Source organism: Watersipora subatra, chromosome 4 (genome assembly GCF_963576615.1).
Source record: "Watersipora subatra chromosome 4, tzWatSuba1.1, whole genome shotgun sequence".
NCBI lineage: Eukaryota > Metazoa > Bryozoa > Gymnolaemata > Cheilostomatida > Watersiporidae > Watersipora > Watersipora subatra.
Window position 1 is genome coordinate 61,243,571 of NC_088711.1, and position 121,896 is coordinate 61,365,466.

At 38.2% G+C, this 121,896-nt stretch overlaps 2 protein-coding genes across 7 annotated transcripts; both read right to left on the reverse strand.

Moving 5' to 3' along the window:
• Positions 1-24,711: 24,711 nt before the first annotated feature.
• Positions 24,712-25,515, reverse strand: LOC137394433 (uncharacterized PPE family protein PPE21-like). Its single transcript, XM_068081154.1, has one exon. It carries the CDS (start codon positions 25,513-25,515, stop codon positions 24,712-24,714), a length of 804 nt encoding a protein of 267 aa, XP_067937255.1.
• A 25,431-nt stretch (positions 25,516-50,946) lies between these two features.
• On the reverse strand, positions 50,947-121,287 carry LOC137395289 (unconventional myosin-XVIIIa-like). 6 transcript variants are annotated; one of them, XM_068082172.1, is made up of 36 exons: positions 121,247-121,287; positions 116,187-117,060; positions 113,979-114,152; positions 112,046-112,222; positions 109,829-110,039; positions 102,053-102,195; positions 100,104-100,247; positions 97,447-97,591; positions 96,640-96,766; positions 96,205-96,306; positions 93,323-93,503; positions 92,470-92,556; positions 92,229-92,394; positions 89,756-89,773; positions 88,823-88,985; positions 88,569-88,743; positions 86,233-86,398; positions 84,901-85,067; positions 84,661-84,789; positions 81,498-81,641; positions 80,787-80,876; positions 76,394-76,513; positions 75,133-75,241; positions 74,910-75,040; positions 74,209-74,363; positions 71,057-71,180; positions 63,393-63,590; positions 59,739-59,973; positions 58,795-58,922; positions 57,078-57,308; positions 55,260-55,481; positions 54,622-54,807; positions 53,093-53,214; positions 52,233-52,278; positions 52,009-52,032; positions 50,947-51,481 (listed from the first exon to the last, which is right to left on the reverse strand). In XM_068082172.1, the coding sequence occupies exons 2-35, from the start codon at positions 117,021-117,023 to the stop codon at positions 52,027-52,029; spliced, it is 5,559 nt and encodes a 1,852-aa protein (XP_067938273.1). In that variant the 5' UTR covers positions 117,024-117,060; positions 121,247-121,287; the 3' UTR covers positions 50,947-51,481; positions 52,009-52,026. The 6 variants fall into 6 exon arrangements, with proteins under 6 accessions (XP_067938273.1, XP_067938271.1, XP_067938270.1 ...); XM_068082170.1 differs by lacking the exon at positions 52,233-52,278 and having other exon boundaries at positions 97,447-97,588; XM_068082169.1 differs by lacking the exon at positions 52,233-52,278.
• Positions 121,288-121,896: the final 609 nt, after the last annotated feature.

The window sequence follows — 121,896 nt, forward strand, 5'->3', positions numbered from 1 at the left end:
TGCAGGCAGCCATCGTCAGAGATCCCCTCCTGTTCTCCTGACAGAACTGCTCCCAGGAGTCCTAGTTGACCAAATACACCACCGGCTCCACTCTTCCCTGTTGGTGAGTAGCGTGGTGTATTAGCATTTGGTCTCTCGACACGTGCTGCCAGTCACAGGGGCACCCAAACACGGCAGAGTGTTGTAGGACATGAAAGCGGATCCGCTGGGTGCTGGTTGTAAACTGGCAGATCCAACAACTTCCGTCCTTCACCTGTTCCTCTGCTCGTGAGACCGTCCGGGAAGACAGGTATTTGATAGTCCTTACTATCGTCTTTTTCCGTGGCCTGGTTTCCTCTGGGTCCCGCTCTCTTACGGGCGTGCTTTCTCTAACAGTAACAGCTGGCGGAGAAGAGGACAACTCCGGTGAGGGGAGGCTGACTCGTCTCCTCTTAGTGCCCACAGCAGCCACCCGGCACTTCTCTTCCACCTTTTCTGGCATGGCCTTGTTGAGCAGATCCTTCCCTCTCTCCTCGGTTAGGGTTGCATCTAACAACGCCTTTGCTCCTTCAGTAATTTCTAATACGGCAGAATCTGGTTGTCGTGTCATATCCAGCTCCGTGTCGTCCCCCTTTTAGGCCACCTCGTTTGCCGGTGTTGGCCTCTCCATTCCTTTTCCAGCTTCTTTCAAGCTAATTGTGACCAAGTCAGTAAGTTCTGCAGTGATGTGTTGCCTTCGCTATCCATCTTTTCCAGTGCTCTGATGTCATCCAGAGTAAATAAGTACTTTAAAAGAAAATCCTTGGTTGCGTTCGTGAGAACCGTTTTACAACTTTCCTGCATGACCTCCAGACCGTTTTTCGGCAATTCCATAGAATAACATACACCATCTCCGTACCGTTTCGACTTTCTAGTTGTTCGGGCTGGCCTCGGATTGTGCCGGACCAAAGTTGATTGGATTGCAGGGTTGATGAGATCTGGTGTTGTGGTCTCTTCAGTCTCCACCGGGTTTGCTTCACGTTCTCCTGGAACTTTTTCCCGTGTGGCCGGAATTATTTCCTCGGAACTCAGAGGGCGTCTTTGGCTTTCTCCTTCCTCCGGTCCGGCCGGATTTTCTCCCGGAGTGGGCAGGAAATAACTCGGTTAGTGGTGGCTGGCTTTCCAGCTGGTCCGGCAACCTCAGCTCCCGCCCCAACATCAACATGTTGGCTGTCTCTCCAGTTGCGGAGGGGTGGGAGTGCCCTCATCAGCTGGGGAAGCAGCAGGTCCCACTCGTCCTGTCCACGGGCCAGGAGTAGTGCCCTCAAGGAGTCTCCGAGTCCCCGATGGTTCCGTTCAATGATTCCGTTGGATGATAAGGAGTCGTATGAGTTTTCTCCACATTCCAGAGTTGGCACAGTTCGGCCATCAGTTGGCTCTCAAACTGCGCCCTCTGGTCCACGTGAATCTGCTTTTGTAACCCCAGGTACCAGAAGAACCGCTCATCCAGTGCGTTTGCGACCACCGGGGCCGTGGCGTCAGGTAGGGCCAGTGCGTCCTGCCATTGGGTGAAGTGGTCGGTGAGGACCAGCACCCACTTGTTCCCCCTAGGCATGACCAGAAATGGCCCCACCAGGTCCACTGCCACTTTCTGCCAGGGTCGTCCGGCGTAGAGCCTTCTTTTCCCTCTGGCCGCCTTTGTCCCTTCATGCTTTGCAGAAGGGCACACCTCACAACTCCTGATGAGCAGTCTGACTGTGGCCGTCAGTCCGGGCCAGTACCAAGTCAGCTGGAGGCGGCTTATCGTTCTTCCCACCCCAGAGTGAGCCAGGGCGTGCGTTTGCCACACCGTGTTCTCCTACAAACCAATCTCAAGTGATAGAAAAATCTCTATACTTTTTCATGAAAACGTTTTAAACTTTACATTAGAAGCATTTAATTTGAAACAAGCCATTTGTGCTTTTGATTTATATTATAGTTTGTATATGTACATGTATCTACTAATAAATAAGTAAATATATGGACTTGTGACAGTGCTCTGATAACTTGAACGCTCTGATAATTCGAACACTTTTGCTCTGTCCCTTGAAGTTCGAGTTATCCATGTTTGACTGTACCTAACTCTAAGAAACACGATACTTTTTCGTTATTTATTCGTTAAGGCAAATTTCTTCTCTCACAATATCAACAATAATTTCTCTCGAGCTTAAATTTTGACGATTTGTGTTCTGATTATATACGTTATTTAGAGGCATACGTTGCTCCCCACGGCAAATTCAGCCTTATCCGGTAAAAACTGATTCGCAAACGGATAAAACATAAAATTTTAATTAAACGCTGGAAGTTTACTAAAATACTAAAACTTCCTTAAAATATGTGTTTAGTGAGCTAACTTCATTTAAGTTAGATTCAGCATATATGTTACACGTCTGTCTTGAAGGTAAGAACTCTCCACGTAGTATATTGTAATGTTATCTTATCTTGTAGACCATAACCACAAAATGCACCAAAGTCAATGTAGGTACCTATGGTTACTAAGGTTAACATAATGTTTTGTTACTATTTTTAATGATTATAATTTAGAAAATTTTTACCAGGAGGTGATTGCATTAGATAACTACTATGGGTTTCTATAACACTCTACAGTAACACTTCAACTTACGAGTGCTCCAATGTACGAGAAACTTGAGATACGAGCCAGCTTTTAAGCAAGTTTTAGCACTAACATACGAGCCATGTTTGAGATACGAGCACGTGAGTCAGTTGCCAAGTATGGGAGGTGTTTTATGAGAACGGCATCACTCTGTATTTTTCAACTGCTCAGGTTATACTTTTGTACCGTGTTTTTTTGTGTGCGCGATTTTCAGTGCAGAATTATGTGAATTAAAAGTACGGTGCGTAGACCGAAAGTTTGCCAGTAAAATAAAAGATAATGGAAAGAAAAAGCAATTGATAACAATTGATATTAAACGGAAAATTATTGTAAAATATGCGAAATGTGTATGCGTGATTGAGCTAGCTCAGCAATATGACCAAAATACATCCACAATTATCAAACAGAAGGATTATGCTCAGTACATTTAGTTTGCAAAAGGACTAACCATAGTTTCTAAACGCCGCAGCGATCTTCACGACCTCTGATGGAGAGACTGCTCAGGCATTGGATAAAAGATTGGTCGGTGACAGCGTAACTGAAACGATGTTTCAATAAAGGCGAAAGGCCGGTGCTATCTATCAAAACTATAAAAATACTTTCGGACAAGTTGGCTAGTGGTCGTGCATTAACCCTTTGTGACGACACCAGTGTTCATCCTAATCGCAACATATTGAAAGGGCAACAAAGACAAACGTCCTTAGATAGGTTTATCTTAAAATGGCCGGCTAGTCGGGAAAGCGAAACAAAGGAAAAATTAGCTAACCAGCAAGAAACACCAGAAACTTCAAACTATGAACGCCGAAGAAATTTTAATTACGTTAAATTAAAAATGAAAGTTTGCTTCTAAGTTTGTTTTTCAAAAATTTGATAAAATCCAAATTTATCAAATTCAACTGTTGTAATGAAGGATAACACTTATATCTCTCTTCCTGGTAAATGCTAGCGTTAGCTGCTACTGTATGTATTTAATTTTACATTTTAATTAATCATATTTCCTTGCATCATGTTTTGTTTGTTGCTTTTTGAAAGCATGTGGTAAGTTAGGACAATAACTAACATGTTCTTTCTGTTACAATATCTTGTTTTGAGTGTTTTATTTGCATTTTTTAGAGTATGGAAACCAATCAATATATATTTAATCGTTCTATATATAAATAAATTGCACCAACATGCGAGTAAATTGACATACAAGCTCAGTCTCGGAATGCATTAAGCTCGTAAGTCGAAGTATGACTGTATATATGTCTATAGCCTACGACAATTTTGCATGGCAAAATTGGAATGCCAACTTTTGCATGGCAATTTTTGCATGCTAATTTTTGCATGCCAACACGGGAACGAACTAAAATCATATAATTGTGTACCAAATAATTTTTCATTTTAATAGTAGCAAAACAGACTATATTTAGCCATTACTTGCTAATGTTTTCACATTTAAACACCTTTACATTTTTATCTTTGCTCCTAATTTATTTAAACGAAGCACTTCTTTTAAGTTATGAAGTTTGAAAGTTTCAGTTGTTTGATAAAACTTGAAAACTTTTATAGTTGTTTTTTATCTCCTAATTCATTTCAACTAAACAAAACACTTTTCTCATGATATGCAGTGTGAAAGTTAGAATGGCAAATGTTGTTATATGTTGAAAACAAATAAATTTTCTGCCCAGAATTTTTTTATTAACACCGGGTAATACAGCTAGTCTATATATATATATAAATCTAGGTGTTGGTTTGTTTGTCTGTCGTATATACAGTTTAGCGACTTGTTAAAATACGCGTGCTTGCAGCACTTGAACCTATAGACGCAAACTAAAACTACTAGAAGAAAACTACATGCCCAGACTTCCCCAAAAATATTGCTTGCAGTGTGATGCGATGTGAGATATTGTAAAGGTTTTGTGCGACCTTCACTTTCCTCCACTAGTACAAGACTCGGTGCATGAGTTTATACATGTATTTTCTGCTTAGTTCATAAGTTGTACAAGAATGCTCAGGTAACAGCCAATGATCAGGCCCAGAACAGCTCTGCTCTTTTACACAAATATTCGAGCTTATATAGCTAGTAAGCTCTGCCTTTGTTCTACTTGGCTGGACCCGGCACAGCTCGGCCCGGTTCGGTCTTGGCACGGCACTGGCTTGGCTTGGCCTTGGCTGGGCTTGGCTAAATGTAAGAGGACGCCATCTGCTACACACTCCCCTCCATTGGCGACTAAGGTCTCCAATTTATGTTCTGAGGGAGCACCAGTGGGGCCAAGGCCTCATGTTGGCGGGCTCCATAGCGGAGGCGCTCCACCTCCTCCAGCAGTAGCTGGCGCTCCCGGCCCTTCCAGTGTCCTTGCCGTAAGACCGTCTGCATCATCTCGGCAGCCCTTGTCCACTCCTGGGCGTCTTGTGCCAATAACCAAGCCCGGCTGGGCTGTGTCTGCAGGAGCGTCTGGCTAGCTGGAGTCTGTCCCACTATCTCGGCCAGCGTGCGTGACCCGGCAGAATCGAAGGCCGTCCGGCTCCTCTTGGTCGAGGTTGGGCGGGCCCGGGCTGGGGAGTACAGCTGAGTCCTGGCCTGCTGGACTCCTCTTTGCGGGCTACGGCGCCTCCTTCCTCTAGTAGTGGGAGTGCAGGCAGCCATCGTCAGAGATCCCCTCCTGTTCTCCTGACAGAACTGCTCCCAGGAGTCCTAGTTGACCAAATACACCACCGGCTCCACTCTTCCCTGTTGGTGAGTAGCGTGGTGTATTAGCATTTGGTCTCTCGACACGTGCTGCCAGTCACAGGGGCACCCAAACACGGCAGAGTGTTGTAGGACATGAAAGCGGATCCGCTGGGTGCTGGTTGTAAACTGGCAGATCCAACAACTTCCGTCCTTCACCTGTTCCTCTGCTCGTGAGACCGTCCGGGAAGACAGGTATTTGATAGTCCTTACTATCGTCTTTTTCCGTGGCCTGGTTTCCTCTGGGTCCCGCTCTCTTACGGGCGTGCTTTCTCTAACAGTAACAGCTGGCGGAGAAGAGGACAACTCCGGTGAGGGGAGGCTGACTCGTCTCCTCTTAGTGCCCACAGCAGCCACCCGGCACTTCTCTTCCACCTTTTCTGGCATGGCCTTGTTGAGCAGATCCTTCCCTCTCTCCTCGGTTAGGGTTGCATCTAACAACGCCTTTGCTCCTTCAGTAATTTCTAATACGGCAGAATCTGGTTGTCGTGTCATATCCAGCTCCGTGTCGTCCCCCTTTTAGGCCACCTCGTTTGCCGGTGTTGGCCTCTCCATTCCTTTTCCAGCTTCTTTCAAGCTAATTGTGACCAAGTCAGTAAGTTCTGCAGTGATGTGTTGCCTTCGCTATCCATCTTTTCCAGTGCTCTGATGTCATCCAGAGTAAATAAGTACTTTAAAAGAAAATCCTTGGTTGCGTTCGTGAGAACCGTTTTACAACTTTCCTGCATGACCTCCAGACCGTTTTTCGGCAATTCCATAGAATAACATACACCATCTCCGTACCGTTTCGACTTTCTAGTTGTTCGGGCTGGCCTCGGATTGTGCCGGACCAAAGTTGATTGGATTGCAGGGTTGATGAGATCTGGTGTTGTGGTCTCTTCAGTCTCCACCGGGTTTGCTTCACGTTCTCCTGGAACTTTTTCCCGTGTGGCCGGAATTATTTCCTCGGAACTCAGAGGGCGTCTTTGGCTTTCTCCTTCCTCCGGTCCGGCCGGATTTTCTCCCGGAGTGGGCAGGAAATAACTCGGTTAGTGGTGGCTGGCTTTCCAGCTGGTCCGGCAACCTCAGCTCCCGCCCCAACATCAACATGTTGGCTGTCTCTCCAGTTGCGGAGGGGTGGGAGTGCCCTCATCAGCTGGGGAAGCAGCAGGTCCCACTCGTCCTGTCCACGGGCCAGGAGTAGTGCCCTCAAGGAGTCTCCGAGTCCCCGATGGTTCCGTTCAATGATTCCGTTGGATGATAAGGAGTCGTATGAGTTTTCTCCACATTCCAGAGTTGGCACAGTTCGGCCATCAGTTGGCTCTCAAACTGCGCCCTCTGGTCCACGTGAATCTGCTTTTGTAACCCCAGGTACCAGAAGAACCGCTCATCCAGTGCGTTTGCGACCACCGGGGCCGTGGCGTCAGGTAGGGCCAGTGCGTCCTGCCATTGGGTGAAGTGGTCGGTGAGGACCAGCACCCACTTGTTCCCCCTAGGCATGACCAGAAATGGCCCCACCAGGTCCACTGCCACTTTCTGCCAGGGTCGTCCGGCGTAGAGCCTTCTTTTCCCTCTGGCCGCCTTTGTCCCTTCATGCTTTGCAGAAGGGCACACCTCACAACTCCTGATGAGCAGTCTGACTGTGGCCGTCAGTCCGGGCCAGTACCAAGTCAGCTGGAGGCGGCTTATCGTTCTTCCCACCCCAGAGTGAGCCAGGGCGTGCGTTTGCCACACCGTGTTCTCCTGCATGGCCGGGGGCAGATGGCGCACCATATGGTGTGGCCCTGTGGGGCTATGCGCGCTTCCAGCACGCTGTCCTGTTGTATGCGCGGAGAGCCTCGCATGTGATGCAGGATATCCAGCTCTCTGCTCCTGACTTCCAGGTGTTCCGCTGGCACCTCTTTTCCTGTGGCGATGACACGATACATGATGGTCACTGGTACTTGTCCGGTGGCCTGTGTCCTTGCCAGCTAACCCTTTGGTCCTGTTATCCATGGTGTGGCTGGTAGTCCCTCGGAGACACCTCCGGCACCCAGGTTCAATCCCGCCACTGTTGGGGAGGGATGCGAGTCCCATGCGAATTGCCGGCCGGCCCTCTGGGGTATGCGACGTTGCCCAGGGTCGATCCAGCCCTGTAGAGAGCGAGAGTCCCATCCGGACAACTGGTCGGTACCCATGCCGCTAACGGCTCTTGTTCTTTTGCCAACTCTTTTCGTGAGGGGCCCCTGTCCCTCTGCTCAATGCTAGCACATTGCCGGCAGTCCTCGCAGGTTTGCCTGCTCAACCCATCTGCATTTCCGTGGCGAGCCTCTGACCGATGCTCCAGGACGTAGCGGAACTCAGCCAGGATCTCTAGCCACCGGGCTACTTGGTTCGAGGGTTCCCTCCTCCTGCATAGCCACCGGAGTGACGCGTGGTCTTTCCGTAGAAGGAACTCCGGGCAATACAAATACGGCCAAAAGTGCCTAACTGCCTTTACTACCGCAAGTAGCTCCCGTCGAGTGACGCAGTAATTGCGTTCCGAGGGGGTGAGGGTCTTGCTGTATTAGGCAATGACTCTCGCAGCCCTCCTGTACTTGGGACAGTACGGCCCCCACTCCACATCCGCTGGCGTCTGTATCCAGGATGTACTGCCTCTGGGGATTCAGGTAGCTCAAGATCGGGGTGGGGCTGATACTATCCTTCAGCGCGTTGAAGGCGATCTGTTCCCCTTCTGTCCATTTCCAGGGCTCTCCTTTCGCAGTCAGTCGGTGCAAGGGATGCTCTATAGTGGCAAACTCTGGGATATATTGTCGGTAGTAGCCGAACGTCCCGAGGAATCTTTGGAGTCTTTTTACTCTGCGTGGGCTTGGCCATTCCATGACTGCCTTCACCTTGTCCGGGGTCTGTAGAGACTCCGTCCTGGCTTACTATGTGGCCCAGCTAGCGGACCTGGGGTTACAATAGTTTGCACTTGGATGGCTTTAACTTCAGTCCGCCCTTGTGGAGTCTCTGGAAGACCTCCTCCAGCCGATGCAGATGCGTATCGAATTCCGGGGCAATGACTATAATATCATCCAGATATAGTAGCAGCGTTCTTTAGTGGAGGTCGTGTAGAACCCGTTCCATGAGTCTTTGGAAGGTGGCGGGGGGCGGATGTCAGTCCGAAAGGCGACACCTTCCATTTCCATAATCCGGACCGTGTCGAGAAGGCCGACTTCTCCTGTGCCTCTGCATTCAGGGGTGCCTGCCAGTACTCGCTCACCAGGTCGAGCGTGCTGAAACAGCGGCTGTTGGACAGGGCGTCCAAGATGTTGTCGATCCTGGGTACAGGGTAAACGTCCTGATCGGCGACAGCGTTTAAACGCCGGTTGTCAATGCAGAAGCGCCACTTCCCATCCTTCTTCCGGACCAACACCACAGGGGAGCTCCTCTGGCTGGCTCGATAAGCCCCCGCTTGAGCAGATCCTGGACCTGCCTTTCACCCTCGGCCTCCTTCTCCGGTTCAAGTCTGTGGGGGGGGGTTGCCGGATTGGCCGGGTGCCCTCAAGTAGAATGGAATGTTTCACCCCAGTGGTCCTTCCTACGTCGTTGTCACCCGTACTGAACACGGTGGCATATCGACTCAGCAAGAAAGCCAACCTCGCCGTTCAACCCGTCCCCTCACAGTCTGGCCGGCCCGCCTGGAACAATTCCTCAAGGTGAGCCGGCACTCCATTGATCGAAGTCGGACCGGCGTCACACAGTAAGGAATCATCCTCTTTGATCCGCGGGGTTTCCACTCCCGTGGAAGTGCCGATAGTGGATCCAGACCGGAAAGTCAATGGCCGCTCCGTAGCATTCATGCAGCGGGTGATGACTTGCCCTCTGGGTCCCGGCTGATTCAATCTACTTGCTATCGGAAGTGCGTCGGGAAATCCTTCGATCAGTTCCATGGGGCAGTAATTTCGCATAGTGATGCGACAATGTATTGCCATTTCTGTTCGGGCAGGAACCACTACCCCATTATCACCTGTTCTTTGCTCTGTAGCAGCTGCCCATGTCAATCGGTGCAAACTAGCTGTCTGCCATCCACTCAGACCACCGGTTGCTCAAATTTGAGAGAATGGCATCCTCGCTCAGACGGCTAACCACAAAGACTTCCTCTATCTTTACATCTATCAGGCGGATGGCCAGACAGATTATCCCGTAGGAAGGGAGCCGTGTTCCGTCAGCCAATAGTCCATGGCTGTCACTCTCCTCGAGTTGGTCCCGTATGGCTCCTGGCAATCGGTCAAAGACCTGCTTATTGATCAGGTTTATGGTGCATCCTGTGTCTAAAAGGGATGGGCCGCCCCTCTACTCTTCCTGGGAGGAACTAGCTGGTGGAGTGAGGTCGGCTGAGGGCTTGGGCCCTGGTGGTGTCTTCCAAGACATCTTCCGGGAGGCCTGGGAGCCTTCCTTTCTGCTGTGGGACGGGGTCGAGCCGTCCCACGTCCGGGGTATACCCGCGGCTCCTGTGATTGCCATTCCCAAGGCGGAGAAGGGGTTGACCCTGCCGCCTTCAAGGCAGGCTTCCGACCATCTGGTTTAGTGGGGGTGGCTCTCGCTGTTTGGGGTGGAGGGCATTTGGGGGTCACCATCCTTGGCTTTGGGCGATGTCCCTACCGTTCGCACGGAGGGGCGTAGGCGGTATCCGGAACAGTGGGAACGTCCAGATTGGCCTCACTCAAAGAATGGTAGTAGTTTCGTGTCTCCATAGGCCTTTCCTGTGCACGAATTTTCCTCGGCCTAGTCCTTGCTGGTTGAGACTAACCGTCGGCTGTCACTGAATTCCGTGTAGTCCTATTGTGTTTCCGGGGTTGTTTGACCTTGTCACAGCCAATAGCTACTGCTGTCGCCGTTCTTCGTTTCCCGAAGCCGGTTTGGTGTAGCTTGGGCAACTTTTCCGTACGTGCCCTGGTTGCCCACAACTCCAGCAAAGGGTAGCTGGCTGGCTCCTCTCAGTTGGAGTGCGAACTTGCTCCTGGAGCCATTCCACCTTGTCCGTGAGAGTTTGGACCAGCCGGGCTAGTCGTCCTATAACATCGGTTTCGGCCGACATTCACCTGGTCGGAGGTTCCTCCCTCCAGGGTTCATACCTAAGATCCGGTGGATTTACGCTCGCCTGCTTGGATCTGAAGGTAGTCGTTCCCGGCTCGTACAGCGTCAGTTAGCGTGGGCGTATGTACGGCCAACAGATGTCGCTGCAGGGCAGAATCCCTTAGTGAGCTGCAGAAGGTCTCCATAGCCATACCATTCCGGCGTCGATTCGGCAGGTCCCCGCACGCAATACGTACCAACCTCTCGACCTCCATAGCATGCTGCTGAAGTGTCGTCCTTTCCTCTCGCCTAAGGGCGTTTAGCTAGTTTAGCGCCTGCCTGGTGGATAGCCTGAATCTTGCCCGGAAGGCATTGAAATTGGCCTCCTGGTCCTCGGCCCGTCCTCAGCCTGTTCGCCCAGTGCTTCCCGGAGATGCAATAGGGTTGCTCCTTTCGTCCACTGTTTGGCGTCGGCTACCTCCATGAAGCGAGCAATGAAGTACTCCACATCTTTCTTTCCAGTGTACTGGGGAGTCCTAAAACGTGGTGCCAGTTTCGTAGCCTTTGGCATCAGTAGTACCCATTTTAGTGCCTTTACTATTTGCTCGGGCCCCGGATCAGCACTTCTTGCTATCCTATTGGCCATGTCTGGCATTCAGTGGGTTTCTGCTCTCTTCCCGGAGCAGTGCATCTACTGTGTCCGTGGCTGTTAGCTTCTTTCCAGGTTTCTTCCTGTATGAAGTTCTTCTGGTAGGAACTCGCTGCCTCCTCAGGCAAGTCCTGTCGGAGCCTTTAGTAGGTTTCTGCTCCCGGAGCAGTGCATCTACTGGGTCCGATACCGCAGGGCTTTCCGCAGCTCTCTCTGGGTTTCTTTCCATAGGAAGTTCTTTCAGTAGGAGCACGCTACCTCCTTAGGTAAGTCCTGTCAAAGCCTTTAGTAGGTTTCTGCTCTCGGAGCAGTGCATCTACTGGGTCCGATACCGCAGGGATTTCCACAGCTCTCTCTGGGTTTCTTTCTGTTGTCAAGAGGTTCTTCCAGTAGGAAGAGGCTGCCTCCTCAGGTAAGTCCTGTCGGAGCCTTTAGTAGGTTTCTGCTCCTAGAGCAGTGCATCTACTGGGTCCAATACCGCAGGGCTTTCCACAGCTCTCTGGGTTTCTTCCTGTTGTCAGGAAGTTCTTTCAGTAGGAGCAGTGTTACCGTTTTTCAGGCAGCCAGTTTATACAGAGTCCAGTGATCCTCGCAGTGTCCAGTGATCCTGATGCGAGTCCTGTGGTAGAGTTCTCGGGATCGTCAGCGATCCCACTGCTGCCACCAGTGTAATGGTTTTGTGCGACCTTCACTTTCCTCCAATAGTGCAAGACTCGGTGCATGAGTTTATACATAAGTTTTCTGCTTAGTTCATAAGTTGTACAAGAATGCTCAAGTAACAGGCAAGGAACAGGCCCAGAACAGCTCTGCTCTTCTACACAAATATTCGAGCTTATATGGCTAGTAAGCTCCGCCTTCGTTCTACTTGGTTGTACCCGGCACGACTCGGCCCGGCTCGGTCTTGACTCAGCACGGCTCTGGCTTGGCTTGGGCTTGGCTTGGCTGGGCTGGGCTAAGCTTGGCTAAATGGAAGGGGGCACCATCCATCACAGTATCGTGATGTGTATCGCTTGTAAGCACAATTATTCCCAGCTTCTTAAGTTACTACTACAACTACTTCAATCACTTAAGTTACTAGCTTAAGTTACTCCAACTCATGGGGTAAAAAACTTAGCTAATGGCAACTGCATAACCTGCCACTGTTTATAAGCTGTTTTAGATCTGGAACAATTGTGTAGAATAAAAAGTAAGAAATGTTTTCAACAATCTGTTTTAGCTATGCCTCGAGCTTTTAAATAGGCTATTTGAATTATGCATTGACTGGACACACACAAAAATAAACAAACGCCTTCATTTACAAGTTAGAATGTTAAATGTTTTATATGGTGAATAAAAATAAATTTTCTTTCCCAAAACCTTTTTTATTACTTGTTCAATGCCAGGCATTCATCTAGTAATATAATAGTACTAGTATTACTAAGCATGTAGTTACTATTAATTTGCAAGCTTTTTGCTTCATTTACACATTGACAGTAGTTGTTTTTGCAGGTCTTGCAGTGAGAAAGCTCCTAAACCTGGCCACTGCCTGTCAACGGCTGCCGGTGCCAGCATACACTCACTACAATCTTCATGAGTACAAGCTCCACCAGAGCAGCAAAGCCAGACTCGCCAAGTAAGGAGTTATCATGCCTACCTATGAATACACATGAGAAGTACTGTTACCTTATACACAGAGTTCAGAGTGACTGTCAGCATTATCTCGCGTGTCAGCTAGGTGACATACATGTTTTCCAGCATTTTTTAACTTGTGTAGCAAGCTTCAATTTAGGCCAATTATAGCTAGCTATCTATTGCCCAATGTAGCTAGTTATTTATTGCTCAATATAGCTAGCAATCTACTAGGCTAGGAAGGGATCATAAACTAAAGATTTCAAGTTGCTGTAATTATCGGTTGGTCCTATCTACATGTAGGGTGATCTTTTTTAATTCTATCGATGACGTCTTTTCTGCATCGGCTGTAGCGATAATGCAAACAGTGTGTTGAGGTAAGTAGCAGCAATACATGTTTTAGCATTATGTATGTACAAACTGTCTTCCGTATTTATTAATTTGTGATGCCCTGTTAATTAACCCTTTCCAATCTAATTATGAACGCATCAACTGTCCTGCTATGACTAATTAACTTTTCATGCAATTGCGATATCAAAACAAGTGCGCATTAAAACTGTGATTGCTTAGTCTAAGATGGTCAGATTTTGTTCTAGTCTTTTGCATTAGAAAGCTGTCATATTTTCCCACCAGACTGTATTGCTTGTTGAGCTATAATTCTTTTTCAACATTGTACAAAATTACAGATAGTGCAGGAGGCTTCGTACAGCGCTTCAAGTATGGCAACTTTGCAAGAATGATATGCTTTTTAAAGTGTTACATCACAATGAAACTTTATCAGATACTGCTTAGGTATGTTATGAGTAAGCTCACAAAAAATCACAGCAAAATATATACTAGATCAAAAGATACAGCAAAATAAGTACAGAAACTTCAATTGGACAATTAGCAGAGATATCACATCTTACCAGACATTATTGACAGCACAATGTTTTAAAGGATTTAAATTGAAATTTTTAGTTATTCACTTATTCTCTTTACAACAAAATACATTTACACAAAAAAACATTTATTGCAAATCGCGTTCAGTATGCCAGCGCCGGAAACATGGCACTGGGCAGAGGGGTATATTGCCGCACTCGGCACAACAATATTTAGTTTCTACTCGTTTCCGATCAGTGCTACCGGCTGTTCTGTGCCTTGAAGCATTACACACACGACATCGACGGGCAACTGGATTTCCTCTACTGCTTGTTGCTGGGTTGAAAGATGGAAAATGGTGATTCGTGTTTAGACTAGCAAGATCAGTGCCGATTGACCGTGGTCTTCCACGCTGGCCGCCAGTGCATGTAGGGTCTGGTCCAGCTTCATTCAGGAGGAGATCGACCAGTTTGAGCCGAAAATCAAGCGCAGAAATTGTTGTACCAGTGTTCTGCTTGTAAACTACATGTGTGTTGTGTGTGGCAATGTCCAATAAGTGAAAAAAAAGCTTTTTGTACCACTTCAAACTACGGCGATCCATGTTATAATATTTGATGCACTGATCTGCCAAATCTACACCACCCATGTACTTATTGTAGTCGATAATTGGCCCGGGTTTAACTATCTCCCTGTCATTCCATGTTCTTTTTTCTAGGGTTTTAAGAATAAAATCAGAATGTTTGTTAGAGCCAAATACAATAAAGTTTTTATCTCGCCGGCAGCTGGTCAACACTGGTGGACAGATGAAGTATTGTGACTGGCCTTTAGCGAGTGGTTGATTTGATGTAAAATTTTTAATATCTTTTGGCACATGCTTTCTGTTGGAACGGAGGGTTCCATACGCATATTTTCCTCGTTCATATAATTCCTTCAGCAACTGAGGGCTTGTGTACCAGTTGTCCATGACAAGTTCATGGCCGTTGTTGAGAAACCCGTCCATCATATCCAAGACGATTCTGTGTGCTACGCCTTGTGAAATGTCAGCATTCTCTCTATCCCGACCTTGGTATAGTGAATATCGACAGACATAGCCGGTGTCACTTTCCGCTAAAACATAGCCTTTCATACCAAACCTTGCTCTTTTCTTTGGTGTATACTGCTTAAAAATCAGGCGACCTTTGAACAGCAGCAATGTCTCATCAATCGCTATGTGCTTTTTAGGTCTATAAACGCTCTCAAATCTACGATTTAGTAGGTGAATTATTGGAGAGATGCGGTGGATACGACTGGTGGGCGCCAAATCATTATCCACAAAGTGCAGGCCATTCAAGATTTTCATGAATTTGTCTCATGACATCACGCTGTTAAAAAGTGGGGTGGCCAGTTTGGGATCAGTGCTGAAATATGACTGAAGTGTAGGTTTTTTGATTATGTCAGTCAGCATGATGAGAGCAAAGAATCTCTGAAGATCGTTCATGTTGATTGGCTGCCAGTTCTGGTGTTTGGAGTTTCCAAATCGGTTTGTCTCTACTAGGATCAAATTCATAATTTCGTCAGTCAAAAACAGCTTGAAATAATCTAGAAGTGATGCATCTTGAGGCATACGAACTTTCAGACCAGGAGTGCCACTAAATGGGATTTCGCGGTTCTGCTGGGGAGTATTTTTCTGCCATTGCCATCCACCTAAATCAAAATCGAAAATACTAACACAACTGCTGTGTAATAATGCATTACTAGTCAAACATTATACACAACATACATGAAAAGCATTATACTGCCCAGATCTGACAAAACACGGCAACTCAAATTCTCATATTTTTCACTATGATGAACTTTTTACTTTTTTCTACACAGTAGCAGTGGCATTTTGAAATAATTGGATTATAGAGAAGATAGGGTAAAAAACACACATGTGGAATTACAATTTGAACATAAAATGTAATTATCTTTTCATTAATTATTCCGTAAAATATTGGAAAGGAAATATTTTACAGAAATTTGAGTTACTATGCTTTGTCAGATCTGGGCAGTATAGGTAAGCAATCATAACACCTGCATGTACCTTGTTGAGTTTGGGGAGCTCCAGTGCCACCGTGAGTTCTATCTGCACCTATTTGACCACGTCCTCTCCTTCCACGTTGTCCACCACCGAGAGCCCCACTTCCACGACCCCTACCACGACTTCCTCCACGCGTGCCATCACCATCACCTGCATTATGATTTGAAACTAATATAAGAAACTATCACGAAGGTACTACCATAAGTCATACAATTGAAACAAACATTTCATGTAAAAACATACCATGTTCTGATCTTGTACTAGATTCATCCTCATTAGTCATATATGCCATGTCCACGTCATTACTGCTAGAATGATCTACTTGAGGTGTTGAGGCTCTTGGTCCATGCTCAACTCCTACATCCTCACCTAAATGCAATGTAAGGATCATGGTATTTAGTGTTTCATGCATGCAACTGATTCCACTAAAACTACTTCAACTCCTAGTTCCTAATCACTGGATCAATTTAATAGCAGAATATTCACATACACAAAATAAATCATCAAACTAACTGTAACTGGCTATAAATCTCCCAATCTCTTTCACTCGATTGACAGCTGCGGCGTTGCTATGGAAACGATAAAATAAATATATTTTGATCAGCTAAATTATTTTTCATTTCTAATAATTACTAGAACTTGTACTCACCTTGTTCTTCTAAATGTTCTTCAAAAGTGTCATCATATTCCCCATCATCTGAATAATCTTCTTCCCCAGAGCTAATAGCAATGTTAGAAGCATTTAAAAAACGGCTTTCCATGACTAACGATCGCGAGCAAAATGGCTGAAAAACGCTCGTAGCGTATTGCTTTTTAAAATATGAATAAAAATGGCACGGCGCCCGTCAGACAGTTAGAACCAAAGGTAATCTATTCCGAAAATGTCTGAACATCGATTACAACAATGATTTTTCCTATGGCTTTACTGGACAGTCAGTATACTATGTCTAAACCGAGCCCACTTAGAACTGCGGTTATACCGGGATCAGGGTGAAGAGAACGTAACTCCTGCGCGGAATATCCGGTCTCAGATTTAAAAGGGTTAATAGTAATTTATTAATTTGATAATAATTCAATTAATAATAATTTGTTAATTTGCGGTGTTGCGGTTCTATTTAGCATAAGGTGGTTGACCCTATAGGGCTGACTTTTTTCCACGAGTAATACCTTCTCGACAAAATCGATCTTTGAAGTTGTATCGATATAATTTTGTCGATGTAATTTTTGTAGGTGTTTGTTAGTGCAAAGTCGATTTATGGCTATAATTATATTGGTTTTCTAATCTTTTGACTCGTAGTCAGTTTAATCCGTCACGGACAGTGGCAAAAAGAGAGATAATCCTAACGCTGGCATGTTGGGATTAGAAGAAAATTTCATGGTTTCAAAACTTCCTTATATTGGGTGATTAGAATCTTTACGGCTATTCTTATAGTCAGGGTAATATTTGTATAACTGCGTTATTTAACCCTTTCACTGCTATATTCGCATTTATGCGAAATCTATGGTTGACTGCCGTATGCGCATCGTTGCGAATTTCCCAGCAAGTGCGTAGTAACTTAATGTTATTATTCATTGACAACATAACCAACAATCTTTAGTACTTTTGTGGTATTGACAGTGTTGTCCGAATATTTTTCTGTAAAATTAGCCTAAATTTGTGAAGCAATTTTAAATCTTTGCTTGGGAATTTCCAACTCAAAAACGAACATTTTGTTTTTCTTACATTCGAACTATTCAGTGTTATTATGGCTTTCGCAAGTACCTCCCGAGTTAGAAAATGAAGGATTAGTTATATTGGTTACATAATAGCCATTCAAATTTAGAATTACTGTAATTAAATGTTCAGATAATAAAACTGACAGCACTGACTCTGATTGCGCGAAAGTAATAGTTTTGTAAGAATAGCGAACATTGTAGAGGATCGTTATAGCTTCGTAACGATTGTAGTTTCACATAGTTTTAGTAACGCGCATGATATTGATACATTGGAATTTTTGCGTAGCGCTGTTTGTTAACATGTTGGCAACATAAAATATGTTACAAAAATGCTTTAAATAGGGTTTGAAATTGAAAACATTTTATACATATCACGCAACAAAATCAGCAAGTTTTAATAAAATGGCTGGCAGTAGGCCGAAAGCTAAATTTGTACATGGATAGAAATGAAAGGATTAATATGTTCAAACATTTGCACTTGTACTCTACTGAATGGTCCTCAGTAGATGCTCTTTTTGTTTGCGTTTAATTTAGTTAATTTTGGCACTAGTAGTGGTCTACATTTGTTTCGATGTCTCGTCGCTATAGTACACCTTTTAAAGAAGAGAAGCGAAGAAGTGAGACACCATTGTTTTCTCCTTGAGTATTAGTGTTTATGGCAGCCTGTATAGCCACATGATTGTTATAGGAACTCAAGCAAGGCTGTCACCAGCAAAGCCTCCATGCTAGGAAAATTCAAACAGAAATCTTCAACTATAATCAAGAAGCCAAAGGAAACAAAGATGAGCAAAGATAAACTGGTACTATATTGGTTTTCTCTCATAATATGAGTAACATTGTCTTACGGAGAAGTGGTCTAAGAAATATATGATATTGTAAAAGACGCTGCCCGGTCTTTCACGGCACACTAGCTAATTCCCCCTTTTCAGGTTCAGAAATAATCACGCATGAGAGTAGAGTGCTTTAATGTATATTTGCATATAACAGGCCCAGTCGCAGCCAAGGGCTACTCTGCCATCTCAGAAAATGTGCCAATATTTTATATGGTTAGCCTACGACAACTAGTATTACATAAGTATGGTCAAACTTGTGATGACAGCTTTACATAAGTTGTGATAAGGCTTTATTTAATATATAATTAAAATGGTATGATTGCATAAATTGTGCCATGACGATATTTAATACACGAGGAAGACAAAAATAAATTACTAAATATAGATATACATACAGCTACTGCTACCGAAGATTACTAAAATAAAGTATAAGTTTTTCTTAGAATGTAGCTGACAATGTCTATCTCACTACGGCCACAACGCACTCCCCCATTGGAGGTGCCGTAGGCCGTGGTAAAGGCGAAGGCTGTAGTATTTTGGCTAGGCTGGTGTATCGTTTGCTCCAACGGTCTATGTAGTCTAGTTCCTGAGTCAATAGTCGTTCATCGTCAGGGCTAAGTGTCTCGGCATGATCGTGTATATCCTTAGTTGCATCTTGGTCTTTTCTCAAATGGACCTTGTCTTCTAGCAACTGTCTGTTGCCTCATCTGTGTCTTTTGCTCATAGTCTGGCTTGCTGGGTGACATCGTAACATTGTAGAAAGTCTGGCAGTTCGGAGCAGGCTAACTGGAAAACCTCCTTCGGTCGTCTTGGCCCTATTGTTGACTGGTTTTAGTGCATTTGGCCTTCTCTTGGCTTGGTCCTGAGCAGCTAGTAAGGAAATACAGGCCTCATAGCCAAGGGTTTTCAGCCATCTCTCTTTGAAAACGAGCCCACACTGGTTTGCTTACCAAATAGATTTCTAGCTCGTGCTGGTCGAAGTGTGCATTCTTAAAATGCCCCATGAATCAATCCCGGTGAATTGGTATGTGCACGGGCAGACATACAATAGCCTACAGTAGTTTGTGGTGAACCCACAGGCACTGCACCGACCCTTCTGTTGCATCGTCTGTTTTACCTGTTCCATTGTTTTGGCTGACAGGTACTCGACTGTTCTGACTATGATGGTCCGTCTCCTCTTGCTATTTTCCTGAGAAGCCGGGGCGCTGGCTTTTTCTGCATCCTGATGTGGCCCACTTTGGCCGTTTCTTCTGCCGCCATTTTTAAGGCAGGCATAAGAGTCGCAGCTTTTAAAGCAGGCTCTATACCACCCGCCGATACCGCCACTTTTAAGGCAGGCTCGGGGCTGGCAGTGTGAGAGTTTTCCGACAAGTCAGTACCCACGTCATATAGCTGTAGAGGCTTCTTTTTCTCTTTACCCTTATAACCTATCACTGTCCTAGGCTTTGCAGCGGTCTCTATCATCCAGTCTCTTGGAATGTCCAGTTCTTTTATAGTTTCTTGTATAGTCGATGACATTTTGTATAGCGGTATTGGCTGTGAAGTTGTAGGCAAGCTGTATGACCTACTCTTCTTCAGGGGTTGCTTTCATACACCTTTTGTGATTCTCTTTGTGCTAGGTTCTAATATGGTCGGTTGCAGGCTTCGTCGTGTCATTTGTGTGCATGAAGGTATGGCATGCCCGGTCTCTGTGTCGATCTGATTTTGCTGTTTGTCATGCCGGCTGAGAGCTTGGGTTATACTCAATATTTCTCAGCAGAGGAATTTAGTTAAGCTCCTCAGCCTCTCCTTGAGTGTCGTTCTCCTCCTCCGCTTCTGAAGTTGTTTCCTCTTTTTCAGAAGTGTTTGCCTCATCCGGTAGAGTGGTTATCATGAATGGCTGCGCTCTTGCAGGCATAAGGGGCTCCTTGGCTCGTAGGGATGTACCCCTTCCTTCTAATGTTTGGTTTTTCCTTGGTTTCTCTTTATCTGCTTGGCCCCTGGCAAACCTGGCTACTTGGAGAAGTTCATGTACCTCTTCTAACTTCCTCAGTTTTTTTAGCACATGCCGAAAGTTTAGTCTAGGCTCGGTGAGGTAACAACCCCGTCGATGTGGCAGCTGTAGCTCTCTTCCCAGTGTTGTTTTGCGGGTTGTTTCCTCAGTTGCTGCGCGTGAGGTTTCACGGCGAGCCCTCATCAGATGTGGCTACAGCTCTTTCTAGTCCTTTTTACCCCAGGTGTCCCATTTCACCAGGGCTCGCCACTTTTAAGGCAAGGCCACTGCTGTGAACCATCCTTTTTAGGGTAAGTTCCTTTTTCAAGTCAGTCCGGGATTGTATATGGTTTTTATTCTTCCGAGTTGGTTTGGGCATGGTCAGGTCCATCCATATGGGCTCAGCCTTGATCCTGTCAGTTCTTATTCAGGCTTTCTGCGCTCCTTCCTGCTCAGAGGGCGCCGGTGAACTATTTTGGGTGACCTGGTGCAGGGCAGCCACCACTCCTCGTCCTTCAGCTTACAGCCGTGTCGGCTTGCTCGGCTCTTGGGCTTTCCCTTCAACTTCCAGGGGGACCTCAGCTGGCCCGGAGTCAACCGTTTACACTGTTTCTAAAACAGGACCGGGTCTCAGAGGGCCGATCGTCTCGCGCGCGCGATCAAGGCAACCTCAGCCCAGTTTCCTTGAGGATGTGAAATCTGGCTCGGCATACTCCTGGCTGCCATTTGCTCAATGTCAGGGGATCTCAGGGAGACTTTGACCGGCTTTTAGTCGACCGTGTTCGCCACTTTTAAAACAGAACCAGGTCTCAGAGAGCCGACTGTTTCCTGTGTGGTCTTGGCAGTCCCAGCCCAATTTCTTGGTGGAGAAATCTGGTTTGGCATACCTTGGTGCATCATCTGTTCAATGGAGGGATCTCAGTGTGACCCTGGCCAACCTTGAGTCAACTATTTCCGCCAATTTGAAGGCAGGACCTGATCTCAGAGGGCCGACCGTTTCGTGTGCAGTCCTGGCGATCCGGGGCAGAGTTTGGCTTCCTTTGATGTTCTTACCTTGGTTTCCTCTCATCTTTTTCTGAGTGGTTTTTTTTGCTAGGGAGGGTACTTCTAGCTCTTTTTTCACCCAGTTCATATTCAGGGCCTAAGTGTGGCCAGTAGCAGGTTTTACTGCCATGACCTTTGGTCGTTTCCTGGCACGGGTCTCTTAAAGTTGGGGCACTGCTTTTGTACATGTCCCTTTTGTCAACACTCTCAACAGGCCGGGAAGGGTTTCTATGTGTCATGCTTGGAAAAGGGAGTCAGTTCAGCTTTCAACTTCTTGACCTGCTCTGTCAGCTGCTTCATGCCTGGCATCTGCTGTCCTAGCTCTGGGTGTAGACTGGCTTGGCCTCCACCACCTCTTACTCTGGCTCCTGCAGCACTCTAAGTGTTCGGGCTGCGGGATCTTGTCTGGCTTTATTATCAAAAACTTTCTTCCGGCTCTTATGGCATTGGCTAGTGTCGGTGTCAGCATGGCCAGTAAGTGTTGCTGGAAAGCTACGTTGTTCAAGGAGGAGTTTGCTCAAGTTTAATAACATGATCATTCTTTTGTGAATCTGCATAATAGAAACTTTGAATTTACTTTCAATGAATTTACTTTACACATTTGAAGCTAAGTTTTAATCCTGTTTATATCTTGTTTAATCCGAAATATCCTGTTTAGGTGGTGTTTTCACAGTACGGTTATGGGTTTATTTATACTTAGTGATTTTATATAGGAAATAGTGCCTTGAGATGCGAGTATATTGACATACGATCTCAGTACCTGAATGCATTATGTTCGCAATTTGCAATGCTCTCTTCTGCATTTTTCTGTATATTTTATTTTGCCAATGACGTACGGAATATGGCTCTTTCTTCATTATTGAAGATGGAGACTGGGATAATTTTAAATTGGTGCTGCTGGCATGATAATCATAGTTGAATAAGATTGTTATGTTCATGTTGTGAGTTGTTTGTAATGCTAGTGTTTCAAGGCCAATTGTTATTGTAAAAAGTTACTAAAAGCATCAAATTTCATTTTTTTTTAATTTTTCTGGGTGTAGTAGAGAAGTAATTATAATGTTTACAAGTGAGCATATCACTATCCCATCAAATTTCAATAGCCAGTGTTACGCTGTATGGCAGGCATTAATAACTGTAAAACTGGTGTCTGGAGATTAAGATGTTTGTCAATTATATTTAAACTGCAACAAATGTTGTTTCACTTTACTTTGAGAACATCTTGGAATTCATATTTAATCTTTATGCAGAGAACAACAACAATAAAAACCGAATGCTTCTTCTGGACACATTGCCATCGCAACCTTAATGACCAATAAAATATTTATTTTAATTTTGTTTTTGGTAATGTTTATAATATTGTACAATTTATGATCAAATAAAATGTGAAGAACTTTATAGAACTTTTTGTAAACTAATACGTTTAAGTAGATTTTCAGTCAAATTTAGAAAGCTTCCAAAATCCGATGATTCGTATGATAAGAAATGTTACCCTTGTGTGAAACCGTAGGCCACCCCAGTCATACAAGTTAATGCCAGTTCATCCAGTCATTCCGTGGCAACTGCGAGAGATGATAAACAAAGTCCTTACTTAAAAGTGAAGGAGAAGAAGAGCATGATTTTGGATATCCCGGGAAAGAATGAGCCACATTTGCCAGCGGCTGAAGAAAACCTGGTTTCTGTGCCGTCAAAAAACACGGCAATGATGTTTGCTAGAGGTACAGAATTGAAGCATTTTTCATGGAAATGATTTAGTAAATGAGGCCTTTTCAAGGTAGGATATTTGTGATTGAGTTCTTCTAAGGGTGGGATCTGTGGGATTGAGACAATAATTATGTGACATGGACAGAGACCTTCTCAAGATATGCAATGCATGATCTATCTACTAAACTGTGTGAACTTCTGTACAAAAACATATTACGAGGCAAACATGAAAAGAAAGATTTAGAGGAGCAGAAAAGTATGAGGAATGATGAACACGATGCGTAATTGCTACGGTGACAACATAAAATTCATATGTAAAATACTAAAATTAATAATGCTCTGAAACACCTGCAGGCACCTGCAGTATAGAACCATTTAGAGCTTCTCCGCAGATTCCTGCACTTTAGTGCGGCCATTTAGCTGATTTACCGTGGTTAATGTTGCATTACTGGATGAAATGAGATAACCGCTAACCATCGTGTTAACACACTGTTCAGCTGCCACAGTAATATGCATGTGTTAGCATTCTTTCTTGTTAAAAAGAAACAAAATCAAACTAGTTTGGCATGATTTAACCTTTTAACCTGCCACAGGAAATGCTTTCTGCAGAAGGCATATGTAATTGTATCATTATTTGTGTGATGTTACTCATGAGCTGGACTCACTGAGTTGTATTCCTTCTATTTTAATTTTTAATAAAAATCGTTATATATTTTCAGTTCAATTCTATCGTATGTTGCCTGTGTAACATTGATGACATATGAATGATCGTGGAATACCGTTAAACTCTGTTTACATTGTTACATAAAGTTTTTTTTTTTTTTTGTTCGGAAATGCGGAAGTTAGGATGATACAACGTTCTAATGTAGATTTGAAAAACGAATTTTGGGAAAGGAACGATATTCCATTGGAGAGAGGAGGTCTTCAGGAGATGTTATTGAATTTGACAGAACAGCTGCTATGTGTTACTAGGCGTACGAAATATACATTTGCTGGAAAACACAAGGAGTCTGCTTTCTCGAAGGGCCTCAAACGATGGAGGTATTTATTTGTTAAGTTTAAGGTAAAAAGGCTTCTATCGAGGTGTATTTTGTATTTGTTTATGGATAAAACCCATGGATGCCCTGATAAAGATTAGCTATTAAATAATCAGTCAGCAGCTATCAAATATACTGCATAGAGATGATTCTAATTCGTGTTCCGGAAAGGTTAACATAAACGTTAGATTCACCGCTAAACGTTTGAGCGGCACTTGTTTATCAGTTGAACATTGCTTGAAAGTTTGTTTGGCAGTAACTTCCATAAGAGTATGTAAAATTTGATTGTAACAAGTTTTCATTTCACAAACCTTAACAAGTTGCATAAGAATTGCAGGACTGCACGATTTCAGCTGCTTTTCACCAACCCAACTCAACATATATGAATATGACTCATTGTGATAGGCTGGCTGAAGGTGACTGATCGGCTAACACTAAATTTTGATGTTTTGATAAAGCGCCATTTGCATAAAGGCTATCACAAGTCTTATATAGATACCATTCAGATGGCAGTCCAAAAGAGTTCGGCTTTTTGTTTTGGTTCTGCTTAACTTGTTAGTTGAAATATACTGCCACTATATTTATGCCGCTCATGCTGCAGCGAGTCCGACCGCCTAATCTGATCTACTACATCTACTTTGCCAAATAACAAAAGTTTAATAAATTGTTCAATAACTCACGCACAAAATCACTGTTATTATAATATGTTTTATATTGTTTGCCAAATTAAAAGTCTGTTTTATAGAAATTTTAGCGTGTTTAACAAGGATCTCGTGCAAAAAACCCAACATGACTTGTCCATTGGCCCACCAGCTCCATACAACCACTATGATGTCATCAACATCGCCACCAAGAATGTTGGTAGGTAATCATGCTCTTGCTCGTAATGGGTCATGTCTTTCCCAAACCAACCATAATGTGTCGTGTCTCTCCCAAACCATCCATAATGTGTCGTGTCTCTCCCAAACCATCCATAATGGGTCGTGTTTCACCCAAACCATCCATAATGGGTCGTGACTTACCCAAACCAACCATAATGTGTCGCGTCTCTCTCGAACCAATCATAATGTGTCGTGTTTCACCCAAACCAACCATAATGTGTGGTGTCTCTCCCAAACCAACCATAATGTATTGTGTCTCTCCCAAACCAACCATAATGTGTGGTGTCTCTCCCAAACCAACCATAATGTGTGGTGTCTCTCCCAAACCAACCATAATGTATTGTGTCTCTCCCAAACCAACCATAATGTGTTGTGCCTCTCCCGAACCATTCATAATGTGTCGTCTCTCTCCCAAACCATCCATAATGTGTCGTGTCTCTCCCAAACCAACCATAATGTGTTGTGTCTCTCCCAAACCATCCATAATGGATCGTGTCTCACCCAAACCAACCATAATGTGTCGTGTCTCTCCCAAACCAACCATAATGTGTTGTGTCTCTCCCAAACCATCCATAATGGATCGTGTCTCACCCAAACCAACCATAATGTATCGTGTCTCTCCCAAACCAACCATAATGTGTTGTGTCTCTCCCAAACCATCCATAATGGATCGTGTCTCACCCAAACCAACCATAATGTGTCGTGTCTCTCCCAAACCAACCATAATGTGTTGTGTCTCTCCCAAACCATCCATAATGGATCGTGTCTCACCCAAACCAACCAAAATGTGTCGTGTCTCTCCCAAACCATCCATAATGTGTCGTGTCTCTCCCAAACCCACTATAATGTGTTGTTTTGTGGCCAAAGTTTTACATCTCCAAATATTTTGCTTTGATAATTCTCGTGAATTCTAACACTTAATAAATTGCAGGCCTTCTTTCAAGACATCTTGTCGAAAGTTTTTTCGTATATAAAACAAGTAAGAATGTTGGAGGCCATGGCTAGTCAAATCAAAAAATATATAATAAATTTATTCTTCATAGTGGAATTTGCTGCTTACAGCATATGCTTTTGCTAAATTGCCAGGAAAACTTATACTGTAGATGGAATTGGAATTAGTAACTGGACATCATTGAGAATAATTTGTTGAATGACACTGTAAGAATTCATCTTCCTGATCAGGAATAACTATTGCAGGCCATAATAATATAATATACTAATTTAATAATATATAATTACTTATATATAATATATTTATATAAGTAATACAATTACTTTAATATACTAAAACAATTGCTAGTCAGAGTGGGTGTAGGCACTAGTCTATTACAAGTGTTCCACAGCAATCTACAATTATGTTACATGGGCTACTCAACTAGATATTTGCCCTTTAGAGAAAGTAATGAAAAAATTGAATTAAGAGAAATTAATTAAACCATCTGCTACTACTGGACATTCTCACTCACACAACAATGTTGCTAGTCAATTGGCTTGCATAACAGTAACTGTAAAACTACTGAAGGATATTATTTCATGAGGAGATTACTCTGAGTTAAAATAGTTATCCGTCCCGTCAACTTTACCCAATGTGTAGCCCTTGCTGGTGTCCCTTGTACTTGCAGCGAAATCTCTATATATTGGCTCACTTTAAAATGGATTTTAATTTTTTTATGTTTGTTTGCATCTGAAGCTGGTTTTGGACTCGGTCTTTTTACTCATTAACATCTTTATGTCTAAACTTTAAACCTCGTTTAGCTGACTCGCCAGCTCTAGATATTCACATGGAACAAAAAAGCAAACATTTTGTGCAGCTGAACTTTAATTAGGGAACTAGCTTGGCATCAAATGAATCGCTGTATTTCTGTGGTTCAAAGCTGCTATAGAATCGTTTTATTTGTTGTTTTAGTGTAAATCTGTCGGATCAAAATTAAATAGACAAACAAGCCGCGCAGTAGAAAAAACTTAGTATTAGCAGATGACCTTTTGCACTCTTTCAGTTGTTAGTATCTCTTCTGTTCTCTCTGTTACAGACACTCCTTCGAATCCTCAAAACCGTAAACCAGGTAAGCATCCAATTTCTTTTTGCGACTGTCTTCTTTTGTCATTGCTAGCAGCAGCATGATTGCGGTTTGATATGCTGTCTAGATGAGCTAGGATCATCCTCAAGGGTTCCCTTCACCGCGAGTCAGTTCTATGCAAGGTGTAATTCAATTATAAAAGAGAGAGAAGAGACCAGGAAGCAAGCGGAGAGAATACAATTCCTTGAAAGTGTTTACTCACCGAGGCCATCTTTGGTTGCACCTAGACTTTCTCACAAAGATTGGAAGTTCAAGCGGGTTGGTTATTTACTGTTATTGGTTACAGAAGGTAATGTTTCACATGCGTTGTAATCAAAGTTCGCGTTAATTGGGGAGATATGCCGTCCACACTACATTGTACTACAGTCATACCTATATGCCCTCCACACTACATTGTACTACAGTCATACCTATATGCCCTCCACACTACATTGTACTACAGTCATACCTATATGCCCTCCTCACTACATTGTACTACAGTCATACCTATAGGCCCTCCTCACTACATTGTACTACAGTCATACCTATATGCCCTCCACACTACATTGTACTACAGTCAAACCTATATGCCTTCCACACTACCTTATACTACAGTCATACCTATATGCCCTCCACACTACATTGTACTACAGTCATACCTATAGGCCTTCCACACTACATTGTACTACAGTCATACCTATATGCCCTCCACACTACATTGTACTACAGTCATACCTATAGGCCTTCCACACTACATTGTACTACAGTCATACCTATAGGCCCTCCACACTACATTGTACTACAGTCATACCTATATGCCCTCCACACTACATTGTACTACAGTCATACCTATATGCCCTCCACACTACATTGTACTACAGTCATACCTATATGCCCTCCACACTACATTGTACTACAGTCATACCTATATGCCCTTCACTCTACATTGTACTACAGTCATACCTATATGCCCTCCACACTACATTGTACTACAGTCATACCTATATGCCCTCCACACTACATTGTACTACAGTCATACCTATATGCCCTCCACACTACATTGTACTACAGTCATACCTATATGCCCTCCACACTACATTGTACTACAGTCATACCTATAGGCCTTCCACACTACATTGTACTACAGTCATACCTATAGGCCCTCCACACTACATTGTACTACAGTCATACCTATATGCCCTCCACACTACATTGTACTACAGTCATACCTATATGCCCTCCACACTACATTGTTCTACAGTCATACCTATATGCCCTCCACACTACCTTATACTACAGTCATACCTATAGGCCTTCCACACTACATTGTACTACAGTCATACCTATAGGCCTTCCACACTACATTGTACTACAGTCATACCTATATGCCCTCCACACTACATTGTACTACAGTCATACCTATATGCCCTCCTCACTACATTGTACTACAGTCATTCCTATATGCCCTCCACACTACATTGTACCACAGTCAGACCTATATGCCCTCCACACTACATTGTACTACAGTCATACCTATATGCCTTCCACACTACATTGTACTACAGTCATACCTATATGCCCTCCACACTACCTTATACTACAGTCATACCTATAGGCCTTCCACACTACATTGTACTACAGTCATGCCTATATGCCCTCCACACTACATTGTACTACAGTCATACCTATAGGCCTTCCACACTACATTGTACTACAGTCATACCTATATGCCCTCCACACTACATTGTACTACAGTCATACCTATATGCCCTCCACACTACATTGTTCTACAGTCATACCTATATGCCCTCCTCACTACATTGTACTACAGTCATACCTATATGCCCTCCACACTAAATTGTACTACAGTCATACCTATAGGCCTTCCACACTACATTGTACTACAGTCATACCTATATGCCCTCCACACTACATTGTACTACAGTCATACCTATATGCCCTCCACACTACATTGTTCTACAGTCATACCTATATGCCCTCCACACTACCTTATACTACAGTCATACCTATAGGCCTTCCACACTACATTGTACTACAGTCATACCTATATGCCCTCCTCACTACATTGTACTACAGTCATACCTATAGGCCTTCCACACTACATTGTACTACAGTCATACCTATATGCCCTCTACACTACCTTATACTACAGTCATACCTATAGGCCTTCCACACTACATTGTACTACAGTCATACCTATATGCCCTCCACACTACATTGTACTACAGTCATACCTATATGCCCTCCACACTACATTGTACTACAGTCATACCTATATGCCCTCCACACTACATTGTTCTACAGTCATACCAATAAGCCCTCCACACTACCTTATACTACAGTCATACCTATATGCCCTCCACACTACATTGTACTACAGTCATACCTATATGCCCTCCACACTACATTGTTCTACAGTCATACCAATAAGCCCTCCACACTACCTTTTACTACAGTCATACCTATATGCCCTCCACACTACATTGTTCTACAGTCATACCAATAAGCCCTCCACACTACCTTATACTACAGTCATACCTATATGCCCTCCTCACTACATTGTACTACAGTCATACCTATATGCCCTCCACACTACATTGTACTACAGTCATACCTATATGCCTTCCACACTACATTGTACTACAGTCATACCTATAGGCCCTCCACACTACATTGTACTACAGTCATACCTATATGCCCTCCACACCACATTGTACTACAGTCATACCTATATGCCCTCCACACTACATTGTACTACAGTCATACCTATATGCCCTCCACACTACATTGTACTACAGTCATACCTATATGCCCTCCACACTACATTGTACTACAGTCATACCTATATGCCCTCCACACTACATTGTACTACAGTCATACCTATAGGCCTTCCACACTACATTGTACTACAGTCATACCTATAGGCCTTCCACATTTCATTGTACTACAGTCATACCTATATGCCCTCCACACTACATTGTACTACAGTCATACCTATATGCCCTCCACACTGCATTGTTCCACAGTCATACCTATATGCCCTCTTCACTACATTGTACTACAGTCATACCTATATGCCCTCCACACTACATTGTACTACAGTCATACCTATATGCCCTCCTCACTACATTGTACTACAGTCATACCTATAGGCCTTCCTCACTACATTGTACTACAGTCATACCTATATGCCCTCCACACTACATTGTACTACAGTCATACCTATATGCCCTCCACACCACATTGTACTACAGTCATACCTATATGCCCTCCTCACTACATTGTACTACAGTCATACCTATATGCCCTCCACACTACATTGTACTACAGTCATACCTATATGCCCTCCACACTACATTTTACTACAGTCATACCTATATGCCCTCCACACTACATTTTACTACAGTCATACCTATATGCCCTCCACACCACATTGTACTACAGTCATACCTATATGCCCTCCTCACTACATTGTACTACAGTCATACCTATATGCCCTCCACACTACATTGTACTACAGTCATACCTATATGCCCTCCACACTACATTGTACTACAGTCATACCTATATGCCCTCCACACCACATTGTACTACAGTCATACCTATATGCCCTCCACACTACATTGTACTACAGTCATACCTATATGCCCTCCTCACTACGTTGTACTACAGTCGTACCTATATGCCCTCCTCACTACATTGTACTACAGTCATACTTAGGCTTTTGAATGTTTCTGAAGTCAAGATTTTCATATAGTAGTACAGCACAGTATATTCCCAACTTTTTACATTAATATATTTTTTGAGACAATCACTGTATTTTACATAATACCTATTCTCTTTTTACTTGTACATTATGTTTCGGATGTAAAATAGTGAAAAATACTTTAGAAAGTTATTTTCTACACTTGGAATGGCTTAAAATTCTTCCTATCAACTGTAGTGGGAAAATATTTTAGGATTGTCAGCAAATGACTTTTTCAATTGCCTTCTGGAACAAATTATGGTCGAAAGCTACGGTTTGACCATATTTATGTATGTCTGACTTTAATCTAAATATCTCGTAAGGCCTGCCTCTTTATTTGCCTTCTAACGCTTTACTTTTAAAGCACCAGGCAACATCTGACATTGTGCATTGGCGGTGTTCTAGCAGTAAATCAAGTCCGGTTCGATTTGGGCAACACATTGTTTGATTTATAACTAATTTTATTATACAAAGGTTTTTATTTTGTTGTCAAAGCTACTAAAGAACTTGCGTGGATATTTGCCACATCTACAAGGATGACCTTCATACCAAGTGAGCTTCATTGTGCAGCTTTATCCAGCAATCATCTGAGTTTCAACTATGACCTCTAACCTATAGATGCATAACCTAACTTTCAGAGATCAACTTTTCTATAATTAAAGATCATATTGGTCACGCTCACCTGAATCATGTTGTTAAGCAGACTCAGTTACACAAGATCACCAAATTTCAGGTCATTTGAACCCATAGTTTTGTAACCACCTAAAATATACATGTATATTCGCCACGCTTTGAAAAGCAACCTATAAAAGTAATTGCTTGTTAGTGTTTACAGAATAATAGTTCAAGGTCATTGGCACTGAGGGAACGATGCATTCATTTCGCCTAACAACTGAGCAAAGAGCTTCATTCAGCTCATGGGTTTCTGAGGCAATGATATGTCTATCTCAGCTCACTACAATACAGTAACTTAGCAGTGGACTTCAATACGTAGCATAGAGGCATAGACCATAAAGGCATAGCGCATAGACCATAGAGGCATAGAGGCAGGATCTTACATCTAAACATTGCAAGGTTGTTTTGTGTAGTCAATGTGTCAGATACAGCTAGCCACCAGTAATGTACCTTGAAAGTTGACTTGCAACAAAATTCACATTACAGTTATTTGGTATCAATAGATTCACCATGTCTTACTCTGCTGTGTTGTAGGTGCAAAAAATGTGAAAATGTGATTACAAGCTCTTAAAAGCTCAAAAACGAACAGTTAATCGCAGCCACACGAGACCGCCATAGTTAGGATGTAACTGTAATGTGAATTTTGTTGCAAGTCAACCTTAAAGGTTCATATGACCAGCTCTTTTTACAGAGTTTCTGTTGCAGTATGGAGCGAGTCCGAAGATGAAACTACTATCTCTAGATCCTGCGTCATCGAGGATCATCAGCGATACAGGTCTGTACTTTTATCAAACTGCTTCCACCGAGCGACTCTACATTCATTATTTACTTTTATTAGAATAAAAGTAGTCATCCACCCAATCAATATATCGCTTTATCAGTAAAGTTACAACTATACAGACAATGCTGGAATTTTACTAGCACATCTGTGTATGAAAGTTCCTTTCAAGTGTCTCTGTGAGCCTAGATGGATTTGTATTCCCTTTGAAGCTTGGCTTATCTGGCAGGTTTATAAACTACTTTGACAAACATTACATCGACTGTTTGTAGAGCTGTCCTCCAGGTCCAGGCTTAAAAAAGGTAGATTTATAATATGTTAGCCCTCATCTGATTGGCTGTTTTTTTATTACTACCTTTTTTATAATATGTGTGCTTATCTGATTATATGATTCAATCTCGTGTGACTGGCTGGTTTCTAAGTATTATTTTTTCTGTTGAATGACTACACTAATTAACTTTGTGTTTTATAGGTTACAGAAAAGGCGGAAGGTATGTACATACTTAATTGTTAAAAACAAATGATAAATACAGTTTTATTTCCATAGGGAGCTTGTTTTATTTTTTGTTAGTGTTGTTTTTCAAAGCTTAGGTTAATCTACGCTAAAACCAGCCTATATAGTCAAACATCAATATATCAATATAAAACCAGTCTATATAGTCAAACATCAATATATCAATATAAAACCAGCCTATATAGTCAAACATCAATATATCAATATAAAACCAGCCTATATAGTCAAACATCAATATATCAATATAAAACCAGCCTATATAGTCAAACATCAATATATCAATATAAAACCAGCCTATATAGTCAAACATCAATATATCAATATAAAACCAGCCTATATAGTCAAACATCAATATATCAATATAAAACCAGCCTATATAGTCAAACATCAATATATCAATATAAAACCAGCCTATATAGTCAAACATCAATATATCAATATAAAACCAGCCTATATAGTCAAACATCAATATATCAATATAAAACCAGCCTATATAGTCAAACATCAATATATCAATATAAAACCAGCCTATAGTCAAACATCAATATATCAATATAAAACCAGCCTATAGTCAAACATCAATATATCAATATAAAACCAGCCTATATAGTCAAACATCAATATATCAATATAAAACCAGTCTATATAGTCAAACATCAATATATCAATATAAAACCAGCCTATATAGTCAAACATCAATATATCAATATAAAACCAGCCTATATAGTCAAACATCAATATATCAATATAAAACCAGTCTATATAGTCAAACATCAATATATCAATATAAAACCAGCCTACATAGTCAAACATCAATATATCAATATAAAACCAGCCTATATAGTCAAACATCAATATATCAATATAAAACCAGCCTATATAGTCAAACATCAATATATCAATATAAAACCAGCCTATATAGTCAAACATCAATATATCAATATAAAACCAGCCTATATAGTCAAACATCAATATATCAATATAAAACCAGCCTATATAGTCAAACATCAATATATCAATATAAAACCAGCCTATATAGTCAAACATCAATATATCAATATAAAACCAGCCTATATAGTCAAACATCAATATATCAATATAAAACCAGCCTATATAGTCAAACATCAATATATCAATATAAAACCAGCCTATATAGTCAAACATCAATATATCAATATAAAACCAGCCTATATAGTCAAACATCAATATATCAATATAAAACCAGCCTATATAGTCAAACATCAATATATCAATATAAAACCAGCCTATATAGTCAAACATCAATATATCAATATAAAACCAGCCTATATAGTCAAACATCAATATATCAATATAAAACCAGCCTATATAGTCAAACATCAATATATCAAATTGAAGATGAACTCTTGCACAATTTTAGTAGATTTTATTAGAAAGTATCAACTCTTTTTATCATTTTCAATTGTCGTTGATGTTTGAAGTGATCTGACATACAAAATATTGCAAAATTAAAATTGACAATACTTGGTCGCAGCCAAACGCCCAGAAAAAATGTGCTAAAATTACATCACTAGTTGCTATCATGGCTATAGCTGATATCGACTGTTGCATTCAAATTGCAGCTTTACGCATTTATATTCCATCAGTCTCTTTGCAACTATAGACATCATAATCGCACTTTCTCTTGATCTGAGCGTTTTACCCACGATTAAGTTTTGTCAATTTTATCCTTGAAACATCCTGGCAGCCAGATCACCTCAAACATAAAAAACAATTGGAAATGATAAAAAATGCTGATACTTTCTGATAAAATCTACTAGAATTTTGTGTAAGTTGATCGTTAATTGTTCTGGAAAATGCTTCATTCATTATACATTATAGCTATCATATGCTGGAGCAAATATAGCTATTATAGCTATCATATGGAACAAATATAGCTATTATAGCTATCATATGCTGGAGCAAATATAGCTATTATAGCTATCATATGGAGCAAATATAGCTATTATAGCTATCATATGGAGCAAATATAGCTATTATAGCTATCATATGCTGGAGCAAATATAGCTATTATAGCTATCATATGCTGGAGCAAATATAGCTATTATAGCTATCATATGCTGGAGCAAATATTTCTAGCGCTGGACTCTGATGTGGTTTAGTTCTTCATTCATTATAGCTATCGTATGCTGGAGCAAATATTTCTAGCGCTGGACTCTGATGTGGTTTAGTTCTTCATTCATTATAGCTATCGTATGCTGGAGCAAATATTTCTAGCGCTGGACTCTGATGTGTTTAGTTCTTCATTCATTATAGCTATCATATGCTGGAGCAAATATTTCTAGCGCTGGACTCTGATGTGGTTTAGTTTTTCATTCATTATAGCTATCATATGCTGGAGCAAATATTTCTAGCGCTGGACTCTGATGTGGTTTGGTTCTTCATTCATTATAGCTATCGTATGCTGGAGCAAATATTTCTAGCGCTGGACTCTGATGTGGTTTAGTTCTTCATTCATTATAGCTATCGTATGCTGGAGCAAATATTTCTAGCGCTGGACTCTGATGTGGTTTAGTTCTTCATTCATTATAGCTATCATATGCTGGAGCAAATATTTCTAGCGCTGGACTCTAATGTTGTTTAGTTCTTTTAAAAAGCATAAAAACCCTATGATTACTCCTTAATAAATGGTGCAGGTAAATACATATAGCATTTAATGCAATTTTGAGGAACTATAGACAAGATTAAATTTAAAAAACTAAATTTGATATCAAACAATTGACTGATAGAGTAACAATCAGAAAAGATTTATATTTTTATTTCACCACACTTAGAGACACACTTGGAGAGACAAAAGGTACAGGCCTGGTAACGCAGAGGTTCTGAACTAGAGGTAGTAATGAAGATTTACTGTGTAGCTTACGCTATACCATAGACTCGATACAGTTTATCTTAACTTATATATATTATATCCTGTAGTTATTACATCTTATCACTAACTTTTACAAGCTTTTAAACTTTCACTTATAAACTGTGACATTGTTAAAAACTTAACATTGTACGTCGGGCTCTACTAACATTGGGTGTAGTGTCGAATATTAGCTGGCATTTTATGTTGTACATATATTAGGAAACCTATTGGAAACAAACTAACTACACATATTGGGAAACCTAGATTGCCTGTTGAAATTGGTCTATTAGTTTTCTAGCCAAATTATGTCACCATGGCATATTTTTGGGGAAGCCTTTTGTATTCATTTACCGAAAGCAGTGTAGAGAGTTGGCAGAATTCAAAATATAAAACTAATATGGCCACTAGTCAACATTTATTATTAATATTGCAACTTGTTTCATTATCAAAATGTTGTTAACCGTAAACCATTCAAAAATTTGGAATGCTTTATAGTTGCCTGGACTTAAAAGTTGAGGCTATCATTTAGCAGAATTATTTTTTACTGAGCTCTATTGTCAGAGACTTTAGTAGTTGAGAGGTTTTACCAGCTGGGTCTTTTTTCAAAGGTCTTATTTTTAATACAATATGAAGTATATTATTACTTGTACACGCGTCTGTCTGACCCCTTATAGAAGCCTGAAAGGGAGTAGATCTTCGAGTCGATCAGAGCTTCTCTCTCCTTCATCAGATGGAAGTCTCTCTACTCACACATTCAGAGAGAACAATAGTGGCATAATAGGCACAAAGGTTTGATATGCGTGCTAGTTATATATACTAGAGGGTAAATAGCTACGTCATTGCTGTAGCCAATATTCTAAAATATAGACAGAAACTATCGATATTTTCCTATCATTTGTGATTGTTTATGATGTTTGATCTGACTGGCATGCAGGGTATTTCAAGATGGAAATCAACAAAACTTGGTTGCGGTTAAACCGCTTCGGAGAAAAATTTGTGCTAAAATGAAGTCATTAGTTTCGCTGCCGCCTGTTTCTGTTGTTATTCATATCTGCTGCTGTGTTGATGTCGCAGCATCACTCTTTCTCTATTTTACTGGTCTCTTTAACTATAGACATAATTGCGCTTTCTTGAATCTGAGCGTTGTAATCCTGATCAAATTTTGTCGATTTTAATCATGGAACATCCTGGCAGTCAGTTCACTTCAAACATCAAAAACAATCGAAAATTATAAAAAAATAATTATACTTTTTGACAAAATCCACTAAAAGTTTGTGTAAGTTTAGCCTATATATATAAAAACACAATATTTTAATATATACAATATTTACATATTATAATATATTACACAATATTTACATATTGTGATGTTCTAGAGTAGATAACTCCAACAATTTAATATGCCACCAATGGCCACGAGTAGTTGTTACATTAACACACATCTATGTTAAACATTGCTAGTTGTGCGTATTCCCTTTAAATCTGATTTATATTGACAAATATAGATGCGGACAATTACTGCTGCTCAGTTGGAAGAAGCAAAGCATAAGCTTAACCAATCAAATCTATTCTCCAAGAACAGAAATATGCCTTCTCAATCAATATTGACCAACAGAGAAGTAGCAAGTGGTGTAAGTGGTTCCTCCTTCCGTCTCTGGCTTTACTATGTCTATTTAAACTGTCCATTTTGTAGCCGAGTTGCATTTATATAATCAAACCTTGACCTACAAACCATCTGGTCCTATATTAAGACCTCCTATATACATCCGCTTCTCTATACATGTATATCCGTATGTTGATACCATCGTATGTTATAGTAAAGGTTGTTGTAGGATTATGTTGTACCTTATTTAATTGGCTAAACATCCCGCAAAACTCATATTAAATACTTAAGATAGTTGCATATACAGTAGCATTAAGCGTTATATAAAACTGCATGAAGCACTAAGTCATATACAAATTTAATAATGTCATAGTTAATAAAATGAGTAAATAAAATAATAAATAAAATATTTTTTATTATTGATAAATAATTTGATTAGTTCAACATCCCACAAAACTCATAATTAATACTTAAGATAGTTGCATATACAGTAGCTTTAAGCGTTATATAAAACTGCATGAAGCACTAAGTCATATACAAATTTAATAATGCCATAGTTAATAAAATGAGTAAATAAAATAATAAATAAAATATTTTTTATTATTGATTAATAATTTTTTTAAATTATATTTTCAATTTTTGCAGTCAGTTCCATTGAATAGATAATGAAAGAGATTTACATGTGGATGTTTTACGTAAAGTAATATCGAGTCAGTATTCATAATTATTTATTTACTATTCTGTTAGTTTAGGTACTGCAAAGCTGAGTTATGGGTTGTTGTCAGAAGTTTGTAATTGTGTTCTATTAGACGCATAACATGTTTATGACTTGGAAAAGCAGCACAAGGTTAATTATATAGAAAACACATGATGTGGAAATCAAGTGTTAGCGAGTTGTACTTATTTGTAATATTGGGGTCATTAACTTTTGCAGCAAACAGGAAAATTAATCTCACCGGTTTTCTCTTCTGGACTGGTGAATACTCGAAAAGGTATGTATCTTTTGATTTTTCTTCATGTTGAATAGCAAACACTCTTGCTCATATTATAAAAGTTTCTTTTACCTTTGTCAATAGAGTTTGTTTCTGACTTCTTGTGAAAAATTATTAGCCATTCGCAGGTACGACCAATTTTCTCTCATCTGCAATGGGTTACTATTATTTTAGGAAAAGTATCAAGCAAGACTTTAGCTTTTGCATTGACCCTTGGCCTTTCAAAGGCGAATAAAGCTTCCAATCGTCTTGAAAAGTCTAAAAAGCCGATTATCGGAAACTCTTCAGCCGCACAAAGACGACTGTCTCCTACATCCGCACGCTATCCTGCTTCTTCAAAACCTCATCATCTGTCTCATCCCCATCCTAACAGCTTTTCCCATCCGCCTCCAAAATCTCACCAATCTTCTTATCTGAAAGCAAAAGAGCGCGACTCAATAAGTCACATCTCTCGTCCAAGGTCAAACACAGATCCCACCTCACACCGCTCTAGCTTTGTTGGTAGGGACAGATCATGGCAGTCTCTGGACACATTGAGGTTTCGTCTCTTACTTCTTATATTCAGTACTTATGTTTTGGCAGCACATCCTCCTTGTCAGCAGTTGATGATTAATACAAGCTGTGAAAACCAGCAAACTTTCTACACTGGCATCATAGAAATAACCTGCAGCCAGTTGTATTCTGATTCATTTTAGTGCCACTTCATTTGAAACACCGCATCAACATTCATTGCGATCCTCCAATGCTACCAACACCACTCTTGTCAAACTTCGTGGCCAGCGGGTCATTTTCCAAGACGTTTACTTGTCGCCCAAATCTATGGAGAGACTTCTTCATGATCGATCTCATTCCATATCTGTTGACCCAGTGCCCCATCTTCCTAGCACTCTGGTGCGTACCAGCACATACGTCTATGAATATGCTTGTCTTGTTTCTCTACTGTTTAAATAGACATAGATTCTTTGTGTCGATCATCAATCGAAACTTGTGCTAGCTAGGGAATTAGGTTGAATAGAAATAGAGGAACATCTGTTTCTTCGAGATATTACTTACCAAGGGTAGGGCATCGATAACTTTATACCATAGAAGTCAGTGATATATCTAGGACTGTGACATGTAGGCTGTTTATGGTATGATGAACCCAGACAAAGTCCCCTCATCAACATCTCAGCCATCTAGTCAATACAAAATAGAGGAAAAACAAGCTATCACAAGGGCTGCCAGCAAGAAGGTGATAGAGTTCCAAGCGTATAGAAGAGATGCTGGAGGCACTTCTTATACACAGAAAGTAACCGTTAGAAAGTCTACAAATAAGTGAGAACTTTAAAAATATTCAAATATTTCCAGCAGTGCTGCAAGTTAAACAACCATACATAATGAATAATTGCCATAATTTTACCATGATTGAGTTAAAAAAAGAATTGCAATCTATTAATTTCCATTAGTTAATTGCACGTTAGACACAATCTCTACCGACTTCTCTTTCAACAAAAAATACCTTCCACAAAACTTGAGGCTCTAAATGATTGGCTCATAGGATCAGCATGAGGGCAGAGGAGCGGCCAGTCAGGCCTGATGTAACGGAGAACTCAGGATGGAAACGCATTCGTCACCTCACCCTTGGCTTTAAAAACCACGACAAGAAGCTTGCACCAACTTCTTCGGTTACTAGAGGTCAGTAGCTGTTACTAGAGGTCAGTAGCTGTTACTAGAGGTCAGTAGCTGTTATTGAATTGGAAGGAGAAATCCGTTAGAATAGCGGCCATAAGAAAGCTTCCTATTTCCTCTACAGTCAGGTGTCGAGTTTAACAGGATTGAGCTTTATAGCTGTTACCGGACTTACCATTTTAATATTTGGTTATATTAACCTACCGAGTGAACCTACCGAGTGTTGTATAGACTCTATAGTGATTATGGTTGGTAGAGGTAAAACCAGCCTATTATCCATCTAAAATCCGCTGCTATCTTCACACAAATCTATACATCTCTTCTTAAATCATCTCAACCGTAGCAAGTTAGAGCGGATAAAACTTTTTAAAGTGTTGTAGTAATTTCTTCAATCTGTAAAAGTTGTGCTGGATACTATTAACCTTAATTTTTTCTAGATCTAAACCTTTGCTGGAATTAGCCTTAGAACAATTATGGACAAGCTATTGCGGAGTTGTCGGTTGTTTCATGGCTTCTATTATAGACAGTATTTCAGTTAACAATTCATACCTTACTTTATAATAGATGGTGAAGAGAACATTCTGTCTGTCTGTCATAGCCACCTTTCTGTAGCCCTAGTGTAAAGCAGAAAATTATCTCGTGAGCAAGTGCAGCTCTAACTCAAGGTTATGGGAGGAGCATTTAAACTTTATCTATTTGAAATATAGCAAAACGAACTTTAACAATATTGCTTGCAGCTTTTTAAGCGAGTCACTGTTCCTCATAAACACTATTTTGGAGTCCATTTAGATAATCATAGTTTTGTGTTTAACATGTGTAACTATTTTATCAAAATATTTCATTTGAACAGGTATTTGAAGTTTTATACATAGACATGTGTATTCTTGGTTGTATAGGGAGTGCAAGGTCTTTATACATAGACATGTGTATTCTTGGTTGTATAGGGAGTGCAAGGTCTTTATACATAGACATGTGTATTCTTGGTTGTATAGGGAGTGCAAGGTCTTTATACATAGACATGTGTATTCTTGGTTGTATAGGGAGTGCAAGGTCTTTATACATAGACATGTGTATTCTTGGTTGTATAGGGAGTGCATGGTCTTTATACATAGACATGTGTATTCTTGGTTGTATAGGGAGTGCAAGGTCTTTATACATAGACATGTGTATTCTTGGTTGTATAGGGAGTGCAAGGTCTTTATACATAGACATGTGTATTCTTGGTTGTATAGGGAGTGCAAGGTCTTTATACATAGACATGTGTATTCTTGGTTGTATAGGGAGTGCATGGTCTTTATACATAGACATGTGTATTCTTGGTTGTATAGGGAGTGCAAGGTCTAGAGAAAGATTAAGAGGCGCACGATCTAAAGAATTAATGAGAAGCACCCAGTTCTTGAGGCCAGCGACCTTTACCATACACAGCAGTAACTTGGTTCTTCCTGCAATAAAGTCTGGTCTCTCTCGATCCCAAGGAGCGCTCCTTCCTGGTAGGTGCTGGTGTATAGACCTGGTGTGCATTATATAAAAGCAATGAATTTGCATCGACATGCAAGGAGTTATCTGCTCAGACATTTTAAAGAGGGAACTGCTTAGGTGGTTCTCTTAGTTGATGGCGATTACCCATTGACCAATGAGATGTCTGTGCTGAGTCAATCTCACACTCACTAGTAGCCATTTTGAAATCCATTGTTCTCAAACCCTCACCTGATGAGATCAGACCTATGCCTGTTCGAAACAAATCTGTTGTGATTAACCAACGGCTAAGTATTCTTCATATTATATTATACATGTATATATACCATAAAACCTTTATTTGAACGCCATGGCGTTCTATTTTGCATCCCTTCTTTTATGGTGGTGTTTAATTAGAGACGACGTTCTATAAAAAGGTGCGTTCAATTTTTCAACTAGCTGATCAGGGTGTTGAGAAGTTAAACTTCATTTAACGAATAACGAATGATAACATAACATCCACATGAAGTTATAATATAAGCTAATTTAACGAACAACGAATGATAAAATAGCAACCAACATAAAGTTATCAGAAAAGAAATATGATACAACACATATAATACAAAATAACATGGTGATTGCTGGAATGTAATAAGATGCTTAATGTTGAAAATCAAATGATATATCACCATTGCAGCAATTCTCGCTATTCTCTAGAACTTCCTTATCATTGTCGAATACTTACATGTCATTTAACCATTAGCCAACAAGGTTAAATGGCATTCAAGCATACCCAATAATTGTCTACTGCGCTTGCTGGAGACATTCCGGTCCAGTCTTAATCGGGCCACCTGACTTGAAACGATGAATCTTGCTATCCTCAGAGCCGTCTAGAGCGTTGGTCAGCCCACATCCCTTGAACGACTTGACGATTAGCATCTTCGGATTTGTGCCTGCTCGACGTGTCTGCCAAAGTTCATAGGTACGGTCTCGTAGTGCTCTGAGGAGGTTTAACACACAAATTATGCGGTAGGAGCTTTTAAATTGAATGCCAAAGCCTCAATGTAGTAGGCTCAATCTCCAGGCACCATGATCCAGGTGTGTTTATTCACATGTTTGCACGGGTATTACCAAATCAGCTTATAAACAGTGATAAGGTAGTGTAGTTACCTGCCACTTGCCATTGGTCTGGCTCATTGCCAATTGCTAATTTGAGTAAGCTAGTTAGTGAACTTAGTAGTAAACTTACTAACAAGAAATGTGAGAGCAAGCCTTAATGACTTATGTAACGCTGCACAGTATTCGTATTTTCATCTGCATAACGCCATATATCGCCCAATGAATCCATTGATCTTGTGTAGCTTATTCGGTAAGATATTTGCCTAGCGAACGGGAGGTTCGGAAACCAAATCCAACGCGAAATGGATAGTTAGTTTCTAAATTTTAATATCTATAGTTGGACACACAGACACACAAACTTTGAGATTTATATATATAGATATGATTATATACAGATATGAATGTATATAGATATTCACTTTTACAGAAAAATTCTACATTTGGTGCCATAAATAAATACTAAGGTGTTACCATGTGGTGCCATATAAACAAACAGTAATTTATAGAAGGAAGACTTGAAATTACTAAATTTAGATATAAATAGATCTTATCTTATTTGAAAACAGACAAAAAGAATTAGCAATACAATTGTTGGGTGCATCTTTTGTTAAGTACAGAATAAAATCATCATCGCCGGTCGTGGATATCTGGTACTTGGGAGTTGAAACGTTAATGATAGGTCAAGGAGTTAAATTGAGATAATTGGTAATCTGTCCAAGGTACGCAACATATGACACTGACCTGGTTGTCATTGCATCACTTATGTAACCTAGGGTGTCTCTGGTAGACTTAGCAGATAACTAGGAATGAAACAGGACACCTTTAGTTTAGACCTTGGGTTAAAAATAGGAAACCAAGGATAACTTTTATTGATAGAATCTTTGTGTCATTATGGAGAAACAAATTCTCAATCAATGTCGCATAGTGTTACGACAGAGCACTGTGATCAGGAGTGTAGCGATTGGCCTCCTGGTCACCACGGTCACAGGACTGAGCCTTCCAGACACAGGAGAAGGCCCGGTCACCGTTGAGGACAACTGAGAAGACCGTAATAGAGACCCGAACGCAGAACAAAGAAAAAGGGGTGAAGCCAAAAATAAAGAAAAGATATAAGAGGAGCACAAAACGATCGTCAAGGCAGAGTTGTATGCACACACTCCCTGCATGTTTGCATATGGCTTATTGTCAATTTTACCTGTATACTGATGTATACTTTTTTATTTAAATATATATATCGTTGGAAATCAACTCTGTGTTATTGCTTGACTGTCTTGTGAAGAGTAAAGGGAACTGGCAGTTTCCTTTACAATAGTAGAAACAGTTTGTATACATACCAACTGTTTCTATGCAATGCGATTGTTTATTTACACATGTGTAAATAAACAATCGCATTGCTTTTAAACAGCCAACTCTTGAAATTCCTGATAACATACGCGTACGTTTTCTAAAAATTGCAATGTTGAGGGAGATTTAGAGGAGGAGGGTTAGAGAGATTGAGAGATAGTATGGCAGAGAGAAGATATATAGGGTAAGACGGAGTGAGGGAGGAAATCGCAGATCTCTCTCATTGTCCAATACTTGCAAATATCAAAATATAATTTTGCTATTGTATGAGTCACTGCTTCGACTTCTTCTACCCATTGAATTACGGAGATGCAATCGATCCATTGCGAGATTTAACATAGATAAGAGTCGTCATCTAGGTTAAAATACGTATATCACTAATGGTTCTTACAAGTAAGTTTAGGAATACCGATACGTACTAGCTTGCTCAAATTAGTCATTGGAAATGTGCCAGGTTAATGGCAAGTAGCAGGCAACTGCATTATCTGCTACTGTTTTATAAGCTGCTTTTTAATACCCATGCAACGCCGGCCATTCGTTACCAATCATTCATTACCTAAACTCTACAATTGGAGAGTTTAATGTTCAGTCATACCACCACTTTGAAATAAGGTAAGCTAATAAAATAGGGATCATATAAGCTTGTTGCATATTTAATTTCATCATTCTTAAGAAGTAAAATAATTTGTCAATGATAGCTGTTTGTAAGAATCAAGTAGTTGGAATTCTAGAAATAAGCAATTGAACTTTGGTTCAGTTTTTTTCTAATTTCCAGTCTAGCTCATCACAGCTCACGGGCTAACAGAACTTATGCGAATCTGCCTAGTGTACTCACATGAACTGGTGTTAAAAATTTCCTATGCTGGTTTAATAGCACATATAGTCTTGTATAAGATATGGCACACAAAAGCGCACAATGTGAATTTTCACTAATCACATTAATGAAAATATTTTGATAACCAACTACTGCATCTGCGACATCATCTGATCATCCATAGTGTCAAATTGTCTCTGATGCGTTATTGTTTCCTCATAAACATTTGTAATATTCGTATCTTCACATTTATATATCATGAAAATAGTTAGTCATGACCATAGACCTATTAACTATATTACTATGCATAGTTAATTGTCCCACGACCAAACACGAGCAAAGCGATTGTTTGGGAGATTTATGATAAATGCATATGTGCACACAATTCACGAAAATTGTTCATCAACATCGTCGCAAACCCTTGTACCGAAATCTCATCAAAAAATTGAACCTTTTTTCAATGGAGTCGTTTAAGTATAATAACGATACAAAACAGATATACACCTATTTAAATATGTTACCAAGGTTTTGAAATTTGTAGACAATATTCTAAACCTTACCCATCTGATAATACATTACTAAACAGATTTATTTGGCCTAAAATCGCTAATCAAACCTGACGCGCTTTTTTAGTCAAAATTAAGACCGGCCAACGAAACGCCGATAAAGCCGTGCGATTGAGAGTAGAACCATTAAGTCATTCGTATTTCACAAGAAAAACGTGCACATTTCACCAGTCTATGGCATTGTCCAATTGCCGAAGGTTTCTAATATTTTTCAGTCTTTAATATCTTGCAAAAATATTTAATTATAAGAATAATTATTTAATTTTATAAACTTATTATAAGATTTAATTATAAGAATAATTATTCGAATTTATTTATCTGAAGGTTTCTGTTATTATAACCGTTTGAAGTGTAGACCGATTTACAGGTATGAAATTGTGGTACACAGTTTACAGCCTGTGTTTTTTTGGCAAATTACCGAAGGTTTCATTAAATTATTTAAAACGTTAGCCGAAATTCTTTACAACTTATGTATAAGCTAAGGCCAAACTACAATGCCCCTTTATGACAAGAACATTTTTTTATTTTGCTCCAGTTTGCAGAAAACTTCCAGACGCTTGAACGCTGATACTCGCCTTCTGTTACAGATCACTATCAAGACCATTCAACACAACCAACTTTCAAACTGTGTATATTACACAGCAGCTTGCCATTTTACTTCAGAGAATTTCACTTAATATTGCATTTCAGAGATAATAATAAACATATTTCCTTATTGCTGTTGTTAAATTACCTACAGTACAGTAGGTCCACAACTTTAACTAATATTTATTTTATTAACATATAATAGATATAAACATCTCTTAATAAATCTTTTCCTTTCATTATTGCTGTTTGTTGTACGTAATAACACCCAGTACATTATAGCTACCATTGCAGCTACCATTGCAGTTATCCTATTGCACTGCAGTGCCATTTGACTGCTAATATTGCATTTCTCAACCATCAGTACCCTTTCTTTTTTCCAATATCACTTTGGTCGTGGGCTGTATGACAGGGGAATTTCTAGTTATTATACTACTATGTATTATAGTTAATAGGTCTATGGTCATGACAATGACTACATAGACCACCTCTCGAGTAGACACTCAGTTTTTGTACCAATAAAGGAGCAAGTGAACACTGTGTTTAAAATAGACATGATAATTTATTCCAGGTTCAAGGTCACAAATAGGAAATGTTGGGCTAAAACCAGACTCATCATATCGCATGCAAAAGGTACCTCACTCTATAGAGTTAAGATTCATTCACCAAGCTTTGTTTCAAGTAGCTATGCTGATTTTAGTATGAAAATTATAACAAGACATGTGTGCTGGGTGGAAGGGCCCGTGTGAGCGAGAGGAACTGGGCAACTTCTTTTCTAATCTAACTAAGCAGTTTCCGAGTCAAAGAATGCATGATTACCTAATGCTTTATTTGTTCAAGTCTTGTAGAATTTTGCTCTGCGTAGATTAACCCTTTCAGGTCCAATTAAACAACTCTATTGCGTACATCCAGGCCCAAATAATCGATTGACCGCTTACCAGTGTGTTTGCTCACCAGTGTGGTTGTTTCTGTGTACTGGGTTTATTTCTGTGTGCTCTGTTTAGTTCTATGTAATTCATACTGTACTGGCTGCAGTACCTACTACAGCTCTATACTGATTGCAATAATCTGGTTGCCCGTGTGAGTTAAGCACTTTTCTTCTGGCCAACAATTCTAGCATAATTCTAGCTGAAATGTTTCGCGTGAAGCCATGAAAGATTGGTGTGTGTAATGAGTAGGTGCACAAATTATTCCATAATATAGCCAGTTTAGCATGCAGAACTAGATGTCCAAAGTTCAAATCCAGTGCACTTTGGTTTTTTAATCCCTTAAAACTTTGTCCCTATAGCTGGACACACAGACAGACCGACAAAAGACCGACCACGAGACTCAACAAGAGAATAACCTTGAGATTTATATACATGTATATCGATTACTCTAATCTAGTTTGTCCAAGCGCTATAAAATTCTCCTTTTACCTTCGCTAGAAATTAAAATAACTCTTCAATTTTTATTTTTTAACCACCTCCTATTATATGGGCTGCAATTAAAATGGGTAGTAGACATCATTTGAACGCATCATCACAAACAGGGCAGACAGAGGGAAGCTAATCTACAATGTGTTTTGACAAAGGGGATATGAGGATGTTAAGTTACATGCGAAGTTGCTCGGGCTCTCATGTAACATGTACTTGCAAGTATTTGAGTGAGTATTCAACTAGCGGGTGTTTGTATAAGGCAAAAGGTGGCATTATCAGCGTTGACTATCATCATTCACCACATGCTACTAGCGTTGCCAGTCCTGTAGTAGCTAATACTATTACAGAAGATGAAAAACTATTCATCCGCTGACAGACTTGGTAAATCAAGGGAGAAAATCAAACAACCATCAGAGAAGTCGATCAGCAATGTTGCAAGTATGTAAAAATGAATGTGGTTTCTTACTGCCGCAAGTAGTGGAAAAATTAATACAATTTTTTTATTGTGGATTTACAAGTCAGTGGTTATCAAAAGTTGGTATGCACATGTTTCTAACAGTTTCAACAAGTTTTTGTTTGTACTGATGACACCAATTTGGCTAAATGCAATCTAGAAAAGCCATGCCTCAGCTCAAGTTTACCGTATATCTTCGCATACAAGACTATCTCGCATGTAAGCCAACCCTAGAATAATAGCCCTAAAACCAGGTAATTTGTATGAACTCGCATATAAGTCAACCCTATAAATTGTACCATGATGTACGAATCTATCAGAGCAAAAGGTTGCAGAAATGGGGTGTTTTTTGTAGGGTTAGTACAAAATGTTTCCGATTGGTGAGTAGTTGTATAATTAGCGTATCGTGTCTCCGTTTAATCGAAAGGAAGTGATCATGTTTTCTTTGAATCAATGGAAAACATGTTTGTGTCTCCCGATGATCTTAGTTTCGCTTAAAGAATAGAGAAAGCATAATATTTTTATGCTTTATTATTTATCTTGAGGTGTTGACTGATGTTCTAAAAAAAGAATCAAGGAGATTGACCAACCAGAAGCTGAGATATAGCCAGCCAAACACAGGTCTACCAAAAAACATAAGTGTTTTGGTAGTCATCAATATATGACGTATGAAATCGACTTGTGTGCCATTGGTCAATTAAGCCAACTAACGCGCTCTCCTATAACAATCACGGCGTTTTAATTGGAAGTATAGAACAATCAAATCGGGCCTAACAATCATTGCTCTGAGAATTCCGAACCAGTCCCTCTGACGTGTAGATTAGTTTTAGAATAAAATAATTACACGCATCTATTATTTCGCAACATTCTGCTATCACTTTCTACAAATTATATTAGTTACATCATTTATTCTATACACAGTTATATTATTATTTTGTATAATATGCATTATGATTATAATATTAATCATAAAAATAATCATAGATAAGATAATAGATCAATAGAAAAATCAAATCAAAAGTTATCGTTTTCTTTTTTTACAGCAAGAGCAGCACGGTCAAGTTATTCTTTTTAAGATTATGGCTGCAGTGAACTTACAGTCTGTTAATAGTGACGATAATCATGAAAATCAACTAAATGCTGCAGTAGATACACAATAGAAAAATGATGAATGAACAAAAATTCTCATTTCTTATTCTAAACGACTTGCAATCGCGGATGTCGCATATAGACTATACACGCGCCGTTCGTTGAACAGAGGATCTTCGGAGCATATCCGTGGAGATCGAGTTAAAATTTGAAGCACAATAGTCAAAATATGCTCTTCTGTTTTGACAAATCACGGCGAGGGGTTGTGGGCAAATGCCTTTACCACACAATGTTTGCTTGATTTTCCTGAGAAACCAGAGCTAGTCTCTAAATCATTTACTATCGCGAGAAGCTTTTCACATCTCGTAGCCAAAACAATCATTATACGTAACGGCGGTAAGAGTGGACAACTCCGGCACATGAACATTAAGTCGATTTTATACGTCACAGTTTTCGGGATTTTCGAAGGGTTTTTCTCTGATTCTTTATTAGGTAGACCTGTGTTTGGCTGGCTATATCTCATCTTCTAGTGGGTCAATCTCCTTGATTCTTTTTTTAGAACATCAGTCAACACCTCAAGATAACTAATAAAGCATAATAATATTATGCTTTAAAGCATAATATTATTATGCTTTAAAGCATAATATTATTATGCTTTAAAGCATAATAATATTATGCTATCTCTATTCTTTAAAGCACATTCTTATAGCTATTTGTTCGTCGTGATAAGAAGCATTACAGCTACATGTACATAGATTTCACAAATTGAAGATCAATGCGCTTCCAATGATTATCAATAGTTGTAGTGGGCAATGGTAGTGACCAGTGAGTATTTATTTTTAACAGTTATAATAATGGTGGTTACTTTTGTGACTCCAGAACATGCCCAACTTGTCAACCAGTCGTATAAAGGGAACAAAAAAGTGTCCGAACAGATTTTACAATACTGTGGAGGACGGGACAAATACTAGCCATATTTTTAAACAACACTATTCTTTGTGCTTGTGACAACGTTATTCCTAGATAGCTTTGTGTATTTTCTTTACCTAGTTATATAATACTTTTGTGTGCACCCTTTCAGACCCTGTTACGTAATACTGTATTTTTGGGCCTGCTTCGCAGGCCTGCCAGCTCACTCTTATATCTATAATTGTCTAGGCCTGCCTCACAGGCCTGACACGATACAATGGATGTTGCATAATTGTGGGGGGGGGGGGTAAATGGTATATAAGGAGAAGGCATAGGCCAACTCTTTGGGATTATTCTTACGGATTCGATGCTGTTAAGACGAAGTTGCATATGTGCTTATATACATTAAATAGACTATACTTATTCTTACAAACTGCCTACGTTTGATGCCTGCCTGGTTGGCTTAATAAGGATCCTTCTGCCAGAACTGATCTGACTTCAAGCACGAACTGCTTTGGGAGACACCTAAGGAAGGCTAGGGGTTGGCTGCGTTACGATCGGACCTGATCAGAAATGCGATAGCATTGGAGATCAGGCTCTCCAGTAAGCTAGCCGGGACCTAGATTAGCCAAGATAGGGTCTCGGAGAGCAGGCCGTGCTAGCGTTCCAAGTGAGCCTGAACTGAGGGCAACCAGCCACGGCCTGATCCGACCACTAGGTGTCAGGCAGGCCGACGAGAGGAAGGCCCAGTGTTCAGACTGCACCCCCTTGCTAGGAAAGTAAAGCTGGCTCAGCTACCGGGGCCAGACCTTTACAATACATATGTGGTATTTTTATAGCATTAGATGACGTACAATTTTATGCTAATTTGCATCAAATAATATGCACAGGTATTAAATATTTGTTGTAGCGAATAGTAGTAGTTAGTAATAACGGTAACCATGATTGTTGTTTTAATTTTATTAATAAAGACGAGTTAATAAAGGTTCGAGCTGCGGTAGTTATTAAAATTAAGTTTGCATCGTGTCATTTCATTTGCTTTCAATCAGAGTTACAAATAAGCCGACCCTAAGTTTTGTAACAAAATTGTGTTTTAGAATCGGTTTAGATGCGTGGATATACGGTAGATTTTAAGGCTACAATCATCTTTATTATTTTTGTTCAACTTGCACCAGCAAGTAAGGTAAACAATTTGTGTGATACCATAAATATCTTTACTTTTTGTGTATGAGAAATTACACAACATAAATTCATCATAGCCTTTCAGCTGAGCTCTTTGTTTTAACAACCACTATACTAACCTGTTTCAGAGAAAGTAAACCAGCCATTTCCCAAAATCAACCCATCATCAGCGGACAACCCAAAGCTATCAGCCTCTACTAAATCACTGACAGAAAAGCTACGAAGTTCCAAATCCAAGGTAGGTACAATATGGCTATCAACTTAATATTTGTTTGTATCAGCTGAATTCTACTAACGCTTACAATGTACGTAGTTTTGGTGCACCTCTTACAGGTCAAGGCTACAAGTTAATAAAAACAAGCCAAGGTTCACTTCTGTTTGCTGTCTTCTCTATAGCAATTGCTAATGTGGATCCACAAAGCAGGCCAGTATATAGTTAACAGTTAATTTCTATAAAATTGGTGTATCAAATACAATAGTTCAATATGACAAGAATAAACTCTACTAGAAATGCATAATGGTACATGATAACATTGGTTTTGGTCACCTCCGAGAAAAGCTAAGCGTCCATCGAGTGTATAGGGGTGCTCTATTTCCCGTAATCACCCGATAATGAATTTAAAAACAAGCATAACTACAATCCATACCATATAACAACAACAATAACAATATGGTTAAAACAATGAAAAGGTTAAGGAGTGCCTCGTCAGCTCTCAACTTTCTCACTTTACATGATGTAAGGTATTCTAGGCAATTCCCTAGGCATTTCCATATACAAACAGCGGAATGAAAGTAAATATAATAAAAGCGTTGGAAGAGTGAGACGGTTTTGTTAAATATCTATGGATGTAGACATTCACTAGCTATAGCCACCTTCAGAATCCGTGTCAGATTCTCCGTGCCTGCAAAAGAAAATGAGAATGAGACTCTATATTCACTTGCTGACACTTGACAAGAATAGCACCTTTAACAGCCTGTAAATTGTCCGTAACACGATGCACCAACACATAACAACGTTGACATTTTAAATAGCTTGTGGAGAAATACTCAGCCATCTAATTGTTATTTTTATGAGCATTATGCTAAATATTCCCGAGCCAGCACTGCGTGAGCCAGACAACCATTTAATGACCATTTGTAGAAATTCCTTCCTCACATGCGCGGTATGACAACCGTGAGATTTTGCATTTAACTCACCCAGCAAAACGTTGTTATTGTGACTGCGTGATAAACCTCAAAATGTACAAGAGCACTAAACAGTTCCGTAGAGCATGGATAATGTTAGACTAAAAAGCTCTGCTCATCACCAGATAAAGTAAATAGCCTTTACTTTATGGTAGGCACGAACTATCTAACAATCAATACATGTACATGTATATGTGCAGAAGAGACAAGCTTCCATAACCGGACAATGAGTCCCTCAGATTACCTTTTTTCCTGTACATGTTCAGTCCTAGACAAAAAGTAATTTACATCGTATAAAGAATTATAAACATTGTATGCGAAATTGCGGCTAGCTCGACAATGGGAAGCAAAGGTAGCAAATTAATTTCCTGCGACGCAACTTATTGGGAGACCAAGGAGACTAAAACCTTGAGCGAGACCCTAACCATAAGCTGAAGGGATGTCTGTAGGGGAAATGTGAATACCTACACAAATGTCATAGAGCTCCTTCCAACCACACAAAATGTGTACCTCTCTGAGTGGAAAAAATAGATATAAACCGTAGAAATTGAATCATTCATCTAAGGCAAACTATAAAATGCGAAATCTTTTGGAACCAGTCTTTTATCTCATAGGTGCCTATTAGGGATCAGCGACTTACAAGATAAATTCAAACCTTGGCAACTCAATGTACAATAGATTTTTGTCCTATCCAAGACATTCCTAAGCATTTGCCAGTAGACAAAAAATGTCTACAATAAGTAAGCGTGTGCACAGGCAAATGTTAGTTTTCTTTGCGCTTATCAAAATTGACAATAGCCCGATGTCAACAGCACAATATTGATTGACAAATTAATGAAAGTAAATCATAGATACTGAACCAGTAAAGATCGACAAGAATTTGGTCAATGCATTATGAAAGATTGATCCTGTAAAAGAAATTTATTCATAGAATATTAATCTCAAAAGTTACCTAATAGTAGAGGATTTTTAATTTTGCTTAATTATATTTAATATTGTTTATTTTGGATCACCAAAATAAACATTTAAAGTAAAACTATAAAACAACAGTGAAACAATAGTGTATGCTTTCAGAATTATACAATTAATTCTATTAACCTTCACACAGCTCTAGCACGCTTCAATAGCTAATACGCCATACATGAACACATAAAATCACACATCACAAACCAGAGTCTATCTCATAAAAACCCTGTACCAACAAACACACAGTAATTTTCCATTGTACTATAGTCGTTTTCTGGTCATGGAAAGTGACTAAATGGCACAGCTAAAACAGATGCGAAATGCTTCTCGTAACAATACTAGGCACGGGTTTGGACACTTACTCATCATCGGAAAGCGTTGATTGTATTAAGGTTGATTGTAAATTTTCAGCTCGTTTATGTGCAGATTTCAGTTCAGTCTGGAGTTGACGGATTTCCACATCACATAGTTCTAGTCGCTGATTCTAAAAGAGCAGACACCTTATACAATGTCTGGTCGGGATAAGGCATTACATAGACTATAATCACAGAGGAATAATAAAAACCAAAGGGCTGTAAATCAAATGTAAAAAAAGCAAAGATAATATTTAGAGCTGTTGTGGGTAAAGAAAATAACCGCTATGTAGATATGTAGAGGCATAACATTGGATTTTTTCCTTTTTTCTTTAGTTACCATATGCTGAGTAATTCATAAAAATATAGAAGTTTTATCACTAGATTTTGTAATATAATCTAAAAAATTGTAATTTTGGTAATAAATCAAACATTGTCGCTTGTTTATGCGTCATTATTTATGCGCCAATAAAACCGCCAAAATTACCCCAGCCGGCACGACACTTCTTGATTTTCTTACCCCAGGTAGGCAAACTATGTCGAATATTAAGGAAAGAAAAGTGACAGAGGAAAATAGAACATTTAATCCTACGTGGGCTGATTCGTTTGCTTTCACTGCTGATAAGACTGGTTCATCAGTTTGCTTAATATGTAACGAACAATTTGGAAACAAAAAGTCAAATGTCGCAAGGCATTTTCAGAATAAACACGCAGCCTTCGCTAAAAAATATCCAGAGGGAGATGAGAAGAAAAGGCCATTTCGAAACTGCCACGTGAGGCTAATTTGAGCAAAAACTGCTGCATGAATGACATTTGCTGCAGTTAGAACTTAAATTAGGTAGGCATTCTGTTAAAAGGACTGAATTAAACATGAAGTTGCAATTTTTCTTGAAAGTAACGTTATAAACAACGTAATATTTTCACGTTACGACCAAGTAATCATTAGCTATTTTATCGTTCTTTGCAAAAATGTATTTTTTTTCTCAGCAATTAAAATATTATACACGCCAAACCTTTTCGTTTTATGTTGTAAACATGGTATAAAAGCTAAACAAAAACATTACATGTAGTATTTATGTATTTTTAATTTAAAATATCAAAGGGTGTTTGTGGCTCCCACTGCATTATTTCCTGGGGAAAACGGGTCTAAATGGCTCTTTGAGTGGAAAAGGTTGCAGACCCCTGAAATAGACCATACACCAGTTCAGATTAACACACCGGACTGCTCAAGAGCAGACCTTGTCACAGAATGTTGGGAAAACTTTCACTCTTAAATTCTTCCGGTGCCAAGGAAGACAACCCTGACAGAAAATCTAAGACGGCAATGTGAAACCACCTTAGTACTTCTCAAAAATTCATAATGTCTAATCTAATGACTGGAAAAGATCATGACAGAGTATCGCTTATAGTAGAATATTCTTAACTAACAATAAAGAAGACAATTTCAATTTACAAAAATGTGGCTGTTGCACCGATTCAAAACATACAAAATTGTTAAAATATTTAGCCACCATATTTTTCCAGAGAATTGCACTTACCATGTTAGCAATAATTTGTGTCTGCTCTATGTCTTTTCTGTGTACATCATCCGCACTCTCAAGGGCCCTGCTAAGCTGTGATTGAATTTGTCTACTTCTTCGCTCTTCGTCTGCAATCCTTCCTGTTAACTTAGCGATCTCATCCTCCAACTTTTCGCTATGATCTTTTGCCTTTAGAGATTGGTTCTACAACCAATGAGTCCTTTGGCATACACCACACTCATCCACTAGCTTCACAACATTCCTGTACAAGCAAACTGTACTAAATATTGTAGTTTCTGGACTACAAAGGTTTCTGCCTTAACTTACAGCCGTGAGCATGCATTAAATTGGAATATCTAGACAAAAGATACTGTTGGAGAGGAGCTATGAATGCCAAACATCACAAATGCCATTGTAATGTAAAATGCAATTACATGCTCCACTCGATGAGCCTAAACAGTTTGTCATACATGTAGTTGTCAAGCTCTAGCTAAAAAGTGCATCAAACAGGCCTGAAAACAACAGGTTGGCTTTGATTCCCATGAAAGTGGTTAATTTATTCTCTTCCTACTCAACAACAAATCACCAACTGGTGTTTGGTAAGAAAAAACCTGATTAGCGCGGAATAAAAACAAATGCTGTAAAAAGTGTTCTACCTCAAAGCGTGTCCGCATGCTCTTCTCATAGTCCAACTTTTGCTCAACCTCCAGGCATTTGGATTCAAGCACAGCCACTCTATCTTTAGTCACATAGTGAGTATCAAGATGAGCCAGCTTGCTGTTGGCACAATCCAGCTCCTCCTGTAGCCTAGCTTTCGCCTCAGCGAGTGTTGTTACCTGTTCATTCAGGTCTCGTACTGACATGGCTGTAGAGGAATTCTAAAGAGACGGGCAGATATATACTTATCATTATTAACAAGCAGAGAACAAAATAATGAATACTATGTGAGTGCGTATTTGCTAGCAAAGTAATGCTGTATATCAGCTACTGACAATCACCCAACTTCTATCGATTGATTTGGACCAAACAGCAAAAATGATTGATTTCAGTCAAGCTAATCCAAAATAACAACTTGGTCTGAGCTTTGTTAGAATGATCTGAAGTTGTTATTCCATGGTATTTAGCAAAGATGATAGCATTAGTAGCGATAGAATTGCTCTAAAATATCTGGAAAAAAATAGAATTTGCGACATTTTTACTTGATTTTGAGTTTTATTGAGCCGGTCAGTTTTTCTTTTATTGCTGTTATTTTTAATTGGCAAAATTAAATTTCAAACATTTGTCGAAAGTTGAGAGAAAAAAGTGGTGCGCATCAGCCAAGATTTTTTTTCAGGTTCATAACAAACCGTGTTACTCTCTTCCTCACTATGGCAAAATGTGTGTCCAATGAGAAAATCAAATTTGATTTCTGCAAATATTGTACTGCTACATGGTCACTACTGACAACAACAACGGACGATTTCTCAGTCATGACTTTCCGTGACCCTGTGCGGAGAATTGAGATGCAAAACAACTACCATATTTTCAGAACTATAAGTCACTCCAGAGTACAAGTCGCCCCAGCCATAACATGTATAATGAAGTAAAGATATGGGAGACAGTAAAGAAAAGTAAAGACATTTTTTGGGAAAATTTATTTGATGAAATTCAACATCAAGAACAGACAAGTTATTTAAATGACGAACAATTTAAAAATATGATAACGGCAACAACAAGCTGTACAGTATGCCTATGCAACATGACCCAGCTGAGAGAGTGACTGGCATGTTAACATAACATGTTATGGATTATTCCAATAATTATAGCGTAAAGAACATGCTAAGAAATTTACCAAAACCATCTCTGTGTCACTCCAAATACGCGGTAGCTAAAATCCAATGGAATCTTCATCCACAGTGGTACCCGTCAACTACTTAAATACCGGAGGTAGAATAATCAGTCACCTAGCTTTTATATTAGCATACGGTTAAAATTTGTTTTTTATATTTCAGCAAGAGCAGCCTTTGGCCAATCGAACTTTTCTTTCTGCTACTCGATGACCGCTTTTGGCTGCATATTTTACTACAATCGCAGTATGTAATCTGCGCGATACGATTTTTTTTCCGATGCCATTGGTCAGTTGTTCAATGCCTTCTCAGTTGCTTTTAAAAGTTATAGCAAATGTTGAAATTATCAACATAGCCCTAGAGCAATTTACCGTGAAGACAACATGTGACAAGACAACTGGTATTCGGGTAATGTGCTAATGATTTCACACATAAGTTAACCCGTGTAAACTATGAAAAACACTTATAGGCTGTAAAATATGGTACTTCAGTTGCACTCAACTTTCAATTCCATTATTTACATGCACTTTTCGATGGTGGATACAACCGGCATGATTCGAATCAACTAAGGTTAATAGAATTATATGTTTGACAACAGTAGATGGGATAGAGAAAAACTTGCTAGCCACAAGGCCATCTTCGTGTTACCTGCGCCACTAGCGTCTGATAGCGTTTGAGCAACTCGTGAATCTCTTCATCCAGGTCTTCCTTCTCGTTCTCAATATCAGTCTTGTCTCTCATCAGCTTGGCTGCGCGATCCTCAGCTTCCATCTTGGATTTACTAGCCAGCCCCAACTGAATCTGACATTCTTGCAGATCCGTTTCTAGTGAGTGCTTCGATTTTAATGTCGCCGTCAAACTAGCCTGCAAATCCTCCAGCTGCAACAAGAGGACTTCATTGTTTCCACAAGCAAGTTTAAATGATCCGTACTTTTTGGTTACAGTTCAGCCCTAATTGGAAATTCTTAATCAGCAAATTCTTAATTAAAACATTAATCAGGTGCAAAATCCTTGCTTTTCAATTTAAAACTCAAAAATCATAGTTCTAAGTATTCTGGAAGAGATTTATGAAATTTATTTCTATGAATATAACCGATAGATGGCAAACTTCTGAATGCGAAGGAGGATTATTTAATGTAGATAATAATTTATTGATGAGTTTCTGGCAACAAACAGCACAGATGGTAGTAAAGGGGTTATTCACCAAATTTTGAAATTAGGTTTGCTTTTTAATTTCATGGATTTTACACAGTTGTGAACATATGTTTATAATTTTATAGTATTAACCTTGTGTGCTTTTTTAAAACAAACGTACTCTAAAATATCTTTCCATACCAACTTTAACAATTAAAGCCCTTTACAATGATATAATAAATAATAGTTATACAATTGTTTTGAACACTTAACGATTGTTGTGGTTACAGCGACACGCATTTGATTGTACAAAAACCTAAAATAACTTCTAAATGACTGCAGGTAGTTACTCATAGCAATAATTAAAACAAATACACGGTAGTATATATAATACACAAAACTACATTCAATGGAAATGCAAGCTCAGGGATGGATAGACTCAAGCTACGAGAGTGACAGAGATCAGATGTAACCTAATGTAACATGGGTGAGGTAAAGATTTAAACTAAATTAGCCTATATATTATATTTTTTATCATTTGTTTTACAAATTTTTTGTGTTTTATTTACAATTGTTACCAACCCCTTCATTTGTTAATCTACTATATTTCAAAAAATTTTGAGCATCCTTCGTTGAAAAGTGTTTTGGATAGAAAGTTGAAATGCTCAAATTTTTAACGTTATGTTAAAAGGTTTGTATGTTAAGGTGCCCACAAGTCGCTGTTTGAATGTACTCACAACTTATTCAAAATTTGATATTATGATTATTTACAGAATTTCCAATAACTACTACATAACAATAAACTCAAGCAGATTTTGACAAGGCCGCATTTGCCCTCTGTCATTTAGAAGGTGTTCCATCCTGTTATCATTTCATCTTTAAAATGTAATTTCCTGCTCAAACTTTGCTGGGCGTAATGTATGGAGAACAGCTTAGGAATTTGCACAATAACACACTGGAGTGTAAAATACACACAATTTCAAACTTGACTAGTAATATACAGCAAATATGAGTTAGGACACATTGTCATTTTGGAACCTCGATGAGAGAAGTGATCAGAAAAAGAAGTCTTGTATGTTGCTCCATACATATACACTATACAGCTAATAATGTTACTATAAATTAAAGTGATCTAGTAAATTTGTTTTTATCACAATTCTTGGTCATAATAACAATTCTGATTCAACGATAAATCTTATATGGCAGACAGACAACTTTGCAAACCAATTACCTTCGTCTCCATTGTCCTCATTTGTGATTTTTGATTTATCTGCTCTTTTATTTTCTCAAGTTGCCCTTGTGAGTCCGTAAGCAGACACCGGAGTCGTCTTATCACAATCTTCAGCTCTTTTTCTCTTTCTGAAAGATATCCATTAAGCAGCCCTTTATAAGAAACGTATACATATCTCAGCAATCCGATGATATAGGGTGCACAAAATATTATCTACTTTTGAAATGATTAGTTGTGCGCATTATATTTGATGCAAGTTAGTAAGTGAACCACATAGACAAACCTATTGCTATGGTTGCAGTTTTAATTGCAGTGCATCAGACTGATAAAGGAAATCAAAATACACATAAAGCATCAGTCATCATCAATGGTGTTGCACATGAGAAATAAAAAATGAGAAATTAATTGTGCAAAGGAACTTGAGACCCTTGATTCACAACATGCCAAAAGCATTTAATCACAGCTAGAATGTCATTGCAAACATTTACTCGTAGTTATAATACTACATTGTTAACTTTTCCAGTTTCCATTAAGGTTACGGTGGGATTAGCCTAAAACAGAAATTATCAAAAGCTAAGTTCGTGATTACAACACGGTCTCCTATTTATCAGTCGATCAACATGCTCATTAATTTTATGGAACCACATTTTAAAAATGTACAAGACATCAAGACTTTAGAATTCAAAATCAAAACAAAAATCTTGAGACAATCTAATACACTGTATATCTGACAGGCTAAAATCTGTTAAAATGTTACACTAAACCAATTGTTAGCAAACAGCAGTAGTCATGGCTTTTGTATGGAAGTATGCAAATACATGTACGTATGCAGTACCAGCCATTATCACAATACCCTCATTAGTATTTTGAAACGTTTGTGATGCCGATAATTGACAATTATTGATGATCCGCTATCTACCACAATCATCTCTCCAAACACTCACCATGATCTCTAACAGGTTCAGCATCTCTTGCACTCAAAAGCTTTCTCTCTGCCTCCCTTCTTTCATGCAGAGCTGACTGAAGCTCCTCATCCAGCTCGGCTATCCTGTTCTCATAGTTCCTGGTCTTCCTCGTTGAGGCCTCACGAAGTTCATCCATTTCCCTTTCCAATAAGTCTAGCTCTTTCTGTTGTTTTATTTTCATTTTATCAATCTCCATTTGCAGCTTCAGTTTAGTCTGAAAGTAAAAAAGTTTTGCTCAATGACAAATAGGAGTTATCCTCCCGCACACTGCCAATGAGGAATTCTAGAATCATCAGTAAGCTACAGCATGATATTATTCGATGGATTTAAAAATTCGTGAATTTGTGGGCAGTTCCACAAATGAATTAAATCGCAAATAATTAGAGTTGCTGGCTTTTTAAAAAGATAATAACTACTACGTAAACTTAAAAACTAGTAACCAGGCGTAGTCAGTAAGCGGCTGAGTACCAAACTACTTCGTGACCATCGTCGGGGTTATAATTGCGCCCATTGCAATGCATCACAATTCTTTACAAAATTATTTCAAGGTTGTCACAATTTTTTCAAGTCTCAAAAGTTACTCTTGCAGTTTGTCGCTGTGAAATAACCTCCAACAATTTCTAATACTGAAGTTGACATTGACTTGCAGATACGTTTACATATCGAATAGAAAAGTCAGCACAGAAAGTTGGACACGCACTATACACTTGCGAAGGCTTTGCTTTCTATTGCTAGCTGGATTCACAGACTAATTTACTCATGTAATTGTTTCTCCGCTAATAAAACGAACCGCGAAAATACATGAACAGACAACTTCTGTGAAGTACAACTCTGTAAATCAAATTATCCAGGGGGGTATATTATATCCAATACACAACAAAGTTGTGAAAATATCTGCATTGAATGGAAGCCAGACTGGTCTGCACTCTACACTGTCACAACAAAATTTCTCCCCTGGTAAAAATATGTTCTTGAGAGCATTCAAATAGTTGAAAACAACATTAATAAAAATTATTAGTTTGCACATCGGCATTGTTCATACTGATAATTACTAACAAATATATTACAATTATTACATTAATGTATGTTAAAACAGACTAGTGTTAGAAATAGCTGCTCAATACATTCTCGAAGTAAATCTGGATATTGGTCACATTTTTCACTTTCTGCTTTCCTATTCACAGAAAAGTATGGAGTTGTCAAAACATTGTACACTATATTGACCATGATAGAATAACTCTGACAGTAATTATTCAAGTACTAAAAATGCCTTCAAGCAAGGTTTTATGGATTCCAAATGTTAGATATAATTAAAACTGCTTCAAGTTGACGAACAAGAGCCAACTAAATAACTTCCCTAAATAACTAAATAAGCATTTAAGTTTATCGGTGAGATGGCAGCTGGATAGTCTACTATTACTAAAATAAATCCTATTTTCTCAAACAGATTGCAACTTGATTTCATAAAATGGTTAGAAACTGCATTCTTAACATATAATACCAGATTCAAACAGTTAATTAAAGAACGCTGCACTGGTATTAAATATACGTATGAAGAGAGGCTTCCACTAGCATTATTCATAGTAAGAAGGTGATAACTCCTAGTTGAGAAGTATAAAAGCCTGGCCATACAGACCAACCAAATGCATCCTTTGTGTATCAATGTTCTCCACACAACAGGTTCTTGATGTGTGTTTTTAAAGCGGGCATGATGGTCTACATTAGTAGAGATGAAACTGATGCATTTTTGATTGGCAGAATTAGTCGATTATAATGATGACGATTCTATTTTATTCATTTCTAATGCATGCTGGTCGGGTCTACAGTTGGCTAAAGACCCTGACAACATGGCTTTATACAAACTGCTATTTCTATATGGACAAAGATATTCTCACCTGTAACATTTATACGCAAGTTATTAGCAGGAATTGAGACTGGTTATAAAACATTTCAGATGTTTTCAATAATTAAACATGTTAAAATCATCTTTTTAGTTAAATTCATGACATGAATTGTTTTCAAGGTTGTTTTCATAGTTTACGTGTAGCTTTTTTCTTTAGAGCAAAATCTATCAATACACATAGCTGTACAGACATTATTGCTATCACAAATCGTTGATGATTCATGTTACAACACAAATACTTTGGCAATACTTTAATAACGCTACTAGAAAATTCAGCAAATATGCCATTGCCTTCACACAACTAAACTGAGATGAATTCTTATGAATCAATTTATTCCTCAACATGAGACACTGTTTAGTAGCATCGGTATGTGCAGCCACAGCAATTATCTACACTACGAGTCAGTGATGCATTTGGTTGGCAAGTGTTGTTAGGCTTAAGGCAGATGCCAAGTGACACAACTAAATACAGACCCATTGAGCCAAGAGCAACAGACTACCTGAACGTTCTTGAGTAACATTCGTCAGAGACATGAGTAGAACTTGGCACATCAATATCAAAGCAAAGGGAAAAATACAATATTTATTTTGCTAAAAACTGAAATCCCGGGTAATAGCCATTCCAAACCAACCAAAAGACTTGGTGTACACCAGACGTCATCGGCAGTAGCTCCTAATGACATATCATACTGTCAGTCAATTTTGAGACAGCCCTATCAGCCTTCTGCTAAAGTGAAGTACGATTAGGCCAAACTTGACAAACAATGATAGCAGTCAATGGGTGGATAGGGCCTTACAAGAGTCTATAGCAGTCAATGGGTGGATAGGGCCTTACAAGAGTCTATAGCAGTCAATGGGTGGATAGGGCCTTACAAGAGTCTATAGAAAGCAGAGGCTATATTAGAAAGAGGCCTTAATGGAAGGTTATTGATACTAGGTGTAATTTGACAGTTCATTAGCTCAACCACCTGAATGGCAATTGAAAGCAGGTGTCACCAGGTGCTCTTAAACATAATGATACCTGCTGGTTCTAAAAGCCCAACTTTTAGCATATGTAGCAGTGTGGTTCCGTTGTCATATGTAGACGTATGATATTAGAACGTGAAGCGTGTCAAATAAAGGAGAAACTCGGGTGACATGACAAAAGGATGAGGGATGTGATAAACAGGATTCAACACTGACTCATAAAGAGGCTACAACAACAGCTTTTGCCAAAAAATGGCAAAAGTTGAGTTGAACCAACAACTTCTTTTTGTGAAACAGGCTTTTCGATCTCACTATTGGCTCTCCTGCCTCTGATATGCAACACAAATAAAATGGCCATAAATTTGTTACTAAGCAAGATGGCTAATGTCATAACTTCACATCAATCACAAGCTTGAGAAAAACAAGTTATAATAAAAGATGATAAAATCGAAATTGAATACCGAGAGACTTACGAAACGTGTGGCTAAGTTTAAATCTCTATAAATGTGATATTATCACCTGAAAACAGGTAACGTGCCTCTGCCATTAAATATATTTTGGAAACCTTTTACATTCTTAGCTTTTTGTCATATGATTTGCAAGCTGGCAATTAACCAAAAAAAATTCGAGCAACTTATTGACAAAGGCAAAAGTCAAGAATTGGACTACACAGCCACTCATCCACTCAGAAATAGTGTCGTCAGTAGGCATCTTACTTTGTAACGGAAGATTGTGAAGAGTATGAAATAAAATTAAAGACTCACCATTTCGAGCTCGTGCATTTCCTGCTGCAGATCACCGATGTCATCTTCAGACTCCGCCAACTTCCTCTCCAGGTCGTGTTTACAAGTTCTGAGCTGGATGAGCTCGGAGTCGCCCACACATGCTGACTTCAGCTCAGTCATCTCATGCTCCAATCGCTTTAACTTGCTCTGCAAGGCGTCTCGCTCTATCGTTATGTCCTGCAGAAAGATGTCTTATGTCAACACTGATGGCCACAGTGCAAATTAGAGAATAAAAATACAACCATTTGTTTAAAAGGTTAAACAGCCTGGAAGAACATCAAGTCAACTCAGGAGTGAATTCAGTGATAATGTAGTGGTTGATCACGAGCGAACTCGCAGCTACAAAGAGCGCTTCATATTTTCATCTGCGGCTTTGCCATGATTAGCTAACTGATAATCAAAACATGTTTTGAAAAAATCTTGAAAGAATGTAGTTTGACTTTTAATAATAAAAAGACTCAGTCATTCTAAAATAATATAACAGCAGTTGTATTCTGAATAAAAATAAATGAACAGAAAAATTAAAATGTATATTACAAATGCTGTAAAACAAATGTTCCTATAAGTGTCAAAGACAAACAATTACATGAGTGTCCAGCATACAGCATACAGCACTTTGTACAAAGTGCTTGTTACAAAAGCGGGTGCTAGCACCGAAATTTCGCAACTTCTCTTGGTTTTGCCTTCAATACGCTTCAGACGTGACGAGGAACCCTGGAGCGCGAGCTAGCAGGGCTCTGGCTGAGTTGCTAGGAAAAATATACATGGTGCCCAAGCCACTATTAAATGAGTTTAAATATTAAACCTATTTTCAAATAAATTAAATTTCACATAAACCGTGTGAATTACAGAGTTATTCCTACAGTAAATGTCGGGCGTTACGAATCAATACTCCTTAATAGGTTGTTTAAAATAGTGAACGCCTGCATGAGTTTTCAAACGTGACATTTCCACTTCTTCAGGAATAAATGATCATCTTATGCAAATGGGAGGCCTTAAAAATGCTGAGTTATACCCTAGGACACTTATGTATTCGCCTCATCTAACTTTCGCGTTTTCGTGGAGTCAGTGGAGTCTCGCAAAAATTTCATGTGCAAAACTAAACTATCATAACGAACGAGCAAAAACGCCAAATTAAATAGCTTTGTTCATTGATAGTCCAAGAAACAAATGGCAGCAAGCTATCAAATTGCATTATCGATCTTGCCCACACCATTCTACCTGCAGTTCACAATTACAAACTAGTCCCAAATTGAAATTTTTTTTTATCGGTGAACTGAACTTGAAGAATCTAATTATGTTTGTTCCACTGCATTCATTTTCACATGACTATATTTTCGCATTCATCAGAGCTGCGAAATTAAGTTGCAGCAAAATTTTACTCTGTATACTACTCATGAAACTAAATACCAGCGAAATATAAGTGTCCTAGGGTATTCAAAAACAGCATTTGATTTAAGAATGGATTATTCAACAGTAATTGTAATCTGCTAACAATGCTATATATAAATGCCTTACTATTAAAAAGTTGACCATAAAGAGCTAGGCTATATATTTAGAGAACACAGGCTATGGTTGGCAGCTTTGAATCATATTTTGATGTTTCATGAGGTTCAGTAACTATGCCTACAAATTCGGTCTCTGAGCAGAGCAGATAATTTCATTTTATGAAATATCTGGATAATGGAGTCGCTACGTGACAAGTGAATATAACTTCCGACAGAAGCTTAGGTTGATCAGGCAAGTGCAACCGAGGCTCACATTTGATTGGACAAACTATTACTTGTGAATCTAACATTTACTTTGGTCCAATCCTCCATTATTTATGAAAATCATGTGACAATAGAACAGGAAAGAGCTGAACCAACGGTAATTTTTTGAGTGTGTTTTGGCCCACAAGCTCGCTTATTGGAAACTTTGATTGAAATCCGCACAATTTGGAAGCTTGGGGTTGGGTACTGTTTGGCTACACCCTTACATAACATCCTACGAAATTCTAGCCAACATTAAATATATACACCATACACTGTTTGGATGATCATAACAAGATAACTAAAGCCCATGGAAACGCTGATTAGATTTGTGGGTATAGGGAGCCACTAGCCCTCCTATCAGGGATACTGGTAGCTGATAAACACGAAAAGGGCAGGTAACTCAAAACAGTACGTTTGTTATGATAGCTCGGACAGCTGCAGGAGTGAAACTGTTACTCAAGTCAGAATAATGTGATCAGGAGTTGGTAATATGGTGTCAATCTTAGATAGCTATTGTCCTATAAGTTTATTGGTTCACAGGAACTAAAATCAAAACTAATTCTAAGAATATATGGACTAAAGGTGGACAGACACACAAGCTCAATGCTATGACAGACTACAGCAAGTACCCAATATAAAGAGACAGTTGCTGACAAGTTCAGCCTGAGCAACAATATCGTGGTGACACCCACATAAATACCAGATGTGAATTTCATCCATCCACCCACACTGAATAACTCCCACACCAGTTGCAAACATTCTACATATTAGCTCTAATTCTACTACAGCTTCCAACCACTTGAATTTTCCATACATGACTAGTTAGACAGATGATTAGGTATGGAGCAGCGGTAATCTGACCAGGATCACTACGATCTATCATCAGTTTTATGTCTAATGAGATTCATCCAATCAATACCATGGCACAAAGGTTTACACTGCGGACTGCAGTCACTCAACGACTATAGAGAGCTTTGTAAGTAATCATTACTCGACTAGCAAAACATTCATTTCTCAGCGTCACCTCTAATTATCTGCTTCCTGTGTTATATTATTGGTTGTTATACAGATGAGAACATGTGTCTTTGAGGATTAAAGAGTAGAAATAATTCATTTGCTACGAGATCAGTCATTACCAATGCTGAGAATAGCTGCATAGGATCGTGAACAGATTCGGCTTGTGTATCTGAAGTGTATGGAAGAATGATTTCATGGTATCACATGTCTACAGCAATGCTAGTTAGACAGTGTGTCATTATACCACATATTTGTGCTGCTAGACAGCTGCTACTAGGCACTTGATGACTGTTTGTTTCAGATACAATAATGACATTGTTTGCTGTGACCCCATATCTAACCTCTACCTTTAAAGTGCAACATAAGCCCAACACAGAAAGCAAAGCTCATAGAAACATGACATCGAGGACTTGCAAGCTTGCAAACCTGTAGTAATTGCCTGAATTGGACTGAAAAACCTTTCAATGCAGCCTAACGATGAAACCTAACGACTTATAATCAAGAAACTATGAGAAAGACACAAACTGAGAAAGATCTCCCAGCCGGAAAAGAATTATAATTGCAGCATTGGAGATAAGCAAATACACAAGCCAGTCCCTTCCTTTCCAAGAAAGACAACAACAAAACTTACGGTGTTCATATTTATATCCATTTCAGATGATTAGCTAAGAGGTCAGCTTCTTACACCGGTGTTTCACAAATACAAGACAGTCGTTACAAATGGAGTAGTTAAAATCGCCTTGATAAAGTCAACCAATCAAAATACTAAGGCTCTCATTACAGAATCCCCAAGAATAGGTTGGCCGTAGCGGACATAATCTACTGAAGGAAAATCTTGAAAAAATTAAAGTAGGCCAGGTCTTCAGCAAGCTAAAATGCAGATAGCACAGCTTAGTTAAGATATGACATTCCAATGTCATGACAGTAATTAATTACTGCAAGGTATTATCAAAGGGGGTCATCGACTAGCACAAAAAGATCGCATATAGACCTTCACTAGATGTTCTAAACCCTTATCACCATAAATCTCCAAGCAGCTTATTTGGCAAGCAACTATCTCAAATAACAGGTGAGATTATGGAAGCGTAACACGCGCACACACTATCCATCGCGATAACAGAGAGCGTCCAAGCACATCAACGCAGCACTCAAACACCTTGGCAGACCGCTGCCCAGAACAGACAGAACCATAAGAATTGCTGATCCTGAGCTGCAGTCAGACGTTAAAGATCTTCCTACAAAACTGAAAACTGAGATTTCCTCCGGTAGATCAAGCATAACAAAGGCGCATTGTCAAGGGAAATTATGCAAACACTAAGCATTGTGTTCATATGCACTGCCGGCGGGCTGATACAAAAACAGGGACAAAAGGTGACAGCGCCCAACAAATTGCCCATTTGAATAGGATACATGATTCAGTGTAAACCTAATGACTGACTTTGAACAGTGACAACTTAGTTTAGATGTTAAAAAGTAGCATGAAAACTTATTAATAGTTAACGGAAGGAAGGTGTCACCTTGTAAGGTAAAAGGTATGAAGAGAAACAGACCTAGTTTGCATAGGCTCCTCATTGGCTCCCCAAACACCAAGACTCGGGCTAGCTAGAAAACTAGTGAAATGTTTTTTGTAGCTGGAATAACAGGAGTTGTCAGTACAGTTAGTAATAACTTTTCATAGCATAAACATGGTAGTTTGCCTTTTGGTACGCCTTTTGGTATGCCTGTGCGCTATTGTCCCTTTGAACCCTGGCTGTCCTTGCCGATGTGTGTCAGTATCCCCGGGCAAATTGTCCAATGGTAGGAAGTTTTGAAACTTTCATTAAAAATATCTTAATATGCTCATAATCCAATATTTGGTAAAACACTGGTAAAAAATCCAACAACACAAAGCAAATGTTGACAAATAGAAAAAAATGTTTCGCAATTCTTCGGGCTAAAACCATAAAAATTCATACGATTTTAAAAACTCATAAAAATCCTTACAGTCGCATCATATTCATCGAGCAAACGTTCATCATCGTTTTATGACTCAAAGTAATAAGAAAGATTACAGTTAGTATCATATGATTCTTCATCTGCATCACAAACATCCATGACCTACCAACAAACGAGTCGTATCAAATTTTTTCGTCATATCGTCCCAGTAAAATTTTTATTCAATGAATGAAGAAAATAAAGATATTTTTAATTGGTTAGGAATGGAAGTAAAACATTTGTTCTAACGCCCTGTGCAAAAATTAATTTGATTGGTTTATGTTGTTACTTAGAAACAGCTTTTGTAAATAGAGCCATGTGAATGCCGGTATTCCAGTCATTAGGGTTTCTGACACACCCACGCAATGCCGAAATACCACCCGTTAAAATTCAAAGGGTTAAAAGGTCAGGTTGCCATTTCCACCGTTTAATGGTGGAAAGCTTTTCGTGTTGAACGACAGTGAAATTTACACCAAATGCTGCTTAGGCCTTCCAAAGAAGGAATACAGTTTTCAAGTTGTATGAATAGTTTGCACCGAGTTATTTGTGTTTTATTCCAGCTTGATATCAGTAAAACTATTGCAAAAGCAATTAACGTTTTCAGTGATTCAATATTGTGAAATCAGTTACAAAATAGCTCTATGCTTGCATTTGAGTCGGCGCGGAGAACCATGGCTAGATGTAAGACATACTGTAAAACCCCTATTTGAATGCTACAGCACTGTATTCAAATAGAGGTTTTACGGTATATTAGAAATCCTGCACATACATCACTATGTTTCCATGACGCGCATGATTCACAAATTTGAGACAATCCGCAAGTTACCCGCATCATGGAAAGGGCATAAATCCGCAAACTAAGTGAGTTTTGCGAAACGCAAAACTTAATCGAAAATCCATCACGCTTGCGAATAATGGAAACAGCACTTGCAAATGATGCGCATTAAGATACCCCGCCAGCAATTCAAATTTAAACAATTTCAATACTTTCGTCTTCCTTTCTTGATCGAGTTTCTCGCGTTTGCAGCGCTAACACGTGCATCGCTATCTGCATCGCTAATTATTGACCTATAGCGTACATTTCCTTACTTTTTTTCAACAAGATGCCAGACTTAATCGGCATCATGCCAATGTCCATAAAAACACTTAATTCGCACGGTAACACAACTCCACATGGTAACGCAGCTCCACACGACTCCAAATCTGCACGTTGCACTTCATGCGTGTCATGCAAACATATTTCATACAACTTCATCATTGTCAGTGACAGATGAGTGATGACACGGTAAATGGTGATATTGCCCTTGCTAATAAGGATTATGAATTGCAAGCCTTCTTATGGCAGCTCACGAGGCCTTCAGTATGACGGCATCTGACACCTTCCAGCTATGGTACCCCACACTAACCAGGCAGATGTAATGGACAAGTGTTAGAAAGAACTGTCTCCAGAGGCGGCATGGAACTATCAGCACTAAGAACATGATCTGTAGAAGAATAAGGAGGTAGAGGGTGTGTGTAGAACAGGCATAACGTAACACATGAGGTCATGGCATGACAAGAGGAAGCGGAGAGTCATTGAACCAAACCCTCCCAGCATATATGCTAATTTGCCTTACAGATATGAAGCTTGCAAGTGGAAGTGACATGGAGAGGCAGGTGAGTGTGCTAAGGAGTGAATAGAAGTCTGCTGCAGCAGTAATTCTAGAGGCAGCATTTAACAACTGTATTGAGAAGCTAACCCATAGAGCCGCCAGCTAGCTGGCACCATCGTTGGGCCTTAGCAGAGCTGCCTAACACATATTCATTCTCATAGCAGAAACACAAGTACAAAGACACCACAAAGTGAGGCATAAACTGAGATACACTACAAACTTCATGACCGGTTGTAGTGTACAAGTGCAAACGTCACAGAATTTGGCTGAATTTCTGTATTAGTTTAAACAGTTAAGAACTCGGCCCACATTATTTAAATTGATTGAGAGTAGTTGCAAATACAAGCGTTGTAATACTATATTATTATATATCAAAGCAGACCAGTTCTGGAGGTGAGAAAAAACTCTCAAAGCAAATATATTTGCTAAATTAACTGATATGATGACAGCCTGCAGTTTAATTGAATCATATTGTTTTTATTATTAATGTATAATTCAACAATTTATCAAAAGCTGAGGTGAATATATTCGGTGCTCAGGTAAAATGTTTATGTTACACAAAATCTGATGTAACCAACATTGTTCCAACTATTGCTCTACAACTAGTTGAAACAGTGTTCTTATGCTCAGCTTCTATACTTCTATAACTTTTATACAGCTTCGTAATCGTTTTCGATCAAATGAGGGCGTAAATGCTCAACTAAAATACATCAGAAAGAGTTGAGCAGTGTCTAGTCTATTTAATACAGATATTCACTGTGACAACTTAATAAAAATATCCTTGAGGTATTAAAAAGCTTAAAGAGTTATCTCCTCATTACTAAAAACCAACAGAGAACGACTCCTATAAAATTCATGTGATTTGCATGTATCGGAGGTGCAATTGTAGAAGTAATTAGGTATAGCCTCAGATTCTAAAGGTTTTAAATGCACGGGCATGTTGCAATATAATGGTATATGGAAGTGCGACTTGAGCAGCTATTTTAGTCGACTAGATTAGATAAAGACGGCCTATTGAACACCTTTACACATAGCAACAGGCATAAGGACAGTCCCAATGAATTTGAATGCATTAAGATAGGTCCGATCATAACAGAGACTTTAGAGTGTTTTTATTGCAACTGAATAAATTAACAAGCCACATTGAGAAAGCTACCACAGCTATCAATAGTAACCCATGGTGGGCGCAAGGAAGGAAACAGCACATATAATCACTGGTGTTAAACATCACATACAACCATATTACCTCAAGCTGCTGACTGACAGCGTACTTGTGCTTCAGCAGCTGATCCCGTTCCTTCTGCAGAAGATCCCTCCGTGCCTTTTCCCCGGCTATATCATCGGCATGCTGGTGGAGCTCATTGTCAAACCTGCAGAATTCAGAGAAAATCGGCTGACTTGCTTACTACTGTGAGTACAGACTGAGAGAGAAGAGTAAGGAAGTAGATGCGAACAGATAAATCTTTTAAAGTACCAGTGAGAGTAAAAGCACGTTTACACAGCAAGATGGCTTCATTCCGAGCATTGCATCATCACAACATTGCATCATCACAACATTGCATATTTGAATCTCTATAAAGGGGTGTCTGATTATCCTATGTTGGGCAAACTAAAGTTTATTCTATACCGTAATATACATAATATATTACATCACTACATTGCATCATAATATACACCGTTAAGTACACTATTATATAAATGATTATGCAGTTATATACAAAAAAGAGTTAATATCTCTCAGTTATAGAGAGATATATCTCTCTATAACTGAGAGATTGAGTTGAGAGTTATATCTCTCAAACCTCGACATGCAAAACTATTCCATTCCAGTAATTGCTTCGCATATCGAAACTATTAATATTGCAGCAAATATTCTTACACCAATATATTGGTTTTGGTTAACTAGTTCTAAAGTTCAAACACTTAGTGATAAATACTTGAGGTAATTGCGTATAGCATTAACACAGACATATTATATAAAGCTAAATACGAAATTAAATTATATGTACGAAACTAAACAATGTAATAACCAATAACAAAAAATTGTTTAGAGTGAAAGATGAAAAAATTGAGTTGTAACCTTGGCGATACAAGAGATGGACTGTAGGTAGGAGAGCTGACAGGCATACAGAGCTGTAACTTGGACTATATCTTCACCCATTTCAGACCTTTATCTTTGCATCACTTTCATTTTCTTCGACATAATAAACTATCAGACGGCTTCAGAGATTTTTAGAGAGTGCATCCAAAGATTTCTGTTCATATTTTCTATTATTTGTTGATTTCATTCAAACTAATCTACTCACGGGTGTCTAATTATTTGCTATAGCAAGAGACAACCCTTGTCTATTATTACTGTATATATCTGCTAATACTGATCGTAGAGCTGGGGCTCAGCAACCGAGCAGCACTACTAAATATTTCTTGTCTACTGCGTGTTGCAGGTCACTGCAGCACATGTTATGTTAGTACTGCGACAGTCAGCAAAGGTATTTACTGATCATTTTTAAGTCGTTTAGAAGAAACCAAGTTTACATAAACACAACAGATAGAATTTTTATATTTTACCTTAAAGCACATCAATTACATAAGTACTGTTTCAGCTTATTCAATATCTTGGCTTTCAAATGAGCCATTGTTTGACATGGTGACAGACTTTGGTTGGCGTTTATAGGATTTCCCAAGAGCTCTACCAGAGAAGTGTTCAATGGTATAGGCTCGGAAATTATGACATCACATTTTTCATATTCGGTGTTGTGTGCTCTTACCGCTTATTTATCAACTACGATAATGACGCTAATGCAGGCGAAGGTAGGACAACTCCAAAGAACCAATGAAGATGACAAAGGAATCAGTGTCATTAGCTCTGCATGTACAGATTATTTCTATGATAAATAGCTCAGATTCCAAGCATCAGACTATATTTTCCTGATGATATTATGCACTAGCTCTCTTTTTTATTGTGATGCTGAGGGGCATGCCTGAGGCTAATTAACTTCAAGCATTGCGTGATCTTGCGAAAGTGCAATTTACATATAGTCTTAGGGCCACGCCACTACAGGTCACAATTTAATCGATGTTATTTCATCACCTTTATCAACGACAATATATTTATCAAAGCATAGTCATATCTAGAAAGCATTTAGAATCATATATATAAAACAATGTCATAATAATTACTATAAATGTTTAAAATGAACGAAAGGATGAAAAAAAGCAAACTCCAACAATCACCCGAAATCTATTGACCCAGAACATGTGTTTGTATTGGTCGGGCGTTAGCGCGATCCCTGGGCATTGTTGATTATCTATAATGCTAGTTTATTATTAGCGCTCTATGGGTTTAACAGCACCGATTGTCACAGAAAAGCGCAGCCTCAATGGCAGCGAAAGGAATTGACAACCTAAGGCTAAATGATAATTATGACAACACATTGTGGGAACCGCAACCAAGTGTTTTTTTATTGCAGGACATACTTTTGACACCCCGTTTTTCATAGTTCTATTATTCTTTGTGTATTGAATATAGGCTCATTAGAAAGTCAAGACCCTGACGTAATGAAATATATGATAAAAATACTGATATAATTGATGTGCTTCAAGTAAAACTATGAACCCAGTCCTCATTCTCTGTTTATGAAATGCTATGAAGGCAGTAGCAAAAAGGCCAAGTTATTGTTGTTTCAATGTACAACTATGTAAAGGCTGAGCAGAACAGGCAAATCTTGACATATTTATAGTACAAATCAAAAAAAGAAAAATTCTGAAAACATACTTATCTTCTCAGAATTGAGAACTTGTTCTTTTTAAAATCAAAATATATTTTTAACTTTTTGCAAGCCTTGAGGCTTGAGGTAGGCAAAATGTTGCTTTCATAATTGAAGAATCTGATTGGATAGTGGAGTGTTGATGTCAAAGAGAGAGATAGAGTGAGTTAGAGAACAGTAAGCTAAAAGTACATGTACTGCATATGATCTGAATTGATTAGCACCAGTAGTTTATTAATTACCAAGTAGCTAACAAAGCAGATTATTAATGCAGTGGTGACCATCTACCGGAAAGCCGACCAATTGTATTTCCTCCTTGTAGCCCGCAGTTAGTCTAACATTACTTAAGCCGAGCACCATGACCTTGATGCAAGGTCAAATACAAATGGTTTTCCTAGGAATCCGTCTCACTGACTACAAGGGCTAAAGCTTATAAGCCTGATGCCAGCTGGACAGCATAGACCCCTGCCTTCCTTAGTGCCACAGCAAAAGATGGTCAACTAGAGGTCTATGATATCAATGAACTTAAGGACCTATAAAATTTCTGTCAATCATATTCTATTGGTACAACTGTGCATGAGCTTCTAGCCACACAGCTGACCCCGTCAGCACCTGCTGCCAGTAAATTTACCTGCGATGCCTCTTCTCGAGTTCAGCACTCCGAGCGTCACTCTCTTCACAGCGCCGTCTCAGGTCCTGCGCATCACACGCCTGCTTTTCCAGTTTCTTTTTAAGGCTCTGTATTGTCTGCAGTAGCTCATCTCTGTCCAGCTCCATCTCATGCAGCTGCAGATACACAACTATCTGTTAAAACATCTACTCATAATAATACAAACAGATATTGGTTCACAGCTCTGTTGGTTTACTAGGCCTTATCCTATCATATAGGCAATTATTCTTGCCTATATGAAAGGATGCAAGTAAAGTACATCATGCTTAGCTATTCGTGATTTCTGAGCACTAATAATTTCCAAGCATAATAGCAAAAATGCTATTATAGCATCATAGCAAAAATGCTATTATAGCATCATAGCAAGAATGTAACAGCTGACATACAAGGGCTGGCATGAAAAGTTTTCAAAATTGCTTTTTCTGAGGTCAAAGATTTCTGTGTGTTCACAAATCCTTTGAAGACTTGGCAAAGTTTTATTTGCCAAGTTTTTTACATTCCTAAACAATACATCTGTTTCTTAAAACGTCACCTACTTCTGAATGAATCTGGGCCTATCTTCCTCGGCTAACATTTGCATACAGCGGTGATTTCTGCCATCACTTCCTGCCAATGTGTAAGAGCCAGCAACCGGAGTATTACAGACCACAACAAGTCCTCACCTGTCTATCAGACTTATGCTTGGCATGCTGCAGCTCCTCCAGGGCTTGCTCGTGCTGAGACTGCATCTCTAGGCGCCTTATCTGCTGCTCCTTCACCGTATGCTCGTATTTGAACAGAGCCACATGACTGGCTAAAATCAAGCAATAGCTGCATATTTACAAGCGTATGTGTAACACAGGCCAAAGAGTGAGCCATAGCCTGTATGTAACATAGACTGTGTACCATCAGTGAGATCGGGGTTTGAATCCTCATAGTCCTGGTGCACCTGCCGTAGATTATCATTTTCTTGCTCCAATTCTGTAACCGTATGTTTGATGTTTACAGTCTCAGCCTACAATTGAAAACAGTAACAGGACAGGTCAAAAGGTTAAGCATACTAAAATCAACATGGAATATATTCCTCCATCTTTTAGTATTTTTGTAGAAAATTTTTTCAGACTATTTTCGCAGCCTCCTATAAATAAAATTAACAAAACTTATTTTATTAGCCACCAACTACTGTTATACAGCATAAGTCATTGTGAGTTTGGGGAATGCGTGGTCCTCGTCTCTAAATAGCCTTACCATAGCCTAAGGTAACTAGTGTAAAATATTAGCAGGCTTGACTAGAATAATACTAAAATTTTAACACGTTGTTTTAAGTGCTGGCGTTGGAAAGGCTAATGAATATGAAAACACCACTGAGCATAAGAAACCCGATATCAGCTGGCTGTAACGGTAGAAATACTCGTGAAAACAACATTTAAAAGCAGTCATATCTATTTAGCACCCTTATATACATGCATCACTGCAAAAATCCATCTCATAAAAGAAATTGCTTTACGTTCATGTAATGGTGGTATAAAGAATAACTTGTTTAAACCGTTCTCGGCTTGTAATATCTTAAACACGACCGAATATAATAAAAAATAAAAAACTCACCGGTAATTACGTTGCTTTTATGACTCGAAAAGCATAGATGGGAAAAATGTGAATATTAATTGTTTATAGCACAGAAATTAACTGTCTTATTGTTCATAGCAATTTAGAAATGCTAAAAAATGACAACAACAAAAATTCCATTTTCTCCCAACTGGAAAACACGATGCACCATATAGATGTTTGTGCTAAGAGAGCAATGGTTGTGAGATAGGCCCCTTAAGCCAATATAATTGTCTCTCTCGGAGCAGACAACTCCTCATAACTCATGGTTAAACAATAAAATACAATGAACATGGTAAATCTTTATTCAAACAATATTGAGTCATGGAGTCATGACCATCATGGAGTCTAGCCTAAGGTTCAGTTCAGACTACTGAGGTAAGTGCACATCATGGAATCTAGCCTAAGGTTCAGTTCAGACTACTGAGGTAAGTGCCCATCATAGAGTCTAGCCTAAGGTTCAGTTCAGACTACTGAGGTAAGTGCACATCATGGAGTCTAGCCGAAGGTTCAGTTCAGACTACCGAGGTAATGGCAGGGCAGGAAAAAGGAAATGGCCTACCTGGACCTCGAGGAGTTGCGATTCCAGAGCAAGTCTATTAGAGGTTTCTTGTTCAAGGAGTTCCACAGCTTGCCTGGCTACCTGAGTTTCCTGCGCCAGATCCTGTTGGAACCTCACCACCTGGCAAGAGAAAAATCATCCCGCTGACAATGGTTACCATATGACCTAACGGCGACCTTAAAAGGTTATAGCCATATGAAAATAGGAGTTGTCCGCTTATTTGGTATTTCAGTATTTGGTTCTGCTAGGCGCTTCTATGACCTAGAAGTTGTGGGTTTAAGAACCAAATGAAGTGTTGATCAGCCAGCAACTGCTATTGTTCATTGTCAAAAAGTGACTCAAGATTTGTGTTTGTTAGTGTACATTTAGTTCGTGAAATTTTATTCCCCATGTACTCCCCCAGGTAATCTGCATGTACTTCCCATGTAAGTAAACCTGTGTAAAAACATTGAATAATGTTTCTATTTTAGTTAATAGACATTTACAATACTAAATATTAATGCTCTCAACTCAAAGCTTACAGAAATCTGTAACTGAATCTGTATACAATTGATATATTTACAGTGTTCTATTGCATTAGAGTACAACTAACTATGCACATTTTAAATGCAGTGTAGACAACTCCTACAGTTCTCTGTTCATCTCAAGAAGAATGCTATGCTGAACAGTCTACGAGGTCTGATCCAAAAGTTCCCGGAATGGAGTTGTATACTCGTGCATATTCACCCGATGGAAAAACCCATTGCAGGGTTGGCTGGGAAACACATCTGGAGTGTTGTCACAAAATTTCAGGTTGCTATGACAATGCGTTCTCATGTGAGCTAACGATATGTCAAGGTCTGTCCGGTGCTTCCGTCTTTTTTTTTAAACAAATTATCGTCATACCTAATCAAACGGAACAGCGTATTTGCATTAAATTTTGTGCGAAATTAGGGAAAACAAGTACTCAGACAGTTGAAATGTTAACTATTGCTTTTGAAGATGCTGGTCTATAAAAACACAAATTTTTGAGTGGTACAAACGTTTTTGTGAAGGTAGAGACAGCACCGAAGATGACGCGAGGCCTGGCAGACCAGCGTCGGCAAGAACCTGCTCGTAAATTGACAGTGTGAGGTCACTAGTCATGCAAGATCGATGTTTAACCATTACAGATATCTTGAGAGACTGGACTTATTTTTAAAACTGTTCAAAAAGTTTTAACTGACAATTTAAACAATTTTTTAACAAATTAAACGAGTCGCAGCAAAGTTCGTGCCAAGCTTGCTGACTGATGACCAAAACGAGCTCAGGATGCACGCTTGCAACGATTTTAAGGAAGCTTTCAAGAATGATCAAAACTTTATTTTAAAGGTCGTAATATCCTTGTTTTTCCTATTTTCACACAAAATTTAATGCAAATGCGCTGTTCCGTTTGATTAGGTATGACGATAATTTGTTTAAAAAAAAAGACGGAAGCACCGGACAGACCTTGACATATCGTTAGCTCACATGAGAACGCATTGTCATAGCAACCTGAAATTTTGTGACAACACTCCAGAGGTGTTTCCCAGCCAACCCTGCAATGGGTTTTTCCATCGTGTGAATATGCACGAGTATACAACTCTATGCCGGGAACTTTTGGATAAGACCTCGTATGGTTGCTCATGGGAAGACACACAGGAAAATGTAGTCAACTCCTTTGAGATAAATGCACCTCAACTTAATTCTAAAAGTGTCACTACACTTTCTGCAATTACATCTTCTGAAGAAATTACAATTTAGTTTGTCGTATGATTAGTGATTTGCAATGCAACCTTTACCTGTAGAGCTGACCAATAGAATTAATCATGGATTAGAGGACGACACTGCGTATTCGTTGTCTTTAAATATTAATGAAAAATCAAACAAACTTCACGCTTAGTGTTTTAGTTTTACCTTTTAAGCTGCCTGAGCGGACTTTAGACTGAGGTCCACGCGCTGGAGAATAATAGGTCTAACTTTCTTTTTAATTTTGTTTAAATTTTATATATACTAGTGCCTTGGTGGTCTAGTATGCTATGAGAGATCATCAGTTGTGTCGATAAAGTGGAAAGAATAAGTATGTGTACAATTAAGTATTGTGAAATACCACTCGCCAGTCAACTGCTGCAGGTGTAACAGTGTCTAACACTGTAACAGTCGAGTGGTAGATACTGTTACAGTTATGAGTGTTATGAGTTCGACACTCACTGAAAGCAATATTTTATCGTAACTTCCAATCCTGGCTTCGGACAGACAGATGAGGCTCTTATTATAGTAAAGATTTGATAACGTTGAGAAATTATGTGGCAAATGGCGCTAAATAAAAAGCATTGCAACTATTAGGTGAGAGAAGTTGGAAACAGAAGATCATGGGAAAACATGTAATTAAACTTTCGTGAAAAGATCTGATTGGTCATCGAGAACACAAGATAAAAAGCAGACGACATAAATGCAACGTAAACCATAATTGTGGGTATGAAAGTCATTGCAAATTACAGAAAAGTGAGTCCAAAGAGGCAAACTAAACTACGAAGCCTGCACAGATCTTTGGTCAAGTGGAATATAAGTGAATGGAAAGTGTCATGAGCAAATGTGGGATACATGAGAATCAAATACTGAAAACAGTGCAGAATGAATGCTAGCAACTAATACCAGTGTACTTCATTATTTAAATAAAAGTTTCTTGTCTTATGTAATTTAAAACTACAAGGGTTTTGGGTGTAAACATACCTTAGGTACGGTACAAGTAGCAGGGGTGAAATAAATATGCAACATACATAATACACAAGTATTATAGGCCAATGCAATACACAGGTGCAATAAGCGAGTGCAATACATAGATGTCATCTACATAAAGCAATGCAGGCTACATACAGAATAAAAGAGGTGCCCATTAACTACCCCAATGGTAAAATACAAAGAAAAACAGGACAAACTAAGAAATTGAAGCGATATGCCTCTGATTTATGTACGTGTCTATCCTTCAGGCAAACAAAGCTCAATTGTAAGAAATTGAACTAGAATTAGGTAGTAAAGGCAAAGCTTACCCTACTCATCCTGTTGGGATGAGAGTTGAGCAGATAATATACAGGGAAAGTGTGCCATGCCTGTTTATATATGAAGGAAGTTTGATAGGGAGAGACGTATGCATGCATGAGACTTATTCATGAGACAAAAAGGCGCCCGCTGACTCAGCAGACAACCGACAGCATAAATCGGCGAGACCGGGTCTCACAGCATAAGGCATGAGATCAGCATAGCAAGATTTTGAAATCTGGCAGTAAGGTCAGCGAAACAGACTTGAACCTACCTAAGCACCACATATTTGAGCAATCATATTAATGATGAATTTACACAAAGTTTCAGCATATTCTAATAAAAAGTTTCGGTATTTTTCTATCATTTGTGATTGTTTTTGATGTTTAAGGTGATCTGACTGCCAGGATGTTACAAGATTAAAATCACCAAAACTTGATCGGGTTAAAACATGGCGTCATTCATAAGATTGGCTTATGAATGACGACGAAAAAAGTGCTTCACACTAACAACTATTCATACAGGGAGAAGAAATAATTTTTTGTAATAGTTATATGATTGCTACTATTGCAAATGTTAACATTTCATGAAAGATTTTAGATATAGCATTTGTTAAGTACATGTATGTTAAAATACTTTTCTGTAATTTAATGTACATGTATGTCATGAACTTCTAGTATTGCTGTATTTAGCTGTTTTCATCAGTGGCGGGTAGCGTTTTCTCCTTGAGCAAAGTATAGTAAGACAAACAGCTGCTCAACGGTTATTGCTGTCACAGGATATATGGCTGCCCATATTAGATTGTAAATACTGCGATGATACGTAGATAAGTGTCATGGAAAATGCAGCAGGGATATCAGGGACTTCGCACAATTGAGGTCAACTCTCATTGGTCAAACTATTTGTCAACACTGTACCTCATTGGTCAAACTATTTGTCAACACTGCACTTCATTGGTCAAACTATTTGTCAACAGTGCACCTCAATGGTCAAACTATTTGTCAACACTACACATCATTGGTCAAACTATTTGTCAACACTACACATCATTTTGTAATGCCGAGGTGTGTAGCCACAACAAATATCTACACTTCGCATTGGCGATGCATCGTGGAGCCAGGCTTAAACCTGGTTCAATGCAAAGCACTTGCTAACCAATAAACAAGGTCACAGTAATGCAAAGCACTGGTTAACCAATAAACAAGGTCACAGTAATGCAAAGCACTGGTTAACCAATAAACAAGGTCACAGTAATGTAGGAAATGTACTAATGCAATGAAAAATGCAATAATACATATAGGGCCAGATTTCGACTAACTAAATGAAACTGACAAACTTGTGTCGATGAGACACTTACCTCGTCTTCAAATTTATTGCACTCTCTTTTTAAAGCCTTCTTCTCTGCTTCTACGCTCTCCAGCTTAGAACGAAGGTCCTTGAGCTCTTTCTGAAAGTAAAAACAATAGACATCAACATCAATAATAGACATTACCATCAATAGCAATAGACACCTATATTTGTAACAATAGACCGCAACATCAATAGCAATAGAGATCTACATGTATATTAGTAACAATAGAGGGTGACGTCAATAGCAATAGACTTCTATATTTGTAACAATAGACAGCAAGATCAACAGCAATAGACAGCAAGATCAACAGCAATAGACATCTACATTAGTAACAAATACAATAATAGACATCAACATCAATAACCATGATATGTATCTACATCAATAAGAATAAAAGAATTCCCATTCTCATTATACACTAAAGATGCCTCGGTTTAAATGGTTCGCACAGCTGACTGCAATACATGGACAGTCCCCGATATTAGCTTGTTCACAACAACCATCATGCCTTCACACCGATGTTACCTGCTGACTATGAATTACTGCCAGGTCATGGTCAACATTAATCTAACATACAACAGGAGTAACTTCTGCTAATGGTGCTACAAGATGCCATGCTCCCATTCAAAAAGCTGAACTATCTCCATTATGCTGCCACAATCAGTACTCTGATCACTCATAACTTAGCAGAGTTCATGAAGATAGACGAATACCTACCTCCTTGACCTCAAGGTCGTGCTCTGTCTGGTGTACATTAATCAGTGGTTTAATCTTAGTATAAAGTCTCCACCACTGCCAGTTGCGCAGCTTGAAGTAGATCCGAATGTTCTTTTGTACGCATTTCATGGTCTCGTGTTTCAGCTACAAGCACACACTTGAGTAGCACGCATGACATGAGAAGACAACTGACAATAAGTCTGCTCAGTTGATGGTAACATACGAGGGATAAGAGGCTACATTGCACACTTGAGAAACAACTTTCATTCACTCTACTGCCTCAAAGTGCATTATTCATAGTAAATATCACAAAACACTTTTGGGAATCCAGAAATGATATAAAAATTTGCGACAAAATAATAAAAAATCCAATTTAACATATTAATAGGAAAAAATCATTCAATGCTATTTTAGACTACGTATTAAGTAGAATATAATAAACAACATAATGAAAAATAATATTTGAAAAGGTATGTTATTATATATGTACAATAGCCCTATGAAGATATTTGTTAAAGGAATTTAATAAGGAGTGTGAGGGACGGTTCTAACCAGAAACAGCCGTAGGAAGAGTTGAATAAACTCCTTATAGTATATACTCAAGCTGTTGAAGCAGCATTTTATTTATTATCATTATTACTCTCGTATTAGTATGAATAATAAGGCAACATAAGATATTTCACTACAACATAGCAGTTTCTACAAGAAGGCTTCATCAGCAATTCTCTAAGCATGTTTATATTTTTGGAAAATTTGAACCAGGCTTCAATTACTGTCATCAGAGCAACACCATTATGTGATGAGAAAGCAGCAAAGAAATGTGGAGTTGCCCAACCATACTCGCTGTAGCTAATATATTTAGTAGTGTGTAATGTTAATAATGTTCACTTGGATTTTGTATCTTAAAACTTGTTGGTATCTAGAAGCAATAATTTTGTAAGAATAAAATTTAATATCCTAGAAAGTTTAAAACACAATTCAACTGTATCTGAGACACCTCTGTACAAAGGGGTAACTATGCCCAAATAAAATGACGAGTTTATCCACCCCTGTTCAAGTCAGCTGCTAGCTTTCTGCTATCATACAAAAATGTAAGGGCACAAAATTTGGCTGATCGATAGAGAACAATCAACAGCATATCACAAGTCCAAAAACTTGGCAAATATGTGAACCCTGTTGCAGAAAGAGCGATTCGTTACATGAACAAAACAATCCTGACTCTCGTAGCAAGCAAGAATCAATCACTATACAGTCAGAAAAGGCTAAGGTAGGAGTGCTGCATGGCTAAATAATAGAGCTTATGACGGGTCTACATAAATATAGCAACCTTATTATAGATCACATCCCCTTTATGATCATTCATGAATATTAACAATGGTAATAAACAATGGTAATAAGTCTAGCATTAGGCTCTAAGACTGGCACAAGCTGCATGCAAGAATGCAGGTTTTATGGAATGGTCTTGGTCTACAGGCTCTCTTCACTCAAAGAACTTGATGGCTATGGTTAGCTTTAAGTCCATATGGCAGAAAAAGAGACGTGAGTTGGTAGACCTTGGTACTCGATATATCCAGGATGCTTAGGGAAATATAATATAGCAGTCCCTCCTACTTGTTACTCGAGCATCTTCATTGCCAGTTTATAATGATAACTTATGCTTAAAAACTGTAGTTGTTTTCTTACTTTAAACAAATTAGAACCAGTGTTATTTTATTATTTTATACATGTATGTATTTAAGAACCAGTGTTTTTAGTGTAGTGGAGTCACCGTGGTGACTCCAGGGTATTCTCTCCATCACCTGTGGCCTTCATTTGGATGCGTACAGCAATACATTATCAGTGTCATCACTAAAGCTTGGTTCTCATATACGCTGCAAAGCACCGGGGACAGCACCCGCAGGCTATCAGCGGTGAAATGCGAATCTACGCGTCGGGTACCGCCGGTAGTTGCCGGCGGTCAACGCAAAAGTTTAGCCCTGTTCGAATTTCACGAAAAGCTGCAGGCAAAACCTTCCCGAAATGCACTGTGCAGGGGAAGGTCAGCATTACCGAAACGGTATGACGAGCGAACATTTTTAAGCGGTTATTAGCGATGCAGCTTTATGTGAACAGAAGCCGCCTAGCGTCACAAGCGTTTTGCTGCGCAAGATTACCGCCGGGATCTCGCAATCGATATGGGAACCAGGCTTTAAGCATGAATAGGGAGCATCAACACCCTAGCAATGAAGCCGGTTCATTCAGTGATAAAAATGAAGTCTCTTACATGCAATTTTCAAGGCCATTTTTCAACTATGAAATGGAATTTGACCACCCATCCTCCTTCATCTCTAAAGAATTGATAAGCACTTTCCACGATTTTGCTATCCTGTTGCTGATTGGCTTTAAAATATTTAGCATTGATGTTGCCTCTTTGATTCTCAATCAATGTAATGCTTCTCCATTCAGTTCTTGTTCATCTCTTAAGGATTTCAGTCTAGTATTTACAATGTACTATACAAGCATGCCACATGTACACTGGCATGTAGATGTACATTTACTCGTATGTATAGCAATTGAAAGTTTAGATAGCAGTTTCAAGTTTTTCTAAAATGTTAAAATTGTAGCTCATACTTCTAAAAAGTCTAGTTTCTATTCAGCAGAAATTCCCATTTCGCGGGAGGGTCTAGAACAAACCCTCCCATCTCACGGGTGGGTCTGGAACAGACGCTTGTGAAGTAGAACATACAGTATGTAATAAATCACACAAGCTTCTCAAGAGACGCGATTATGACTGGACATTGATTGATGATGCAAGGCAATACAGACTACGACCACTTGCACGACCACTTGCACGCATTGTATAGAATTAATTACCTGCAGTGCATGTCAACTTGCATTCAATTATTAACCCTCAATTACTTGTAGTGCATGTCAAGAAACATATGACTGCTAAACCTACAATGACCTGACGAGCATGTCAATGAGCATATGACTGCTAAACCTCCTATGACCTGCCAAGCATGTCAAGGAACATATGACTGCTAAACGTCCAACGACCTGCCGAGCATGTCAATGAGCATATGACTGCTAAACCTCCTATGACCTGCCAAGCATGTCAAGGAACATTTGACTGCTAAATGTCCAACGACCTGCCGAGCATGTCAACAAGCATTTGACTGCTTACCCGTAATTTAACTATAGATTTCTGTGCAAGATACCGTCTCACGTGCTTTTGTATAACGACAGCATAAAAGGTCCTCCGAAGCTCCCGCTGCCGGTCTAGCTGGACTGATGCAGCCGGACGTAGAAACACCTGCAGTAAACAACATAAGATCAGAGCGTGTCACATGCTAGGTCACAGAGAAGCAGGCATTTGACCAAGATAGAAAGCACCCATTGACATGCTACTAACAACAATACCTACCTGGCTGAGGCCAACCCTGTAATAGCTGCTGTCTATCTCTACTTTGCTGAGAATTCCCTGCACAACAGACTTTTGGTCAACCAGTGCCACTGAGTGTGTGGAAGTGTCCTCCGCTAGCAGCGAGTACCTGCTTATGAAGTCACTGAACACCATGTGCTCAGGGTAGCCTAAAAAATTGTCAAGGTTATTTATTTTAATAAACTAAGCTTCTACTCTGTGAATGAATATGCTTCTAGCCTGTGTTCTAGCCTGTGAAAACTGCAAACTTCAAATCATTTATACAAAAGGTTGGGGATGTGAGAAAGAAAGCTAATAATGAAGGGAGGAAAATTGACAGACAGAAACAGGTAGTTGATGTGTACATTATCTATGCAATGTCACCTGATACATTGGTTGCTGAATAAACTTAGTATATTACGATGCTTGTCCTATGAATGACCAAAAGTTTTGTAAGATGGTATATTTAGCAGGTCCCTTCACTAGTGGACTGGCAGCAATATGTAATTATTAGTAAAAATTTGGGTTGAATTCCTAGAAGTGAATATTATCCCCTGTCCATTATCAACACTACATCTATCTCCTACAAGGCTGCTTTGCTAATAAAACATAATTTGTGATATTTTTTCACAAGTTCCTCTCGTTCTAAGCAATAGTGAACCTCCAAAAAGATAACTTTTGGGGCATACCCAAGTTTGGTCAAGTTCAGTGGGACAAATTGCTTAATTTTGAAAAATATGTTTATAATTAGCTCTTTTGCTTTTTAGTTTTACTAATAAAATTATTTTGCTAGCTGATCCAAATGCCACATTTCTTGCACTGACCACGTGTAGAGAACACTTGGATCAATCTTTTACAAACAAATTGTATCTTTAGGCATCAGTATCTCAGCAACATTAATTGTTTAAATTGTAATGCATTGGCCAAAATTCTATCGATTTTGACTGGCGTGATGTCATGTAGATGGCTATATTTTCACCCAGCTTCTAATGCACCAGCCTCTTGTCTGATGGGCAGTGTTCCTTCCTCAAACATAGTTGGCTGATGTATTCATATACAAGTCCATATTATTTGTTGTGTATAAAAAGGTTATCAGGCATCATAGCTGTTAACTTAAATGTTCTATAAACAGTAAAACATGAAGTTTCTCAACATTAGACCAAATAATAACAGTAATAACAGTGTATAAGCAAAGAATTGCATAATGCTAATCTTGAATAAACTTATGCCACAGAGTTTCACACAAAACGCATGTACACTAAGGATGTGTATTATTCCAGCACAACATTTGTTATAGAAGAAACATTGTGAGATGAGATAACTCCAAAAACATACCTTGCCTATAGAACCTGATAGCTGGCAGTAGCTGGAGAGCCCTGATCTGTACCCTAACATACGGTACATTGAGTACCCCTGCCACTGGACTCTCTCGCTGCTCATTGGCTAGCAGATGGTTGATGAAGTGAATCCCTGTGTTTGAGAGACTGTCAATAAGAGAGTCCTGCAAAGATTCATAGACATAGATATTGTGTGAGTTGATCAACTGCAAGCCAACAGCTAGCATTCTAAACTTCCAACTTTTCATATTGTGTGGAGAGGGTAGTTAAAAATTTCTAATATATCCATAGATAATATGTATGGTTATCATGGAAATAAACCAATGCCTCTAGTAATCTATCCTAAGAAGCAGTTCACAGTAGGAATAATTGACAACTATGAGTTGTCTTCACTTGTCACAAGGCAGTCGCAACAGGCCTTATTGTCACTCAGAAAAAAACATACAATTCAGGGCACGCAGTATACAGTGGTACCTTAAGGTGTTTAATTCCTTTCCGACACGATCATAAATTCCAAAAACTCAAATTCCAAAAAACATTGATTTCAAACAATTATTTTCCATTTAAAATAAATGAAACAGATTAAATCAGTTGCAACCCCTTAAATGCTCCTAACCCACCCCATAACAACTCCATTCCTGTAACTATTATATGTACTAGACCGCACAGTAACTTTGAATGTGAAAATCCTTTTCAACTAAAAACCAAAATATAAGAAATACGTTATTAATACAATTAGAAATGCATAAAAGTATTTTTACCATAAAAACTGATGAGCAAACTAGCGAACGAATGGTGGAGACGGAAGAAACGAAGGGAGGAGTAAGTGTCGATGTCAGAACTTTCACTGATTGATTGAGATTGCTTGTACAAAAACCTTTCCAAGGAAGTTTGCATTTGCCTGCTCTTTAGGATATTATGGAAATACAACAGGCAAGTGTCGTTAAAAACTGCGACAGCACGACTTTATTAAAGGCCATGGTGGCCCACAAGACTTTGTTATATGTGATCGATTAGGGCATTAAAACAAATGATGATCATAAACATAAACCAATGGAAAGAAATACGTCTATACAAACTAGTAGGACTACAACCTCCTGTCTTCCTACTAACTGATGCACATGCCTAGGTCCTGTTTCTAAATTCAGCTCAGATTTTAAGTAAAAAATTTAGCTCAAATTTCAATTAGGAATTTTGAAAAATTCCTATGTTAAGCAGCTCGTATGTCAAGGTGCCCCTGTATTTTATTAGAGTGTGTAACAGTAGATATCAACAGTTAAAGATGCTGAATAACGAGCAGACAACTTCCAAAAAACTAAACCCTAAAGGTTGACATGCAACAAAAATCACATTACAATTATTTGGTATCAAAAAATTCACCATGTCTTACTCTGCTGTGTTGTAGATGCAAAATATGTGGAAATGTGACTACAAGCTCTTAAAAGCTCAAAAACGAACAGTTGATCGCAGCCATCACGAAACCGCCGTAGATCGGAATCAGTTTATTTCTCTGACGTAGTCATTACATTTGGTTATTGTTTTGTTCATTTCTAGTGTATTATATGTTACATTTTGTTGTTGATGTTCTCATGTGAATTGAAAGGCCAGTAAAAAGCTCAATATAAAACTTCTCGTAGCCCTAGTTTATGACAAACACTTCGGGTTTTACCGAAGACCCCGTATCAAATATAGAAGCTCGCTACTTTACAGTTTTGTTTCGGCTTGGTCTAATCGCCTAGTTGTAATCTGATCATGTGACCCAATACTTCGCGTATAATTTCTGCAGCATTTTTTGATTATCACAGGTGACCAACAGGCTCGTCATGTTTATCAGACAATGATATGTACTCCCTCGAGCTAAGGTTAAAAAATTAAATGAATTTTCACGGTAGGTTATAAGATATCAGTGTTGAAAGTGACAGCATTACAATGACGATAAAACAGACGCGTAAGAACAATAGACATGGTTTTATTGAATGCGTGAAATATATTTGTGAAAATATTTTGACGAATGAGGTTGCGTGAAAGTGTAAACAGAAGCCATCTTGTACAACTACGTCCCATTTGAGCCGTTTTGAAAAGAGATTCTAATCTATGGCGGTTTTGTGATGGCTGCGATTAACTGTCCGTTTTTGAGTTTTTAAGTGCTTGTAATCACATTTCCACATATTTTGCACCTACAGCACAGCAGAGTAAGACATGGTGAATCTTTTGATACCAAATAACTGTAATGTGAATTTTGTTGCAAGTAAACCAACAAAATGGTTTGCAAAGGTTGTAGCATAAAGTTCCAGAGATCTGAAACACTGACACCATAGATCAATCTACACTTACTGTCTGGTATTTGACCAGAATAGCTTGTGACCTCCGCTTGATGCCAGCCTGATTGGCAATAAGACGTCGAGCACTGCTCATACCCCTCAATGTGTCAGTGCCTCTAGAGCTAGTGCTGGTAAAAGAGCTCACCATGGACCCGGTCATAGAATTGAACATGTCCGACACACCAGACCTGTAAAGCAATCTTGTGGAGATGTCTTGGTTGCCCGACGTATAAAGTACCATATGTCTGCATAAATTAAGAAACATACCGTTGGCTGGATGCAAGGAGGCTAATAGCTCGTTCAGCGCTTGGGTGATTCCTGCAGTGCTTTATCCATCCAGCAGTCTCATAAGTGACAGGTGACATACCTTGCAGGTGGTTGAGGGTTACCTGCGTTGGCTTTTTCTTGTGCTGAACCAAAAGTCTTTCAACTGTAACAAATACCCACTACTAAAAATCTTTGTGAAACTTACATTACGATGTGTACCGATTAGTGGCTCTCATTCTTGAGAGAAGACAACTTCAAGTGGCACATGGTTAAATACAGTTAATTTGTCATCTTATTCAACAAAGATCGCTGAACTGCTTCATTTTTTTCTGAAAAGCTCAAAAAAGGCTTTGAGAAAATCACACAGTAAAAAACCAACTCGTACCAGCAGACTATCCTGACGTGCAATGTTGATGAGATAGTAGCAGGAAAATGCAAGAGAAATTCATTCTAGAGCTTATAAATGCAATCCCACATAATCTTGAGGAAACATTTTACAACTTTTGTCATTTGACGGAGCGATGCAGCCAGTTTGTTACAGCATATACTAGAAGCATGTCTTCTCCTTATTCTAATACTCTAGCCAAATTCAAAGTATCCAGCGCAGTCTGAACAATACATTTATCTTTCACACGAAGACGCCAGCACACACCGCTTAACCCTGCAGAAGTGAGCAGATAAATCTTAAAAGAAAGAGAGACTATTCAAAAGACAAGCCCTGAGCCAAGTTCAGCAGCTGAAAAAAGATAGGGGAGACAACACCCTCAGCCATTACAACTAACACGACTAACATTATTTCTAGGGTTATAACAATTGAGAATCAACCGGTACAAGTGAGGGCAACTCCGATTGATAGAGCCCACCCGTACTCCCACTCGCAGGAGCTCACTGGCAAATAATAATGTTGATATGCAGCCTGACAACCAAACATACCTTTCAGTGTGAGAAGTGCTACAAACAGTGGCTAGAGATGCTGTTACCATAGATATGGTGTTACCACGCAAATAATAGGCACAGCGCAAATGTTACTTGATAGACACGTGATAGGGGTGGCACGTGAGAAGGTGAAACACTTGATAATTAGGTAATTGATAACAATCAGTATGTCCCATATTCGATGGCTAGTAATCGTTCAAAAATAACATACAGCTAACACAGCATACAAAATTAATTCTTCATGTCATTTACTTGATATGGTAATTAGTTCAACAGCCCGAAAATCTATGACAACTTCTGCAGGAATTTACACATAGCATTAACACAAAGCAATCATATCATTATGGAACTACGTAAAAACAAAATTAACAAAGTCGTAATTAATAAATCAACATTTTATTGACATTACGTGGAAAAGTCAGCGATTCATAGGTTCAGAGGTAAAAGTGATGATAAAAGTAAGTGGTGTAACTTACTCTAATGTACACGGGTGTAACTTACTCTAATGTAAATTGGTAGAGTTTAAACTAACTTAACTTGTATATGATATACTTTTTATCATTTTTATATCTTTTGTCTTACTTTTAGTTTTCATCAACTTTCTCACTTTCATTTGCAAAACTGCAATTGTGAGCATCGATACAAATTATATATAAATATTATATTATATATAAATTATTATATAAATTACATCGATAAATGTACGTGTTGGAAAACAATTTGGGTAAAGAGTCAAGTACTGGCTTAAAGGCAACACGGCTTTTTGGTAAAATCGTAGAGATGACCGCAAATGGAGGTTACACGTTTCTTTACTCAAATTTGATACATTTAACCTTGACCTTAACAAAAAATATGTTGCGCTATATTCATAGCGGTTTACTAGAGAGATTTTATATAACGGACTTACCTTGCATCTGATTGGTTAATAACCAGGGCATACAAATACTGTCCAATGAGCAGCGGTAAATAAAACACAAAGTAAACAAGGTTCTTGCCACTCGAGAGCCAGAAGATTAGTATGGGAAAGCATAGACTTCTGTAGGCTAGCTCTTTTAGCCTTAGCTCTCTTAGCCTTAGCTCTTTTAGCCTTAGTCTCAAACAAGTAAGAAATTAACTGACAGCAGACCATTGGTCAAATGGAATCAGTCAAAAGGAACACTTCTATATTGAAAGGCTCAACCCGTTGAATGCCATCTTTTATCTATGAGGCAAAAGTTCGTGGATGTATGTAGTCACTGCATATCAACCACAAAAACTCATCAATATTGTCGCATATAAACCTGAACCCAAACAAAAAATGTCTCCACACCATTGACTCAGTACCATAGACTTATGAGTTTATTCATAATGATATCAAGTACACAGTATTTCAAAATCTTTTAGCATGTTTAGCTCTATTACAAAGCAAAGGTTGAGAATGATCTAATAAAGACATAAACGAAAATAACAATTTAAAATGATCTTTTTGTTATTAATTTTAATTATTATCATAGACATAGATACTCAATTGATAAATTTGTTAGAGATTTGACATTTCACCCGATGTGGCTGCCTCTCAGCAGTCACACCGGGTAAAAAACTCTATTACATTCATGTTTGCTACAACTTAAAAACCAATCTTTAGGAATGTTGTCTTAAATTAAATAACACCAGTTCATGATGTAAAATAGCTGAGACTCTCGATTTGTAAAACTACAAATATAGCAGCTAACGTGATTGCTCTTACGAATGAAAGATTTATAAAATGTTTCCCTGTAACCATTTATTATAATACAAACAAGTCTCTATCGAATGTCTGCAGTAAAGAAAAGTGATAAAAATTACACCGAGTTTGGAGCGAATTGTGACAAGAGCAATTCATAATATAATTCATTCTCATGCTTCAAGTTGTCACCAAACTCTACTTTTTTAAACAGCTACCTAATATTATTTACAAACTGTGAATGATGTTTAGACATCGTAAAACGAACAAGGGGGCTGTCTAAATGCTCCCAAAGCATTACATCTACAGACAGTAGTAGGACTAGGTGTGACACAACATACAGCAGCTGATATATTAACTGGGCAAACGGTCACTGTGAACATATTAGAAACTTTCTGTGTTTGTTAAGATGTACGAATGTGACTCTTTACATGTTTGAGATTGTTTAAATTTATAAAATGAGAAAACTAAGAGTTGAAAAAATCCTCTCCTTAGGAAAATTTAACTAACTTAGAATAAAATTGGAGCCCCGAGCGTGATTGCAATAATGAGCTTCTAAATAAAACAGAAGTAAAAACTTGCGATAATTACTTTTTATACTTTTTAATAAATTTTATACTTATAGAAGACACAACTTATTAAGTTTTTATACCTATAGAAGATACAACTCCAGAGGTTAATATTTATTTGACGGCACGATTCCTAAGTTTTATACTTATAGAGGACACAACTCCTAATAATAATTATTATTGGCTGTAATGCACTTACACTGCTCTGAACTGCTGCCATGTCTCTCCCGCAACCTCTCCACAAAGTCCCCATCGGCAGCACCAGGTGTCATGGCCACCTCATCCAGAATCCAAAGCAAACCAACATCATCTTCCCGACCGAGTAAGCTGAGATCCACGCGGCTACCACTTCCTCCCATCTGAAACTGCAGGACCAAAATCCAAACATTATCAACAGATGTGGCACTGGTATGACAAAGTAAATAAGTACTTCAACTTACCTGCAGCTGATTAGAGCACTTGTCAATGAGATTAACCATAGCTTCTGGTGACTTGCTTGTATCGTCATAGTCCACATCGATTCCTTCCTATCAACAACAAATCAAAAAATTATTACTTCAAAAAGACTACGTGAGACCGTCATTGTTTTAGAGCTGTGGTCAAATATGCATTTGTATTTTAGCCAATTACAAATAAGCTGATGCTTCAAATGTCCTAAGATTTGGTGATCCTACAAAAAATACTGTTGTTAACAGATTATTACACCTGAACATGGCCTGAACATGGCCCAACAGGATCATTATTATATATTAAGATAATTGAATGCTTGCCTTATAATAAAATAAATATAAATCTATTGAAAAGGATACGTCTATACAACCTAGTGGAAAATTTAGGCACAAAAAAGCTTTCTACCAACTGCTTCGCAAGCCCAGCTCATGTTTTTAAACTCAGCTCAGATTTCACGTAAATATTCAGCTTGAATTTGGACTCTGATTCTGAAAAATTGGTATCTTAACCAGCTCGTATCTCAAGGTGCCCCTGTATTCCATTAGAGTGTAACAGAAATATCAACACTTATGGCTGCTGAATAGCGGGCAAACAACTTCCAACGATTAAAACCTTCAAGGCTAAAAACTTGTGTGTAAACCTTTTGAGATCTGAAAAACGATAAGTATTTTTCTATATGTTAGCTTGTGGGGTACATGTAAGACATTTAAAAATACCATCAACTTCAGATTGACGCGAAATTGACAATCTCGACTCAAATTCACTGCTTTACAATGCACACACAAGCTGAATTCTACCCAAGAAGTTGCGGTTCTTGACTTACAATAAATACTAGCAACCTACCTGAATGTATCGTTCGTTTTTTTCACGAAAATTTTTCTCGTAGAACAGGAGTTGCAGTCTCTCATTAACATAATTGTAGCAAAGGTCGGCAAAGGTTGCGGGCTGAGAGTTGTCATCATTGAATCCAGGTGTGTCGACCAAGGTGATGGAGTTGTGATGCCTTGTTCCATATGACAAGGATCTGTATCACACAGCAAGCATTGCATAATAAAAGGGTGCGTCACAAGGTATGTACCATTACTACAGGTTATGTATCAATACCATAGGATATCATGTATAAAACTAAATGATATATAACAAAACTCAAGTAATATAGCAATAATCATTAAAATGGTTTTTGTTACTTTACTATAAAGGTGAAAATTAAAGGTTGACAGCATAATTTTTTCTTGCGTTAACAGTAGGAGATAAAACTACAGATTGGAGTTTTAATCATATTTTTGTGTAATCTGGACCAAATTCCAGGTTTTATTAATATTTTCAAGTGAAAATAGACAGAATGGTTCACGATGCAAAATATCGACTGGAAACAATTTTGATGCTATATAATTATACTAATAACTGTGATGCTATATAATTATACTAATAACTGTGATGCTATATAATTATATTAATAACTGATGCTATATAATTATATTAATAACTGTGATGCTATATAATTATACTAATAACTGTGATGCTATATAATTATACTAATAACTGTGATGCTATATAATTATACTAATAACTGTGATGCTATATAATTATATTAATAACTGTGATGCTATATAATGATATTAATAACTGTGATGCTATATAATTATATTAATAACTGTGATGCTATATAATTATATTGAAATTGCTCGTTTTAAAACTAGCTCATCTAGAAATTGTTAGTTCAAAATGCATATTCATGACCTGTTAACCTATTCATGAAAGCAGAGCTTTCATGAATAGGTTAACAGGTTTAATAGGTTAACACCTCAAGATGATACTCCTCAAGATGATACAACTCAATATGATACACCTCAAGATGATACACCTCAATATGATACACCTCAAGATGATACAACTCAAAATGATACACCTCAATATGATACACGGCGACAGCACCACAGGCTATCAGCGGTGAAATGTGAACCTACGCACCGAGTACCGCGGGTAGTTGCCGGCGATCAACGCAAGAGTTCAGCGCTGTTAAACTTTTGCGAAGAGCCGCAGGCAAAGCCTTCTCAAAAAGCACTTTACTGCGAAGGTCAGCACGTTCGAGATGGCATGGCTAGCGGGCCATCTTACGCGATCACTAGCGACGCAGCTTTATGTGAACATTAGCCGCTGAGCCTAGCGCTGCAAGTGTTTTGCTGGGCAAGATTACCACCGGGGTCTCGCATTCGATATGGGAACCAGGCTTTATGACCATAACAGTGGTGTGAATCATTAAAGCGGATGAAGTTATGTTATTTTACATTCTCACAAGTTCGGACTCTTATCATTGGTCCAATTTGGCTTGTGAAAATATTCCACAGAGCAACCAACCAAAATCTTACAACAGGCATCCTCAAAGGTCCCGATGGGACATACCTAGGTGAAACAGTCTGTTAACACCAGACCATTAACAATCTGCTAACACCATAATGTTAACAGTCTGTTAACACCATAGTGTTGTTAGGCAGAGTACAGACATACCTCGACATACGAGTGCAGATGAAACAGATGAAAAAATCGAAATACAAGCAAACTTACCCGTTTTTATTGCAATATTACAATGTTACCTAAAAACAAGATGTTACAATGGAAAAACATGTTTTTCCATCGTAATAGCCTGTTTTTAGGCGGTTTTCTCATAGTATGGGAATGAATTAATTTGTATTTATTTACTTTATATAGGAAATATTACATTGACGTACAAGCACATTGACATATGAGCCCCAGAACGCATTAAGCTCGTATGTCAAGGTATGGCTGTATGTTATGTACAATCACTGAATTTTAGGTAATTTGAAGCATCAGTTTTCCTGTAACCGACTAAAATGCATGTACACATTTAGCCATGGCTAAAAAAGCTGCTAATCTCGACTAGTCATTTCATGACATATAATACAGATTACGTTATGTTGTTCAGAATAGTTGACCAATGAATCGACGGCATAAACATTCTGACTAGAATTTTGTAAACAATAATGTATGTCTTCATAAACACAATCAACTTACTGGCCAGGACTGCAGTTGTTTGACGAGTCGTGGCCAAATATGCATTTATACAGTTAAAAGAGAACAGATGCTTCAAATTGTCTTAAATTTGGTGATTCTACATAAAATACTCTTATAGCCCAACAAGATCTCTAACATTGCAGCTTAATCTACAACTCTCATAGTAGCTAAAGCCACACGGAACTGTCATAGAGATTGGAGCTGTAACAGTACTCAGGAGGACTTGAGCAAAATCACCTGTTTTAATGGAGATAGCGGCACCAAATCAACAACAGTGCCAGGAATGCTTCCTGGCAGACAACAGAATGCGCACCTAGTGATGGGGTTGATTTTAACATATTAATTTAGAAAATAAAAACTTACACAAAATTTTCGTATATTTTATCTAAAGGTATCAGTATTTTTCTATCATTTGCAATTGTTTTTTATGTTTGAGGTGACCTGACTGCTAGGATGTTCCAAGATTAAAATTGGGCAAACTTGATCACAGTTATCACAGATCCCCTCAACCATCAACAACATTTGGAAATGATAATAAAATGCTGACACTTTCTGATAAAATCTACAAAATCTAAAACCTTGTGTGAGTTTATCTTTAATGAGAGAAGTAACTATAGACAGCAGCTCTAGGTAACGAGCAGACAACTACTAACTAGACAGTAGCTCTAGGTAACGAGCAGCCAACTACTAACCTGTTGACAAGACCGATGATCGTATTGCACAGCTCTACATAGAGACCAATTAGAAAGCCTTCAAGGGCATCATTACCTGAAGGGATATTATCATCTGAAGCCCTGCAAACAAGAGAATGCACATTTAGTAGCAAAATGTTACACGCCTTTTTACGAAATTTTCATTCATAAAAGCGAGACACTCACATTACGACTCTCATATCTGGATGATAAACACGGCCAGCTACTCGTATACCAGACGTACAAACATATTACTTGTAGAATTTATAAAATAAAGCAAAATTAGATATATTTTCGCTTAAAAATATTACTTGGTAATATTCCAAGCGATTCAATGAATATTTTTACTATGCATACTTCACTTATGGCAATATTATGTTTGATAGAGTGCATGGGCAATGATAGACAAGAGTAGGCGTGTGAGTGCAAACACACCTAAGGTTAGATGCATTAGTGGATGGTGAAAATATAGCCTTGGAGATCTCCTCCATAGTAACACCAAGAAGTTGACAGGCTGCCTGCGCTCCCGCAGGGTTGGCAAAGTACGGCTTGTTGTTAGCTCCTGCAAACACACCACACGAGCCGTTAGAAGCCATCACAAGGAATTAGGAGATAACATGAAATGTGTAGTTAAACATATGGATGTGCTCTAAATACTTTTGCAACTCGACTGTTTAGGATGAGTTTGGTCACAGGCTCTCATCAATGATATACCCTCACAGCTAACCTTGCTCCAAATCAGACCTCTAGAGCATGGTTGGCATGAGCAACTACCACAAGCTCCTGAGACTAAGTCACTTTCAATACTCCAGAGTGTAACTAAGCAATAACGACTATGACCCAGAGTGTTGACATAGAGCAAATGACTTTCATGTTTGACGCTATACAGAAAGGATCCCAAGTAAGATGAACGCATTTACTGCGGATCAAGTAAAAAGATTATTTAACAATATTTCATATAATTAACAAGATTAGTGGCTTGATGGCTGCATTATGTAAGAGCTAATCTTGATACTCTTCCTTTCCTCCAGTAACCATACATAATAATTCCAGATGAGACAACTCCATCATCAAACTAATATGACAAACGTGCATATAATTTCATTAGAATATAATCCAAGATGAGACAACTCCATCATTGAGCTGATATGATAAAATGGCCAACTACTTTCGTCTCTCCACAAGGAAAAATCAAAAAGCAAGAATGATATGAGGGTTAGTAGCAGCACAAGAACAACCAACCGTATGCAACTCCCGCAGAATGTAGGTGAATAATGGCTGCCACAACCCTCTGTATTATTTTACTCTCATCTGACGTTATGGCGAGGACCCTCAGTGATTGGTCTAATTTGGACCAACCAGTGGTTGCTGATGCTTTATCTACCTGCTAATAATGCTAATAATTGAGACAAAATCAATTGAAATAACTGCTTTTATTTGCTAAAAATAAAACCTTAACTATTCATGCTGGACTCAAAATGACCTTGACTTAACCTAGTCTTGATCCCTTGCACAGATAGCAGCGCCATTGGCTTGAAAACTATGCCTTGAGTTAAATTATGATGAATTCACGATAGATCGTCTATAGAACAACCTGTTTATCAGCTAATAATAAAGGACCACCTTACAGAAGACTGATTGATTTAATTCATGTAATAAACTTGGTATCGTCGAAATATTGATCAGTTTGTGAGAGCACGTATGGTGAACAGACAACTCCCCAGGTACACTATGTTTCTAAAAATGGCTAACATAACGAATTTTCACACACGAATATCGGTCAACCTACAGTCAAATACATGTATATGACCGATAACATAGTTATCATAGTTAAAATAGAAATAACATGTGACATTCAGAGTAGAAGACAGAGAAGGACTCAATCCATTATGAAAGCGAAAACTGATATTATATATAATATATATTACATATAATATATTATATATAATATATATTATATATAATAATATTATATATATATTATATACAATATATATTATAAATATTATATTATATATAATATATATTATAAATAGTATATTATATATAATATACTATTTATAATATATATTATATATAATATATATTATAAATTGTATATTACATATAATATATAATATATATTATAAATAGTATATTATATATAATATATATTATATATAATATACTATTTATAATATATATTATATATAATATATATTATAAATAGTATATTATATATAATATACTATTTATAATATATGTTATATAATTATAATATATATAAATAATTATCTCTTAGTTAATTATTTATTAAACCAGTATATAAATATTTTATTTATTTATATAAATTGATATACAGTCAAACATGGATAACTCGTCCACGGATAGCTCGAACACATGGTTAATTCGAACATTTCCTTTGGTCCGTTCCCACGTAATGATAAATTGCTATAGATAACTCGAACTCAACACTGTTAATTCGAACTGTTTTTTTGCCCAACGGCTACCGAAACGGTTGTTATCGCATTAGAAAATCACTTTGTTCAAAGCCATAGAGGTAAACTTCATCTTTTCGTAATTCATAAGCGTCGTTATTACCACCATCGGCAAAATATTTTTGTCAACGACTTTTCTAAAAGTTTGGTGAAAATTGATTTATACTGCGATACGATGAATAGCACGGGCTAGCCGGGTCACGCGCGCAAGGATTTTCGCCACGCACATACAAAACAAAAATCGCATGTTGTTTTGTATGTGCGTGGCGAAAATTCTTGAGTGCGTGACCCAGCTAGCCCGTTATGAATAGTTTTCCGACGTTGATTCCGTGTTGAATCAACGTCGGAATGTTGAATGTTTAAAACGTCTTAAAATTGGTGTAATTAAACGTATACGTTGTCTGAGCTACAAAAAACTATTCATCGTTTGACCTAAACACAGAATACGTGTGTACATTCAATAAGTATCTATTAAAAAAGCGTGAGTGATATAGAATGTACCGTAGAACCTCGTAAAACTTCTAATTAAACTGCCTCGGAGTGTTGCTCTTAACGAATCCCAGGTAAAGTAAGGTAATCTGCATAAACTTCAAGAAAAAACGGCAAAATTGATCGTGGGTAAAACCCCAAAAGAAAAAAATGTCTTTTCTTTTGAGCATTTCAACAACGATCAAGTTTTGCCAATGTCAATCTGAAAAACGTCCTGGCAATAACATCACCTCAAACAACAAACCAATCTCAAGTGATAAAAAAATCTCTATACTTTTTCATGAAAACGTTTTAAACTTTACATTCGAAGCATTTAATTTGAAACAAGCCATTTGTGCTTTTGATTTATATTATAGTTTGTATATGTACATGTATCTACTAATAAATAAGTAAATCTATGGACTTGTGACAGTGCTCTGATAACTTGAACGCTCTGATAATTCGAACACTTTTGCTCGGTCCCTTGAAGTTCGAGTTATCCATGTTTGACTGTATATATATACTTTTTAATATCTTATTTCTATAAACCCTGATGGGCAATTTTAAAAGGAAAAGTGTAGCATTGCTCGACTCAACTATCATGTCTACTGGCAAACACAAATGATTAACTAATCTTACATTATAGAATGCTGAAATAAACCCAAAGGCCATACGATTAACGTTCTTTGATTTTCACAGGTGTGATTGCAAGATGCAATTGTGTAATGCTAAGATGTGTTTGAGATAATGAGCCAATCATCAACGCTTAAATATAGCGTTTAACAAGTTTCAGGTAAGTGTCAGCCACAATACCAGTGTTGCCAATCATGTAGACAGAAAGTACTATAAAGTCTTTTTTGAGAATACAAAAAGGAAATTCATCCAAGATATTTGTTTTCTTGATGAACTTGTAGCTGAGGTTCCTATAACCAATTGCTCAAATTTTCATCTCACCTGCTCTAGATTGCCTCTGGAACCATGCAGTTGCAGGTCAGCGGTCATCGCTGTACTCACTCCGTGAGCAACATAGTTAAATATGTGAAAGGGAGATTGACCATTCGCAGACATAACAATTCGGCTCTTGTCCAACATGGTGACCTACAAGAAATATCTATGGATTTGATACAGCGAAGATCAGGTTAGAGAAGTGATTCATATCAAAAGTTGTAAAACATTTTTATCTTCAAAGGTTGACTTGCAACCAAATTCACATCACAGTTATTTGATCTCAAAAGATTCACCATGTCTTACTCTGCTGTGTTGTATGTGCAAAATATGTGGGAAGGTGATTACAAGCTCTTAAAAACTCAAAAACGAACAGTTAATCGCAGCCACACGAGACCGCCGTAGTTTGGATTCTCTTTCCAAAACGGCTCAAATATGACGTAGTTGTGGTAGATGGTTTCTGTTTACAGTTTCATGCAACCTTATTCGTCGAAATATTTTCACAAATATACTTCACGCATTCAATAAAACCATGTCTATAATTGTTCTTTTGTTTTATCGTCATCGTAATGCTGTCACTTTTAGCAGTGATATCCCATAACTTACCGTAAAAATTCGTTTAATTTTTTATCCTTAGCTTGAAGGAGTACATATCATTGTCTGATAGTCATGAAGAGCCTGTTGGTCACCTGTGATAATCGAAAAGTGCTGCAAAAATTATTTTCGAAGTATTGGGTCACATGATCAGATTACGACTTGATGATTAGTTTAAGCCGAAACAAACTGTAAAATAGCGAGCATCTATATTTGATACGGGGACTTCGGTAAAACCCGAAGTGTTTATCATCAACTAGTGCTACGATAAATTCTATATTGAGCTTTTTATTGGCCTTTCAATTCACGTGAGAACATCACGTGACAAGACAATATCCAAACTGTCATGGCTACGTCAGAGATAAACGGATTCCAATCTACAGCGCCTTTTCGTTTTTGAGATTTTAAGGGCTTGTAATCACATTTCCACATATTTGGCACCTACAACACAGCAGAGTAAGACATGGTGAATCTTTTGTTACCAAATAACTGTAATGTGAATTTTGTTGCAGGTCAACCTTTAAGCAGATCATGTCGGTGTTGTACTGATAAATGAAGGCCTCAGAATGTTGGGCTGTGGTATAGGCCTACTTCCTCCATGCTGACCACTACTTAATTAAAGCTATGGTTGTAAAATAATGTCATTTCTAAACTATGCATATCAAGAGAGACTGGAACCAGTAAATAGAGGTACACAGGTTAATCCCATGTGTTCAGGTGCAAGCGCTAGAGCACTTTTGTATAGCTTGAATTTTCTCAATTTTGTCAGAAACCAGCACACAGGGTCAAATTCATCGGAATGATGAGCCTATTATGACAATTTATTTTATAATTTGAAAAATTAAAAAACACAAACTCTGCTCCACAACTAGGTCAGGCATTATTAAAAATAGTTTTCTATATATATATATATATATATATATATATACATTTCTCAAAGTTTTTCGTCTGTCTGACTGTCCTTCGGTATGTCCAATTATAGCTATTAAATTTTTGGAATCAAAATTTCGCATTCGGCTAGACTTGAACTCTATGAAGATTGCGATCTTTTACTTTTTCTCTTAATTTATTTTAACTGCATAAAACACTTTTCTCACTATGAAGTTTGAAAGTTGGAATGGTAACTGTTGTTTTATGTTATATAAATAAATTTTCTTTGCAAAGACTTTTATTACCCGAGCAATGCCGGGCATTCAACTAGACCCGCTTCCTGTGGCTGACAATAATACTCCCACAGGCCCACCAAGTCACATACTGTTTTGTGGATCTATTACTAAAGTAAAGCCTGTGAAGGTGCGCTATAAAACAGAGGCTTTTAGCAAAACAAAGAATAGGGTGGATATATTTTGAACGTATCGTGTCACCTGGAAGGTGGCGGAGTTCATATAGCCATGTTTGTCAAAGTCCAAGGTGATCATCTGTGAGAATCTAGTAGCATTTCTGTTATGTTTTGTCGGACAGTTGCCGAGTGATTCGAGGACAAAGCACGCCGCTGTCAGCTTTTCATCTGCAAATGAAATTGAATGCGGATGAGAATTGAAATATGAAAAAGCAAATCCATAAAAGGATTTCTACACATTCATAAATGCACAAGCAACTGTAGATATTTCCATCTCGCCTACCCACCACAGCAGCCGACCATACAATAGAGAGAGCTACCTACATTTTTAAAAGATATTTGTTGCTTTTACCTTTCGCTTGTAAACCAACTTTATATTTGATTCCCATGAATTGATTGTGAACAGAAAAGAGGACAACTCCCTAAATTCTTACTATAATTATGAAAACTTACTTGCTATAACTTGACAGAAACATGTACGCATAGAGACCGTTAATAGTACATTACAAAAAAGATGATTTGACAACTTTGTACAGGTTAATCAAATTACATTAGCATTTTTTGAGACCAAATTTCGAAAATGGGTGTACACTTCTGTAAGCAATATAATTTGTGGTACGGAGGCTACAAGTATACATATGCACTGTATGCATATATTACTACAATATTAGTAAGTGGTAGGAGTACAAACTGAGTCATGTATAGAAGACTAACATCACAGCTACCCGGCCAGAGTTGTCACCACATGCTACACACGGAAACCATCCATTTGATCTCGGCCTTTGATTTTCAAAATTCTAAAAATGTTTGTTCGTTTGGAGTTGTGGCGTAACCATAGTACATAGACACATGAAAGTAGAGCTACTACAACATCGACCAACCTGTTACATGCGTTTGTCTTCAGGTGTAGTGTGTGAAAACTTATATCATTTTTACTTGCACAATTGTACATATTTTTCAGATTACACAGAATATCTGGTAAACCAAGGGCAGTATAATTCAATAACCTAAAAAACTGAAGATTAGCGGTACAAAGGTTTCGCTTCTGTTGTTATGGCAACATGGCCTATGTACATAAAAATAAAGCATTTTTGAATGCTCAAGTATGTAATGTTATACGAGATACAGGATAGTTTGGCTCCCATAAAACTATGAGGTGTGATGTACGCTCGACTAGAGCTGAAGGTGAACGACTGAGCGATATAAGATCAGATGAACATGCTAAACGATAAACATGAACGCTAAACTGCACATTTTGAAGCAAACGACAATTTATTAAAATGTGTTAGTTTTGCAAATTTTTTTTATAAAAATAGCTTTTGTTCTACTACATAGGAAAAAACTCAATATTTCATATCAGTTATGTGTGAAATATCATAACTGATATAAAAACATTTTTCATACAAAACATAAAGATATAAGATATAAAACAATTTTTGTGTCTTGAATAAAATGTATTGTTGTGCCACCATATAGAAAACCAAGCTTGCATCAAGCTGTCATTCTCTTCGATGAACAGATGAGCTGAATGCATGAGCAGTTGGCCTCAATATGCTCAGCAATCTCCTGTCATCACCTGCTATCGCCTGTCATTACAGACTTACAATCTCATAAACTCTCTGAATTTATCTGTCATTGAGATGGAATAGCGGTCTCATAAAGCAATACAGGCCACTTATAAACCCCACATTCCTGCATAATAGCTGATGAGTCTCACCTGCTAAGGCATGCCAAATCAAAGGTGCGCTTCACAAAACAGCTACTAAAATATGATAATATATAGTTAGGTCAAGAAAACGGAAAGTTTAAAGGAAACTGTATCATCCGGAAACTCGGCAATATTTAATGGAAAGAAATCAATCAAACAGTGCATATCAAAGAAGTTTTGTCCTCGTGCCACCCATGACATCCGATATCCGACGCACGACTTCATGCCTGATGTAGCACTTTAGTCCTGCCACCAACTAACAATAGTGTGAATTAAAATGCATACCATGACAGGCAGCGGGGAGCGGTAATGCATCAAGGTTATACCAGCCTGTGTTGTCTAGCAAAGACAGCATGAGGCAGGTGAGTGTAAGGGCGTTTCTAATGAAATATGACAGAAAAAGAAACAGGTGGAAAGAATGTAGTATCTGATCTATAAGGAAGCACCATTAGTATATCAACATTTGATGAAGCAGCTCATAAAAAATGCAATATAATTCCATATTGAAAATGGTATTTATTATAAAGACTTTGGTCATAAAAAGACCAGAGTCCCTCCAAAGTGACCAATAACTTGTATTCTTCACTCCAACTGTTTGTTAGAAAAAAATTAAAAGCGTACAGAGACATAATGTACATCCACTAATAGACTAAGGATCCTAACAGAGACCGATGCGTGTCAGAGGACACATTGAAACCACTCTAACAGACACTATTGGCACTCAGGCTAAACTAGTTAGCGTGACACTTGTTGTGTGATGTTAGGTGACAATTGTATAACAAATTTCACATAAAACAGTGACTATAAATTTTAATTGGTCACTTGCGTGATGCTACTAATAAAATTGTAAATTAAAAGTTCAGACAAAATAAAATTGAATTTCTGTTTTAACGACAACGGGTATATCGTAACCAGTAGCATCTACAAGACTCATTTGCCAACAAACAATGGTCTTATCCTGACGTACTGAATATCACATAGAGTCATGGAAACACAACCCCTCCACTGTGTATCTTAAACCAGTGCAGCATCTGAAAATGCAAGTTCCTCTTAATTATAAACCTCTAGTAAACCAGCTGTAATAACACACTGAGATCAAGGTAAACCATCCACAACATTATGGGCTTATTATTTATGGCTGATAGTTAACACTATCACTTTATTATATATAGACTGATTATATAAAACAACATGTAGCTACTAATACTACTACATATAGCTACTAATACTACTACATGTAGCTACTAATACTACTACAAGTAGCTACTAATACTACTATATGTAACTACTAATACTACTACATGTAGCTACTAATACCACTACATGTAGCTAGTAATACGACTACATGTAGCTACTAATACGACTACATGTAGCTACTAATACTACTACATGTAGCTACTAATACTACTACATGTAGCTACTAATACTATTACATGTAACTATTAATACTACTACATATAGCTACTAATACTACTACATATAGCTACTAATACTACTACATATAGCTACTAATACTACTACATGTAACTATTATTACTACTACATATAGCTACTAGTACTACTACATATAGCTACTAATACTACTACATATAGCTACTAATACTACTACATATAGCTACTAATACTACTACATGTAACTATTATTACTACTACATATAGCTACTAGTACTACTACATATAGCTACTAATACTACTACATATAGCTACTAATACTACTACATGTAGCTACTAATACTATTACATGTAGCTACTAATACTATTACATGTAGCTACTAATACTATTACATGTAACTATTAATACTACTACATATAGCTACTAATACTACTACATGTAGCTACTAATACTACTACATGTAGCTACTAATACTATTACATGTAACTATTAATACTACTACATATAGCTACTAATACCACTACATGTAGCTAGTAATACGACTACATGTAGCTACTAATACGACTACATGTAGCTACTAATACTACTACATGTAGCTACTAATACTACTACATGTAGCTACTAATACTATTACATGTAACTATTAATACTACTACATATAGCTACTAATACTACTACATATAGCTACTAATACTACTACATATAGCTACTAATACTACTACATGTAACTATTATTACTACTACATATAGCTACTAGTACTACTACATATAGCTACTAATACTACTACATATAGCTACTAATACTACTACATATAGCTACTAATACTACTACATGTAACTATTATTACTACTACATATAGCTACTAGTACTACTACATATAGCTACTAATACTACTACATATAGCTACTAATACTACTACATGTAGCTACTAATACTATTACATGTAGCTACTAATACTATTACATGTAGCTACTAATACTATTACATGTAACTATTAATACTACTACATATAGCTACTAATACTACTACATGTAGCTACTAATACTACTACATGTAGCTACTAATACTATTACATGTAACTATTAATACTACTACATATAGCTACTAATACTACTACATATAGCTACTAATACTACTACATATAGCTACTAATACTACTACATGTAACTATTATTACTACTACATATAGCTACTAATACTACTACATATAGCTACTAGTACTACTACATATAGCTACTAATATACTACTACATATAGCTACTAATACTACTACATGTAGCTACTAATACTGCTATTAGTAGCTCAACTTCTCAGTTATGCTACTAAAAAACCTGAACCATTGTTAAGGCAGATAAAGGACTACATTCATTTGCATCTGTTTTACTCGTTTTTAACAATAATATTGCTTTTTCAACAAATCTTCAGACAAAAATATTCTAGCGATGTGTATGCAGAATTTGTATTTGAATATCAAATATTGCGCTAGTTTTGGCAAACGTAAACAGTATCCAGCACGAATATGATTTTTAGGCAAAAACCTGCTTAAAGAATAGAGAAAGCATAATATTATTATGCTTTATTAGTTATCTTGAGGTGTTGACTGATGTTCTAAAAAAAGAATCAAGGAGATTGACCCACTAGAAGCTGAGATATAGCCAGCCAAACATAGGTCTACCTAATAAAGAATCAGAGGAAAACCCTTCGAAAATCTCGAAAACTGTGACGTATAAAATCGACTTAATGTTCATGTGCCGGAGTTGTGCACCCTTACCGCCGTTACGTATAATGATTGTTTTGGCTATGAGATGTGAAAAGCTTCTCGCGATAGTAAATAATTTACAGACTAGCTCTGGTTTCTCAAGAAAATCAAGCAAACATTGTGTGGTAAAGGCATTTGCCCACAACCCCTCGCCGTGATTTGTCAAAACAGAAGAGCATATTTTGACTATTGTGCTTCAAATTTTAACTCGATCTCCACGGATATGCTCCGAAGATCCTCTGTTCAACGAACGGCGCGTGCATAGTCTATATGCGACATCCGCGATTGCAAGTCGTTTAGAATAAGAAATGAGAATGTGAATTTTTGTTCATTCATCATTTTTCTATTGTGTATCTACTGCAGCATTTAGTTGACTTTCATGATTATCGTCACTATTAACATACTGTAAGTTCACTACAGCCATAATCTTAAAAAGAATAACTTGACCGTGCTGCTCTTGCTGTAAAAAAGAAAATGATAACTTTTGATTTGATTTTTCTATTGATCTATTATCTTATCTATGATTATTTTTTATGATTAATATTATAATCATAATGCATATTATACAAAATAATAATATAACTGCGTATAGAATAAATGATGTAACTAATATAATTTGTAGAAAGTGATAGCAGAATGTTGCAAAATAATAGATGCGTGTAATTATTTTATTCTAAAACTAATCTACACGTCAGAGGGACTGGTTCGGAATTCTCAGAGCGATGATTGTTAGGCCCAATTTGATTGTTCTATACTTCCAGGGATTAAACCAATTAAAACGCCGTGATTGTTATAGGAGAGCGCATTAGTTGGCTTAATTGACCAATGGCACACAAGTCGATTTCATACGTCATATATTGATGACTACCAAAACACTTATGTTTTTTGGTAGACCTGTGTTTGGCTGGCTATATCTCAGCTTCTGGTTGGTCAATCTCCTTGATTCTTTTTTTAGAACATCAGTCAACACCTCAAGATAAATAATAAAGCATAAAAATATTATGCTTTCTCTATTCTTTAACAACATATGGTGTTAACAAATTGCTTTCCCTGAACATTGCCTGACAGGTCCTTTAATGTTTGCAATCTAGAATAACACAACTGAGAAGCTACATATGATCGCTCCTAATTAGTTGTTCTGATGAAGATTAGTTAATTGTCATGTACTAGCACATCATGTACTAGCACATCATGTACTAGTACATCATGTACTAGTACATGATCTACTAGTACATCATGTACTAGTACATCATGTACTAGTACATCATGTACTAGTACATCATGTACAAGTACATGATCTACTAGTACATCATGTACTAGTACATCGTGTACTACCTGCCATGGAGACTATTCATCTCGTTGCATCTTGCTAATTTAGCCTGAGATTACTCACATAGGACTATTTTTAGAATGATCACCTTGGGCTCATTATTTCGAAGGCTAGAATTTAGAGACCTTGTTTTGTTAGACACCTGACTGGGTCTGGTATGAGAAATGAACTCAACCGCTTGACAGTGTTAGCCGTATTTCCTTGACATAATGCATAGACAATCCAGCTTTCTACCATAATGGTCTCTCTGCGTAATATCTGAGTAACAATATTACATGTATTTATCTTTTGTCTTGTACGGTATATCTATGAATAAATAAGTTCAGACGCTAAAGAATGATACAGAAGTAACAGATATTGACTCTGAATGAGCTAACAGCTCGTGAAGACATTACTAGCGATAGTTTGGGTAAAATTCCATAATATTAGGAGTTGTCTAATCATTCTGCAAGGTTATTTGCAAAGATTAGTGATAAAACTAGAGGTCAATGGACTAGCATAAACAAACAGTGAAATGCTTCACAGCATTACCATAACAATTTGCCTTCATGGAGTGCTGATAACAAAATACTCAAGTTAAAATATAATTTTGCTTCAGCAGAAACTCATGAAAAATAGAATGGAAGTCTTTCGCAAGGACTGCAATGAAACCTGCATGCAAAAGCATTACGGATAGTTGAAAGCTATTACCTAACTGCCAAAACCTAACTGATTTTATAAAACAAGAAAGATTTGTTTAAAATTGATTCCCTTTTATCTAAATGAGCGAACGGCGGCAAGCTGAAAACTTATTCTCAAAGTAGGTCATAGCTGATTGGTTGAGCAATGTTTTTGATGCTAACAGCCTGAGCTACCGTCCTACATATATAACACTTCTCACTGCTAATAGTGTTGTTTTGTGCCAGAAGTTATCAAACTCTTACAGTTAAATCTGATATAAATAATAATAAATATTGTATTGCTATGTGTAACCAGCTACAAGCTAGTCATTATCATTTTATTAACAAGTGGATTTACAGCTAGAAGCCATCTTTGACACACAATTCCAACCTGCCTGACTAGTTTGTGTTTCTCTAAAAATATTGGTAGCGTTTTAACCATCTGTACTTACATAAAAGGGTTTGACAAGTACCTAACTTACTAGCTCCAATATTAAATAGACATTGAAGGTGTGCAATCCTCTTAACTCATTATAAAATTACCATATTCATGAACCATAAATCAAGTGAAAGTAAAAAGAAAAAAAGAAAAGTTATCAATACAAACCAATAATACCACAGTTACTGTACAGTCATTAAATTAAAGTTTTTTCCTTTCTGAAGATCCAAGGGGATGAGTCAGGGAAGATCTTGGAATGGATTACTATATTTATATGTAGTCTATGTTTAGTATAACGCAAAATTTCTATAACGTAAACATCACTGGACCGGATTATTTACCTTGTAGAAGTGTCTACTATACCTTAACCTACTAGCTAGAGCTAATCAGCTGATAGGTCGCAGCGACATAATTAACTAGAGTCAATCTAAATAATCGTGAGTAATTGGACAAATTAGATAACTTGCATAGAGGGGCAGATGATCACCTCAACAAGTATAGCAATACATTACCTAGAGAGGTCTTGTGCATCCCTCCATAGCAATGCGCATAGTACCCCAATATATGCTTAAAGGAAGTTGTCTTGCCACTACCTGTCCACCCTCCCAATACCACTGTCTGGTCCCGCGAGGTGCTCATCATCACTTGGTATGCCTTTTGCGCCGAGCTATAGACATGGGGAGGCAAGTCAGCTATATGACAGCCTTTTACCATCTGCATTATCTGAAAAAACAGGAAGAGGAGAGGAAACACCCGGTACAAAAAAGAGATAATAAAAACAGTAGGAAGAAAACCAAATGTAATGATGGCGATGCCTTATTAAACTGGTGAGAGAGACGAATTCATGTGAAGAAAAGTGATTTGAACTGCTATTGAAAAATTAAAAGTAAACTAATAAACTATGAAGTATTTTGAAATTAAGTTCACTTCATACTAAGCCACCAAACCAGAGGAATTGTCCATAGATTGTGAGAAGGCATCAAACGTTGTGTCTTGGGAGTGTTGTGCGCCGTTTCCATACTGCGAGTGGCGCCGATTTGGAGTTATGCCCACATAGAGTTACAGTGAGACAAGTGTTTTAATGGAAATTTGCGTGTTACAGATAAACACAAGCTCTTTGTTAAAAAAGATAAAGAATTCTACGCCGGAGGTCATAGCAGCGCACTGCCGTCTCGCTTAGCAGCACGCTTGCGAAATAGGAATGATGAAGTGTGGAAAATGATTAAAATGGAATAGCTTACGCAGTGGTTTCTTGCGCATCATTGGCAAGCGCTATTTCCATGTTTTGTTTTGTAAGCATGAAACAATCGATCAAAATTTGCTATTATCATAACTCGTTAATTTGGGGATTTTTGTCAATTTCATCTTGCAGATGACGCAAACTAGCGAATTAACTAGGTCTTGGAAACACAGTGATGGACAATGTGGATATCCCTTAAGGCCTCAATATATTGCTAACTAGGCTAGGCTGTGTTGGTGATATAACAGTTTCCAAGTAGGGCCTATAGGGTACAAAACAACCAAAGTAGGTTTGGTGCACAGATGAGGGGGTTATATACCATGGCTTCATTCAGAGATGGTATTTAGATAAATCGGTCATGAAGTGATGCCAACCAAAATGTATATAGCAAAACCCTACGCACAGAATTGGTTGACGCAATCATTAGCAAAAGGAGTGTTTAAGAAATATTCAACAGTAGTGTCAAGGACATATTACAGTGCCCAGCTATTCCAAGTAAAAATAATAGATGTCAACTAAGGACAGAGAATTCCAACAGTTTTATTTAGTGTTATTTATACCCTTTTTATCAGTAAAAGCTTGAAGATGCTGACCCACATACAGAGGGTCACGATGGTGACTGATCAACCCTGTAACAGCTCATGGATACACTGACTCAATTCAATTTTGATCATTGCCTCATAAAAACATGTTGATTGGATCTACCCCTCCACCCCCTGGCCCTCTTCCAACGTGTCCAATTTCATTAATAATTTACAGTTACTTTGTTCGGCTCAGAGCACAGCAAACTATCTAGTGACTAAACATCTGAAGAGTATCATTAAATGCTATAAAAATCTGTGCATCAGAGTTCCTTTGTACACACTCTGATAATAATAGGAACAGAGGCTTATATCTTATCTATGAGCTGCTTAAAGTCCTCTTTTAGAATGACAAATTGAATCGAGTGATTTTTCTGCATGGCTTGCAAGTGACACCCTCATAGCTGACACTTAAGCATAACTTGGCATGCCCTATGTTCATACGACACTTCAAAGCAAGTGCTTGCTGTAGTTAGTTAGCGGAAGACTGATCTCTACTTTTAGTTGAGCTAACAACCTGCTAGGCACAAATAACATCTCAAATGTTACACATATCAGAGATGAGATCGCTTATCTATAGGGAACAAGTCTTAATACACTGTATACACATAATCAAATGCCTCCAATTATGTCTATACCTATACAAACTGACCTCTAACTTGGAACTTAAATTAGTGGTTTACATATCTCACAGCATATGTACGTCAACATATTAACTATGCTCATCTCTGTACTATCAAAACACTACAAATGAAAACTATAGCATAGTTGATAGATTCATAAGACAAGGTTTAATGAAGGTCTTTGCTTTTTTATTCTTCTGAGAATTAACTACGTTTACTAATTTGTTGTTTTGCTTACTAAACCAAATGAGACGGAATACTGTGGGCTACCTGTTGTACTCCTACCTTGTGAGAGTAAATATTCAGGGCTACATCCGGACTGACGACAAGAAGACTAGGTCCTGTCACGGTGTGAATCAAGCTGCTGCCGGAGCGCTGCCGCAACACGTGCAGGAGAGAGGACTCATTTAAATAAGTAAGGGAAGACAAATTCTCGCAAAGGTCCAACGATGGAGGGTTGCTCTGAATAACAAACATACAAGCTAAACTAGTTTTGGCAACTCATCAATATCATATGAGACTCATTCCAACAAGAGAGAAGAAGGCAAAGGTGAGAGCTTACTCGTATGCAATGTAAACAAGGATGTCAAGATATGCAGCCACCGACTACTGGAGATAAATGAAGCTATCAACAGCTGCCTTACTCCGTAGGGGCGTGCTAAAGATAGTCAGGCATTCCAGTGTCAAAAGTTACACATTCGCTGCCAGCTCTGTGCATTTCATGGCAGCAAATAAATACCATAGTCTTCTTGCTAGACAAAGAGGTCAACATACATAGACATCAATAGACAGAGAGATCAAATGTGTGACATGAAAATTGCAGACTTCATATTGGAATAACTTCTAATATCTTTGAATTTATATCCAAAGTAATTTTAGATATTAATGCCCTGATGTGCTTTTTGCACAGTGTACCTTTCAACGCTGCCAATAACGCAGTTTGTCTGCCCAATACTTCACTCGAGTTTGTATTAAAAAACTAAAAACTGGAATATTTTCATTTCCCTGCTACAAATAAAAAAAAGATTTCGTGTGTATTCTTTTTACAATATCCTAACAAGCTTGATAACAAAAATATTAGAAACATAGAGAGAACAAACATTGCTGACTTTCTTTCTGAGGTCTTTTTCAAGAGTGCATATTTAAATAACTTTATTCTACAATAACACAAAGTAGCAAAGTATCCTGACCTTTGCTTTGAGAAATTTGTTTCAAATAGTAAAATCCGCTACCCAATAGCGCTTAAAATCATAAAACCGTAGACTAAACTAAGTGACAGGCCATTAATTTCCAACAACGCGAAAACATTAACAATATCTGAGAATCTATTTGATAGAATATTTCAAACTGTAAACACAAAATAAAATGCAGAGCACAAAAGTGCGGCTAACTAACTATTCGTTCAGGAATGATCGAGATAATGTCGCTATGTCATAACGGAGGCTTTTTTAAAATGATGCGGGACTTCAGTATCTATATAGACAACAAACACACCGGCTCTATATAGCTGCTACAAAACACCTTTTACAGTCTGCCCTCGCATGCACAATAACAACTTGCACATTAACATACTGATGGAAGGAAATAGAGTCAGATTTCCTTTAGTCCACTCTTTCTAACTTCATGACTAGCTACTGAACAGTATTATAAGTGATGAAACTAATGTAAAAGCTATTTGCTGAAAATGCAATGGTAAATGATACAATATACAGCAACAAAAAGGCAATGCTTGCAGAATTAGTGGAATCGCATAAGTTGTTCAAGGAAAGGTCAAAAAGCCGTCATGAGCAAGACCCTTGTTGAATATGTATGCGAGAGGCTGGCTAAACATAGGAAGAGGAGTAGAAGCGGTCAGGGCAGGAATGTTAAACAAGATATCTTTGCTCTAGTGATAATAAACAAACAAGATTACTAGTAATTAGTAGCAGCAGACCGCTAGGTGAACTTTGAGCTGTCAGAGAAAATACAACATAGTAGTAACAATGGGAAATCAAAACCTCGCAGCCAATTATACAGAATAATCATAACTTTGCACGCAATCGTGTAGCGTAGTCGCTTACGTGGCTTTGAAATTTTGGATCTTGCTCTCTGGCAGAAATAGGCTCACTTCATATCTAGCCAAAACCGAGGCTCAGCAAGAATATAACTAAGGGCTTTACTTTGGCCTAAGTGATCGCCCATCTGTTGTAGTCTGATTAAAACGGGGTGACAAACTTACCCGCTCCAAATCGTTCTCGTCTACCTCCAGGACATGAGAGCCCTTGTCGAGTCTCACTTTACATCTTGAGCCATCCCCCGTGGCTGACTGCATGAGCTGGCACGCTGAGTAACCATCTCTGTGTACCAACCAGAACCCGTCAGCACCTCCGTGTCCATTCACCCTTGCTTGCCCCTGCAACAGGTGTTACAGATATGTACATGCCTACATCATCAACAAACAGCGGCCCTGATTTATTGTGGTTAATGGGAACCAGAAACCCATATGACAGGTGAAAATCCGCACCATATCATCACCCCTATGCACATGTATACATATATATATTCCTTGAGGTCATAACCCTCTTAGCGTCTTTTGAGAAGGATGTCAAGGCAGTTTTACGGATGTTAGCCTCATCCTTCTTTATGTAGCGAACGGTAGATTCATTTAGCCCGTACTTTTTTGTCACAGGCACGAAACTATTGCCTTTATCATATCTAAAAAAAGTCACTTTTTTCATAAATCGCGTGGAGTTCATTGAAGAAGCCTGAAGAAGGGTGTTAGAAACTTTTTACGCTTTTACACTTGAGAAAACTTAATTGAAAAACAGCAATGACTGTTGCCAAAATTATGCTCATGGAGGTATCTCACTAGAGCAGAGTATGAGAGAGATTTATGTATTTTAGTTTTTTTTTATTTATACTATTTTTAATGAATATTGTTGACCGGTTGAATTACTGAAAAAAAAAGCCAAACCATAAAGTAGCGAAATAAATTGTACGCACACTGAATAACAATCAAGTATTACATGAAATGAAAGTTGGTAATACTCAATAGACATTGGAAAACAGATCTGCAGATGAGTTACTGTAAACTAATCACCATGAAGAAACTACATGCTTTAACTAGACAGATTTAAACACATCTCACAGGTCATAAGGTCATCATACCATCCTAAGCATAGCGTATCCGTATGATAACTTATATGGACACAATATTTGAAACTCATGAAATTTAATTCACACAAGTCTGCGCACATGCAAATGATCTGCTTTTTGCCTCAACCCATCATGAGTCAGCAATGATATATGTTCAATACAGAGTTTCCTCGACAGCGACTATGTATACATATAATATACATCTCGAGTGTACAATCGATGAAAGTGGTTATGTATTAGCATCTCATGGTTCGATCAAGACGCTCCTACGAGCGATGTGATGGCTTAGGAGATGCATGACAAGCGGACTTGAGGAATCACTAGCAAGTTCAGTAAGTAGTGAATCTTAAGTTAGACAAGAAGCAAGTACAATAGCAACAAGGATTAGCCAAGATTGCAGATATTTTCATGCCAGACTAATCCAGCAGGTGCCATTGTCAAGTATAACAGAGTCAGCAGATGCCATTGTTCAGTATAACAGAGTCAGCGGGTGAGATTAGCCTTGCTCTATCACTTCTAAAGGCTATTTATACGACAAATGGCAGAGAGGAAGCAATTCAACTTGTAACAGTAATTCAGTTATTCAATACAATATATAAGCAAGAGGTCAGAACAGATTGCAGAGAAATTTACAGTAAATAAGTTAGCCTAAGTTAGAAGTTTGATTGAGTTAGAAAATTAAGTTAGAATAAGTTTAATAGCTAAAAAAAGAGAGGTTAGACACTATGCAGGATGCACATATAATGCACATATATTTAGGAACTCATGACTAGCATCCACATACAGTAAGTACATAAATATTAATAGGCAAGGAGCGAAACAAAAACTCATGGTAATCGGTAAAAATACTTGAAATATTCTGGGTGTCAGTTAAATATTCCTGGTAGGGAATGATTATTTAGCTATTACAGGAAGACACTGCATGGCACCAGGAGCCAAGATGTATGTTTATTTATGTATGCATGACTGCAGTGCATTATGCTGTCTCTCACTGGGTTAGAGAAGCTCTTGAATGGACATTCCACACAATGTCATATCATACACCAAGGTAAGGAAATGCTCTTCCACATAACATGGCTGCTCTGAACACAAATGACAGGTCTCAAGACAAACATTCTTCTATATAACACTAGCGCCGTTTAAACTGATCACAAGCAAGACGGTGCAATTTAATGACCCAGTTAACGGTAAGCATATCCTGAGGGGACAATTGAAATTGAGCAGCGGGTCAACAAGTGGCCAACCCATGACAATGGCTGACAATTACTTCAAAGAGTGTATGCTATCCTACCTCTTTTATCATCTCCTCAGAAGTGACACCTTTTCCTGAACTTCTCATATTCAGTTCACTAACTTCGGCTACTTGTTGCACTTTCAGCCGCACCGAGTCCCCTGACTGATGAACCAGGGCTATCACATCTTCCCGTGAGTCGTACTCAACATTTTTACCGTTCACCTCGATCACCCTGTCACCAGTTATGATGCCCGACCTAGTGCCGGAAGACCCTGGCTCGGCATGTACTACCTGTCGCGTGACACCACGAGAGCCATCTTTGTACGGTGCCCATCTAAGGTTAAAACCAAAGTCTCCCTTAGGCTGTCTCGGCACAGTCAGTTCTCGAGCGTTGGAAGACGGAGATGCTGTCAGATCAGGGAGCTCAAGGCTGACACCGTACACCTTCTCAGCAGGAGAAGTTGGAGGTGGTACAGTAGGCGGAGCGATATTCATGGTAATGCTGTGAATGGATTCCCGTTTCCTTTTACCTGATCCGTGCGCTGCGTCTTCATCGTACGAGTTTCTCCAAGAGTACTCCTCATTTCTTCGAGTGTTTTCACGCAGAATCTGCAATGGGTCCGCGACACTAGAGGCGACGGGATGATCACTTTTCGATTTGCTAGAGCCACGTATCTTAAGAATTCCCTTTGTGCGAATAGGTTTTCCATTCTTGATGCTGGGTTTGGGGGCGACGGGTGGAGGATAACGAAGAGGGGAATATCTCTCTGTGTCTGTCTCGTCTAACGCCGGGCTAGTGTCCTTGATCTTCCTCTCCTTCTTGGATTCTTTTCTCTCCTTTTTTTTCTCATCTCCCTTTGATTTGTCTTTGTCCTTTCGACCAAATTTGAACATTGCTCCTACTTTCTCATCTCACTGTCCCCGATGTTTTCTACAAAATGAAGCCTTTAAGCATTCTTGTTGCGACTACAATGTTATTTCAACCAGTACAGTCATACCCCGGCATACAAGCTTAATGCATTCTGGCACTGAGCTACTATGTCAATTTACTCGCATCTCAAGGCACTATTTCCTATATGAAATATTTAAGTACAAACTAATCCATTAGTATACTATGAAAAAGAACACCTAAACTGGATATTATGTTGGAAAAACATGTTTTAAATTGTTGTAATTTAGTACAAAAAGTAACAAATACATATTTAGCTGTTATGATCTGCAATAAAATGTAACATCACTACATACACTACTTTATGGAGTTTTTACCTTCCAAGACAGACGTTGTAGATAACGTCGTCTGAGAGAGACTTGAGAGCAACGCACTCAGTACAATAAACCTTTGTGACTTTACGTAATCGAAACTTTAAATTGAACTTACTTGAATTTAACTTACTAAATACACACTTGAAGCTAATTTTTAATCATTCACAAAACCCACTTAAATTTTGTCTGCTTACTTTTTAGTAGGCTTTCGGTTAATCGCCCTTTGCCTCGTGTTCACTATAGCTTTTAGCCAACCTTGTAAAAACATTTTTAAACTGATTTGAGGAGAACGACTGAGCGATGATGTTTTTGAAAGCGACCTTTTGCTTAGTTGACAATAAAGTGGCCATCGACAACCACCTCACATGATCGTATCTCAAAGACTACTCGCACTCAAGGAAGTAAGCTTGAAATTCAGCTCGTATCTCGGGTTTCTCACTTACTGGGGTACTTGTATGTAGAGGTACGACTGTATAGCCATATAGTAAAAAGATGGCTACACACGCTGATGCATTTGTAATGGCTCTAAAAAGTTGACTTCCAACCAACAACACAGTTGATTTTTATTGACTTTGACTTAGATCAAGTCGAATTCATTTGAAAATCACTTTTGAACAACCATGACAGGGCTTTGCACTAACAACTATGTATTTATGGGTCGATCTATACCCATTTTAACAGCTATGTCAAGGCCACTGGTGTGAATTGGCATTGCCTTTAAAACTCTTCAAGCAATTCATTAGAAAATCAAATACATGTAGGCCTATATTGAAAATCAATGTTTATCTCAGGTTTGGTCATTTCATGAACCAAAATTATTTTTGTACCTGATTGACTCATTTTTAAGGAACCGTGAGAAAGATACGGAGAATACAGCAATGTCAATATTTGCACAAATGATATAACTCTCGCAAATTGTCGGGTATTTATCTTAGATAACTATTATGAATACAATAATTCCATACATAACATTAATGGAAAATCAAGTAAGGACATCATAACCTTAGTCAACTAGACTAATTCTGAGTAGTCAGTGTATTTGTCAATGCAAAAAACAGCATCGGTGCGTAGCCACAGCAAACGCCTACATCAATAACCGGCTATGTATTTCGTCGTTGTGTAGCCTGGGCTTGAGACGTTTGGGATGTTTAGTAAACCTGATTTAATAAAGACAGTTTAATCTTTAAAATATGCGCCCAGTATGATGTTTAGTGGATAATGCTCCAGGGGCACATATAGAGCAGCTTGTACTCCAGAGGATCTAGTCCTTTAGGGTAAGTTACAGCATCATGCAATAACTCCTACACGAAGTGAATGACCGTTAACTCCCTTAGAAAGCATTTGTCCTTTAATAAACCGATTGTATGCAATAATATATTGTTATAAGAGAAGCAAAAATCAGGTGGCATTCAGAGCCCTGTGTTTTTGGAAACCAGCAAGTGAACAATGAAAGTCTCAGATAAGCAATAAAAATGTCACTGTAGGGTAGCATTTTTATGACAACAAATAATAGTTGGCCGAGCTTAAGGAATGGCAACATGCGAGTTCACTATGAAATGCAGTCACAGGGACCGTAGCGCAGCATGACTCAAATGACCTTTTTAAAGATTTCTTCGGCAGACTGACTATAAATTAGACGATTCTAAAACGTAAATAATCCGTTCCAGGAACGTTTACGTTATAGGGATGTTACGTTATACGAACAGTGAAATACATGTAAATCGCCTAATCCGTTCCAATATCGTTCCAAGCTCACCCTTTTGGCCATGCAGACATAAAAAACTAGACTCAACTTTTTAATTTGTTGGCTGAACCCTAACTGTAATATTATTAGTATGCATTGACAACTTGTCTCCATTTTCTGATCAGTTTCACTGGTTTTATAGACTGTGATTGCAGTTATTTTATAATAAGTTGTAACAATACGATTTGTTCATTTTGTCCAGACAGCAAAGTTTATTCTGGAAAGTAAAACTAATAACAAATGTTTTTTATGTCTACAATAAAGCAAAACAAAAATATATCTTACTATAAAAAAGAGCGGTAGCTACCTGTCCATCATCATCTGTATCTAGGAGTCAAGGCTAGGATAAAAGATAACTTCCAGCGATACCCCCAACTCGTGACATTCAGATTGGCAGACCGAAGATGTAACACCTGCACCAATCGATCGCCTTCAAGTATTTATTAACAATTGCACAGCTACCTATCCTCTGTTTCGTTGACACATCTGACGATCTACCACAACAAACTAAAATATCATGGAAGTTGTATATATATACGTGTAATATTTATACTTGTAACGCTATAGGTACGTCATTTTCTCACAAGTGCGGCGAGATATGTTACCATTCAAATCGAATTTGAGAAGTTGCCACTACTTGACACTTTACATTATATGGAATTTTTTACATTGCCTAGTAGGAAGCAAAAACTGCATAAATGCTTTACATTATCTGGAATTTATGTTATAGGAGCATCTACTGTCATGTGCAATGATGAAGACTAAACTGCAGACAACTTCCTACAAATTAATTACCAGAACATTATCTGGATTAGTTGATCAAAAGTTTAAACAAGCATCTATAAATTCCTTATAGTTATTCAAACAATCTTGTTCAAAGACACCAGAGAATTGTATTTCTCCTGATGGTTAAATTGACTGCTTCACTATCAGGATGCTAGCAAAAGTTCGAGCATTCAATGTTGCGGAAAATAGCATATGTCAACATTTGTTCCACTAGACTACGGTCATTCATTGAAAGATTTGTCATGACACGATGACACTGGAGATCAGATTCGCTGACTAAGTCTAAATATGTCCCGTTTGCCAGAAAAGTGTTAGTTATACAAAAGATCTTGCCAGCTGACCATGACACTTACCAATGTTGATGCGGAAAAATCACATCTATTCGAGCGATCACGACCAGAAAAAAAACTGACCATACGTTTCTAGTGCAAAGTCATGCGTGCAATGGCAACAAATACAAGTTCGTGATTGCATTAAGACATTCAGAGTCTGACAATTTTCTTTATCAGTCTGCTGTCTGACTATACTTGCAAACATTTGCACAAATCCAATCAGGTAGGTGCATTATTTGCTTTCTATATTTATTATTCAGTTTCTTAATTTATCTTGGGCGGTTCAACTCTAACATACGGTATATGTAATTCTATCAATAAAAATTTATTTAATCTCATTTGATAGGTTGTAATAGTATGTTACTTAAATAAAAAAAACTATCCAACTAAGCAACTGCTTGGCTAGCTAAAAGTGTAACTACAGCATACATTGGTTTGCTGCTATTGAATTATCTCTTGCAATTTTACACTAGAAAGAGCCATACCTTAAAATACACTGCAGGCTAATGTTTAACAAAAAATCCAATCTAACGATGTTAAATCTCGAATACTGCTTTATTGCACACCAATTGTAATTAGTCTTTTAGAAAGTATTACTTGGTCTCGTCTCATTATGGTTTTAAAAGGAAAAACGAACGAATCCTGTTTTGATTTTAAAGGGGCGTCACAACAATGTTGCAAAAATATTGATAGCAATATTTGGTGAGTGTAGTTACACAATAAATATTGTCGAAAATAGAAAATCAACAAACTAAAGAAATCGACGTAAAAAGACTTGCATAGATATTAATTAGGCTATAGAGCTAAACTCTAACACAGAACAGTTTGAAATCTTAGGCAGTGACCGACTTTATATGATTCAAACGGCATGACTGTGCGAGCTGCGTATTTAAGACATGAGCTCTGATATGTTTTTTAAAATCTTGTTAACTTAATTTTCAATTGCAGCACTTCTGCGTCCCCCAGTGCCAGCTTAAGTAATGTAAACTTACTAATCGATTCAGCACACATTATCGAGCTAGATCCCGGTTTTATTTTTGCAGAATGGCATTAATATGAAACAGTTACAATACGATCGCTTAGTCAAACGGATGTGTTCGCGTCGATATATTTATCGTATATTACCCGCAATAGAAAGGGCGTCTTAGCACATGAAAAGAAAACTACCAGCATCATTGTTCTTGAATGTTTGAACCATATGCTGTACATGTGGCCAAATGTATACATTAGTCTAATAAGATCTAGGACAGGGGTTCCCAACCAGAGAGGAATTCCTCCCTAGGAAGAATTTTGAATATACAAGGGGGAACAGAAAGGTGTCTGATTCGATAAACCTTTATTTTATACTCTGCAGTGCAGTGTGAGTTTGGGTTTCATCATTTACCATTTTGGTTTTATCTATAACACTAGTTGCTAATAATGATCTACTAGTCAGAACCCAGATATATTTGAACACATACATCCAGATTTTGATTGGATAGTAAGTTAATCTAGTCATAAACCAATTCACCACCATGCCAAAGGTCATGTATGGTTGTGTATTGTATGTGTACTGTATAAAAATTTATATTATGTTGTTATATGTTTTGATATGTGCAATAAAATGGGATTATAAATTGTATCGGTTATTTTTAGTCATGTG

Excerpts from the sequence above, each read along its gene's own strand:
- LOC137395289 (XM_068082169.1), bottom strand. The coding sequence starts at position 117,023 with ATGTTCAAATTTGGTCGAAAGGACAAAGACAAATCAAAGGGAGATGAG. Across the intron at positions 114,153-116,186 it reads CTGAGGAGATGATAAAAGAG|GGGCAAGCAAGGGTGAATGG; the intron begins GTAGGATAGCAT and ends CACCTGTTGCAG. Across the intron at positions 97,592-100,103 it reads CCAGAGGCAATCTAGAGCAG|CAGGTAGATAAAGCATCAGC; the intron begins GTGAGATGAAAA and ends TAGCATTATTAG.
- LOC137394433 (XM_068081154.1), bottom strand. The coding sequence starts at position 25,515 with ATGGATGGTTTGGGAGAGACACGACACATTTTGGTTGGTTTGGGTGAG.